At 38.2% G+C, this 144,179-nt stretch overlaps 1 protein-coding gene across 1 annotated transcript; it reads right to left on the bottom strand.

Annotated features, from left to right (window-relative positions):
• Nucleotides 1-24,418: 24,418 nt before the first annotated feature.
• Nucleotides 24,419-117,695, bottom strand: Mdfic (MyoD family inhibitor domain containing). Its single transcript, XM_045160810.1, has 4 exons — nucleotides 117,596-117,695; nucleotides 97,464-97,580; nucleotides 58,144-58,419; nucleotides 24,419-26,998 (listed from the first exon to the last, which is right to left on the bottom strand). Exons 1-4 carry the CDS (start codon nucleotides 117,687-117,689, stop codon nucleotides 26,751-26,753), a joined length of 735 nt encoding a protein of 244 aa, XP_045016745.1. The 5' UTR covers nucleotides 117,690-117,695; the 3' UTR covers nucleotides 24,419-26,750.
• Between the last annotated feature and the right edge of the window lie 26,484 nt (nucleotides 117,696-144,179).

The raw sequence follows: 144,179 nt of genomic DNA, 5'->3' as shown, positions 1-144,179 counted from the left end.
GTGGCCATGAGTTCAAGGCCAGCCTGAGACTACATAGTGACTTCCAGATCAGCCTGGGCTAGCGTCAGATCCTACCTTGAAAAATCATAAACAATAACAATTACCACCACCAAAAAAGGAAAAAATATTGTTGACTCGGAAGGAACCAGCATTTTTATTATGCCAGAAAGTCCTGCTGGCAGATCAAATGGTTGGCAGAGGAAGATATTGATATAGGCTTCACTGAAAAGATTTAAATAAAAACTTTCTTTATTTTCCATTTTAAAATTATTTTAAAAAAATTAATAATAAAATTTTACATGAAGTGCCCATTTGTAAATTCTATCCTCTGATAGAATTTTAAAATTAATTTAATTATTACCTGCACATTCAACATCTGAAGATACATAAAAGTGAATATGCTAAAAACTGAACTCAAAAATCTTCTTAAACTCAAATTATCAGGCCAATCCTTCAAATTGTGTGCAATCAGAAATTAATAACTCTTGATTTGTCTTAATAATAGAGGACTGGGAAGGCAAGAATAACTTAAATCAATATGCATTACACAAACTATTTAAACCAGTGCTTTTCATTTTTATCTTGTCAAATGATTTTATTTTTAAAACTAAGACTTAATAAGCATAGACACCTGAAAATATATTAACAACTGTTACTGTGTGTTTTTAAATGTTATAAATAATATACTTTGGCATTGAAAACATGCTAAATGCTTAGAGTAAGCATAGTGAACATTTATAATTATTAATGTTCATAGGAAAGCTATGAATTTAAGCTACTTTACTGATGTCTTCCAATGAATTAAAAAGCTTCAACATGATTGACTACTGGCTTTAGATATTGTAGAATATTAATCCAAGGGAAACATCAATTTAAAAATAACTTGGAAGTTTTAAATATTGTTATTTGTGTTACTTTTTTGAAATTGAATCTCACTGTAGCCTGCATTGACATGAAACTCACTCTGGAGCCAGGCTGGGTTCATGCCTTAGTGATCTTCCCATTCTAGCCTCCCAAATGTTAGGATTAAAGGTATGAGCCACCATGCCTGGCTTTATTTATTTTTCAAAAACGTTCACTGATCTTTGGCAAATTTGGGTCTCATATCCTCAAAAAAATTGACATATTTCATTATATTACATAAATCAAAAGGTGTTTTTAAAAATCATATTAGGAATCATCTTCCTCCCTTCTCCAGCAATTGTTACTGCCACAGAATCGACCCAGTACTAGTCAGGATTACCATGGTCATGAGAAATGAAGGAAGATTGGAAACTGAAATAGCATGCTTACTTAAAGCAAGGCAGAACACTAACCTAAATCATGAACTTGACCTTAAGCAAGGGTATTTATGGAGGAATTGGAAGAAATGAAAATATAAAGTATGGAATGCAGTTGATAGTAATATGCCAATGTTGATTACTCAATTTTGAGAAATATACCAGGCAAGATACTAGCAATGCCAGCAATGGTGTAAGAAGTACACAGGAACTCTTATTATAGCCTTTGCAACTTTTTAACACATCTAAAATTATTCTACATCAAAAAATCAAGTTGGGGGATTCCAATCAGATTATGTTATTCTTGTCTGCAATGTCCATTTTGTGTCTATTTCACTCAAAGTTAAAGCCAGAGTGTTTAAAATTCCTAAATAAATTGGCCAGACACAGACATTATGATGTGATTTTTAGTAGTATGTCATTGTTTCCTTTGCTTCAGCCATTCAGGGCTCTGAATTGCTTTGTGCTCTGTTAAACATTTGTCTGCACTGGAACCTTTACACTTGATTCCCCTCTGCCAGTGCATTCTTCTCCTAGATAGAAGAGTAAATCATTCCTTCACTTTTTCAGGTTCAATCTTACCAGAAATATCTGCTGTGATCTGGCCATTCCAATACAAATAATTATCCTCATCTAATTGTAGCAGTCCTTTCATTCCCTGCTTTATTACTATTCTTTTACCTACTGTCGTAGCTAACAAAGGTCTTTTTGTTTATTTTCTCTTTCTCTTATAATGCAATCTTCTTATAAATAGGGATTTATAAAATATTTTGAACTTTTTCACTAAGCAGAAACTTTGTATGGACACATCATATATGTTGGTAGCATCATTTCCCTCCTCCCTGTCCCCACTCCACTGAGGGTTCTCTTCAGTGGAATTGCTGGTATTCATCATAGAGTTGTGGGTTATGAGTTGTTAGAACAGCAGTCTGTCATTGTGGGGAGGACTATGTCTCTGAAAATCCTTCCCACACTATGGCTCTTACATTCTTTATGCTCTCTCTTTCATAAACTTCCCTGAGCCTTGGTGGGTGTGCTTTTATTTTACTTTAGTGTTGAGTTTTCAGCAGCTTCTGGATTCTACTTTGGTGTGTTTTGAGTAACCCTAAAGCCTGTCTGCCATATGTGTGTATGTGTGTATGTGTGTGTGTGTGTCTGTCTGTGTGTGTGTGTGTGTGTATGTATGTATATATGTATGTTTGTATGTATACAATGCATTTTGACCCCATTTCCTCAATTACCTTCCCTCATCCTTCCCCACCTCCTACTAAGTCCTTCTTACTTAATCCCCATCCTAATTTCATGTGTTTGTTTTATTTTTACCCACTGAGTGAAATAAGGGTTTCTTACATGATCATGAGTGAGTGGTTACTTACTGGAGAATGGGCAAATCCCAATGGCTCTAGCACTAAAGGATATGGCTTCCTCTCTCTCAGCAATCCTCAGCTGCCAGTAACTACTGTGGAAGGTGTGGGAATCTCACAAGTTTTTCTCTTCCCAATCCAGGATGAAATAATGACAGGCTCAATCTTATGCAGGAAACCACAGCTATTACGAGTTCATGAGTGCAACAGTCATGTTATATCCAGAAGATAGCATCTGAAACCACCCCCCCTTTCCCACCTCCTGGTTTTACATTCTTTCCAACCCCTCTTTTGCAGCATTCTCTGAGCATTGAAGAAAGTAGTGATTTAAAATTAATTGTTAAGACTGAGGACACACTTGTCACTTGTACTAGGTACTTTTGACAGCTATGCATCTCTGCATAAACCTCTTTCCTTTGCATGAAGAAACTTTTATGGTTGAGATTGTGAGCTGGACCAATCTACGGGAACAAACAAAAATTGAGAAGGCAGTATGATATGCTGATCAATAAACAGTGACTTTGCTAGCATGAGTTAATATATCTTTCAGTAAATTAATATAGGTATTAAAAATTCTTTGGATGGCACTAGGTGTGGTTTTATGTACTTCTTATCCCAGCCCAGGGATACTGAGGTAGAAGTATCACAAGTCCCAAAATAGCAAAGTCATTTCTCAAAAGAAATGTATCTTTAAAGAATGTTGTTTTGATATTTGATAAAACTAGCAGGGTTTTTATAAACATCTCTCTCATATTTTCTCTCAAGTCAAATACTTGAAAATCCTGTTTATCCTCAAAATTGTTTTTGTCACAGGGAATATAGTCAAAGTGCATGATATATGCAAAATAAATTGTCTTTACGAAACCCAACACTATATGTAATGAATGTATGCCAGTAACAAAAAGTTACAAACTGTTTCTGGGACTTTTAATGGGCTGAAAAACTCCAAAAGTTTAATCTTAACCTTCTATACAGTATAAGATTCAAGAGAAATGCAATTAAAAACAGGTTAAGTAGCAGAATGGGACTACGGTTCAAGGGTAATTATCAGTAATGTGAATAATATAATATGAAGTACCAACTTGAATGTTTAATCTCATAGTCTTGTATTTCTGTTAACTTTTGTTAAGAATCTCAAGTATAAAGCCTATCAGTGACTTTTACCTCCCTAAAGGCATTATTTTTATATACGTATGCAACACAAAAACAAAGACTGGAAAGAGATTTTATGTTTCTTTCCTAAAATAAAGGTTTGTTGAAAGATTTTTGATGTCTTTGAATTTTTCCTTTTCTCACTATGTGGGTCTGATTTCCTATTTTATTGTATTCTATTTTATTTCACATTGCCAAGAAAGTGACAATCTAAGTAAAAAGCACACAATATTAAAAAGGAAGTCCTTCAAGGTCTGATTGCAATGTCCTTCACTAATTGTGCTCAATAATTTATTCAAACTTCAAGACTTTTTTTTTTAAAAATTATGCTTTATATCATTTATAAATAAAATAGATTAAAGACTATGTGTTGTATTTTGAGTGACTGTGTTTCTTAAAAAAGACAAGTGGTTTTCTTTATATGTTTCTAAATTTTTCAATGGTAGAAGAAAAATATTTAATTTTAGGTTATATCTAGCTGTATTTTGTTTTTAATTTTTGGTCCAAAATGGTTTTGATTGTCCTGAAGAAATAGCATTTTATTTTTCATATTGACAAATCTAGTACACTGGAAGATGGATTTATGGATTTTCCATCCTTCTTTTTCCCTGTGCCCTATCTGCAGGAAGTTAGGTTTGTACTGTGGATAATTATGACTTACTAAATTGGACAATAATATTTGATATATGGCAAGAATATGTTTTAAGTTTATTAAATTCTTAAGGCATGAAAGAAAGTTCTGAGATTGGAAATATAATCAATAGTCTCATGAAATCAATAACTTTACTGTCCAAATACAAATGAAAAACTCAAAGTGAATTCTTAGATTTAGATCTTATTGTATTGACTTGTACAGGAATCCCATCCTAGATATTTCCAGGGTTCTGTTCAATTTTGCTACGTTTTTAAAATTTATGTTTGAATGTGTCTGTGTATGTGTGTAGTATGTGTGGTGTGCTGTGTGAATGTGTTGTGTATAGATATATGTGTGCAGATGCACATATTCCATGCTCACACATCAGAGACCAGAGAAGAACATTAGGTGTACTGTGGTAGCACTCATAATAGCATGTGTTTCCTTTGAAATGGAATTTCTTATTAACCTGTAAGCTGCAGTTTTCGGTCAGACTGGCTGACCAGCAAGCTCCAGCAATTCTCTGGTCTCTGCTCCCCATAAGGCTTGGGTCACCAGGATACAGGATACATGGATTCTGAGAAATCAAATTCAGGACAAAATACACCTTCATGGTTATGCAGGAATCTCTCTTACCCACACAGTGAGTCAGCTCGTCAGTTCCAAAGTTGCTTTTATTTTGATATTTTTGAAAATAGTCAGTCATAAGAACATTTAAGGTAAAATTCTTCCTATGCTCCAAATACAACAGTATAGAAAACAATGCAGAAGGAAGAGGAAGAAGAGAAATGAGATCTAATATCCAAAAATGTTCTCATGCTGGAATCTGAAGTAGCAGAATGTCTATGAGTGTGAGGCCAGTTTCCAATTTGGGCTACAGAAGGAAAACTTGGCTCAAACAAACATGCAAATCAAAAAAAAAAAAAAAAAAAAAAAAAGCACACAAACAAACCAAGCTAAGAAGAAGAGTATGGAACAAATATATCAAACTGAAAATGAAGTTGAGCCTGTGGGTTAGTCTTCAGGTGCAGGTCAGGATAGCAGAAAATTAATTTATTGTGATAGTGTGATGCCATGAAGATCCCATGCAATGTAGGGAACCTACTTGACCATTTTAGTTCCCAAGACAAATGGCTGAGTTGTTTCCTGTTCCCTGACCTCTGCCTCCAAGGTGCTCTGAAAGGGGAATGACACTAGCTGCTTTGTACCATGTGGGATGACAGTTGGTTTGAAGATACACACCTAGAGAGGCAGAAGGAATCTAAGCCCAAACCCAACCCAGACGCTGGCTCTCTCACTGCACGGTACAAGATCATTTGCTCAATGAACATCCTTGGAAGACAGGTATGCTACCTCCTGGAATTTTGCCCTTGATTATTGATTTTCCAGTATGACAAACCAAAGATCTTCTTCCAGGACGAATGTCAATCACATGTGATTACTGCCAGTGGAAAATATTTAGGATCCCAAAATCTGGTGACAACATTAGACATATGTAGACATCAACTGTCCCTCTTTGTGAGAATCTAAGCTTGGGGACCTGATACAAATGCTGGTACTGTAGACACTGTTCTTGCTTTAGGAATCAGTCTTTCTTTCTTTAACTGAAGAGACTGAGTCTTCTGACAGTATCCATGACATTCCATCAGGCTAAATTTTCACTTGTAAGTATAGCTCTCACACCTTCACCATTCACATTATTGAAACCTTGAGGTGACTCTCCAAAAATTCTATGAATAATCTTCTTACGCATATTGTCAAGGAAGAGAAAGTCTCAAAACTATACATGTATGGATGAATAATCAGTATAATTCTATATGAATTTACATAGTGTAAACCCAGTTTTTAAGCCAACATATACATGTAACTGTGTGTTTAAAGGAAGTTGTGAAAGTATTCACACCAGGTGATTATAAAAGATTGCTTATCAGTAGATAAAGGTGAATGGACATTTAGACTAGAGGTGGTGAGGTGGTTTGAATTAGGTGTCCCCTATAAACTCATGTGTCTTGAATTTTTGATCTCTAGCTGATGGCAATTTAGGAAGTGGAGCCTTGCTAGAAGTAGTATATTGTTAGGGATGGGCTTAGCAGTGCTATAAACAGTTCCCCTTGCCAAATTTCAGCTTACTCTCCTGCTGCTGTTTTCCACCTGCTGTGACAGAGGTAATGTCCAGACTCTGCTAATGCCACATTTCCTCTGCCATCCTGGAGCTTCCACTTGAGACTCTAAGCCAAAACAACAACAACAAAAAAATCCTTCCTTCCATCTGCTGCTTTGGTTCTGGTGCTTTGTCCCAGCAACAAGACGGTAACTGCAACAGGTGGGTAGAGTAATGATTGGAGAGGTGGAAAAGAGTTCAAGTGGGGCTGGAGAGATGGCTTAGCAGTTAAGCGCTTGCCTGTGAAGCCTAAGGACTCCAGTTCGAGGCTCCGTTCCCCAGGTCCCACGTTAGCCGGATGCACAAGGGGGCGCATGCGTCTGGAGTTCGTTTGCAGAGGCTGGAAGCCCTGGCGCGCCCATTCTCTCTCTCTCCCTCTACCTGTCTTTCTCTCTGTGTCTGTCACTCTCAAATAAATTTAAAAAAAAATTTAAAAAACAAGAGTTCAAGTGATTGACTGATGGTCCATTCATCTCTGGGTAAGATAAATGTATAATAAATAAATATTGATCTAATCTCTTTGCTGAGTAGACTTCTATGTAAATAGGTATTTCTAGGAGAAAGACTTTATCCACAAAATTTCCTTATCAGGATATCCTTATGTAAAGAATTGTTCATTGTAAATAAACCTGAGATTTATGGATTTAGGAAGCATGGTTCCTTGAAAAATGTATTATAAATTATAAAACCCTCATAGGTATAAACTGTAGATGTGTCACAATTTAAGAGTTACTGACTTTGTAAAGTTGCTTTTCAAGCAACTCATATGGAAACCTCATATCTGGTTCTTGGTCAGAGATAAAATGTACAATGTAGATAGAGAGATCTGTAAAGCCACATGGTTGTTCCAGAGACCTCTTGACTTCATCAGCACTTCTTGATTGACAGGATCCTTATAATCATTTATGAAATGTGAACTGAGTGTGGTATTTGATCTCACTTACTTAATGCTTCCCAGCTTTTTGGCTAAGATCAAATGATTTTTGAGTCACTTTGACACACTCTTACTTCCTTTCTCAGGGCATACCATTCCTCACCTTCTCTACCCAAACACTTTATTTTGATTTTTATTAAAAAGTCATAGAGGGTTGGAGAGATGGCTTAGCAGTTAAGCACTTGCTTGTGAAGCCTAAGGACCCGGGTTCGGGCTCGATTCCCCAGGACCCATGTTAGCCAGATGCACAAGGGGGCACACGCATCTGGAGTTCATCTTCAGTGGCTGGAGGCCCTGGCATGCCCATTCTCCCCCCCCCCACCTCTCTCTCTCTCCGCCTCTTTCTCTCACTGTCTGTCACTCTCAAATAAATAAATAATTTTTTTTAAAGTCATAGAATTTAGTAAACTTTTCCATACTCTTTCATTATTTGCTTAATTAGAATTTCCATTTGCAACTGTGGTAATTGTTTATTCTTTATTTTTGGTTCACTGTTTCTTCCTGGACATCTTTTACCTTTCTGACAACTCTTCATTTAATGAGCATTGACTTTATTCTATATAATTTGTAGGCATTTTTTATTTTATACTCACACAACCATGTGTGATTTTCTTCATTTTATTTATTTTACAGAGAAGAGTGAATCACAGAGGTTGAAAAACTTGCTAAGAGCACAGCCAGTAAATTAACGAGTCCTTGGAAATTCTCTAATATTCCAAAGCCTGGGAACTTATTTCTTTTCCCATCTTCTCTTTGATACTTATATGTTGTTCCAAATTTATATTTGTTGAACTTTTCTAGGTCAAAGCCTTTTTGAAACTTGGCAAAACTCTGGACTTATTTTCCAGAAATACACATGTAGAAATGAATGCAAACAACTACCATATTTCTAATTGATTTACTCTGAAATCTGCAGCAAGGGGTTAGCCAGATTAAGTGCAGCTTGAATGTATGTGATGTTATCCCTTCAGGGACAGTGCCATGCAAAGGGGTAGAAATTTCCAGATGAATAGTCTTTCCTACTGTCCTTCAGGTACACAGTTCTGAGATGGATCTGAACCCATTTCTCACCATAAGAACTTTGAAGACACACTTGGATGGCTTTCCACATTGCCTGCCTCAATGTCTCTATTTCCACAGTCCAGCTCTCTGAGTCCCCTTCAAATAACTTCAATGCAGACTCTTGATTTATACTTTTCTCTGGCTGCAACACTGTCCAAGCTAAATTAGCCTTCACATCTCTCAACTTTGGCATTCCAGTGCTGGTTTCTTTTATTCAGCTGTTTTTAAAATCCTGTTTGACCCTGCACAACAAACTGACTTGTCATCTTAATACATTCATTTATCTGATGTTCCTCATCTTGGTTCATTTCATTATCCCCAGGGAAGACTTCAAAATAACCCCCTCCCCTCATTCCATGTCACCTCTGACTCTTCCCTTTTCTCCTGTCATTATTATCAAGTCCTGTATGTTGGATGTCAGTGTATCTGAATGTCTCCTTCCACTCCACAGCCACTTCTCTCTAGACTCTTTGCCCTAGTCTTGGTAACTTTTGGTCTTAGATATTTACTTCCCTCTCTGTTACAGCTATATCTGTTTTTCCCTTTCTTCTCTCTTCCTCATTTTTGTGTCTTCTACCCTATTTCCCTAAATGATCCCTCTAAATTGTCACTTTCTTCTTTAAGTTAATTCTCATGGAATAAAATCTGAACTACGTGGCATTGCATTAGAATACAAAACAGGAAAACATGAAAAAAACAATCAAACACCATACCAGCTAGCCCCAGCTTGTATTTTCTGCCTCTTCATTGACCCTGCCTCTCTGGTTGCTTCTCATCCACGTTGACCATTCTCTGGTCTCAGAACAAATCATACTCGCTGTTGTGTCATGGATTTATAAATGCTATTGCTTTTATTGAAATGATCCTCCCTCTGTTCCCCCCTTTTGCATTAAATCATCTTTCAAGATCTGGCTTAGATGACATTTCCATCTTGATTCTTGTTTCCCATAGCTTAGCCTTCTGCAATCCTATATAGTTTTCACATTTCTATAAGTTGCCTCACAGTGTCTCTTAAACATTTCTTCCCTTTTTTATTTCCTTCAGTCTACTGTGAGGCCCATAAATGCTGGAGCCAACTGTGATTTATCTAGCTTTGCCAGTGCCTAGAAGACAGTGACCACTTCAAAATGCATGTGTCAGTCTGAATTGAAACGCCCTGAGGATGTCAAGTGAGTATTAGATGTTGGACAAAAGCATGGAGAGGGGCATGATAGACAGAAGAGACCTTATTACAAAAAAGTAATTTAAGAGAAGGGAGGTACATAATAATGGAGTTCTAATACAAAAAAGAAAGCCAGAAGTCATAAGAAGAAAAATATCCAGGAACAGAATGCAAAGCAAAGAACAGTGCAGATGATGCAGACAGATCTGGCCAGAAATGTCACTAGAGTTAACAAAGAAAATGTCCCATGAGTGACTGGAGCTAAATTTCCAAAGGACTCCTGCTCTGAAGTGGCTGTATATTTGAGACTAATTTAGTTTAACATTTTGAATTATTCTTCCATGATTATTTGTGCACACAAAGGTAACATGTACCCAACCATGTCAAGTGATTTAAATGTTATTCTCTCTTTTAAAAATGTTTTCTATACTGCCATTTCCCTTTGGAAAACCTTGGTGCTCTGGCTTTGTATCTCAAGAAGTCTGTTGAACATCCATTTCTGAGTTTCTTATATTTGACCTGATTGAAAAGGCATAGCCCAGGACTCATGGTATTTGGCTGCCCAAAAGTCTCTGAACTTTTCACAACTAAGGAACTCACCATGTTTCCTTACACAAGTCACTTGGAAACAGTTTTGATTCATTGTGTTAATTCCCTTTGGCAAATAATAGAAGGCAAATAGAAAAGTTGTGAAATCCTTTCTCATTTTATTTTATTTTATTTATTTATTTTGGTTTTATGAGGTAGGGTCTCACTCTGTTCCAGGCTGACCTGGAATTCAATTTGAAGTCTCAGAATGGCCTCAAACTCACTGCAATCCTCCTACCTCTGCTTCCTGAGTGCTGGGATTAAAGGCACATGCCACTACACCCGGCCTCCTTTCTCATTTTAATAAATAGAATAGGGCTGGAGAGATGGCTTGGCCATTAAGGCATTTGCCTGCAAAGCCAAAGGATCCTGGTTTGACTCTCCAGAACTGACATAAGGCAAATGCACAAGGGGCCACATGCAACTGGAGTTTGTTTGCAGTGACTGGAGGCCCTGGAGTGCCCATTTTATCTCTCGCACTCTCTGCCTCTTTCTCTGTCTCAAATAAAGCAATATATATGTATTTTAAAAATGCCAAAAAAAAAAAAAAAGAGCAAGGTGTGGTGGTTCATGCCTTTAATCCCAGCACTTGGGAGACAGAGGTAGGAGGATCACCTTGAGTTTGAGGCCACCTTGAGAAGAATACAGTGAATATTCCAGGTCAGCCTGGACTAGAGTAAGACCCTACCTCCAAATTAAAAAATAAAAAATAAAAAATTAGTAAGTAAATAAAGAGACTATGTTGGAGAGGTACCCAACTTTCTGGACTCAGAAGGAAAAGGATCTCCCCTAGTTGTAATAAAGATGCAGATCCTAAGAAGAGAGCTGCCCCAACATACCTCAGAAGGGGCCCAACTGAAACTAAGGACAACTGGCGAAATAAGCAAGGGTGATGTTTTCCTGTGAACTGGATACCAGCACAAAGGGGAAGGAGATCAATGCAGAGAAAAATCAACTCCTACCAAATCAGAGAGCCAGAGCCTCAGAGGCCCCCAACACCTCAGCACTGAAGCAGACCAAAAATGAACCCAACATGGCTCAGGGAAATCTTGCGGAAGAGGGGGCGGAAAGAATGTCAGAGTTACATGTTGGGTCATGATTTTCAGAGACATTTATCATACTAATAACTGGGGGCTAACTCCACAATGCACGACCCATTTTCAATAACAAGGAGGGTCTAATGGGAGGGGGTAGATCACAGATGAGCCTAAATAATGGTACCAAACTGCCTGTATTTACTGAAAAGAAAACTAATAAATTAAATTAAAAAAAAAGAAAAAAAAAAAAGAATATTTTTCAGAGCCAGGCATGGTGGCACATGTCTTTAATCCAAGCACTCGGGAGGAAAGGTAGGAGGATTGCTATGAATTCAAGGCCTCCCTGAGACTTCATAGTTAATTCCAGGTCAGCCTCTACTAAAGTGAGACCCTACCTTGAAAAAGAACAGAATATTTCTCCCATGAGTGCAGTGTACTTCTGCTGCTGGACTGTGCTGTGATAGCCTGTGTGATATAGATGGAAGTTGTAAGATTCCTTTTTCTCTCAATGCACTACCAGGTATGACTGATAATAGTCACAGTACCATATAATGGCATTTACATATTCTTACTTGAGTTGTTTTACCATTGCTTCCTTCTCTTGGGAGAAGAGACTTGGAATTCTCATGTCAATAATATAGTCAGATATTGCTGCCAAAATATCAGTGCTCTTCCTTCATGTGCCTCTTAGGATGACATTGGTGCTGAGAAGAAACAAAGACATATACATATGTATGTACATATTCATATATATGCTGCTCACCAGAATGTGATAGAATTCTATATTCCTAGCTGACTTGGAAGCAGCAAGAAGATACAAAGTGCAAATTAGAAAATGTCATGGACATAATGTTTTCAAGTGAGTACTATTGAAATTTTGCAAATATAAAATTGGAAAAGGTATTTTTATTCTTTCCCCTTGAAAAAGTTTAATTTAGGATATTAGGATTTCCTATATGTTTATGCATATATACATATTTATATATACACTCACACAGATACCAGTTTCTCCATTACATTGTAGGAGTTCCTGGACCATAAACTATCCCTGAGAATTGATTCCACACTCACTCAAATATGACTTTTCATAAGCCAAGTCCTTTAAAAATATAACATTTCATATATTTTCAGACTACATGTCAAATCAGTCTCATGCAAACATAATACTTTCACTACTTTCTTATAGCATGGTGTTGAGAGGGAAAAATTTAATATATCTGTGCACCATCTACATTAATGCAATGGTAGAATATTGAAACTGCTTTTATCTGCCACATTTTGCAAATGAAAGCGGCAGCTAATTTTTATGGTAGTTAAACTGTGAACCTGGCTCACAGTCTTGCCTCTGTGGCTGTGCCCCCTTGGTATTATTAAGGCAGTCGTCTTTATTCCACACCGTAGACTTTGAAAGCTGCTATGGATATAAGAAACCTATCATGTGGTCATGTCTACACTGGAAAATGTGTGCAGCAAATTCCTGATAGAATTCACAGGCCCTTCAAGAAATTACAGCAAAATGTCCTTGCATTTTAGGGCATGCAGTAGAGGAGACAGTGGTATATAGCCAGGCTCCCAACGACACTGCAGATGAGCTTGCCAGGAGTTCCTGAGAGAGTTTGCAACAACCTGTTTGTTGTTTTCCTTTCCCACTGTGTACATCATCACTTTCTACTTCACATACAAGGACAACATTCAATTTCCAAATGAAGCCAAGGCTAGCATTCAGTATTTGAGCCAAATATAGTTAAATCCTTCACAGAAGTTTACGACTAGCAGCAAAAAGGGCTTACAGATAAGCAACTTCTCATGTGAATATTTAAGTGGCTTGGAAAGGGATTATGTTTGAAACATCCTTATGCTTTTATGTAAATTGAGCATGCTAGAATCCTTGCTGTGATGCTGATAAACTCCTTGTATCACCCACAGTCAACAATATCATTTCTTTAGCTGTCCTGATTAGATGAGTGACATTCACTCTTGGTAAATCCCCCACAGAGTAACTTGAGCTCACATGTGCCTAGCCACAATACCAGTAATGACATGATCCTGAGGGGATTTGAAACCCTACCTCAACAAATTTATTTCTGTTTTTCAACATATATTCAAAGCAATACTTTGGCATTGTAATGTGATTCTTGACAGGGCTAAGGTAAATTCATCATGCTAAACTGAAATGTTTCTGGCAGATGTCTACCCTGTAACAATCACATTGTGTGTACTTTAATATATGGCAACCACAGCGTTACTTCCAGTTGTAAAACTTACAAGTATAATACTTTATTAATGTAAGCCTAGAGTGTAATTATGCAATGTATTATTCCACCATGTTTTTTTCATTTAGAAAAACTTTTGCAGACAGTTTGCCAACTTACAAATAATGAGAATTTTTAAACGAATACAGAAAAAATACAACCTTTTCATTTGAAAGATATTCAGACATTTTGATACTTTAAAAAAAATCATGTGCCTGCTGAAATTTAAGAAAGCATGAAAGTGAAATGTTTTCTCCTATTAAATATTAACTTTGCTCTCCATGGAAAAGTCATTTGTCCCAGGCGAATGCTCTTCCTTAAAGAAGAAATGAATAAAATGACAACAATAAGCACTGAAATATTTTAAATGTGGAAAGCTTTTACAATATTCTGTGTCATCTATATGCTTCATAACAATTTATCATATTTTAGGTCTAAAAACCTAAAACAGATTTTGCTTAAAAAATGTAATTCAAATGAATGACACATTTTTGACTTCATAATTCGTGTGACTTCTCCTCTGACTTCTGGTCTATGGCAGGTTCACTGAGAATCAAACACTCATGCAATCAAAGTACAAAACCTTCTGGCACATTCAATGCTATACTTTGCATTACCATTGCTTTATCTCTTATACCAATTATTTCAAAATAAATATTTGTAAGAACAGATAAAACCCTTAGTTCCTATTTGATGATCCAGTTTCCAGAGATAAACTGAATTTTTGCCAGGGAATCTGCAATGATTCCCTTCAAGTATCAATCTCTATTACTAGGAAAAAACAAAACATAAAAACACCAAACTGGTTTAATTTTATCTTGATGGTTCCCTTCCTTTCTCTCTTAGGATTCTTTACAATATTCTCTATGACCTCCTTGAAATTTCACTGATATTTATAATCTGTCCTTAAATATTTATGTTTTAAAATAATTATTCTTTAAGACAGAATTCCATCCCATGACACTTTTTGTGAGTTAGTATGAAAATAAAATAGTTAAAAAGCTAAAAAAAAGTTGGGGGCATTTTATTATGACTATGGAAACGTGTATGATGCATGGGACTAATAATTTAGATAGCCTCTATGAGCCAGTAAACACCCTCCCAGACCAACAAAACATTGTAGTATGCCCCATGGAGAACTGGGATCATGTTAGGCAAAAAGACAAGGATTAGTAAGAATATAACATTGGAAACTTTACTCATTAATTTTACAGTAGTTGGAGGCTAACCAATGAGATTTGAGTCATACAACATCTAAGACTTCTACCTGGAACCAGGCTTATACATTAAGCCAGCTATGGAACTATTCACTTAACAAATTGATTAGGAAGCAGTAAATGGTTAGCAATTTGGTGGTTTAGTTTGAAAAGGTCAAGCTATAAAGTGTGTCTCACCCAGTAGATTATTTGTTCTCTGTTGTTTTTATAGTGAGTTGTGGTTTATGTGTGATTCTCTCCATTACTTAATGCATGGATGTCATTCCTATGCGAATTTGTTTATTAACTTATTCATTTAAAGAACAACAAACATACACTTGAAAATGTCTTTTCTACCAGGGCCTCTGGACATTGTCTGTCCATGTCACCTTGCTCCTTATGGTCCTCCCACCCCACCCCACTCACCTTACCCCCAATCAACCAACCCTCACACTGCCTTTCCGAAGATATTACCATGTTAGGGAGTTGGACATCTCACTTTGGCATTGTTTTCCCACTATCACTACCGTGAAATCTCTCATAAAACTCTGGAGAAGTTTCCTAGTAGTGCAGAAGCTGTTCAGTGCACCTTCAAATTGAATATCATGCTTAGGGGAAACTTAGCATATGCATCCAAAAACATAAATATTGTCTGAAATTTCTACAAAGTTGATTTGATTTATCATTCATATGGAGAGTAGATACATAGGTGACAGATAGATGATAGATAGATAGATAGATAGATAGATAGATAGATAGATAGATAGATAGATAGATACTAGACAGAGTTAACAAGGGTATTCCCCTAGGACATGCTTTCTAGTGGTTTCCAGAAATGTCCATAATACAGTTACCTCTCCCTGATCTGTCCCTGCTATGAGTCCTTGTTCAGTCCCTTACCATCTTTGTGTCATAAAAGAATGCATGATGTTTCCGCTGCTTATCCAAATTCATTCTCCATCACCTCTGGTCCATTAGTCACAATGCAACCTTGTAAAATGCAATCAAAATTTGATAATTGTGATGTCATGGTATTATTGAATAAAATCCTTGGATGCTTCAATGCCCTTCAGAACTTGAGTCCAGACATCTCCAGACCTTTTATGTTCCTTCTTGTCACCTCTTCCTGTCTCTAAACCCTCTCCTCCCTCAACACACCTTCTCTACCATTATCAATCTCCTTCTATTTATATGTCACTTGTGTTCTTTGCCCTGTCCTTCACCTCTCTTCCAACTCATCTCGTCACATGCTTTTTGGAATAGGATTCTACCTTAATGGGTTTTATTGACATTTGTTTATATGTATATGTATATATATATATGCAAATGTATATATATTACAAGTTATAGCCCACCTGTGGTTTTAGTATTTCTCAGTTTGGGACACTTAACAAGATTCTTTCCAGGTTATAATTTTTTCTGAACTTTTTATAATTTCATGTTTTCCATCCTGCTGAATCTTCATTATCCATTCTTATGTCAATAGGCATATAGGCAGATTCTCATTCTTAGCTATTGCCAATAAAGCAGCAATAATAAACTGCTCTACTTGGCTGTGCAAAAAAATCTATCTGTGCCTCACAACTGTGTTTCTCTATATTCATATGCATTCATTCTCTCTAAATTTAGAACTTTTTGACACACAACATAATCACATCACAGGCTCTTATCCACAGCACTGACTAGCAGATATGCCTTGACTAACTGGGTGGCTATATGAGTCACCCATTAAACTGTTACAAGTTTAGTTAGCATGGAACTGATATCTAAGACTGATACTAGAACTACATTAGCTCAAGAGTGATTATATTAAAGTCAGATAATATCATATTAACTTGTCCTATTAACATTGTTATGTTTATATAAAGTTCCTCAAAATTACATTTCTGCTGTGGATCTCCTCATGTTGGTACTGACCCAGAATCATGTCAGGCTGTGAAGAAAGGCAAACTTCATTGCCACCTTTCATATGACACCTTTCTTTGTAAACCTAATCATTTATAGTACTGGTAACTTCTTTCTTTGAGTCCTCAATTTTCAGTTTGTAATAGGGCCAAATAATAGTATGAAAGATGGATGATCATTGAAACAAAATTGTTGAGAAAATAGCTGGAATATCTACTAAAGTTCTTGATGTAGTATATTTGACTAGCTGTCCATGTTAAAGAGACACAAACTTTCAAAAGCTCAGTGTAGCAGTCCATGCCTTTAATTCCAAGGCTGGGGAAGCAGGGGTAGGAGGGGTGGCAGTGGACAAAGGTAGAAGGATTGTTGTGAGTTTGAGACCAGCCTGGGGCTATATAGCAAATTCCAGGTTAGCCTGGGCTGGAGTGAGACTCTACCTTGAAAAATCAAGAGAGAATTAGAGAAAGAGAGAGAGAGAGAGAGAGAGAGAGAAACTTTCAAGAGACTACCCCCTTCTTAGTATATATATTACTTTGGTACATCTTAGGAATACACAATCAAATGATTGGATTTGGACATGTGCATATGCGCACACACAAACTTACTACCTCATTAGAATACTGGCAGAAAACAGCTCACTCAAAGGGCTTGATTGAAGGGAGTTTTTAATAAAAGATTGCCTGAAGAAAGGTCATCAGTTTTAAGGAAATCCACCAGGGAATCTGAAGTGATAGGATTTTACAACACTGGAAACCATTCCTTCTCCAAACTGAAGGGGTCCTGTGAGGCAGCAGTAGCTAGGCAAAGGGAACTCTGTGTCTGAGCCATGTACACAGAGAAGCATATCAAAACGCTGCCCAGCAGGAATGGGCACCAAAGTCTACAATGGGCGTTAATGGCTTGATTGGTCTCTCCTATCATCTTCTGATTTCCACTGATGTCAACCATCAATTGAAGACTACTAAAATTCAGAAAATAAAACACTTAAACTGGGGAATAAGCAGATCCTGAGGGGTAACGCACAATCATAAGAAGGACTTCAGAAACTCATTTGTCTCCTCGCCTAACTAGGAGGAAACATCACCAATCATAAGTGGACAAAAGAGAATAACATATTTCTGGTTGGTTCAGTTTATGGCCAAGACATGTAATAAGAATCAAGTAGCATGGGTGGCTATGATTTCCTGTGTTCTTTAGAGTCCTAGCTAGGCTAAACATTCATGGTAGAAATGATGGGAGACAAGAATCAAGGCGGGTAAAATTTCATGTACCCATTCTGGTTTCAAGAACACTTGTGATTGAATCTACTTATGATATTTAACATCATTTTAATATTTCAAAGGAAATAAAGCAATCTATAGAATAGGTTCAAAAATAGTAGGCTTCCTAGGCCTATCAGTAACTAAGAATGTAAATTTAAGAAGGAAGCTTAGGTAATCTCTCCCAGTTTTTTCATCTGTAAAATGGAAGTAAAACTGAACAACCTAAAGATTCACAGTTTTGAGAACATCAAATGAGAAAATGAATTTGGTTTCCTTTTGAAAAGTTTAACAAGCTCTACAAATGTCAGACCCTATCACTTGGATGCTATCTCACAAAGCTGGTCCCCAGGTATATGCTAGTTAATGATCACATCCTCTCTTTTGGACTATCTTTCCTCAACACATGGAGCACTTCACTCAACTCCAACTTAAACATCACACACAAAGGAAAGATAAGCAGTAAGAAAATCCAAATGTATTGGCAATACTGCTGCATGTTAAAAAGAAAGAATTGAAGTCACGTTGAACTTCATTTTCGTGGTGCATAACTCCTCTTTCCATAGGTCCTATTAACTTCAAAGGGAGCTCTGTGCATGTAAATGATTATATTTATTGGATGCGCCAACTCCTTCTTATCCTCTGGGCACAATTAGAAATATCATAGAAAAATGAATGTTAGAGACTTGGATCCATATTTGATATTCTATAGGAAATTTCCCATCGTTACAGATGTTAAAAATCCTGCCCAATGGTCCAGTTATGATTTTGTACTAGTCCCTCTTCTATATTCTTAGAATTATGTTTTTCTGTGGTTTTTGAATATTCCTACAGTAATGGAAAACTATTGTCTGTAGGTCTGGATAAACTGATGATAAACTCTTGGCCCTTGTACAAGTTGGCTTAGTAATAAAAATCTGGACTGGATAACCTTTGTCTTTCAAGCAACCTGTTAGTGCTTCCTTGAGATTATTCCATTAGTACTTATAACAACTCTGCTACTTCAAGTTCACTCTGGGAACTGCTATTAGAATCAGTGTCTGGGTACTAAATTCCAGTATGCTCAGTTTATTAGTACATCCACTAAACTACTGTAATTTCAGGGTTCACTGTAAATTCAGGCCATTATCAAACCTCTTGTTAGGTAGTGAGGATTCTCTAATTGAAATCTCCACAACCAATGCAAAGACATACTGCATATGGAATTCTGTGGTTCTTACTCCATTTGTTGTTTAGTTAGTTTAAATTCAGGACTCTCATGGCTCACAACAGAACTGTCTCCATTACTGTGTGTGACAAACATCTTAATGTCCCCATTCTGTTCCACCATAAATATAAAGCTCTTGCAAGTGTTATGGACATGTGCTTCAGCAATGTGTGGGCGTGTGCTTGCATGTGTATAAATTCATCTGAGAGGACAGGTTAACTCTTCAGCTGCATAATCTTTAGAGTGACAAAATGGAAAAAATAAGAATGCCTCACAAATTAAGTATTTAGATCCATCATGAAACAGAGAACATTATAATTAAATGATGGAAAATCTGTTCTTGAATTGTACCCATGTGCAGTGGTGCTTTGAAAGACATAAATGCTTTTTACTAATATTTTTGTAAGCAATACAATTAAAGTGTTTTATTCCAACTAGCCTTGTAGACAAATAAATAAACCATACCTTAGTAATTTGGTTCCTTTAAAATTATGTGTGAGAAATAAATAAGCAAGGAGTGTCTAATTTTAGTAAATATTTATAGAGCAAAACAATCCAAAGTCTATATAACAATCAAATTTCCAGTGAAAATGTGTGTAAGTAGGTTTATTTTGAAAGGAAAAATCCTACTCCCAGTGTCATAACCAATTAAATTCTCCAGGTAATGACCCCATTTGCATAGTGAGCGGAACCCACAAGTGGGAATTTTAATGGGTACGCCACCTGAGTACGGTAATTGAGAGTGACACAACTTGAACTAGTTTTGTGCTTACCCCACTGAAAATTCTACTCATATTATTTTTAATGTCAAGCTACAAGTCAAATTTCAACATGATGGATTTGTTCTTTTTTAAGCACCGAGTTTGAATAAAAGAAATGCAATGCATATCTTTGCTTGAACTAATCTGTATTTCTGTTTCTCACCATTGCTTCATTTTCCTCAGTGATTGGGATTTAATTTTATTCATTAATTTAAGAATAATTAGATAAAAAAATTATGTCCTCAGCAGCTAAATTGCTTTTGGATTGCAATTTAATGTACTTTTACGAGAATATGTATTCCAGTTAAGCTGGCATAATAGTTTACTAAAATGTAATTGTGTAAATATGTCCAATTATTTTTTCTGATGATCTAACAAAACCAAATATGATATGTATTCTGGGTTTTTTTTCCCTCTCTTCCTTCACCTCAATACCAATGAAACATGGTTTCTGTGGAGCTGATCAGAGACACCTTGTCATCTAAAGGTGTTACTTTTAAGATCTTCTCCTTATCTCTCAGGCACAATTCATGTCCTTGAAAGAAGTGTGCATTCTGATAGACGGGTCACTTGACGTCCCCATTAAATTAAATAATAAAGGTGATTTTAAAACTTTAAAAATCAGACACACATGATGAACTGTGCTTTCTAGGTTTGGTGGTGACATTTCAGCATTTCTTTTGTTTCACTCTCAGATTGCTTTCAATGCTGTTTGTAGGTGTTTGACACCACTCCGTCACATCTGTAATTGGCGGAGCATCCAGCAGACAGGCTCTGTACATCTTTACACTGCAACCTACCAAGTTAAGAAATGTATCGGTTCAATATAAAACAGCAGGCTGTTTTTAGACATAGTTACTAGTGCACAAGCTTTAATATGGCCTGGCTTCATCCTATAATGAGATCTTTTGGTTCCCCGCTCAACAGGCTTTTATTCCTTTTGCAAAAGGCTATGAACTATGTCAAGTGGAACAGCTGCTTTTGTCCACCCTCTTTCTTGGCTTTGGAACATAACTCCTTTGCTTCTACGCCTTTATGCATCAGACAGAACTTAAGAACCTTTGCAGTTTTTCAAGCTAAACTTAGAATTTGTTTGAATGTGCTTTTTACTGTTTTCTTAATAATTACATTCTCAACTAAGTCTTACCAAATGACCCACCTGGAAGTGAATTACTAATTGTGGAGCCGGGCTTTGTCTTTAATATGCATTTCTACCCTCCAGGTGGGTAATGACTCAATAGGTTCCCTAAAATTATTTCTTCACTAAATTAATGGTTCTCACCTTGCACTGCCCACATAGGATGAGGCAAGGCATCCCACATATACATAAAGGACAAACAACTAGAACAAGAACTGCCAGCCATAGTTCAACTGGGAGGCAAGGAAACACTGACTTGACATCTGGCCCTGGTGGAAAATGTCATGCTCTGTCCCAGCATGATGAAGAACATGATGGTGCAGGCTTCTGCTTGCGAGAGACTCTGCTTTCTAGGTGGGAGGTGCCCATGACTTTTCCTTTCATCTCCAGATTAGCAGTTGATGTCATTAAAATTTGATCTTCTGTGCAGACTTCTGAGTCACAGTCTTTTAAAAGTAAGGGAGTGGGCATGTTCACTGGGAACTTTGCTTGTTCAACAGGAATGTACACAAGTATAGCCAGCAACGGGTTTGTGCAAATCCACTTCCATCTTAGGGCTGGCACATAATGTTAGCCTTTTTCCTCACTCTCTTTCACTTTAACACAATCCTCTGAAATAATCTGAAGTGGCTATGTAAACATAGGTAGCCTGTCTGAGCTAAGAGTTTTATCTTCCTGTGAGAGATACAAACCTTCCTGGGGCCAAATATTCTTTAGGATTATGCAAATTCCTTGAGGCACCTAGTACCAAATCAAGCACACAGAAAACATTCACCATAAATTGATTCCCTGAAGGAAGACAAAGGGATGAATGTTGAGAAGGCTCCAATGCAATGCTTAATCCTTGAATAAAAATGTAAATAGTAAATGTCGAACCAAGCCTGTCAATGAATTAAGCATTGTTTGAAACAACATTAGTATGCTTTACTGCACCAGTGAAAAGAAGGAGAAAAATGGCATTTGATGAAATTTTATTTAATTAATTTATTTTTAGATTAGCTGCAGTAATCCTATAACTCTACAAATCACATGTAATAGGAAGGGGAGTAAAGGTCTTGTATAGTCTTTAATTAAAAGCAATGCTTGGTAGGAATATGGGATCAGGTGGTAAAACACTTGATGCAAAATATGGGGACTTGCCAAGCAACTCATGGTCTAAGCTATTCAGCAGCAAACAACCTGACATGATGCTCACCCAAATGCAATAGTGGCACCAGCCATGGTGGGTAACCAACTGCTCTTGAATTGGCTAATGGATCTACTCAGTGGAATGGAACACATAGCTGAACTGGAAAACAAGTCAGAACCATATCCAAAGATCCAGTCTGCTCTCCAATATCAAGTTCCCACCAATCTTGGGCTACAAGAGGGCCTACACTTATTAAATTCCCTCAAAGATAATAATGGTTATTCCATTTATCTGGTACTGGCTTAACTCACCATTGCAGACTCTGCTTCTCTTTTTCAGAGGGACACAGAACCTGAGGAGACATTGAGCCCATCACATCTCACCAGAGCCACAGCTGAAACCACAGAGTACTTGGGGACCCAAGCAAAAGTGCTACTTTCTTGGTGAACCTGGAACCAGCACAAGGGTAAAGGAGATAACACAGAGAACACTCAACTCATACCAAACCAGATATCCAAGAGACTCAGAGGCTCCTGAAACCTCATCACTGAAGTAGACCTAAAATAAACCCAGCATGGCTCAGGGAAATTTGTGGAAGATGGGGTAGAAAGATTGTTACAGCCACAAATTGGGACATTCATTATGCACAGACACATTGCCTCTTTCCCATAACTGATGGCTACCCCCACAATGTATGTCCCACAATCCCCAATGAGAGGGGGTTCCTTCAGAGGGGCAAGTGTAGGGAGGAGGCTAATGATGGTACCAACATGGCTGTTTACACACTGAGTATGTACAAAACCAATAAAGAAAAAAATATATATATATGGTGACTTGAATTCAAATTCCCAGCACCTGTTAAGTGCCAGTGTGATAACACTCACCTGTGACCTCAGTGCTAGCTAGCTAGAGACAGGATCTTCAGGACATGCTGGCTAGCTAGACTAGCCAAATCAGTAGTCTCCAGGCTTAGTAATCAACCATGTCTAAATACATAAGGTGAAGAGCAATTGAGGAAGACATTTAAAGTTGACCTCTAGACTACACTCACACCTATACACAAATGTGCCCACTAATATCTTGAGTGCATATACATACATGTATATCTACCTAATCTTACTAGTACTGTTATATATTTAATCTCTTACTAAAAGTTATTAATAGATAAACTATAGTTGGGAAAATGGGTACCAAATCTAAGCATTTAACTCACATTCAAGAAGGCATAGCACATGGTTCCTGGGCTGAAGTTTGAGCTTGACTAGTGTTTAGCATCTGATGAGTAAAGTGCTGGAGTCTAGGGCACTCACTGAGTTTATGTGGATAAAGAGTGGAACACTATTACATAAAGTTGACTTGGTTATTCTTTGAACCTCTCAGATAACTGCTGACTGCTCAAGTGAGGCAAATGGTTACAGAGTGTGAGAATCAAAACCAAAATTATTATTTTTCTAAATACATATAGTTTCTTCTAAATAGTTACACTTTGAGTTAAATACTAACTACTGAACTTTTTTTCAAATAGACATTGAAAATCCTAGATGGATATATTGCTGATGATTTGTTTTTATGTAAAATTCATTAAATGTAATACACAGTCTCATAAATCTTTGAGTATTTTTGCTTGCTGTTCAATGTCAGCATATATAAAATAGTTTCCTTAGTTTTATAAATTGAGATGTATTTTCCAAAGAAAATAAATCAAATTTATCTACTTAAAAGCATAAAACTAGCTGAGTATTGTGTCTCATGCCTATTAAGTTCAGCCCTTGGGATGTTGAGGCAAGAGTCATGCTGTGAGCTGGAAGCCAGCATGGGTTATGTTCAGTAGTTGCTAGACCAGCCCAGGCTAGAGTATGAGATCTTTTCTCAAAAAGCTGAAACAAGCCAACCAAAACAAAACAAAAAGTAAACTTGATTTTTTGAAATATTATGAATTCTTAAATGAACACTGCATTTTGCTACCACACCAACTATGACTTATGTTACAAACTGCCTTACATGTTCCTGAGCACATTTGTTGGTAGAAATCTTCTGATGTACATAAGGAGAATAGAAAATCTTCAGAAAAGGATGTAACAGCATAGAGAAAATTTCTAGTTTTATGTTATAGTTGAGTTCATTCAAACAGTAATCAATTAATTTATCAATTTGATATGAAAGCATGATAAAGACATTTTAATAAAGAAATCAGGATTTTTAATTTTAAAATATTCAGGATAATACAACTCCAGTTTTAAAATATTCCACATTAATAAGGAGACCAAATATATAACAGTAAATTAAAGCATCAAGTCAGGATAGCCATATAATTTGACAAAGCATTTTCCATATAGGAATTCTAAAACATATTGCAAGTACTTTCACATTTGCCTATCTGTACTTTGAGTTATATATACAAGATACTTTATGGAATGACTGCCCAGAGTAGATAGTGAAGAAAATATTAAGTACACAAGTATAAAAGGAAAACGCTGGTATCCACTAAAGTTACAGAAATAGTATTTCAAAGGTGCTAATTCTTTCAATGCAAATAGTAGCAGAGGGTATACCTAGGAGCACACAAATATCTTGATGGAAAAATTTTACAGGCTTAAGAATCCAAATAATCTAACAACTCTAGGCTATTAAGAGGCTGTATGTCTTGAAATATTTGCCATCCATATATGCTAACATATAGACATAAATTAAATTAACTTTGCGTTTATGGAATTATTCGGATTCTGGTCATGTTTGATACAACAAATTAAAGGCACTTTTTAAAAGAGGGTGGGGATAATAGTTATTTACTAAGATTCTGGTTAACAAATTAAAGTTGCTCTTTAAAGAGGAAAAGACAGCTATTGACTAGTATTGCATTTAAGTGAACAATTAATAGTGTATGTAAATAGCAGTAAAGAGTTTTTTTAAAAAAACATTCCTTTAAATAATAATTTGATAACAAACTAAGTTTTACTCAAAGGCAAAGCACAGGTGACATAAAGGCTTCCTAAAAATACATTATCATTGTTGTAACAATTGATTTTTTTTAAATCCCAAACAACCAGAAATAAACAGCTAATAGAAAACTTTTAAAACATACTAAGAGATTATAGTGAATGAATTCTGGTGACAAAGTAGGAGATATCAAACTCATGGGAGAATACATGTATAAAAATTTACTCTTCCTTTTACCTGGGCTATGTAGAGGCTGGATGGCTCAATCTACATAATTCTTGTCACAGAGTTCCTACTTCCTTACGACTTTAGCTCACCAAAATGACTTGATATAACGTTATAATGCTGAGATCTAGTCATGGTAGTAGAAACCTGGTGTTCATCCCACAGCACAGGGAGAAGGTGTCAATGGAAGCACACTACACTTATAAAACATCACCCACTTGCTAAAAAACAAACCAAAACATGCAGATCACCCTTCCCCCAAAAGATTTAAATCTTTTAAAATATATGAAACTTTTGAAAATAAATCAAAATAGAGTACTAAGATTTTAACATTTTAAAATAAGCCTCTTAATTTTAGTAAAATTGGTCCAAAGTGTTCTATTTTTGGTCAAATACAGCTATGTGGATAAGGTATTATTTTTTAATCAAATATTTCATCATAACATTTAAACTGTGTGTAAAAATGTATAGTTGTATTAGTTCATCTAAATTTTACACAAACATATTGCTACAACTAAAATGAAACACGTGCCGAAGGTGTTTCCTTTCACTTGCTGTGGACAAACACAGCAGGTTATCCACCTAAAACTTTGTCCAAAATTAAAGAAACGCCTTCCAGTAGTAGATAAATCTTAATCACTCATCTTCAGAGGTTGCTCCAAGGCCACATTCTCCTTCAAGCCTTCCACGGTGTTCTGTTGGTTCTCTTCTGCTTATTCTTCTGGTTTCCCTTTCTCAGCAGTCCTCATGCTGGTCCAGTCCTTTGACCCTCTGTTGCACTGCATGCTGCTATGGAGGGGAGTGGCATGCTCTCTCCCCATGCCTTTGGGGCCATCAGCACTCAGTGTTTGCTGAACAAGGGAGCAGGTAGAGAATGGCTGCAGATCAGCCATAGGGGTCTCAGGACTATGAGGGCTGCCTGCCCGAGCTTACTTTCACATACAGAAAACTTACTTTTAATTTCTATTAGATAAATAGTGAAAAATACATGATGTGTTTTAAATACCTGCAGGTGGATAATGTATTTAGAGCAAAGTTCTCCTAAGAACTGTAAGAAGAAACAGAATATCAAGAAAAAGGAGACATTTAACATTTGTGTGTGTGTGTGTGTGTGTGTGTGTGTGTGTGTGTGTGTGTGTATGTTCCCCAGTTAGCATAACCTAAAAAGCTTTGAAATCTAGTGAAAACTTCACATATTAAACCATGTAGATTTGGGGAGAGAGAAAGGCTGTTAGAAATTACTTAAAAAGAATGAGTTAACAGTGCAAATACTGAGTTGTTTCATGAGAATCTTACTATGTGCTTTTCTTCCCCATAAGAAAAACACAGAAATGTTCTCCATTTTAACATGAACGTAAGATAAATACTCATGAAGGAAAACAAATTCCGCAGCATTCCATGCATATTTCCAAACAGTCTGAAGATTCACAACAGGCATCCATGATGCCACAATCCATGTCACAAGGGCAGTTGCAGTCGTCCCCCATGTCATCACCACAACAGCAGCAGCAGGCTTCCGAGGTGCAGATGCCACACGAAGCTTGCCCCAGGACGATATTGCAGAGGGTCAGAAATTCACAGAACAGGCACGCCAGGATACAGTGGACACAGCAGTCTTCATTGTCAGATGGAAGGGGACCACGGAAGAGAAAGAAGGAAAGGACAAAAACAGACATGTTATCAAAAGACTATGTGTGAATGCATTCAAGTTACAACCTAAACAACCTGTGCAGTCTCAGTGTGTGTGTGTGAGTGTGTGTGCGCATGTGCCAGAAGCACACAAGTAGTTCACATTGCATTTTAGATGCATAATCTTTAGATTTAGATTCTACAGTAGAAAAAAAAAATCTAAGTGTGTGTGTGTGTGTGTGTGTGTGTGTGTGCACGCGCGTGTGTTCACTCTGATCTACTGTGCATAGCTTTTGATCCTAAATACCATTTCTCTGTTTCTTCCTCACCTACAATCTATTGATCTCAATAATACTGGGAAAAGCAATTCCACAACAGTAATTAAATAGGATGTTCCTTCATTTGTTCCCTCATGGGCTTCATAATTGGAAAGGAAAAACTATGAAATACTGTATATATTGACCATTAATTCAATTTTTTAAACCAGAATCCAGCAAAGGACACTTTTCAGTTTTCAATTGACTTACTTTCTTTTTTCTTTTTTTACTTTTTGAGAGAGAGGCAGGGGAGAGAGAATTGGCATGTCAGAGCCTCAACCATTGAAATCAAACTCCAGATGCTTGTGCTGCCTAGTGGGCATGTGCAACCCGGTGCTTCCCTCTCCTTTGTGTGTCTGGCTTACATGGGATCTGGAGGATCAAACATGGACACTTAGGATTTACAGGCAAGTGCCTTAACCACTATGCAATCTCTCCAGCCCTCAATTTATTTTTATTACAAACAAATTTAAAGAAAAACAGTGAACACTCTACGTGCTTCGAAACATCCTTCCTAGTTCTTCTACCTAAGTCTAATAAGGGATTAGCAAACATGAATGACATGGTACCTTTACCACTGCCTCTGATGGGAAAGGACATTCCATCTCTCCTATTTCCTGGTGCCTTTCTAAACAACAGTGCTCCCTACGTACCATAAACTGACAAAAAGGTGAGAATCAAACAGATTACTATATAATAAGTCTACTATATCAATTCTAAGATTCTTTTTTTTTAAATTTTGAAACAAACAGGAAAACCAGTTGGAGAGGGTTTTTTTTTTGAGATATCACTACTTTATTTCTTTAGTATACATAATAAAATAATTTGCTTGAGATATTGGTGCAACATTAAAAATATTTATGATTTTCCTGAATAATTTTTGGTGTGTTCTATGGATTTGGGAGGTTTGTGTTCATATTTTGTACAATGTAAATTTTCTTGTGTTGGGAATCAAATTGAGGGTCAGTGGTAAAGCAATTTCCTAGCATGCATAAAAAAACCCTGATGTCCTTCCAAATATTTATAGATATTTTCACTGTTTCTAGGGTTTTTGTTTTTCTAAGCATTAAACTTTTGCAAATCTCCTAGAACACCCAGTAAGATTTTTGGGTTACAGAATTCATATGTTGAGTCTTATAGGAAAATAGCAAATTTGTCCCAAGAGTAACTGATCTAGTACTTATTCCCACCAACCAAGCAGAGAGTTCATACTCCACATTTTCATCCATCTTGCAAACTGTCGCACTTTAGAACATGACAATTAGCTGAGTGAGAAAGGGTATCTCTGAGTGGTTCTACATTACGTGTTCTTGTTTCCTAATGCATTTATTACTATGTTCCATTTTTATGTGTGTTGGTACTCAAATTGCCTCTTCTTTGAAATTCAGGTTTATTGTGTCCATGTTGTCCCCCTCATGTTTTTTTTTTTTTTTTTTTTTTTTTTTTTTAAGTAGGGTCTCACTCTAGCCCAGAATGACCTAGAACTCATTCTGTAGTCCCAGGCTGTCCTCAAACTCATAGTAACCCACCTTTTTGGCCCTCCTGAGTGCTGGTATTAAAGGCATAAGGCATGTACCATTATGCCTGGCCCCTCACTTTTATATTGAATCACCTCTTTTCTCCTTTTGGCTTACAGATATATTTTATATATTTGAGACACTAGTTCTTTTTGAAATGGGATTGCCTTCTCTCAGTACATGACCTGCCTCAGTTAAAATAAAACAAGACAGAAAATGGAAAAATGATATATCTTTGAGACTTTGAGAGTTAGAAGCAGTGAGGGGAAGACAGGCTTATACAGCCAAGACAAAGACAAATGTGAGGATTCAATGAATGAAAGAGAGATCAGAAAACATTAACAAGATCTGCTATGTCCATGGGCTGGAGAGATGGCTCAGTAGTTGAGGTACTTGCCTGTGAAGCCTAAGGATCCAGGTTTCATTCCCTAGTACCCACATAAACCAGATACACGAGGTGGTGCATGCATCTGAAGTTTGCTTGCAGTGGCTAGAGGCCCTGGAATGACCATTCTCTCTATATAGTTGCCTCTCTCTCTCTCCCCCTCTCTCTCTGAAACAAATAAATAAAAATATTTCTGAAAAAAAAATCTGGTATGTCAAGAAAGAGGAAACAGATAAGTAACTGCTTGGGGAGAGAGATGGAATGGGACTGGGGCAAAGTCCACAGACCTTACCATGGCGAGCAATTGAAGGGCATTCCAAACTGACAACTTATTGTAGGGCACAGGCTATATCCAATTTGTAAATCAATGTCTCTTTCAGATCTTAGACAACAGTGACAGACATCATGCAAAAATTAAAATTAGTAGGCTAAGAGATGTATCTCTTCAAATTAATTTCAGCAATAAGATCTACAAAATTAAATATGTTAACAATGTTTAAAAAACAAATAAAGGCCATCCATCCTTTGCTCACCATCTATCAAACACTCTCTTTTTTAATATATCTTTTACAACATAAACTAATTTCTGTAAGTAATAGGTCTGGGTGGATAGTGGTAGAATAGGAACTCTATCATTAATGTATATACTGTCTTCAAAATATTTTTTAAAAAACTTGTTATATTGGGCAAGGAAATGTTTCCATCACTTTTATTTAAAATAATTGTTTAAAAAATTACTTTGCACTAAACTTTGTTTTAAGATGTTTACAAATATGATGTATTTAATTCCAAGATTACTAGAAATGCATACTACTCATATTTTCCAGTGCCATGTGAGTAGCCTAGAGAAACTTCAGATGATTTTACCAAAATCAGAGTCAGTAGCAGAGCCAGAATCCACAGGAGCACTTCACTCCCTAGATAAGGTTCTAATCCAGCATGGCATTCTGCCACCACAGGAATGGGTCACTTCTAACATTTGGATGATCTTCTTCCCAGTAAGGTCAGTTATAAAAATATAAACCTTCCATCTCACTATTTTCTTCATCACTTATCAGGGTTTTAGCCTTAATTCTAGTTCTACTCCTTTAAAAATAATATGGTGAGCTTCAGTTTCAATAGGGAGGTGACAGTAAATGCTAACCCTCACCATGTAAAGCAAAGCCATCACTAAGTCGGAGAAGTTCTCCACTGCCAACAGGGGAAACAGATGTAAGAGGGAGGGCATTCCAGATGAAGTCTTAAAGAAACAAATGTGCACATCTAAAACAGAAATTGTGGCCCAGTTTTATGAACACCAGCGGTGCCAACATTACACAGGAAGTTCAGTGGTAAAACACACGGTAAGAAAATACTCCTGAGAGACTTCATAAGATCAAGCGCTTTACATAAAATTAAGATTTATAAAAATCAGGTAGCATCTAACACACAGACACTATTTAATTTACTAGAGAAGTCTCTTGTAAATAAAACAACAAAAATGCACTTTGGACCACTGTACAAAACCAAGTCTATTATTAATAAACACCTAACGAAACCACAAGTCAAAAACACATCTTAAAGTATAGTGAAATCAGATAAGATGAAGCTGCAGAAACACATTTGTTTTCTTTATCTAATAAAGAAATTTAAAATTGAATTGATAGCAGCTATCAAACCCGATATTTATTTCTTACCAAAAACATTTCTTGGTTCTAGTTTTTCCAAGTCTAATATAAACTAAGCAGAAATAACTGTTATCATTTCTATCTACTGCCAAGATGATTCAAGGACCATAAAAGGAACTAAGATAGTAGGGGAGGGTGAAGCTAGAAGAGACTATAAAAATTATCAGTTGAGTACAATAGTGCATGTTCCTAACCCCAGCACTTAAGAGGTAGAGATAGGAAATCAGGAGTCCAAGGTCATCCTTAGCTACATAATGAGTTCCAAGCCAGTCTGGGCCATAGAAAGTCCTTTCTCAAAACAATAAAAACAAAAAAAAAAAGTAGTATCAATTGTCAGGTATGGTCAAATACACACTAATACTTGCTGCACTCAAAAAGCTGAGGCAGGAGGAACAAGAGTTTGTGGCCAGTCTGGACAAGGCTACACAGTAAGACTCTGTCTCAAAAAAAAAGTAAAAAAATTCAGAAGCCCTGAGACCTTTGGAACTAAACTTTTACAGACAAGTCTGTGCAGCATGTGGTTTAGTCAGAAACCAATTCTTTAATTCTTTCCCCCCCCCGTTCTTGAGGGTTTCAGTTTTTATGGTTTTATTCAGTCATGATTTGCAGTTTCTGCCAAAAGTGTTTAACCTTTGCAAAGCCAACTGGGTTCTGGGAAGCATGCCTGTCCTAAACTGGGCCAAGCAAGAATTGCACAATTCGGTATACTGAGAGAATTCAGCACAAGACAGACAGCTACTGTAAATTTAGCAAAAACAAAGGAACATACCAGCAGCCAAATAGCTAAAAAAGGAAAGCATAAAAGTAACTCCTTAGCACAAAAAATAAGTTGACTCAAAAAGCAAAGCAAAGCAAAACAAAACAAAAACCACCATTTTGGACTACTGAAGACACGACCCCAGACCAAATCCTTGAGCCCTATTGGAGGTCATCACCTTCCATGCAGCTGTCTTATCTGCAGGGTTTCCAGTCAGCACCATTAAGGTAACAATTAAAACCAGCTTAAAAAGCACCTTAGATGGCTGGTGGAAACAGCCAGGACTGACCTCAGGAACTCTGCTCCACTACAAATGAAACAGAAAATTCATTTTTGTAAGAACTTCTGGTTTATACTGAAATTATCTGCAATTGATTTACTCGATCTATGCATGGCCAAAAATACTTCAGAAAACAAGGTGATTTTTTTTTTTTTTTAAAGAGCAAAGGGCCATAAAAAAATGTGTGATACACTCAGCTCTATTGTAATAAGTGACTGCATTTCTTTGGTTTAAAAGCCAAATAAGATGTGGTATGACAGATACTCTAAATTTCTTAGAACAATGACACCCAACAATGAAATCTAGGAAAGGGCAGAGCACAGTGAATTCTGAGAATAACCTACAACCCATTTGTGAGTAAATGCAGATTTTTATGTGTCTTATCTCAACCAATAATCTGTAATAAGCTTTCCTCTGACTTAAAGCACTTGAAAGTACTTTCTTACCTGGGTAACCAACTAGGAAATTATATGTTGAGAAACATGAGGTGCATTTAGCATTTAATATGCTGACCATAACCAGAAGGGACCTTGGATTAGAACTTGAGCAGGGGTACCTGCCATTAGAGAAGGTCACCTGAACAGCAGACCTGACTCTAGCTTTATTATGGAAGGTAGAGAGCACCATGTGATCTCGCCACTCTGTGAAAAACCCCCATCAGCTGAGTGATAGTATAGTGCCACCCAGGGGCAGGGGCTTGGCCGGGTGGGGGGATTCCTGTTCCTAGATACTGTTGCCATTTTGCTTGGTGTTTCTCAACAAAGCATCAAAATGCAGGCTAGAAGTGGGTTTGAATTACCCAAATCTCAGCCAAGATGGCAGAGTTTCTAGCCTCTGTGAAAATCCAGCTGGGAGGGACCAGACAAAGACATCATCTGGGATTTCTACTCCTCAAGTGTGTGAGGCAGCAGGAAATATCTACAGATGCTGCACGGTAGGTAGCTCAGCTGCAAGCAGCTTCATGACTGCAAGACAGGATGCAAAGTGTTCCTGGCTCAGGGCCCTAGACTGACCTGCTGCCTGAATAAACTGTCCTGAAGTACACCTCCTACACAGAGAGGCTTCTGACACATGGAGGTCCCCAAGGGTCCCAAGCCTTTGGAATAGAGGCAATATTTCAGAGTAGAGGCAACATTTTCCTAGTGGATAGGAAAGTGAGTAAGGTCGGGAGGTAGAAATACAGTACGAAAATAGTTCCACTTTCCATACATCACCAAGTCCAGACTGGGTAAAAGAACAATAATCTTTATTATCTCTCTCCTCCACAAATTCAAAAGAATCATGGAAGAAACAAGTCTGTCCTTCACACTCCATGAACGAGATGCCTCAACAACTTTCCTACCTATTGAAATCCTGGAATCCACCCCAGTCTGTGGGAGGGGTATATGTACGTTAAGTTAGAGCTAGCAGATAGGCCTAGATTTTTCTTTTCTTCTTTGTCTTTTAGCATGTTGCCTGATCTGTACATAACTAATTCATTAAGTTTCCCAAACACTCTGAGATCTTATCCAGGACCCAGTTCTGATTTAACAGGTAAATTTATGGATGTGAGAAGCTTTGTCTTAAAAGGTGCATTCTATACTCTAGGATGATGACACTTTTACTAGAAACGTTCTTGTTTCCTACAAGTTTAACAAAGAAATCTGGAAAGGAGTAAAGCTTCAGTTAGTATAGATTCTTATTAAGAACATTTACATATAAAGTTAGTATCTAGACAGAAAGGATAAAAAGAGTGGCAAAAACATCAGTGGTGGAGGTGCAGAAATGGCTCAGTATGTAAGAACACTTGCTGTGCAAGCATGTGGACCTGAGTTTAATTCTCAGCACCCATATAAAACACAACAAAAACAAACACACAATGACAAAAGCCAGGCATGGTCACTCATGCTCATAACTTTGCCATGGAGCAAAGTGACAATAGAACTGCTGTAACACCCTGGTCAGATAGCCTAACTAAAAAACAAGGAGTTCCAGGTTCAGTGAGAAATTCTCTCAGGGAAACAAGGTGGAGACATATGGCTAAGCCACAGTGGCCATCTTCCTCTGGCCGCCTCATGCATGCACATGGGCAGCATATCGACACATAAACATACTCTACACACATCAAAGGTATCCCAAAAAATCAGTGGTGCAAATAATACTTAGTCTGTTTACTGACTCATTATAATAGTTCATGAACACAAATCTAATAGTAAAGATATTACAGACCTCATGGGGGTGAGATGAAGGTTAAAACAAGTTGGAGGATGAAAAGATGGCTTAGCAGTTAAAGCGCTTGCCTGCACAGCTTAAGGACCCAGGTTGGATTTCCCAGTACCCACAGAAGCCAGATGCACAAAGTAGCACATGCATCTGGAGTTGGTTTGCACAGGCTGAAGGCCCTTGCATGCCCATTCCCTCTCTTGCTCTCTACCTGCCTCTCTCTGTCTTAAATAAATAAATAATTTTTTTTTTTTTAATGTGGGCATGTCTTTGGTAAGGAACTTAATAAGTAGGAGCTTTCTTAGTATTAGTCATGTGATGGTAATGGTGATGAGGATATGAAAAGATTGGTTCTACAAACACTTCACCTCTCCTATATTCTGCTCAGTCTGAGTACCACACCAACACAGGTTAGTCTCCTTGAATCCAAACAGGCTTGTAAACAGCTCTGCTAGGAGCTCAGATACATGGAAAGAAAGAAAGCAGTAAGAATCACCTCTAAGAGACAAAAGTGACAAGGAATAAAGCTGAAATCTGTCCAAGAAAAACTAGCAATCATGTGTCTTGTTACAAAGTAAGATTTAAACATAATCATCTATTTTTCCACATTTCAATTAGTATGCATTCATTTCTTCAGAAGCTAGAAAGTGCAGATAAGATCATATTATAGTTGGACATATTTAATACTATTTTTAAGTTCACCAGTTGAAATATCTGTAACATAAGAGTACTGATATCAAGGTTGAATTTACTTTACATCTTCAAAATTGTTTTGCTAGGAAGAGCTAATGACCAATAGATTGCCCAAGTTGGTAAAAATATCCTTTATGGATAGGACACAATAAATAAGAATAAACTCTCAAGCTTTCCTGAAAACATGTATTGAATAAAAATGATGTAAAAATTCTCTCCCAGATGCATAATTTAATATTTTTCTCAGTTTTATTTTCCCAATTGTATTTATTTCACAACTCACATCTATTCTTATTTGCCTTTGGGTTAACCACGTGCAAGGCATATGATGAAAAGAAATCAGTTGCTTATAAATGAAAATGTATTCACAAGAATGTGCCTACCATACCGTAACTCTTTCACTATGGTGATGATGGTAAGTAAATTAACGCCCTAGTAGTAAGTGAGGCAGAAAGCTATGGAGTTGGCTGAGTGGCTTATGACTGAAATCTCTATGGCAGAGTGGGGTATATAGATGCATTGGGAGGAGGTGTGAGCCAGCACAGAAAACTGACCATCTCACAGTACTGGAAGCAGGTACAGTTCCCCAGGCACTTGGCTGTGGGGGGCTCAGCAAGGGTTCAAAGGGCACCGCAAAGTCCAAAGTTCTGAGAGGTCGCTAGCAACACTGTTTCTGCAAGCCCCCCCGCAGAGCAGAGTCCCTTGCCTGACAGTGCATGCCCCAAATAGAAAAGGCTTCACCTAGAGAAGGCTGGGGTGCACACCACAGCTCCAACAGAGGAGACAGGCCCTAACCAAAGGGGCACAGCAGTGTAACACGCACACCGCTGCGAAGCGAGACACCAGAGCATGCTTCAAAGCTCTGCGCAGGAGGCAAATCCTATTATTTATGGAATTAATTTGTGTATCATTGATAGCATTGTTACTCTTTCCACATCCTTCCTTTTCCACCCATATTATCTATTAATACCATGTGATTTTTTTTAAGGCACATGCCTCAGATGAAGAGGAAGGCATGACACCTAAATTATAGGGTTTGAATACCTCCACCTTAATTTAGTGTACAAACAATTCCAGAACCAAAATAATCTACAAACATTTTTGCTTTCAAGAACTCTAAATGTGACAAAGGCAGATGGACCTGGTTTGTGCACAACAGTTTTTTGACTTGGTAAATTACTTTATATTGTGAAACCGACATAAAAATAAGTCCTTTTATTGAGTTGTTTCCCAATCCCCTGTACTTGATCCTGGCTACCCCCCAACTGAGTTTCCCCTCAGTCAGCTCAGCTCATCACCTGCTATTAGCAGTCACACAACAAAAAGGCATGCTGGAAGTGTTCCGGATGGGGAGTGAGGCTCCTGTTTGTGTCTGGTTTGAATGAGGCTGTTAGCAACAGGAAAAATGTACATGGAGGCCTAAAAGCCAAGGTGCTTCAATTAATGCTCGCCCCTCTAGCTTCTGAGCCACACAGCCAGCCCAGTTCTACCCTCATGAGGAGGACTGAAGTGCGTGAGAGGAAAACTGGTTTTCTAGTCGTGGTTGTGTCACCTGAGTCATCGTCCATGTTGATATGCATGCAATGAAGAAAAAATGACTGCTAAGCTCATTTCAAACACTAAGATTCTAGAGTGATACGATCTGTTGTCTTTAGTCAATAGATTTTTAGATCTAACTTGGGGTCCTCTCTTGGCCATGCACAGAGGCATTACTGGATTTAACGCCATATTCAAAGTACAGTGGAGAATAAATGATTAGTGAATACAAGAAGACCATAAACTGAAGAGGCCAGAGGAGCAGAGAGCCATATTGTACAGGTACCATGAAGCCTCGATCCCAGACAGCTTTACAGTGGAAGCTGTGTGTGGGACCAGAAAGCAGCCTTCATGTAAACGATGGTCAATGGTCAATGTACAAGCAGTGTAGTCTGGTTCTTGGAAGACATGCAAGTCAAAAGAGATTAGTCAGAGATTTCTTAAAGTGGTAAGGTAGTAAGAAGAGGAAATAGGGTCTGTATTCTTGCCAAGAAGAGGCACCTAAAGACGACAAAGCCTTGGTGAATAACAATATGAACTTGTATTAACACATGTGCATCTATACTGCAGTAGGTCATATGCTTTGCCAGGTGTCTGTCTTGAGCCCTAGGCCTCTATGGTGGTGTGTGTACAGCAGGTGAGCACCTCTGAAGAAGCTCGGTGAATATTTGCTGATAAAACAAACTCAATGCTCATTTAACAAAAGCTCACTAAGCATTGGGTTACCCATAAGACACTGCAACATGTGCAGGAAAACCAACGGAGAGTTAAATAAAATCATAGTTGTGGTAATAGTATGGCTTCAGAAACCAGGAACTTACACTCAACTGTTCTCTTCCCATCACTGCCTCAGCCAGTGTCTTGCCAACCCAACCCCTGCTCATGCTCACCTTCTCAAAGTCACCTGTTTGACCCACTGAGCTTTTATTATCATCACTTTATGTCATACATGATACCTTGCTTCTGACATGACAAACTAAAGGGTTTCTGTCTGATTTATTCAGCTCAAACAATATTTGCTAAGGAAGAAATCAAGATATATATATATATATATATACACACACACACATATATAGTATATATTATATTAGAATATATATTTATATATTATATAAACATATATATTATAATATATATTTATTTTTGTATATATAACATAAATAAATATATATATATATATATTATATATAAATAAACTGCAGATGGTGTAGAGTAGTTGGAGCCCAGTCAGGAGTATAGGTAGCATGTAGACTTGGACTAGGGATGGGGAAGTCTATCCACCTTTCATAGAGAATGGTTGTATTCTCTCAGATTCTCAGGGTCATGAGAGAACAAATGGAATGTCCCAGCATTTGAGGAAAGAAATGAGGAAGAGCAGAGCTGGAAGAAGATGTGAGGAGTTATGGAACTCTGTCCTCTAGGCACAGTGGGCATTGCTATCTTTAAATCACAATAGCTATGGTTACCCACAGAACAGCCACATAAGACTGGATCCACTAACACTCCCCCCAGGCAGCAAAGAGAAGGATCACAAAGTGCACAGGGATTTCACAAGTAGTCATGAGGGGCTCACTAGCAAGCATAAGGCCACTCAGGAGGTGACACACCCCTCCCGCTTAGAAGAAGCACAATTGGAAAATTGTTGAGAAAGACATTTGGAGAAGGTGTATGTGGATAGAGCTCTCTGAATGAGCAAAGGATATAAAGATACCTACGTAACATGTTAATGCTCATCAGAATGTGACCTCTTCAGAGGATTTCTTTAACAATTAAGTAGATAAGCTGACCTGTTCTGTGGATAGTGGTCAACCTCTTTCCTCAGTCATCCCTGTCATTGCCCAATGGGCCCATGAACAAAGTGGCCATGGTGGCAGAGATGCAGGTTATATACATGGAGTCAACAACAAGGACTTCCACTAACTAAGGCTGACCTGGCTACGGCTGCTGCTGAGTCCTAAATTTGTCAGCATCAGAGACCAACTCTGAGTCAGCAATATGGTAGCATTCCTCAGGATGACCAGCCAGCAACTTGGTGGCAGGTTGACTACATTAGACCGCTTCCCTCATGGAAAGGGCAACATTTTGTCCTTACTGGAGTAGACACTTATTCTGGGTATGCATTTGCCTTTCCTGCATGTAGTGCTTCTGCCAAAACTACCATCTGTGGGTTTACAGAATGCCTTATCCACCACCATGGTATTCCACACAGCATTGCTTCTGACTAAGGAATTCACTTCACAGCCAAGGAAGTAGGGCAGTGTGCTCATGAACATGGAATTCACTGGTCTCACCATGTGTCCCACCACCCTGAAGCAGCTGGCTTGATAAAATGGTATAATGGCCTTTATTTATTTATTTTGATTTTCTGAGGTAGGGTCTTACTTTAGCTCAGGTTGACCTGGAATTTACTATGTAGTCTCAGGCTAGCCTTAACCTCTGGGTAATCCTCCTACCTCTGCTTCCCAAGTGCTGGGATTAAAGGTGTGTGCCACCACACCCAGCCTGGAATGGCCTTTTAAAGAAACAGTTACAGGGCCACTTAGGTGGCAATAGCTTGGAGAGCTGGGGAAGTGTCCTCCAGCAGGCTTCATATGCTCTGCTTCTGTGTCCTATATACCATGCTGTTTCTCTGAAAGCCTGGATTCACGGGTCTAGGAATCAAGGGGTGGAAATGGGAATGTTCCCGCTTACCATCACCCCAAGTGACCCATTAGCCAACTTGATCTGTTTAGTAATCCACAGAAATCCCTTTCGGGTGGGTCTCAGAGGTTGTTTCCAGGAAGGATCAACTAAAGAGGAAAGTCCTTCTCCCAGAATGAGCCCCACCCCCAGAGTGGGTGGCCCCTCTCAGATGGGGACTTTATTTAAGGAAGATCTGAGTGAAAAGAGCCCTCTCCTTCCACTTGGCTGCCAGAGCTGCCTTCCAGCGTGGATTGAAGACTAGTGTGGACTAAAGACTACTGTCAACTGACAACCAGTGAGGAGTGAAAACCAGCGGCTCCTCAGGAAGCTTCCAGGGCTTCAATGTCAGATTGGGACTGCTGAGGCATCTGGCCACATGGACTGAGCAGCTACCAGGTTCCTTCATTCTCGGACCTACAACTGCTATCAGACTACTGTAAGCTAATCCAATAAATTCCCTTTTTAATAGAATTCATTCTAGCAGTTCTGTTCCTCTACAGAAGCCTGACTAATACAGCAACTCAGAAGGTAACACACCCCTCCTGAGGGGATCTAGAACAGCTCACTGAGGAGTGAGGAAGCATCTTCTTTGAAGGTGAACCTTCCATGACTTTCACTTGTTCCTGTAGGTAGCTCCTCAGCTATTCTCTTATAAGTGATCCAAACCAAACTCACAATCAATGAAATAGACTTGGGTAAAATAGCTTCTTTGGTCTTTCCATGGTGCCCTATCTGAAGTAAATAATATGTTTGTCCCATCTACCCAAGGGAAAAATAAAGCCACATAGCCAGAGTTAACAAGGAGAAACTGGGAAAGGAAGTTGGCAGAGAAGCAAGGGAAGAAAATATTTCAAGAGGTTATATCAGGTATTACCTGAGAAATTCTAGTGGAGTGGAAATGAACAGAAAAAAAGGAGTGACTGATGAGAGAAGAAGCTGAGACCACAAATGAAAACGTTTTTTAAAGAAATATATCTTACATATATACAATACTGTTCTATTAGGTCTCTCCCTCCCTCCATTTCTATTACTTTTATATCTCCTTTCTAGCTTACTGGCCTATGAGTTTAATAGGATGGTATTGTATATATGTAAGTAGAAGAACAGATCAATGGGGGTAAAAAGGTCTAAGTGAGGTCAGAGGAAGAGAGTGAATAAGGAAAGGTGGAGGGAGGGTTAATCAAAATCTAAGAAGGTATAAATAAATCATATGGAAACCTACTTTGTTAGACAATGGAACACACAGGAGCCAGATATTGTTACTGGAAAATTTTCAGTGCCAGGGATGGGGTACCTTCCAGTGAGTTGTTGGCCAGGGAGGTCCGTGATGGCCCCCAAACACTACAGGCCATTGCCAAGGCCCTTGGTTTCCCACCAGGAATAGATGGTAGGACCCTATTGCTGAAGACCTCACATAACTAGGCTGCAATGTAACTGAGAAACCAGGCTGGAACTGAGCTGAGAACCTCTTCCATGTAGACCAGCTGACAGAAAGCTGGAAAAAGCCATGCTGCAACCAGTTCAATTGAAGAGATAAATCACCAGTGAAGATACCCAACAGTGGATACTACAAGCCTTATATTTGGCCAGCCAGGTCCAATAGGGTCATGTCTGTTATGGGGGAAACCAATCGCCCTCTAATTTGACTGGAGGCCTGCTCCATGGGAGGGAATATATCCCTGATACTAAAAACCTACAACAGGGATAGTCATGAGCCCTAGGAGTGTAACGTCTGCTGCTGTCTGGTTAAATGTATATACTATGCTTACCAAACTGCCCAGTAAGCACTTTTCTTAATGTTCATACCCATATATTAATTCTACTCTCACTTTTGGCTAGAGTACCTTCTCTTTTCAGATGGCAGTGACCTTGGGATGACTCAGGAACCACCATGGTTCTGAGAAGAAGTGACAGAGGAGTGTTCAGCACTGAAATATCTCAATCACACCTTCCAATACTCAGGGTCCATTGCAAAAGAGGTGGCAGAAAGAATCTAAGAGCCAAAGGAAGGGTAGGACTCCTTATAACATGCTCCTCCAGAAACAAAATGGTCTGGATATCCATAACCTCACAGTGTCTGACACTACCTACACAAGACCATCATAGTAGAAAGAAAAGATCATGATATCAAAATAAAAGAGAGACTGATTGAGAGGGGAAGGGGATATGATGGAGAGTGGAGTTTCAAAGGAGAAAGTGGGGGAGGGAGTGAATTACCATGGGATATTATTTATAATTATGGTAGTTGTCAATAAAAAATATTTACATAAAAATTAAATCTTAAAAAAGACATATATCTATCTAACCAAGGAATGAGAAAACAGAATACACACACATAAACACACACACACACACATGCATGCTTCAACACACATTCATTTTTAAATAGGAGCTCACCTATTAGCTACTCTTCCCTGGAAAAGAGTTCAAATAGATTTGGAGATGGGCTACTCAGTAAGTGAGTAAATAACAGATCTGCAGTAACAGGAAGTGTCCTGCCACAGGAAGACAGACACTTCCTCCTTTGAAGTGGAGGTAAAAATAGATAAGTCTGTGAGAGGATACAGAGTAGAGAGATGTTGAAAGCTGGTGGCCCCTTCTGACTGTGCAGAGTCAAGAGAAGCTGTAGGGAGCACCTTAAAGACAGCCACTGTGAAACATGGGTCTGCTTGTCTTCATAGTTCACTGTTGTGCGTCGGAGCCTAGAAGACTGATCTGCATAGAGAAAGTACTCAGGAAGGATGTGCTGGATGAGTCTGGGACATACAAAGACTTAATGAGGGAGTCTGAGAAGCCTGTTGAGACAATATGTGTGTCATGAAAGCAATTATTGTGGTTGTTAACATTTCTTCAGTAGTATCACTCACTGGAGGAGACAGAAGTTGTAAATACAAAATGGATTTCTAGCATGAAATGCAGATATGACAGAATGTCAGGAGCCGGTTAAGAGATTTACCATGAAATGCAAATCTGGATTAAAAAAAAAAGCATCAAAATATATAGGAGGCCACTTTCAGAATAACAGGAATCAGGCAGTTGGGTGGGTGATATAACAGACAGAAAAAAAAAAAAATTCTTTCTCTACATGGTTAATTGGGGTTTAAAAGGTAATAGACTTAAAATTATTTCTTATTGTACTTTTTCCACCAGTGGAAAATAAAACAGCACTTGGGTGAAAAATAAAATAAGACTTCATAAATACTCATTGACTTAATGCAATTCATTTGTATGACCTGAGGTAAATATGATTTGTAGTTTCACTGTAGTCTCCTGTCACTCCACAAAATACGTTTTCTTTTTTCTAGAAGATATCTACTTCAGATATTGAAATGTTTTTTCTAACATAACTACTCTTTTTCACGTAAAAATGCGATTTGTGCATCACTCACTAAGCATAATTATTAGGAAAAAATAAACTTCCACTTCTAGTGTCAAGTTTAAATTATGTTTTGCTATGAGGGTATTATACCCCAGGAGACCAGTTCCTCCCATTTGATTTCCCAGAAGGAGCCAGAGAAGAAGCACAGACAGGTTTAATATGTCTTTGGAAAATCAGTATATTAATCTATTTTACTTTCTTCTTTCAATTACCTTCACATTTCCTCCCAAATCTCGGATTTCTCAGTCTTCTAAGAAACAACTGTTTACTGGTGTGAATATTTTTCTCCTTCAAAATGGGGAGCAGGATTTACTTTCCTGAGCAAACTGTTTTACAACTATTCTGTTTCAATATTTTAATTGTTTCCCATTCCTGCTAAAGATGTTCTCCTTTGGTCAAGTGTACAGAAGGAAGGAAAAGCTGCATCAACTACTAGAGACCTGTGCATGAAAGGGGAACAAGGCCACACTACGCAGTATGTCAATTTATATCCTGCATGAAGATTTGAACAAGAGTCCTGAAATAAATGTCACCTGCTGATAAGTTGGAAGCGTGTTCCCTATTTTCTTGTGGAGAATTCCTTTATGGAGAATTAAAGACAGAAAATGGCCTGGATATCCATGACCTCACAGTGCCTGACACTACCTACACAAGACCATCATAATAGGAGGAAATGATCATGACATCAAAATAAAAGAGAGACTGATTGAAAATAATTATGTCAGGTGTGGAAATATATCTCAGTACTTAAGAGTGCCTCTTGCACAAGCATGGGGGCATAAGGGGACCTGAGATCCCCTGAGTTCCAATCTCCAGATTCCATGTAAACAGGTATGGTCACTTGTACCTGCAACCCCAGTCTCTCAGGGGAGCAGAGGCCCAAGAAGTGTTAAAGCTCTGGAATCAGTAAAAGTACTCTGGCTCCAAATAAGACAGAATGGAAGAACAATAAAATGTGACAGTTGACATGCTGCTCTGGCCACTGCAGATGCATGCCCTCCACCACAGGTGAGCTCAGCAGGCAACACACACACACACACACTTAAAATGAAAAGGAAAATAATTATGCCAAAATAGTAATAATAGTAAGAACTGAGGTAGAATAAATATGTATGCTTTTTTCAAATATACTAGTAAGTTCTATTGGTAATCAGACAACTATTATAATTTCAAAATATTAATATAAACAGTAGTTTGTGATTTCTATAGCTATAGTATGATATGAAATGGTCAGGGACAAAGCCACAGGTAGTAAGTACTAATGCTACTGAGGCTCACTGCCTCATTTAGAATCTAGGAAAATACTAACTTTAATTTAAACTTTAGAGCCTAATGAAATTGTTAATTGTTTTTTCACATACAAGTGATGGTTAATCCAAGCCCCTGCCTCCAAGGCTTGGCTCCATGAGCTGAAAGGTCATAAGTAATGTCATGAGCATTTATCTGACATATTAAGTTTGAATCAATCTCTCTCTCCCCTTTCCCTCCATCTCTTCTCTATATCATATACACACATATTTAGATTAACCTTTCTACCATAAGCTCTCTTCTACCCTATTCCACAGTCTACTAGTTATATCACACAAACTAATTATAAATATTTCTCAAAACTCTAATAGTCAGTGTGTGTAAATATTTTAAACAGAAAAAAACATTTTAAAACAGAAACTGGTATATCCATACCATTTCTGTATTACTTCAATTGGCCTTGGCAGGGTCATTTTGGAATGTTTTCAAACACCTACAAATAGCTAGCTATGTATTTTGAAAGAATAGAAATTAACTTAAATACAATAAAAGTCAGAATCAACCAGGAAAAAAAAATAATCACTGTTAAAAAAGCCTGAGTCTAAGATGGAGATTTCTGGAGCTATTTCATTTAAGCTATGAACTTATAACCACAAATATACAAGCTAAGAATGAAACAATCTGAAACATTAGAACATTCTTAAGGAAAAGGTCATGAATCACTTCCACCTGGACTCTTTACAACTGTAGTAATTAAATGAAATCATGCAAAAAATTCAAGTAAAACTAATAATGACAAGGGAGAGAAAGGGAAAAAGGAAAAGATAGACATGAGAAGAGAGAGGAAGGGTTGATGATGGAAAAAGGTGAAAGAAGCAGAGATACAAACATTGCATTCTGGCAAAAAGAAAAAAAAAAACAAACAAACAAAGGAGACATCTGGCAAGGTGGTTTTTGCAGGCCAGCTCTCCAAGGATGGACATACTTCTTACCAGAGCACAGAAAAGCTATTTGCCCCACAGAAGGAAGTGTGGTTTTCTTCCTGTTCAATGGAGACTGAAAAACTTAATGTACAAAGATAATTGCTCCTCAAGTTTATAAATCTCAATTCTTAATTGTTATAGTATCTATTTATCCAGAAAAACAATTGATCTTTTGAGTATACAGAGATAAGTACACACACACACACACACACACACACACACACACACACACACACGTGCACATGCTTGCTGAGGAATTGAAAGAATGTAGTAATAAAACATTGGGTGGGGAGAGCAGAAAATTTATGAAGGCACCAAGACAATATCGAAGAATGCAAAACAGTAGAAAGGTTTCAGTTAAAGACAAAGGAACAATAACAGAATCCAGCTAACTAAACTTTACAACGTTCTTTTCCATTCAATAGATGGTCCACATGAGATTGGATGTGAATTCAAAGTGTGGCTGATTTCCCTATGTGACTCTTCCCATGAAAATACAAGTCATTTGTTTTTAATTTTTTTAAACAATATATTTTTTTGGATAGAGAAAGTGTGTGTGGGGGGGTAGTACAGTAGTACAGAGAAATTGGTACTTCAGGGCCTCCTTCCACTGCAAATAAACTCCAGATGCAGGTACCACTCTGTGTCAGGTTTTATGTAGTTCCTGGGGAATCAAACCCCAGCTGTCAGACCTTGCAAGCAAGTGCTCTTAACAGCTAAGCCATCTCTCTAGCCCCATAATTAATCTCTTAAAACATCAACTGCTCTGGCTAAACTAAATATGTTTGATACATAGTTCATTAGTACTGAGATAAAGTTTTACTATAGGTAGGGCATGTGCTAGGACCGGTACTCCATCCCCAGCACTGCAAAAAGAAATGAATAAACATGTAAATTTTATTATAATAAAACAAAATTACCTTTACCATAGCCCCTCAAATTTATGAAGACAAAAAAATGTATTCAGAGCTGGGGATGTAGTTCAGTAGTAAAGTGCTTGCCTGGCATGTTCACACATGCCAGAGTTTAATCCCAATACCTTTCCCCCAAGCCCCCCAACACAAAAGAACAAAATACTCTGCTTCTATTTTTTTCTTCTCTGAAGCTACTTTACAAATGGTTACACATCTATGAATCATCAGGTACCTATTGTCAATAGATTCAAAACATCCTGCATATCTTTTAAAAACTATTTTATGTATTTATTTGAGAGAGAGAGACAAGAGACAGAGAGAGGGAAGATAGGTACAACAGGGCCTCCAGCCATTGCAAACAAATTCCAGATGCATTCAATATGCTGTGTGTCTGGCTTATGTGGGTCCTGAGGAATTGAACCTGAGTCCTATGGCTTTATAGGCAAGTACCTTTACTGCTAAGCCATCTCTTCAGCCCCTGCAAATCGTGTATCTTATTCCCAAAGCTTCCTCCTTTGCATTTTTAGTGCCTAGTGCTATTCTGGGAACTAATAAATAATTTTCTTAAATCCTTCTAAAATGAATAGAAAAATGTGACACATTTAACTTCTTTCCAAATAGTAACATATTTTCTAGGGTAAACATCTCCAAATTGCATCTGTGATGGCATAACGTACTGGCCATCTGAAAGATTTCCTCATATGTGGAAGATGTATTACTGCAGACACTATAAAAGATAGTGTTCTTAAAACGTGGGCCCTTGGGCTGGAGAGATGGCTTAGCGGTTAAGCGCTTGCCTGTGAAGCCTAAGGACCCCGGTTCGAGGCTCGGTTCCCCAGGTCCCACGTTAGCCAGATGCACAAGGGGGCGCACGCGTCTGGAGTTCGTTTGCAGAGGCTGGAAGCCCTGGCGCACCCATTCTCTCTCTCTCTCCCTCTATCTGTCTTTCTCTCTGTGTCTGTCGCTCTCAAATAAATAAATAAATAATAAAAAAAATTAAAAAAAAAACATGGGCACTTTTTTGTAATGTAAGATGCAAGTGGGTTTTATACACAAACATACAAACACACTGACATCGATATTCTTTGTAATGAATCTCCTCTCACTTGCCTAGTCTCATCATTATGCATTATCAATGACCCCCCCTTTTCTAGTTCCTAACCACAAGTCTTTGTTAATATATTCAATTTCTAAAATATCCCAGGCCTTTTACTATGATGATTTAACAAATCATCTGAAGAGAATAATCTAGATTTATAATCCTCAATTTTACTTTTCTTATTCTGTCTAGAATCCACTTGACAAAGGCTCTGTCCTGCTCACAGAGCAGAAGTTTGAACACCACTGTGAAGGTTGATCTTTACTCTCAACTTGATTGGATCTTACTATGGAAACATACCTCTGAATATATCTATGAGGGTGTTTCTAGAAAAGTTTTACTAAATAGGAAAAGACTCACCCTGAATGTAGATGACACCATTGACTAAAAGGGGAATCCCAGACTGAATAAAAAGGAGAAAGAGAACAGGTCACCAGCATCCATCTCTGTCTGCTTTCTGACTGTAAATGCAATACAATGTCATCAACTGCCTTAGGCTCCTGCACCCACGACTTCCCCACAATGCTGGGTTATATATGCAAATCAGAAACCAAAATAAATTCTTCCTCAAGTTGCTTTTTTCAGGTATTCTGTCAGATCAATGAGAAAAGTAACATCATCACCAACAACATCCACAAGCAAATTTTACTGACCACTTCTCATTCATCTGTTGCTGGACTTTGGTTCTATTTGACACACGACCTAATCCCCATGTTTTAAAATGCTTTCTTCATTTAGTTTCCTTTTTTGACCACTGACTACTCAGTGTTACATGTTTCCTGTTTCCTCCTCACCTGCTGACTTCCACAGAATGAAGTGCCCCAGGCTGTTCTTCTGGTAATTGTGCACTTGTAAGGAAAGAGTTAACTCTGCATTCATAGACAAGTTACAGGATGAGCTTCCAAAGGATGCGGACTCCCAGGAATCACTCCTCCCCAGATGAATCTTAGCCCATATCCAGACAGTTTATTCCTACTCCAGCCAATATGAGACAAAGATGATGCCAGAAACTACATATACTGTCCCCTGATGATCCACAACATACTGCCTCTGAACTCCAGCCTCCCCATTCTACTGATACAGGAACTGAGGGAGTGGGAACCTTTCTCAGCTCTTGGATGGACAATAACTCAGAAGCTAGGCTAACTGACACTCACGGCCACACAAAAGAACTTCCACTGAAATTAGTGGCTTCCAGATACTTGTCGTATGGATTTTGATGTATGAAACACGTACCAGAGAATAAAATTCAGAAAGATTTTATTATATGGCTTATAGAGATAGAACATAGAGCTTAGAGCTTAAGAGAAAGAAAGAATTTAGGACTTCTATTTGCTTAGGCAGAAGGGAGATTCCAGAAAATGGAAACAAAAAGCCCACCTTGAGACTCAGATTGGAGCCCTGCATGGGAGTTTACAGGATGGGGACTGAACTGGTTGGCCCAGCCCTGACTCCAGTGTCTAGGTGATGCCAAGTTTTGAGGAAGGGGAGTGATCTTATGTCTTAATATTTTGCTTCTAGAAAATAAAGACATAAGTGAGAACCAGATCCTCTCCTTATGTTACTGGCCTTAGTCAAAGTGGAGACTGCAAGGGCTCCCTTAGAGAAAAGGAGGTAAGGATGACCCAGGTTCTCTCCTGTGTGCTCAAGGGCATTCCTCACTTTTACTCTTGGGGCCCTGTAACCCCTAAATTATTTCACTACCACCTATCCCAAATCACTACTTATATACATATTGACATCTAAAAATATAACATGTCCAAGACGAAGCCCTTCCTGCAAGAACCAAACCCTCTCCTACCGCCAGTCCTCACATGTGAGTGAGTGTTGACTTCATTCATCATCAGACAAAACAAAAACGAAAAGAAAACAATCAAATAGGTGGGTGTCATCCTTAATAACCCCTCCCCTCCTGCTGAAGTCTCACTCTTCAGCAAAGCATATACTACCATTAATATATAACCATATGCAACATCTCATAACCTTTGCCACTGCTCCCCAGATCTAATCCTATCGCCTCCCACCTGAATCCCTGCTGAAGCCTTGTGCAGGTCACCCTCTGTTGGCCATTGATTGTTCACCAATAATCTTGTCACAAAAGACAAGGTGATGTTTAAAAACAGTAAGTCTGAACGTGTTGGTGACCTGCTCAATCCCCCATGCTAGCCTCCTGTTCAATGCAAAGCCCCGTGGTGCCTCATTAGGCACCATCATCTGTTCAGTTCTTAGATACATTTGATTTTCAAATAGATATCTGAAAGTATGTCCAATCTCTTCAGTTACCTCAACAATAACACAAGTGCTGACAGAAGTGTATTATCTTTTCTCAAAACTTAGCAGAAAAATAAAACCCACTTCTATCACGTTCTCAGAACAGTGAGCCATGACAAGGGTGGTTTCAATTACTGAGTAAGGAGGACTCAGTCACAATTCATCATGACCCCATTGTTTTGCTGCTTAAATCTGAACCTTTTCAAGACTTTGCTTATGTTACTAACTTAATGACAAACTAAAGCATATATTTTATTGTGAAGTTAAGCTACTCTGCCATTGGTCTTCACACTGGTTTCCTAACTCATATTTCCTATACTGTTCTTCTAATGCTATGAGTATTTGTTTACTTCTTCATGTCTTAGTTGATTTCCTATACTACCCTATGTGTAAATGCTATGACTAAATTCAGTTAAGAACCCTATGTATCTAAAGTATTACACACTATCACCTTCCCTGAATCTCAGGACAAAAGCACAAAAGCCAGGAGAGACTGAGAATCACAAGGCTCCCTCAATGTGTTCCATTCAAATGAAATTAGTGTCCCTGGAATGTGGCAGGAGGAGTTGTAACTTGAGAGAGGCTCTTTAATCACCAAAGGTATTCCTCAAGTCATTCCATAGAAGTTACTCAACAGTCTTGGATTAACCCACCACACACCACAAAGGCACAGTGGAACCGAGGTCAACAATTCAGCACATGACTCTCTGCTTGCTCAATTTACTGTTCTGATAATACTTGTGTACTACACTCAGAGACCTAAACCTTGAAGAAATTTTGTGTTGTCATAAAAGGCATGATTATTATCTTCTTGTATGTTCAAACTTTTTCTCTCTACTGGTTTTTTTCCCATCTGAATACAAACATACTCAAATCTTTCAAATATTCAAAACTAAAAAAAAAAAAAACAAAAACCCACCAATTCCCTGGATCTGCACTTCTTCCGTGGCCTTTGGTTATTTGTCTAGATATATTACCTAACATTGATAGCCAACATCAATATGGTTTATACATGAAAATTGTTCTGAACAAGTTCATTAAATAAATCCTAGGTGTTAAATCTAACAGGATTGTTTGAGAACTCATCTTACTTTAACCACTAAGCTTCAGATATAGTTGGCATCATCCCTTTCCTCACTGTAACACCCTTTATTTCCTATCCTCCTGATATCAAGTACTGAAGTTCATTTCTCTACGCATCTTTCTTACTGTTTCCTCTCTGCTGTGTCACCATCCTCCTCACTTTGCCTCTGAACCCACCCAGGCTGCACTGTCAGTGTGGCCTTGTTCTGACTTACTTTCCATTTGACATCAGCTCTGGAGAAAAGTCTGACCTTGCCATGAATGTGTCTCTCAAGCCCACAAGCTGAACCCAAGCTCTCATCCCACCACACTGGCCAGCCTCCAGGGATCCCTGAGTCACTGTGCTCTCGGCCATCTGACCTTTTCTTTGAAATCCCTACTTAAAAAAACAGTCTTCATAGTTTCAAATATCTCTTCTGTGAGAACAAACATCAATAAACATGCTTGTTCCTAGTCCTCGCAAGCTCCAACAGAGTATCTGCAAATGTATTTTGAACTTTCCCCTTGAATTGTCACCATTTCAGATTGGCTGGCGTTAAGTAACATTCAGCTGCCAATTGCATTCAGCTATTCCTCCCGATTTCCAAATTTCTAGACACTTTCCCACTGAACTATACTGAAAAAGTAATGACAAGCCCTGCTTAAAATGCAGATTTGGCTGCTGTTCTAGGTATGCCTAGAAGTAACGTGGACCAGAACTTATCATTCTACATAGAACCCCTAAAGGCAACCTTCAGGGCTTCTATGTTGAAATCAACTTTCCTCTCCAGCCAGATGGCTGTGCCTACATAATGTTACTTAGTTTCAAGACAAATAAAATTTTTAAAAATCAAGAAAAAACATATATTATGATAAAATACCTATAGTTTTAACCATGATGTTAAAAATAAAACATAATGAAAAGCTCAAAGCACGACTAATAGGGCCATAGATTTTGCAGTTTTTCCATTTCTTTTGGTTCTGTATATACAGTCTTTTTCTGTCTCCTGGATTTTCATCCAAGTGCCCCACACCCTCAAGCTTCCTAGCCAATCTATCTGTATCTCCATTGTTTGATTTCCTCCCCACCCATCCCCTGAGTGGATGCTAAGCTAATTTAAATTGCTAGATCCGTGGCCTGAGACAACTTGGCTACAAATCCAAAAAGCAGACATGCTCAGGAGGTGGAGTCCACACATAGATGACTGCTTCTTGGTCTCTCTGAGGTGATCTGCAAGGCTGTTACTATTAAAAAAAAAAAAGAAAAGAAAAGAAAAGAAAAGGAAAGGAAAAGGAGCTCTAAGAGTTGAGGTATATTTCCAATGTCTCTAGGTTGCAAGATCTGTATGCATATATGTATGTATGTGTGTGTATTTCTGAACATTTTCAAATTTTTTCCTTTCCCTTTCCCAGATGGATGTGTAAGAGTATAAAATGCATAGTTAACCTATTTTCCTGGTTACATATACCATGTTTTAATATTTATTTCAACCTGACAGAAACATTTGTTAACATTTTTGATAGTTGGTATTTGTTTTAATTTTGACGACAGTTGATTACATATTTCAAGTAAACAAAAACAATAACACATGTATAGAATAATTCAATCATTTGAGATTTTCAACTTTTCTCACATCTACCTCTATACACACACTCGTGCGTGCATGCCAATGTGCCTTGGTGTACTTTTCTTGCTCCATTTAATGTGTTGGATCAGAAGTGAAGTCTGTTCAAATCCTATTGTCCAAAATATTGGCAATACTGCACACTGCACTGGGAAGCACATTCTAAACCTTTTGCTCTCACCATTATTCTGACATGGAATGGAAGACATTGAAGACAAAACATTATCCAGGCAAACTAAGTATTTTGAGGAATGCCATGACATATCTTGCCTCAGTCACAAGAATTTTGTTTCTGGAAGCCATAATTATACTATTGTGATGGTGACATAAAGTCCTATTATTACCTTCCACACTAAAATAACAGTCTTTTACTGCTACATTTGTGGACAAAATGCAGAGATTACAGTATTATGGAAACTCAGAATGGGCATCTTGACATCAATTTTGTCTTTTCTCCAGGCTTTGAGATTTGGGACTAGGTGGTAGTTTAAAACCATCCATAATAAAATAAATCTGATGGGGTTGGCAACAGATTTTTTGGAGAACTGGCTATTGGTAGCAGTATGCCAAATTCTCTGGTGTAGTGTAAAAAATGGCCACACTATGATTGCCAGCAGAATCCAACAGGAAAGAGAAGGAAGAGAGCCTAAAAGGGAGATGGAGAAAGTTCAATGGAGTTAGGATTGAAGAGAATATTTAAGAGCAAAAAGTAATGGGAGATTTCTCCCTTGGTCAAGTGCTTGTCACAAGAGCATGAGGACCCAAGTTTAGATCCTCAGAACCCACACAAAAGCTAGGTGTGGTGGCACACATGTATAATCCCAGCACTGGGGAGGTAGATATAGGTTGCTAGCTCTTGTTCAGTGAGAGACCCTGTCTCAAAACTAAAATAGAAAATAATTGAGGAAGACATTTAGCATTGACCTATAGTCTCCACATGAATGCAAACACACATGAAAATGCATGCACACCATTCACATATGAAGAAAAGAGCAGAACAAAAAAAGAAAAGACAGCAGAAAGAATCAGTAGAAGAGTGGGAGGAATGGCTCTTGCCTACAAAGACTAATGGCCTAGGTTCAATTCCCTAGTACCCACCCATCTGGAGTTCGTATGCGGCAGCTAGAGGCCCGGTGCACCCATTCTTCCTCTCTCTCTCCTTCTCTCTCTCTCTCTCTCTCTCTCTCTCTCTCTTTCTCTCACTGCTTGTAAATAAATAATAACTGGGTTTTAGTTTTTCCAAAGTTCACAGATCCAAATGTTTTGGAGTTCTCTAGCCTTCCAAACTCAATAAGTATACGATCAAATTGTCATTTTACATTTACATTCAGCAGCTTATTACTGAAGTACAAAAGGGCAGTTGCTTAATATAATCCAGTAAGTGCTATAAGTAGGTGCCCTGGACCTATATATGGGACTTTTGGAACATGGAGAAAAGACAATATAAAGCAATACAGGATATAAAAGGTTTTCCTTTAACAAGTCATGGACATGTGAGCTATAGCTTAAGAAGAGGTTGTCCATGCTGTCTGTGGACGGCTATTTTCCTAGCCCCCCAGTCTGATCTCTCCTAATGCAAGCTCACCAATAACAGGAATTTATTCTTATTAACAGAACATTAAGGCTCCTTCAACCTTGAATGCCTCTGTCTCAACTCTTTCATCTGACTCTGCTTCTTTTTTCACGTCGCCATTCAGACATTGCTCTTGCCAGAAAACCTTCTTCCTTACACCTATGTACTCTTTAGCCATGATGATAATAAGAGATGCTAAAACTTACTGACTGCTGCAATGGAGCTGGCCTGTGTCTCAAGCACTAAGCAGTGTTATCTCAACCCTTCTTCATAGCAATGCTATGGAGTAGATACTAAGAGTATATCTGTTTTCCAGACAAGACAAGAGAGCACAAGCAGGCTAAGCAGCCGAAAGGCATCAAGAGTCATGGTAAAGCCAATATTTGAACCCAAGAAGACTGGTTCTCGAGTCTGTTCTAATCACCAAGCCACACTGCTTCTCTGAGATTAAAAATGAATTTCTCCTAGTTATTGCTGTATATGCAATGCTCCTCAGGGTCTTGTCTAGCACTGATGTTCAACAAAATGCTAAAATTGCATAGATGCTTCTCTATAAACACTCAATCTAGACTATGAAGTGTGGAATATAAATTAAGTATCAAATATTCCTAAAAATTAAAGAAAAAACTTCTAACAATATTTCTATTGAATCCTATTTTTTACAAAACACATAACTATAATTTGCACATCTAAAACATATTAGGATTTACTAATCCTACAATGAGCAATGTGTCTTTGAGACTAATGAAAACCCTTGGCAATTTGAATATTATGATACTAAATTACACTATAATTATTTCAAAGGTCAAGAATCCTACATACTTATCCTTAAAACTCTCTACCTGAGTGATGCAATCAGAAAATTTAAGTATGTTTGAAAATAGTTAATTATACAAAACAAGAAGAAATTGACTAATTTAATAACTTTTATGTAAAATAGGTAGTATTTTCCCACATAAGTTCTTTTTTAATTCTATTAAAAAGTATAACTTAATTTTTTTTAGTGAATTAGAGCATATATTTGTTTTTCTAAGGCAAGTTTCAAGGAAGAACAGGGGACAGGGGTTTGGAATACAGTACTATACAACTTACTGGTACACAAGAGACTGCAAACCTATCATGAAAGAGATGATGTACGTTAAAGAGAGTTGGACACCACCCCACATTTTCAGGAATTCAGTCTAGAAGGGAAGGAAAGCAAAAATAAGACACAAGTCAGAGGATCATTTTTAAAATCCTCATAGGAAGAGACATAAGAAGGTAAATGTACAGTAAGATTACCCTTGTCTGATTGACATTTCTCCTCCATCACCATCTGACATGATGTTAGAATGCAAGTAAGTTAGATTTTTCTCATAGCATTTCATTATTTGTTTGTTGGCTTGTTTAGATGATTGGTTATTTAGGTTGAGTTTTTTAAGAGAATCTCACTAGATAGACCAGACTGGTCTTGAATTCTTGCCTCAACCTCAAGTATTAAGATTTCACATTTATATCTCTTACCTGGCCTTGGAAAACTTTAATATGGCAAACAGCATAATGTTTAGGTACATGGGCTTTACAGCCAGAATCACTGCTTTCAAAGCTCAGCTCTATTGAAGTCTATTGACTTTGGTGGCTTCCCTAAATTCCTCCGTGATTCAGTTTACTTACTTATAATTACATAATTGCAAGTATTTTACAGAATTACAGTGTTGGGATGAATGAAGGAGGTCACATACATGAGACAGGTGGAAAAGTTCATAGTTCATAGAAGATACCCTCCCAAACTATATGAACAAGCACAGCTTTATGAGAGTATGATGATCTATTTACCCACAAGCACTCAGGATTTAAGTAACCTACTAAAACATGTCACTAATCCACATATTCAACCATGCACTGCTTCAATCTTACCTAAACACAAACAGTGGTGTTCTCTCCTAGAAGTGTTTTCCAGATCTGGTCAGCATAGGCCCTTCATCTTTCTAATGAATCATTTTAGGAAGTAGCTCAAAGGTTCAATTATATCATATAAGACAGAAAGTTTCCATTCAAGTGCTCAGTATTATTTGCATGCAATATAAAAATCACAAACAGCATGCAACTAGAAGCAAAAAAAAAAAAAAATTGTCAAGGTGGGTAATGGTTCATTGCTTTTAAGGTTTTAGTGTAACATTATTTTGAATTTCATTTTCTCTAAGAAGAACAGGGATAGACTGAATGATGAAAGAGTGAAAAAAAAAAAGGAAACACAATAGAGGGAAGGGTGATATATGTCTATAATTGTAGCACTCAAAAGGCAAAGGGAAGAGGATGTTCACAAGTTTGAGGCCAACAGGGTCCACATAGCTAACTTTCATGCCAGTCATGGCAACATAGTAAGACCCCATCTCAAAATCAAACCAAACCAAATACAAACAAAACAAAAGAATAAACAACAACAACAACAAAAAATAAGAAACCAAGCAAAAATAAAAGTTAAGCCATTAAATCCTCCATCTGTAATTGTTTTAAGCAAGGAATTTCTATCCAGTGTTATTCATGCAACAAACCAAGCCTGCTCAAGACCCAGTGCTCCAATATGTAATGTGGGCCTCTTGCAACTAGGCACCATTGCAGCTCACCACTGCTCAGAATGCATGAGATCCTTCCTCAGCAGGGATCAAATATGCCACAGGACCAGAGACCTATTGTGACAGGGAAGCAATTCAGCTATAAAAAGAGAACAAAAATCTCCAAGACAAATTTACTTTTAAAAATGAATCAAAACCCTTATGTTATAGAAGAAGCAGACCCTAGAAACTAGGTCTCTTAAATAGTTTGTGACATTTTCTTTTCTTTCTTTTTTAAATTTTTTTTTGACATTTCCTTTTCACTGTGTCATGTATCAGTCTATTGAATTTGTTTGCTTGCATCATCATCATCATCAACAACATCATCATACCTGGCCCTAGAATAAACTTCCAAACTGAAAGTCAAATGAAATAATGAAATTTTATGGCACAACATAAATTGGGTAAAACAAAATCATAAAGATATCAGACTTTGAGAAAATATTAACTCGGACAATGGACTTTTAATATAGAGTTGAGTAATCGAAAAGGAACATAAATTAACTAAATGCTACTACTTCACAATGAAGCAGTGGGTGAAAAATCTATGGGATATGTTCAGATGTTATCATTTGCAGTCCCTACTCCTCATTCATGCCCCTAACTCAATCTGATTTTTTTTTTATTTTGTTGTTTTGTTGTAAGTGAAAATTACAAGGCACACTCCTCAGACTCAATAAGTAAACTTGGGGGAGGGGTTATGTGCAGAGAAGAGGCTGAGAACCAAGAAAGAGAAAAAGAAGAGAGGGAAAGAAGAACAGATCTATGTTTCACTCATATGCTGTCACCTTATCTCCTCCATGCTACATAGAAGGTCCAGTTTTATATTAAAAATGAATTCAGACATGATATTAAAAATATAAGCAATAATGAAAAGCTCCACAAGCTATTTCATGTTGGACTAATATGCAAATGTTACCACTCTTTAGTACTAAAATAAGTAAATATACCATGAAAAATAAGAGTCTGGGAACATAAGTAAATTCATATGTATAAAACAAGTAGATTTCAATTGCCTTCAATTATTTCACCCAATCACCTAGAAGTGAAGATCCTCTAAAGAAAATTGCATTGCCTTCCCAAGTCCTTGGAGAGCCAGTTTAGTTAACAGCCTACCTATACTTCAGAGATGACCAGGCAGCTTACATGTCAAACTCATTTTAAAATGTCAATCATGTCCCTTTCAATCTAATTAGTTTGGAAAGTAGTGTCACTGACCTGGAACTATGCAGACCATTTATTATCATATCATTTGATCAACCTAACACTTTCCCTCAGTTGAGTTTAAGACACCTGTAGCCAAAATGTAATATTCTTTCTCCTACTTATTATTGGTAACTCTCGATACAATTCCCTATTTACAACTCAATTTATCACTGTGAAGAGGCATGGCTAACTTCACAGAGGTATCCTACAGAATTTTCTTACACTTTCAGGGCAAATGGATATATATATGCGCACATACATACATACATACATACATATATATTCCCATTACCTTTCTAATATATGTGTGTGTCATATATCATATAGTATTCAGGTTTTAGATAGGAACTGCAAATGGGGAAAGGAGGAAGACCAGAGGACCATGCACATGCCAGGAGAAATTTACAACCTTAAGTAGAAGAAGAGAGGGATTTTCTTACAAAGGACAAAATGGACCATATAGAGTCCCTAGGTGTTATCACCTAGATTTATTTTGTAATGAAGAAACTTTTTCAGGTTTATAGTATTTAACCTAACTTTAACCTTGCCAAGAGCAGATGAGGTTGAACTGAAGAAATAATAGTGTTTCCTCAGAGAATAGCATGTCTCCGAGAGAGGAGTAAAGGCAGGTGGGCGGGACCAAATAGGTGCAGGCCAGGGCTGTGGCATCAAGGAGGCTGGAAGACAACAGGTGGCAGACAACAGTAGGAAATTTACCCAATCCTTTACTCATCTCAGCTTTGCATATTAAGAACTGCTCTTCAAGACAAAAATGCAAGCAAGCACTCTTATCTCTGTAGCACAGAATAATATATTGCACCAGGGATGGAAAAGAAATCGCATTCTCAGATATTCCACCAAAATGTTGTATTCATATTTTTGACTGTGGTATTAAAAAGGTGTAGTGGTCATATTTCAAGTAATGAGTAGTCACTGTGGAAGATGGTAATCTAAAAGGAAGGTGTAGGCTGCCAAATCTTTTTTATCCTTTACTTTCCTCTAAAGAAGTTCATTTTACTAAAATTTATGTTGGTCTGAAGGAAAAGCAAGAACATTAAATCATGTTTGCCTGATCAAATTACTACTAGTGAACATAACTTCACATCAGGTCAAATAAAAATCTGCACAATCTCACACTTACCTTCAGGTGAGGAACCTGTCCTTTGTGAAAAGACAGCATTTACTTTACTCTTCTTACTGATATCGTTGTTCACGGACAAGCTTGACTGAATTTTTCTATGCATTTTTTGAGACACAGGGGCTGGAGGCTTGTGACCGTCTGCAGATGCATGTTTGGTCCCTTGATGAATTCCATTCCCATTGCTCAGACTTGTGTGGCCGTTTTGGATCTTGCTAGCTTCTTCCTTGTTGGGCTCCTGCATGGAAGCCTGCAGCTGAGGCAAGCGCTGAGGCTGGGCTGAGGGAGAGGAAGACAGCAAGTTCATTCGGTTAAGAAACAGCCATGAGGGTTCTGCAATAATGAAAATACCTTATGAATAGGGATTTGAGGCTTTACCCATGACACTGAAACTGAAGAGGAAAGAGAGATGACCAGAGGAGTGGAAGGAGAGAAGGAGGATGTCGGGAGGATGAAGAAGAAGTGGCTGAGGAGGAAGGGATAAGAAAGGAAGGAAAAAAGGAAGGGAGGGAGGTGGGGAGGAAGGAAGGTCCCTAAAATATGGAAATAAGTTTATCAAACATCACTTGATAAAAGGATATATAAAGTAGACAAGAAAATAGCATTTGGGTAATTTTAAAGGATATTTTAGTTAGAAACCTGAAAAAAAGTAAAACTCATCAAAAGTTGATTATTGTCTAGAGGTCTATTCTAGGTACAGCTGATAAAAATGTATTATTTCAATACTCTAATAATGATAAACTACTTATTTTTTTTTTTTTTTGAAATTGAAGGAACAATGAATTCAGGCATCTGAAGCTGGACAATAAGTAGACAGACACTGCTTCGTTTTCCTTTAATTAATTTTAAATCCTGAATGAGACAATCTTTTGTGTATTCTCTTACTTTTAGATTTTAACACAATTTATAAAATAGCAGAAAAAACAAGAGAACTCTTTCAATTTGATAAGCATAGCTACAAAAATTGAACAATGGCTCTTTAAAAATACCTTTGTGCCAGGCATGGTGCACACCTTTAATCCCAGCACTCGGGTGGCAGAGGTAAGAGGATTGACATTAGTTTGAGGCCACCCTGAGACTACAGATAGTGATTTCCAGATTTCCAGGTCATCCTGAGGTAGAGTGAGACCCTATCTTGAAAAAGCAAAAATTAATAATAATGATAATGATAATAATAATAATAATAAGTAAAACATTTGTTTGTGTCAGGATGAGGAGGAAACTGATTATCAGTACTTAGAGTACTAATATACTAGAAGTCCTAACAATAGCAATAAAGAAGTAAAGAGAAAAAATTCTGAGTTTTGAGAAGCAGAAGACCAAATTTTTGTTATATACAAATTTGAATGTTCTGAGATAATCTAAGTGGTTTTATAAAACTTAAGAATGTAAAATGATTTATATAAGATAAACCATAGAAAATAATATTTCAACATGCCAACAGCAACCAATTAACAAATACATATTAAAAAATGAATTTCTCAGAGCTGGAGAGTTGGTTTAGTAGTTAAGCGTTTGCCTGTGAAGCCTAAGGACTCCGATTAGAGGCTCGCTTCCCCAGGATCCATGTCAGCCAAAAGCACAAGGGGGCACATGTGTCTTGAGTTTCTTTGCAGTGGCTGAAGGCCTTGGTGCACCCAATCTCTCTCTCTGCCTCTTTCTCTCTCTGTCTGTTGCTCTCAAATAAATAAATAAAATAAACAAAAAAATTAAAATAAAATGAGCATGTTAGCATAGCTATAAAAAGAAAATCTATCCTCCTCCCCAAATACCTCATAATATTCTAGAATTAAAATAGGAAAAATGAACAGAAATATTTCTGGCAAAAAAAAAAATAGATGTTACTAAAAAGCATGAGAGAAGTCCAAATAGAGAGTATGTGTGTATTAATTCTGTCAGTATGGTAATTCTTTCCTATTTATTTTGTTAACTCATTTCCCATTAACTTTTCCAACAGGCTTTTTTAAGGAACATGAAAAGCTGATCACAAAATAAGGAAGAGGAACACCAAGAAAATTTTAAGGAAGAAAAATAGACATCGCTTGCATAGAAAATGCCTGTAGTAAAAACATTTGCCATTTGACCACAGAGACACACAAACCAATGGCTCAGTAGACTCTCAGGTATGTATATGTACACACATATATGTTCATGTAATACTATATGTAACTAAGTTCCAGACAGGCTAAATGCTTATCTATGAAAAGAAGAACTAAGTTTAAAATGAAAATAGAGAAGACTATTTTAACAGCATGTTGCTAAGAAGAGCCAGTGAATTTGACTCTCTGGGCTATCAATCACTAAACAAGCTGGGTAAATACGCGTCATTTGTGTTGCCCAGTATTCTGAACAGAGAGAATTTAGTAAAATCCTACATCCCTTTCCTAAATACTTCTACAGCTAAGAGAAAGATACCTGAGCTAAATTCTGCAGGGGCGGGGGGGGGGGGAAGGACAGGTGAAGAACATGTTGGCCACACTGAGAAGGTGGTGACTTAGCACTGTCATTGGAGTCCCACAATCATGGGATGCAGCTCACTTCCTGGTAGACCAGTAGCTTAGTGTGCAGCAGTGAGGTTTCCATCAAAGTGCCACTGAATACACGGGTGTGACCCTGGGCTTTGTAATTCTAGGAGAATCTGTGTGTTGCAAACAAATTTATTTTCTATTTAGATTAGCCAAGAAGGGGCTGGAGAGTGGGCAAAAAGTGCTTGCTGAACAAAAGTAAGGACTTGAGCTCAAGCCACTAGTATCCTCATCAAACACCAGGTATGATAGTGCACATATATGATCCCAGCACTTGGAAGACAGAGATTGGGAATCTCTATGGCTTATTGGCTAGCTCAGTCAGTGAGGTTTAGTGAGAGACCCTGTCTCACAGAAAAAAGGTAGAGAGTGATTGAAGAGGAACTTAAAGGCTGACCATGGGCCTTCACACACACACACACACACACACACACCACCACCACCACCACCACCACCACCCAGGCAAAATAAAATAAATTAAATCAATCAAGATGGACTGCTATTTAAGCATTTCAACATAGTAAACCTATGCCCATATAATAAATGTAATTTTTCTCAATTTTTATTATCATCTTCCATGATTATAAAAAATATCCCATGGTAATACCCTCCTTCCCTCTCCCAACTTTCCTCTTTGAAATGCCATTCTGCATCATATCCCCTCCCCATCTCAATCAGTCTCTCTTTTATTTTGATGTCATAATCTTTTCCTCCTCTTATGATGGTCTTGTGTAGGTTTGGTTTAAGAAATATGATTATGGGCTACAGAGATGGCTAAGTGGCTAAGGTACTTGCCTGCAAAGCGGATGGACCTGGGTTCCATTCCCCAGTACACGTGTAAGCCAGATGCACAAGGTGGCTTATGCATCTGAAGTTCATTTGCAGTGGCTGAAAGCCCTGGTATACCCATTCCCCCCCACCACACACACTGCTTCTTTCCCTCTCTCAAATAAATAAATAAAATATTTTTTTAAAAAAAGGAATGATATTATGATTAAAATCAAAATTTACCTTGACTATGTATCTCTTTAAAAAACTAATTATTTGCAAATTAAAGATATATAGATGATAGATAGAGAGATGATAGTCTGATAGATGATATATAGAAAGAGTATGCCAGGTCCTTTTGCCACTGCAAATGAAGTCCAGATGCATGCATCACTTTTGCATCTGGCTTTTCTTGAGTACTGGGGAATCGAATTGGGGCTTTGAAAGCCAGTGTTTTTAACCACTGAACCATCTTCTCATCCCAAACTGTGTAGATCTTGAGCAAAGCTATAAATCATAGATTTTCAGCCAAAACATTAGAAGCAACAACGTGCATTGACTGTGAAAATTATACCATTTCATAATTTCTTAGAATTTAAAAATCTAAGGCAGCTGTTCATTAGTCTATTTGTGAAAAATTACAGAATACAAATTTCATAAGACAATTAAGAAAAGTATTCAAAGGGACCTGATTATCCTCTGAGGACTGGCTAAGACTGAGTACAAAGTTTTAGTTCCTCCCCAACCACCACCACCAAAGACAGTATGTTTTAGAGTGAGTTTTTAAAGCACTGTGGTATAGCTTGGCTCTTGGTCACACATCCTGTGTATCGTAAAGGAAAACATGCCACCAGACCAAAAAGTTCTGCTTATGAATGTGCACTATTCAAGAACAGATTTTTCTTTTTTTGCCCAACAAACACAAGCAAACATTTATACTACCTACTAAAAGTATCTGATTTATAAAATTAATACATGATTGGCTATAATGTTTTCCATGTAAGGTGTGGCATCAGAACCCTAGGAAATGGAAATTTCAGTTGACCTGAGACTGCAGCACAGGGAAGGTGGAGGCAGGGAATCCCTGGTGCACACTGGCAGGCTAGTCCAGCTGAATGGTGAACTCTAGGTTCAGGAAGACCTTTTATCAAAAAATTAAATGGATAGCAAATGAGGACCACACTTTATATTGACCTCTGGCTGCCACATATGCACACACAAGCACATGCACACACACATGAGCATTCATATACACAACACACGCACACAATAATAATGTATGAAATCCACTCAGTGTCACAGTTCTATAGTGATAAATAAAGAGGAATAACTTTCTAAAGCATTTGGAATAGCCAAAATCTTTGTTATAAACTACATCAAAATGCTTTTCTCCTACGTTCAAAAGAAAAAGTCACTTCCTCATTTAGCAGCTATATAAACCTTCTCATGAAGGGCATCTACAATGAAGGCACTAAAAGGAAGAGCTATTCTTAGGGGCATGCAACCATTAGATTTGGAGAAAAAACCGCCGTTCCTGCAAGAATGACATTCTAATCACTGCTATTGAACCTAGAGCTTGTTTTGCACATGCATTTACAAAGATGCCAGTGGAGATAGTGAAACCTAATTTGGTGTTCTTTGCAGAGCATTTTTAGTAGTATCTCCAAATAAATGGAACGTTTGGGGCCACTTTTTCTCTAAAAAGGGTAAGAGCAGCAGTCCGAGAGCTTGGTTAAGTTGAAATGTCACTGATCAATGCTTGAGGGATTCCATATGAATGAAAATCACAAAGGACTCATCACACACCACATTCCAAGCTAAGCTTCAAATTACTAAACAATAAACATTCTCACTAAAATAAAAGTAGTTAAAGATTACTATGCCCTGTCACCCAGTTTTTGAAAAAAAGAATTACAAATGACCTTTTTTTTCCCTAACTAAATTGAGTCTTTCTAAGTTGCAGATTACAGCTGGAATGACAGTTTACCACATCCTTAATGTTTTATCTACATTTCTACCTCCAAAGTCATATCTGATGGCAAATAAATGATAGTATTTTTCTGTTTTGCTGTCATCAAAGTTTTTTTTAACTTATTCATATTATGGTTAGGTAACCATATGGTTAAGTATTATCTCTTTACATCAGATTTTAATATTAAAATATGTTTAGCTGGATGATTTGTCCAGATGTGTGCAGTAAGTCAGATCAAAACTTGATAAGCCATACTATTGTAGTTATCTCAATATGTAGCAAATTTAATTGTATCGATCATTTTTTTATGGATATGGCTTCAACCTTAAGGTAAATGTACAATTAAAAACAAGTATGAAATATGTTTTTCTAAAGAACAATATTATCTGAACAATTAAACCACAACTCACTGATTTAAAACAGATTTCTTTTTCTTACTGTATAATAGTTGTGTATGGCTTTAAAAAATACGCTAATACAGGGACAAAACAATGCTTCTTGAAACACAAGTGATGCCTAGGGACCCTCGCTCTCTCTTTAATGATACACTGCTCTCATTCAGCTGTCTTCCTTTTTTTCAAATCTTTACATATGTGACAGCTCTCAAAAGTAGACCATAGACCATCTGGCATTTTCAGAGGTGTAACTTGTGCAAGTTCAGCTCTATTGGGAGCACTCTGCTATCTTCTGCCTGGGTTATAAAGGGACAATAGAATGTAGAACTTGTGAGTTGTTTTGAATTATTCATTTTTTGCCTGTATATTCAAGAAATTTTACAAACTCTGCATTTTGTACTACATAATCACATGCGTTAAAGGTACAAAGAAACTTTTTGACACCCCTTTTCTACAGAAAGCTGGCATTTTGTTTGATATGTGAACATTCAGCATCTGTTATATCACTCTAAACAGGATGGTGCGTTTACAAAAGACCTCATTTTAAATGTACTCTATATGAGAGAAAAATGTCTTCTTGATATTCAGTAACGAATGCAATACACATCAAATTTTTCAAACATTCAAAAAATGTTACAAGAACATTCAGCATCTTCAAACCTGGATTGCATTGGTCACCCACTCACCATATGTGTAGAAATTTTTTTTTAAATCACTGCTCGCACAATGCAGCATGATTGTAATTTTAATACCCATGATGAATAGTTACAAATGTCTTAAGAAATACTGTGCTTTCTAAGTTCAAATGTTTTCAATCAGGAAGGAAACCAATAGAATTAGGTCTAGTGGTTTTCAATGAGAATAATAAACATGAGAGTAAATGAGTCAATAGCATGAACATCTTTTGATAATTTTAGAAAAATCTAGGTGATATTGTAGCTAGTAATAAGTATACTTGAGACTGCGGCTGCTGGAGCAGCAATATGAAGCCACACTTCACTAGAGCATATAATCTATTAGCATGTGCAAATCTGTATTGGTCTCTTTACACAAGTCAGATTTAATAAAATTACAGAAGAATTCTCAGGCCACTTAGTCAATTGGAATGACTAATATACACAGGAAAAAAATTAAAACTAAATGTTTAAGATTTAAAATTTTCAGTAACAATAAGATCAATACAGAAGACAGAGGAGATGGGAAATGATTTGGTATAAATCTAAGTTTTGTTTTGTTTTGTTTTCCCAAAAATGTTAAAGCTTTTACTAGGTGTCCAGTCTATGACCACCACTATGGGACAAGCACACACACATAAACATATATACACAGAGGAATTGCAGATATTGCATACATATATATATATATATATATATATATATATATAGTATTGCAAATCTTGCATACTGAATATCTATAAAATATTACATATTAAATACAATATATGTTAAAATATATCTTTAAATGCAACAATGGCTTTAAATGGGAGTTACAAGGGTATTTCATTTGATGCAATAAATCTGTATTGTTTCTTTTTCGGTTGCTACATAATGTGAATTCAGGTAAAATCACATGAAAAAAATGTGCTAACCCAACTCCTCTGTTTAACTTGACTGAAGACTTTCCCAGCCTTCAGATGCTGAGTGGAATCTACATCCTAGTTCTTACACCTGGCATGCTTTATTGTGGGCTCCTTTCTTCCCCTGTAGTGGCTGTTGTAATATTTTATTTACCTCTTGACCTTCTGGACTCTCTTGTCATACTTTATATCTTCCATCATCATTTTATTTAATGTATACTTCACATATTGACCAATATTTTGGGATACTTAAATGATCTGTGATGCTGATGAATTTGAGATCCCAACCAAATACTATGGCTCCATGAATGGGAATCTGGGAGTGGAGGTGATTCCCATTATTTTAAACATGATTTAGGTTCAATTATTATATATTGCTAGAAGATGAGTGGTACTACTATCCATAACAAAAGAACACAATGGCCAGGCATGGTGTAGCATGCCTTTAAACCCAGGCAGAGGTAGGTAGATCACTGTGAGTTTGAGACCACACTGAGACTACATAGAGAATTCCAGTTTCAGATCAGCCTAGGCTAGACCAAGATCCTACCTTGAAAAACCAAAAAAAATAAAATAAAATAAAATAAATAAATAAATAAATAAATAAATAAAATAAAAAGTTAAAAATGGGAGAGGTTTGCTGGAGAGATGGCTCAGTGGTTAAGGTGCTTGCTTGTAAAGCCTAAGGACCTGAGTTCCATTCCCCAGTACCCCTGTAAAACTAGATGCACAAGGAGGTGCTTGTGTCTGGAATTCATTTGTGGTGGCTAGAGGCCCTAGTGTGCCCATTCTCTCCATCCCTCTCTCTTGTGCTGTGTCTGTCTCTCTCTCTCTCTCCCTCTCTCTCTCTCTCTCTCTCTCTCTCTCTCTCTCTGTATAACAAATAAACTATTTTTAAAAAATTGTTTTAAAAAAGCCGACATGCAATTGTTTTGTCTGCATTTCATAAGTACAGATTCAACATTCCAAAATATGCCTGCAGGAGGAGACCGCCTCTTACCCCTGCATCAAATCCATTTCTTCAGTGTCCAAGAAAGATATCTGCTCCCAATTTCCAGCCTTCCCTTGCAAGTGGATTCACCATGTGTCCATGTTTCCTCTGAAGGGATGTGAATAGAAAAACTTCCATGGTCTGCTGCTGGGTGTGGAGTTGGGTGTGCCCTGTCTATTTTGTGGATAACAGCCACCAAGCTTTGACCACAGCTGAGGGAAACATCTTAAAGGATGCTGAATAAACTAAAGAAGGAATTTGCATAACAGCAGGAAGCAGAGAGCCTCCTACTGCCCCAGGGTGCTCATTCTCACTGTTATATAAGAAGTTAACTTTCACCCCACCAAAGCCACACAACTAATGCTGGACTCATTCTGAAACTTGCATAGCTTCCATCATGGTCCATTAAACCCACTTCACAGTGAATATATACATAGCATTACTTCTAGCACAAATGACTCAAAACCTAACAAATTTCACAAAAAAATGTATGCATGATGGTCTGGTACATTAATAATCTATTAGCAACAGTAGAGGGACTCTGGCCAAACACAAAACCCACATAGATCTTAGAAGTTGATATTTACAACAAAAGATCTAATTATTACCAAGGAACAGTGATGGAATCAGGTAGATCTGCAGGAAAAGTATGCCTCTTACCCTCACTTTGACATTTGAAGGTAATTATATACAATTCAAATTTCCATTCTCATCATGGCTACAGGTATATCATGCTAGATGACAAAATGTTCCCACATGGCTTGGTACTCACAGAAAAGGAACTTCAAACAATCAAACCTGGTCTGTTTCATACAAATGAGGATAAATTTCCACCTTTATATGGGGGAAATTTATGTATGAATAATACAGATTTCCTCAAACAAGATACCAGTAACCAAAAAGGAAAAGGAAAAACAAAAAACAAAAAACAGCTGGAGGGATGGCTTCGTGATTAAGGCACTTGCCTGTGAAGCCTTAAGGACCCAGGTTTGATTCCCCAGAAACCACATAAGCCAGGTGCACATGATGATGCATGCTTCTGAAGTTTGTTTACACTGGCTGGAAGACCTGGAGGACCCATTTTCTCTCTCAAAAATTAATTAATTAATTTAAAAATACTTTAAGAAAAAGAAAAAATTATGGGAAGCTCATGTGAACACAACAAACTGATGTTTGAATTCTAGTGTTGTCATTTTCTAATTCTCTGGGAATTGAGAAAGTTAGTTTGCCCTTTGTGGGCAATTGAAAAATGTCAGATAACAACAGATTCTGTCCAGGCTCAAAAGGCCTAGCCTCCCAGTCTCATGCCTTGTACATTCGTCACATTATACTCCTCTACCTAACTTCCTCACATTTCTTTCTGATTTAATATTTAAACTTTTTCTTTTAAATTTGTTACTATGTTACTAGCTTATGTTTTCTATCTTATCAGTCACTCAAACACTGCAGATCAAGGGATTGTGGTGCATGTCTTTAATCCCAGCCACTGGGAGGCAGACATAGGAGGATGGCTGTGAATTTGAGACCAGCCTGGGACTACAGAGTAAGTTCCAGGTCAGCCTAGACGAAAGTGAGACCTTACCTGAAAGGTGGGGAGGGGGGGGGGCGGGTATTTTCTTTGCGAGTAAACGTGCTTCACACATTAAAATGCAACTTGAGGGCTGGAGTGATGGCTTAGCGGTTAAGCCTTTGCCTGTGAAGCCTAATGACCCCTGTTCGAGGCTCGGTTCCCCAGGTCCCATGTTAGCCAGATGCACAAGAGGGCACATGTGTCTGGAGTTCGTTTGCAGTGACTGGAAGCCCTGGCGCGCCCATTCTTTCTCTTTCCCTTTATCTGTCTTTCTCTGTGTCCGTCACTCTCAAATAAATAAATAAATAAAATTAACAAAATGTACTTGGTAAAAGTGTATAAAGTATGTTAAAATTAGAAGTAGTAACCAACACATTTAAAAAAATGCAACTTGGTAGAAAAATAAATGATAAATAAATTTTTAATAGACATACTGGATGTTCTTTTAGGATTTCTAGGTACAGTTAAAAGGTCCTTGGATCAGAAACCAACAAAGAACAAAACTACCATACAGCTTCATCTCTACAGCTTTGATTTTATCCTCAAATGACAAATTTGACCTGATGTGGGATCAAATCCTATGCATCATAGTTTGTAGTTAACATATCTCAGTAATGGGTCTACCAGTCAAGAATTTAAGAAATTTTAAGCAGGGCATGGTGGTGTATGTCTTTAATCCCGGCATTCAAGAGTCAGAGGTAGGAGGATCACCATGAGTTTGAGGCCACCCTGAGACTCCATAGTGAACTCCAGGTCAGCCTGAGCTAGAGTAAGACCCTACCCCGAAGCCCCCCCAAAAATAATAATAATAATTTAAGAAGTTTAAATTAGCATAATTGGCTGGGTTATTGCCATCTACAAGCTACATGTGTGTACTAAAATATCACAATATCTACCTAATAATATCAAAGCAACATGATATTGTGCTGTGATATGTTTGTTCCCTGACTCTATAAGTACTTCTCACATGTAAGTCAACTGGAACCAAAAAAAAAAAAAGCAATTGCCATCTATCATTACTAGTGAATCTACGTAAGCAAATACATGTGTATGTATTTATAAATACTTAGCAGAAAAGTGAAGCAAACAAGACTCAGAAAGACCAAAAAAATAATATGTTCTTTCATTTGCAGATAATAGCTTATAATGTTTACCTGTATATAAGTGGGGATTAGTGTGAGTATAGGCTATGAAACCAGAAAGGAGATCATAAGGGGGGAAAGAGGTTTGAAAGGAAAGAGACTGAGAAAGCAGCAGGTTGCATGTGACCCGGAAGTGGAAAGGAGGCTACAGAAGATGGAAGGGTTCAAGAGGGGCTAAGAGTGATGGATAAGAGTATAGAGAGAAATTTTTAAAGTATTAGTTTCATTTGAAAGGGCCATAATGACACATAATACTGCGCAAGCAACTTTAATTTTTTTAAATAAAAAATAAAGACTTTGTAATTTTTTAAACCTGATATATATATTTTTAATACAGCACATAGGTATGGTCACTCTAAAATAATTTTGTACACTGAATTTTGCATATCACTTTTATATGGTAGCATTATAAGGAATAACACCTCCATTTTTTTCAGAAACATTTCTGACTTTTCTAATAGTTGATAATAAATATCAACCAATATGACCATATATCTGTGATCTTTCTAAAAGGATAAAAACATGTCTTTTTTTTTAAAAAACAATCGGTTATAAGTGAAGAGATTTTTAAAAGCCTACTGTTATTACATCATATCTTAACCAAAACCAAAAAGAGCATTACTCAGCAATCTGACAAAGGTAGCAAGGCCATAACTATAGGATGGATAGCACTTACACTTTGATCTTCAGATCATAAGTGACATATTTCTTCAATCTTGTTGCTGTTTTTCCACAAAGGTTATAGGAAAATAGTTTTAAATTACTACTTGTAGTCATGTTTTGCACAATTACTTAAAAAATAACTGTAAGTTTACTACAACAGTGTAGGATATATTCAAATAATTATATTCTTAAATTAACATTTTAGGCTAACCAAGTTTAACATCTCCAAACATTATGCAGTTATCTACAAAAGTAAACTGAAACTGTATAATATTTTTAATTTAATTTAATATTTTAATTTCATTAATTCCAAGGCCAAACCTTCTAAAAATAAAACTGGGGTAGGGGATGACTCTAAGGGATAAAGCCTCAGGTAGATACAACAGAGTGAGTCAATACTCTCCACCCCAATTAAATAGAGACTAAAGGAGACAAGAGAGACCATGTCTCTAAGACAAATGACAAGACACCACAGAACAAAGTCCTCCACAGGAACTTAATTTTTAAAAAGGAAGAGAGTTTAAAAATTGTACGGCTAAGATGCACAAGGGGGCGCACGCGTCTGGAGTTCGTTTGCAGAGGCTGGAAGCTCTGGCGCGCCCATTCTCTCTCTCTCCCTCTGTCTTTCTCTCTGTGTCTGTCGCTCTCAAATAAATAAATAAATTTAAAAAAAAAAATTGTACAGCTAAAAAGAATGGCTTGCGGGCTGGAGAGATGGCTTAGAGGTTAAGCGCTTGCCTGTGAAGCCTAAGGACCCCAGTTTGAGGCTCGACTCCCCAGGACCCACCTTAGCCAGATGCACAAGGGGGCGCACGCGTCTGTGTTTGCAATGGCTGGAGGCCCTGCCGCGCCCATTCTCTCTGTGTCTCTCTCTCTCTCTGCCTCTATCTCGCTCTGTCTGTTGCTCTCAAATAAATAAATAAATAAACAAAACGAATTAAAAAAAAAAAAAGAATGCCTTGCAACTTTTCCGTTACAAGGCAATCTCTCCCTCTAAATCCTTTATCAGCCACTGGAGAACTGCTAAGGTATTCTCCACGGGAATCTTCTCTGAAAGCCTTTCTCAAAAACCCATGAGGGACACAAGGAAGTTGAAACAGAGAGTAGTGCAGTAAACAGATCTGATGGTCACAGAACTCGGGCCTAGCCAGGGAAGAAACTCAGCAAGGAGAGGCTTAGAGTAGGCCCTAGTGGCAAGGTCTTCTCTACCATCCAAGCTACAGACTAGCACCCCAGCACCGTACTCTAGCTTTATAGAGAGGCTGTAATCTATCAACTTCAATGTTCAACAGATGTTTTAAGGGGGAAAAGGTATTCCTTCTTTTTTTAACTTTCTTTTCCCTTTTTTATTAATTGAGAAATTTAATATATGAACACAATCATTTGATCATGTTCCCATCCCTTTGACTTTTTTGAACTCTTTAACCCCATCTCACCACTGCTTGAGGACCCTTCTCCTTCAAGATATTCCTTCCTCTGTCCTTCCATCTTGTTTTTGTCCACCATCTTCACAGTCATGATACCAATAGGCTCAGAATCATGCTGATCTTGTAGGGTTATTGGCAACCATGGCACAGTCAGGAATGTAACAGCACATGTTGGGAGGACAGTGCCCCACAGTATGTCTGTGTACCCTATGGTTCATGAATTCTTCTCACTCTCTCTTTCACAATGTTCCATGAACCTTTGAGGGTTTGGTAGAAATCTCCTTTAGCACTGACCTCTTGACTGTCTCTATTTTCTACTTTGTTAGATTTTGAGTCTCTTCAGTGTCTAACAGGCTCTCCATAAGGATGGTTTTCTGCCTAGCAGTGAGAGCAGCACTCATGTTCTTTTCACAACTACCTCTGTAATGCTCCATGAGCCCTTGTGCATGGGATAGAGATGATTCTACACTGCTGAGCCTGGAGCTCTCTCTTTCTCTTGTCATTTGGATGAGTCCAAAACCTCACACCTAGTGATAAGAACAGAGTCAAAAACCTATGGCTTGGTCAAAAGGGCCCCAGGTGAAACTAAGAATAATTGGGGAAACATGCAAGAATGCTGTTTTCTTGACAAACTGGGAACCAGCACAATGGTGAAAGAGATAGGCACAGAGAATAATCAACCTCTACTAAACCAGATATCCAGAAACACAGAGGCACCCAAGATCTCAACACTGATTCAGACCTAATATGAACCCAACATGGCTCAGGGAAATTTGTGGAAGAGGTAGTGGAAAGAATGTCAGAGCCACATGTTGGGTCATGACACGCAGAGACATTTCCTCCTACCCAAAACGAAAGGCTAACCCCATAATGTATGGCCCATATACACCAACAAACAGGGTCCCTGTGGAGAGGGGAGGACAGCAAGGAGGCTAACAATGGTACCAACTTGACCGTATTCATTGACTACAAAAAATAAAAAATAAAAAATAAAACCACCTACGGCTTAGAAGGTCATAAACCCCAGAGGGAAGCTTCCAATGTCCATCAGCTACACAGAAACATTATGCTCACCAAACAGCTTTCTAAGTGGGTATTTTTAAGCCTTTTGGCTAATTCTGATTCTTTTTGTTAGAGGGCTTCCTTTTACACATGGCAGCAAGCTAAATCAAATTTGGCCTATGATAGATTTCCAAACCATTTCGAAGTAGGAATAAATATAATCTAGAGGTCTAATAAACATGACCCTACCTTCTAGATGTATCATATACATGTAACCCATTTGTCATTAGGGAAAGAATGAGTGCATATATGTTCAGGAAAGGGGAAACTGGATTTCATAAAATACCAAAAATAATGTGAAATTCTATGTACAGGAGTATAGACACAAAAATACCTGTTTATATACCAATGCACAAACATGTTGATAAGCCAAAGTAGAGCAGATATCTGTATTTACCTATCCAACATCACCTCTTCCTCCTGGTAACAACAGATATTAATGAGAATAGGACTTCAATTTGATGACAAGAACCTTTCAAAAATAAAGTGTTTTCAGTTGCATGCATTTTGTACACAGAGTTTGACAAGCAAGGCCTTGGCTGACTTGCATTGGTAGCAGACAGTTCCTCACGCATAAGATTCCATACTCCTAGAATTCCATCAAGCTTATCATGCACATGCATGCTGACAAAGAGCCTTCTATGATGCTCAGCACCCAGTGGACACCCAGTGAAAATTAACTGATGATGATGAATTATACTAGCTTTTAAGCTGTCATTTGATCCCAGCATATAATAACCTTCCTGAATAAATCAAGCAACAGTTTGGTATTCAGTACCATTATAAACTTCATCCTTCACCTTTCTGAATCTTGGGAATTGCTATAAAAGCATAATGTAAGGATAGTAGAACTGTAGAAAGAGCTCAAGAAATTTTCTCTGTTATAACAAGGGAATTAAAGATTCAGTTACAGATATCATAGGATGTGCAGAGAAATGCATCAAAAATACTTGTTAGGTAACCTTTCTGAAAATAGCATAAAGAAGTCAGTGCCAAGTTATATATCTGAAAGATTTTTTTCCTTCCTATAATAAAAACAAACTTAACTTATTATACAAGTAATGCCAACATATCTTTGAGAACAGAGCAGCAGAAATGCAATGCAGTGATAGTTAAGAGATATGAAGTTAGGCAGAGGAACCTGTAGATTGCTAACTAAGCATTTAAGAAGTAAAATATAGGTCTGGTGCTTTACACAAAATAAATCAAAAGAAAAGCAAATCTCATTATGAAGAACCCTCTGCCACCCAGAACTTTACTAGAGCTCTTAGCCCCTATAGTTCATTGGTAAGTAGCTGCTACTGAGAGCGCTTCAATAAATTCATAATATTGCCCAAGACAGCCATTGTGCTTTCTGCTAATTATAGTTCTTATATAGATGTTCTCTCTACTACGGTATGAAAACTGAAGATTGAAAGCACGAAAGCAATGTTCTTAAGAATTGACTCCAAGGCCATGTTCAACCTTTATAAAGACTAAGGTAATTTTCCCCCATAAAGAAGTAATGCATAACCTTCTTATCCTATATAACCCCAAATAATATTCAGGAAGATGATGAAATAAGGCATACATAAATATATGATTATGTTTGTATATATTATATAAATATATGAATTTTAATTTTTAGATATAATCAGAAAATTTTAATTAAAATAAAATAAAAATTCAATATGTAAATAAACAAGTAAAAATAACAATATTTCTCACTATTTTCATTTCTTCCATTCCTGAGTGTAAAATCTTACAGGGTTGTTTTAACTGTCTGATGCCTGCTTCAACAAGTGTGAATTTTAGATGCTTGTCTTCATTACAGTACAGTTTTCCTAGGTAGAATGATATGTTAGCCAAAATACATGCATCTAGAAATGACTGAAAATAGAAAGGGGCAAGCACATTAACTACAAATGAAGATTTACAAGTTAAGATCATTCATATATGTGCATATGTGTGTTTATGTGTGTATGTATATATGGCTTCTAAATTTAGCTTTAAAACACATTGAATCTATCAGAGTAACTTGGCTACAGAATGACTACAGTAAATCAGTATAAAATATTCATTATTATGTACTATAGTTCCAGGAATTGTTCCATATATCAGATATGTTACAGGGAATGAATGTACAAAGACATTGTCCTCATACAGCTTAGGAATATTTTTTATCAAAAAAACCCCAGTAATTTAAGAAATCCAAATAGCAGGGCTAGAGAGATAGCTTGGTGGTTAAGTACTTGCCTGTGAAGCCTAAGGTCCCCGGTTTAAGGCTTGATTCCCTAGGACCCACGTTAGCCAGATGCACAAGGGGGTGTACATATCTGGAGTTCTTTTGCAGTGGCCGGAGGCCCTGGAGCACCCATTCTCTCTCTCTCTCTCTCTCTGCCTCTTTCTCTTTCTGTTGCTCTCAAGTAAATAAAACAAAAATAAACAACAACAACAAAAAAGAAATCCAAAGAGGGTATTTTACTGTCAAGCGCTTACTGTCACTAAAAATCAGGTTCCAAAATAAAGAAAATAGCTGTCAACATGACATCACTCAGTTTGAAATCCCTCCTAGACATCATAGTGATCGATCTTCATTCAGGACCCTCTGCCTAACTGTAGTGTCTCAACTGCTACTACATTCACACTTCCAGGGACCTATTCTCAAGGCCCTATTCTAGCTTCACTTGCATGCTAAGTTCAGCGTTCTGAAATTACCTTTTAGGTATATAATTTGCCATATTCCCCTTAGATGCAGCATCGCATCCTATCCAAGTGTGTGTGTGTGTGTGTGTGTGTGCGTGTGTGTGTGTGTGTGTATAAATATCACTGGAACAACATCTACAGATGTATGTTATTTGTTTCTTAATGAATTTATATCAAGTACTTTTGAAAGAATAGAAATGAAAGCAAGAAACAATATCAGAAAAATAATAGAAAATGGGAGAAAAGAAATGAAACAAGAGCCAGGTGTGATGACACATGCCTTTAACCCCAGCACTCAGGAGACAGAGGCAGGAGGATTGCCGAGAGTTTAAGGCCACCCTAGACTACATAGTGAATTCCAAGTTAACCTGGGCCAGAGTGAGACCCTGCCTCGGGGGAATAAAAGAAAGAAAGAAAGAAATGAAGCAATAAGGCAGTGAAAAGGGCAAAGCTCGAGGAAGAAGGATATGGAAAGAGAGAAAGAAAGAAAGAAAGAGAAAGCAAATCTCAAAATCAAAAATTACACAACACACTTCCCTGTGGATGCCTAACACCTACTGCCTACTGTCTTGCCAACAAATCTCTGTCAAACAGCCACCTTGCCCTGAATCCATCCTTATTCATTGACAACACCAGTTAAAGTTCTCATCATTTCTTATCTAAGTTTACATGGCTCCTGACCAGCTCCCTGCCTCCAATTTTTCCTCTTAGAGCCCATCTTCCACATCACTACCAGTAAAAAAACATACACAAAAAAAAATAGGCGCTGGGGGATGGTTCACTGAATAAAACCTTACTTTGTAAACATAAGTACTTGAGTTTAGATTATCTGCCTCTAAGTAAATGCTAAATGGGTGTGGTAGCCAGCCTGTGATCCCAGCACTCAGATAGTGGAGATAGGAAACAAGCTGGCTAGCTAGATTTGATGAATACACCAGCTTTGCATTCATCTGAGAAAACCTTCCTCAATAAATAAAGTGAGAAGTGGGGATGGAAGACAGTCAATGTCAACCTGTGACCTCCATGTGCACCTGTGCACACACATGCATACACAAACCACACACATGCTACCAGAACCCACAAAACACATAAACAGTAAAACAAAAACAGAATCTGTTCATATTAATGCCCTCAATATAGCTTCAGTACTCAATCTGCAGAATATAATTATTACTTCATGAAAACCCTCACAGTACCGCCTTGATCTCATATCTCACCCTTTTATCTATTTCCTCATGCTTCAGCTGCAATGACCTTCCACTTCTCAATCATACCATAATCTTTTCACAGTTCTATTCCTTCCTGTCCTTTCCTTGAGATTCACATCACTACTTCATACATGGAACCTAAGTCAAATTCTATCTACTCTCCTTCTTTGTGAAACAACTGCCCTGAAATGAAATGTTTGGAGGGCCTTCCTCCATGCAAAATTTGTTTAAAAGTCTGCCCTTTGGGGGCTGGAGAGATGGCTTAGTAGTTAAAGATGCTTGCTTGCAAAGCCTGACAGCTCAGATTTGATTCCCCACTACCCACATAAAGCCAGATGCATAAAGTGACAAAGCGATGTGTGTGTCTGTAGTTCATTTGCAGGGGCAGGAGGCCCTGGCACACTCCTTCTCATTCTCCCTCTCTCTCTCTCTCTCTCTCTCTCTCTCTCTCTCCATCTTTCTCTTTCTCTCTCTCTCTCAAATCAATAACATATTTAAAAGTCATCCCTCTCTTTCAAAATTTATGCTCCTCCACAGCAGAAATGGGTCACTTGTATACTCATAGTCACTCAACAAGCACCTGTTAATTGATATGTAAATGTTGTTCTGAAATATTTACTCCAGCACCTAAAACTGAATGCTAAGAAAATGACACAAATACAGAAAAAGAAGCAATAAATGTTTTTGTAGCTTCTCACTTTAACTGTCTAAATCAAGTGTTAATAATTACACAGTGCTTTCTGGGAAAATATAGACACAACTGCTGTCCTGTGCAGCATTTTCTGGCTTCTACTTTTCTTGGTAATTTGTAGAATCTGTAGCAAGGATCTGAACCCTCTAAATCCCCAGTCATCCAACATATCCTATGTACACAGTACTGGACGATCCTGGGCCTTTGCTGACTATTATTTCTTATTCAAATAAATTGGAAAAAAATAAAATGTCAAATTTATATAGCACCATGAACCTGTTAATTTCCTCAATATTAGAGGAATATTACCTTATATTCCTACACTAGACAAAAAACTATACATAATAACTAGGTCTAATAAAAACAAAAGAAACAAAAAATTAGCAATAGAAGGTAAACAGTGGGTAGAGAACTGTGCTGCTCTGTTTTCTACTGGGTGCTCACCATGTACCTGTTACCTGTCAGACACTGAGCTCAAACTAGCTAAACAGAGGGCAGGAAAAGACATTAAGTGCACAAATAAATAATATCCAACTATAAACTATGGTAAGTGTCACAAAGGAAATTCACTACAGTAACAAAATTTTCCCAAGAACTAGGAAAAACATTTTTCTTTTGATAGGGCATTGCAACAAAAAGCTAAGAGAAAGAGGGCCTTACAAAGAGAAGGAAGAATCCGGTTCAGGTCAGATTTCTAACCCAGGTAAAGCCCTGAGGAAGAACAGACCACACCTCATCTGCTGACCTGACAGGAAGACAATGTGGACAGCGAACCCACACTCTGCCCTGGGTGCAGTATATTTATCGCCTAATTCAGAAGATAAATGTTAACAAATATCCTGGAAAAACATCACAGAATGTGTTTCTGTAAACCTTCCCTGTAATATTCTTCTAGAAACTGTGCCTGTTTACCATACAGTCCATTACCAGAATAAATTATGCATTTACAAGATCATGATCAGTATCGCTAACCCGAAGTTAGCTTAAATGCCATTCTGATTTGCTTCAAGACACTCCCAACACAAAAGAGTCTTGGCAACTTACAGAAGCAATTGTGAACTGTATATAAGTGTAAAAGGAAGCCACCATTTGGAATATTAGGACACATTTATAGAAATATTATACTTTAATTACTTTCCAAGAAAGAATGACATACAGCCATTTCTCTGAAATGGACCAACCCATTTATACTGAAATTCGATGAATTTGTTCTCAGGCTAGATGGAAGAACAAGAATTGCTTGATCTTCTTTAATAATGAAACCAAAGGTCACCAGAGAATTGTGTAGCAGCCCTTAAGCAATTTGCTCAGATTATAGAATGCAATTATTACTCTGATTTATATTTATTTTCATATTTGATTGTAACTTCCCAAGTCTGGTCCCTTTTCTCAGTTATAATACATAAGTCTCCAGCAAGTTTATTTGAAGTTTATTTGAGCAAGCTATTTGTGCCACCTGCAATAAACACACTTCTTCAGGACTGTCTTGTGTCTTATTTGTGTAGCACATTAGAGAACAAGTCACAAACTGGACCATATGTGAGTAGAATACTACCTAAGTGATTCTCACAATCAAGTATCCAGGGAAAAGCAGATGGACAATTTGACAACAAAGTCAGTAAGTATGCCTATCTGGGGCCTCAAAAATTCCTATTAGCTTCTTGTCATGATTTTCTATTGACATAACTTTACAAATCCCACGCTGTGGTTTACAAATGTCAAGTGGCTACTGTATCTTCTGGTCAATAAGCAAAGCTCACTGTCAAGAATTACATACAGATTTTACCTGGTATCCTTGGACACATTCCTTACCTCTTTCAACCTCAGTGTGTCAACTGAGAAACAGGCTGAAATACACTTATGGCAAGAGCAGAGGTCTGCTGTTTATTGTTAACATAAAGGGATGTACTGCATATATGACATAATAGTTACAGAAATATATCTACAAAGAATGAATGTAAAGATCTTCTTCTATAGGGACTAGCAAGGTAGAGTCTACACTCACTAAATAACAGCAATCAATAAAATTATTGAAGTCTTTTTATAGAGAAACTAGTAGGGAAAAAAAGGTAGATAGTATGATATCTGACATAGAAATACTGTTTGGGATCAATATCCACTTGAAATAGTAATGACTGAGTACTTCCCAAATACTTAACTACCAACAGTTTTTAATTGAACAAGTGTCAGGGTCCCCACCATTGTCAGCCAGGTGTCAGGAGCACAGGGCTGCTATAGAGTCCATGGCAATTGGCAGGCAGCAAGACTACAGCTCTGCCTGGAAAATGAGTGAACAGAAAAGAGTATGAAAATAAACATTTCTCCATCTGATTCACATCTGACTCAAGAACACCAGTGCTTAAGAGGGAAGAAGGGAGGGACTATATATGTGTCATGGGGAGAGTAGCCCATTCTTCAGGTTATAACTTCACTTAGTTCTCTGCATTGCAGGACCCTCTCCCATGTCCTGTTTTGCCTGCTGCCCAGAGGTGGGAGGGGTAGTGCAGAGGAGACATGATTTTCTAAATCATGGATTTTCTTCTTCCGACATCAAAATTTCACCCCAGCTTCTAAAAGCCATGGTATCTGCAAACCTTGAACCCTTTTTGCATTGAACTAACTCAGTCTACAAAATCAGTTATGTCTCTCTCTTACCAACTTCCAAAAAGTTTTTGGCATAACACGTTTACAAGTGTTTCCTGATCTATTATCATTCCTTAAATGTATACCTTTAAAAAATTATCACTGATATATTGTCATTTAAATGTGACTTCCCAAAGGAATGGAAAGCATGTATTTAGCTTACTGTGTTGAATATAACAATTTCTCTCTTTAAAAAATCCAAAGCTTATGAAATTCGGCAAAACAACATAAGACCAATATTAAATCTGAGTGGAAGTACACCAGTGTTTCCAACAGACTTTCAATGTTTTCTGATTGATGTGTTTCAAGATATTTAAAGTTAAAATTTAATCTTGAAGAAGGCTGTGTTCAGTACAATGGCTCATACCTTCACACTTTACAGGTGATGAAATATAATATATTATGTATTGGTGGGATTATGTATTGGTTGGATTATATTTGTAGGATTATAGAAAAGAAGTCATTCTATACCTCCTGGTCTCTTCCCCCCAAGTGCTAAGCAATCTGTGAGAAAATATAGGGCCCAAACTCAACTTTTCTCTCCTGGTTTCTGCTTAGCCTCTCTGCATGGGCCTAAAAATACGAGAAGGAACAAGTTTTATTCCTGCCCCAATCAGTCACAGTGGTTCTCTCCTTCTGTTTGACCTTACTCACTGGTCACTCTTATGCTAGGTAACATCAACATCTATCGAGAAACATAGACACAAAAGAAAATAGGAAGATTTTCTTGGCTGTCCCTTTACCAATTGCATGAGGTGGTAAGGGAAGGGACATGTATTTCAAAGATGAACAACATGAAGCAGAAAGACAAATTGACTTGTCCCTTGTCCACTGACAAGTGAATTCATTCAGTATTAGACTCCAAACTGCTCCATGCCTCACCTTCTCTGACACAGAACATCTATCTGTAGAACATGGTATTGAATGCCCATGCACCTTTGAATTTTCTCACTCATATCAAAATCCAGCCTGCTGAAGTTACATCTGGGGCCATTACTTCATTTCACTTATCCTCCTGCTTCTTTAAAATTGTTGTTGTTTTCTCTATGTTTTAATATAAGAGTTAAGTAAAATGGCTCATGGAATGTTTGTGTTTTGTTGTTGTTGTTGTTGTTGTTGTTGTTGTTGTTGTTATTGCTATTTTGAGAGAGAGCAAGAAACAGAAAGATAGAGAAAGAACTGGCATGATAGGACCTTAGCCACTGAAATCGAACTCCAGATTCTTGTGCCAACTTGTAGACATGTGCAACCTTGTGCTTGTCTCGCCTGTGCATCTGGCTAATGTGGGATCTAGAGAGTACAACATAAGTCCTTAGACTTTGCAAGCAAGTGTCTTAACCACTAAGTCATCTCTGCAGCCCTGTGTTTTCTTTTTACAAATGTACCATAACAGACTTGGATCTGCCATCTGCAATCCCCTCAGTACTTCCAAAGTCTTCCCACATCCTCCTCAGAGTTGGAGAGTTACAGCCCTTCCTTCCCAGGGCACACTCGCTCAGGCAGACTGCAGCCATCCAAATGACTGGAAACTCTTGGACAAAGCCTCTCTTAAGAAGACTTGTATAAAGAACCATCTTCATGACACTTTCCAAAGGGCAGAGTTCTTGTGGAGTATGCCAAGAGACTCTCAGAGATATATTTAGGATGAAGATGCACATCAGAGACAATCTCCCAAAGAAGCTGGCCATACATATTGTCATATTTGTATTCACACTCAAATACTCAAAGGCACAAAAAGTATGCTGGACCTTCCGTGAAGAGGGAGAAAAACAAAATCATCCTCAAAGGATTTTAAATCGTTTTTATCCTCGCCCCCAAGAATGCTATTCCAGGATCATAAACTAGCCATTTTTCAATTCACTGTAATTTAGTGTTTTCACACACTAAAATGGACACTAAAATCTGTCATTATTACTGACCAGGCTGTAACCGTCACTACTCAGTCCTGCCAAAGCAGTAGATTCTGTCTCTGAGAGCTCAGTTAGCTGATTTTTAGACTCAAATAGTAGTGTGGTTGGCCTTTTCTGTGTTTGTGTTTAGTTAGAAAAAAATAACTACAGAAAATGAGTAATCTCAAATGGGCCTTTTGCATATTAGATACATATTCTCAAAAGGATAACATTTAAATATTTTAACTTTTAACAAGATAACTGTCATCAGAAAAACAATCTAAATTGATCATCTTCCCAGGAGGTGTTACAACAAGCCCTTCATTTTCTTTAAGCTTAGTGAAGACAAGGACCTGATCATGAACCCAGAGATTATGTAAACAATCCAACCTGAGAAAGATAAGGACTCAGCAGAGAGAAACCATCAAGCCAACTAATCGATTCCATTTCTCTGGAATAAAACGTCTGAATATATTTCAGGTAACGATGACACCCCACACCAGTCCCGGAGCACTGACTTCAAAGTTTTGTGGAAATGGTGAGAAGGGACAATATGTTGTTGTGTGTCTCAAAAACTGGGGAGTAATGGGCTGGAGAGATGGCTTAGCGGTTAAGCGCTTGCCTGTGAAGCCTAAGGACCCCGGTTTGAGGCTCGGTTCCCCAGGTCCCACGTTAGCCAGATGCACAAGGGGGCACACGCGTCTGGAGTTCGTTTGCAGAGGCTGGAAGCCCTGGCACGCCCATTCTCTCTCTCTCCCTCTATCTGCCTTTCTCTCTGTGTCTCTCGCTCTTAAATAAATAAATAAAAATTAAAAAAAAATATGTAGGGAGTAAATAGTGAATGGTACTTCCATATACTCTATACAGTGCATATCATAGCCTCATTCATTTCCATAGCAAAACTGAAATGTTTGCAAGAACTCCCTCAATGTGAGAATTAGAAATCCTACTATGGAAGAAAGTTTTAGTTTAGAATTTTTTTTTTTTTTTTTTCCTGGTAACAACACAGTTCTTTCCCAAGAGGCTGTTTCTTCACTTTTACTTAATGAAAGCCACTGATTCCAACTTCTGTTCTTCCCTTTCTTCCTCAATGTTTATTTCATGATTCTTAGTTTTCTTTCTCTGTGAATGTGGATTTTTCTGCAGTAGTCCATTTTCAATGTTGCAGAAAAGAACTCTTCCTAACTAAATGACCAATCCTTATTTAGTGCTTAAGTATTGTCATATACATAATCCGTATGCAAGCAAATGACTCTTAGTTCATTGGCTATAAGCAATGGTACCAGAAGTTTTATAGAAGTAATGTTCCCCTGACTACAGGCCTATAAATATTTGCTATCACCCTTGTTTTAGTCTCTATTCTAAGTAAGCAAATTATGAACTTTCATATGGTAAGAATGATTCCAAACTGCCCCTAATAAATCTTCTGTCTTATGCTATATTTCCATACCATTGAAAGAAATAGCTGATATTGCACAAAGTTTTGAAATACACTGTTCTCCAAAGTATGCTTCATCAGCAATTTACTTTAACATCCACATCTCCCTCTCAAAGGGAACTGAAGCTAATTATGCATTGTCCCAAATGCCTCGATACCACTGATACCATACAGATTCATATATTATTCAAAAAGCTGACTTTTTTTCTTATTAATATGATTCCTAGGTAAACTGTATCTCTATTATAAGAGACTTTGCTTTACTCCAAGAACAAACTCTAGCTGTAATAGTTAGGAAGATTTCTTTCCAATATATCTACAAACACTTGATTAGAGACTGCTTATTCCAGACATATTTTAACTCAAAGAGAAAAGCTTATTCCATTCAAGACACAGTATCAAAGGAAGATGAAAGAGGCAGGTGTGTGTAATTCTTCAGAAAAAAAAAATAGATAAAATGGTTTTCATCCTTAAAAAATTTTGCTCCTATGTAATATAAACTTTGATTTTTATTTAATAGATCAAGAATACCAAGATAATGAAATCACTCCTTATGATGACATCTAAGAGATTCTGATGTCTTTTCATTGTACCATTTAACAAGGCGACATAGGCAAATTAAATAGTTCTTTTTCAGTATGACACAATGTACAAGTACTCTATAGTGAAACTAAAAGTAAGAAATATGTCTGAGCAATGTTCCGGAAAACAGTTTCCACAAAGGGCTTAGCAAAACGTTGAAAACAAACCAGCACCAGGGCTCTTCCAAACAGGCAGCCACAAGGAAGGGTTTTTAAGAGTTATCCAGTAAAAGAAGCTACTTTATACACACACACACACACACACACAAATGTTCAAGTAAGTCATTAATATTCAGGTTATCCCATAAATGTGTCTGCTCTGGAGTGTCTATTTCAAACCTCACTGTTCTCCTGCATACTGGCATTCCAAGGGGAGCTTATGGAGGCCCAAGTCCCACTCCCACATGACTCTGGGTTAATTGGCTTGGGTGGGTCCTGGAAACTGTATGTTTATTAAGCTTACATGAAGAGTAGAACCCCACTGACTCCCACAAAAGGACACAGAATCTGATTCCTGCCACACCTGTATCTCCTGCTTCAGTTTTCTTTTTCTTGTCTTTGCTGCAGATGAGAATGATATACATATGAACAGTACATGTCAAGACTATTTATTTATCCCTTTGAAAGAGATCCAGTTCCAGAGGCAGTGAGTAAACAGTTCTGAAAACCAAAGAAGTCTTATTTCTAAGATGTCAGATTTATGTTAAACCGAGGAATTGCATTCAATTTATCACAACAAACATGAAATTCTGAAGGAGTGTTGCATATTGTAGTTTTTACAACTTTTTTTCTGACCCAACATGAAAGCAGGTCACAGTTATCCCTAACAGTGTTGGACAATGCAGGCCTCTAAGGAACTGGACTGGAACTTGAGGCTTGGAAAACTCACCCTTCTCCCCAGTAATCTTAATGCAATCTCTAGAAAAACCATAAACAATCTCTGCTCTGACTCAATCTCATCCCCATTTGAGAACACAAGAACTATATGCTGAAAATCAAGACGTTTGGCTATGTTGTTCTGGGAAAGCTGCTTGTCCATTTTGAGCTGTCTTATCTGTAGGTCATGATACTTTTTCCTACTTGCCTGCCTGATAAAACTGTGGATAAACCAACTTAAATCATCAATAAGAGAAAAAGCCACTAAGTATAAAATTCTTTAGTACTAACACCATTAATTTTATATATTCAAAATAAACACCATTTAATACGCATGAACTGCAGACTGAGAAAATTTCTCCCAAAGAGAAGTAAAAAGTCAATTCACACTTTAAGACCATGGTGCAACTGAACTAATTCAAAGCGAAACATCTTTATTGTGTTTTAAATATAAGATGCCCCCCATATCCTTAAGTGTTTGTGATTAAGCTTCATAGTCAGTCCCTGGTGATGGAGCCTATGGGAGGTAGAGCTCTGCTGGAGGAGGTGTGTCATTTGGGGTGATCTTGGGAAGCCCTACTTGACAATGTTAGCAGCTCCTTCTTGCCTGCTAATAAATAAATGGATGCCATACTATTTGTTTTTGCTGTGCTTCCTCCCCCTTGATGAAACTTTCCCTAGCTTCTGGTCAGGATTTTTGTCCCCAAAATGAAAAATGAACTGCTGCAGTCCTCAACAAGTAAGAGCTTTCATTTATTCCACAATGAACACAGAAATAATGGGGAAAAATGAATTACCTGGCCCTGGGTTAAACTAGCTAAGGATTACGAAGCTGAATGTGAGGACAACCAGACCCACAAGAAGACCTCAGTCCAGCAGTGGAAAAGAGTACTGCACACAGTGAACAGGGATTTTAAAATCAATGAGTGCTAAGCTGGAGAGAGATTGCTTAGTGGTTAAGGTGCTTGACTGTGAAGCCTAAGGACCTACGCTCAGTTTTCCAGACCCACGTAAACCAGACACACATGGTGATGCATGTGTCTGGAGTTCCTTTGCAGTGGCTAAAAGCCCTGGCACACCCATTCTCATTCTCTCCCTCTCTCTCAAAAAAAAAAAAAAAAAAAAAAAAAAAAAAAAAAAAAAAAAGTTTAAAAGAACAAATGAGTCCTTCAGGAGAGATGCAGATAACTACTGTGCTAATGAGGGTGAAGGAGGGCACTGACATTGCTTGCTGGCTGGAGAAATGGGAGTGACACAAAGGAAGCCTGGATGAAGGAAGCCCTGGAACATATTTTGGCTATGGCAAAAGTTCATAAAAGGAAGTAGTGAGATAACAAGCAAAATCAGTCATTAACCATCCAAGATTATGTACTGAGAGCTTATGGTGGTCCCAGAATTAGGCTAAAGCAGTGAAAAATGAATGCCATTTCAAAGGCATTGAAAGAAGCTCTATCCAGTCAAACTCTGGGGAGTCATGGTGCAGAAGGTCAATGATGCTAGATGGAGAACATGTAGGACCTATGGATTAGGCCAGAGGTAGAGTCTAGTCATGTCAACTCAATGACTTATGAAGATTATATCATCTGATTTTTACTGTCACCTGGAACCCCTTCACATGAACTGCCCAAGGACCTGATATGCAAATAATGCTAAATAGTTGAAATGGTATTTTTTTCAGTTTAAAATAACTGAAATAATAAGGCTTATTTTGCCTTATTTTTTTTTTAATTTGCAGTTAATAAATCTTAACAAATTTTATAGCAAAAGCTAGTATTAGCCAGGGGCTGAGGAGATAGCTCAATCAGTAGCAAGCTGCCTTCTCAAGCATGGGGACCTGAATTTGATTCCCGGAACCTATGCAATAAACTTTCAAGCATGGTGATGTACACTTGAAATTCCAATATAGGGAAGGCAGAGACAGGACTCTTGGGGCTCACTAGCCAGCCAGTCTTGCTACTTGGTGAGTTCCAGGCCAATGAGAGACCCTCTTTCAAAAACAGTATGATGCCTATTGCAAGACATCTGCAGTTATCCTCTGGCTTCCACACACATGAACATGCTCATACATGTGCAACTGCACATGAGCCCTACACACACACATAAAGATATACACACACACATCAATTTGCTAGTTATCTTTTAAAAAGGATAATTTAGTGATGAAAATTGTTTTATTTCATAGGGTCATGATCTCTGAAATTAGATAAATTTAAGAAGGAATCTAAAAAGTTGTGGGGTTGGAGAGATGACTCAGTGGTGAATTGCCTACCATGCCAGCAGGAGAACCTGAATTCAGATCTCAGTACCCACATAAAAACTGGTCATGGCCGTGTGTGCCTATAATCCCAGCACTGAAGAGGCAGAAACAGGAAAACACCAAGACTTGCTGGCCAGCTAGTCTAGCCAAATCCATGAGTCCAGGTACAGAGACAGATCTCTGCCCTCCCCCAAATAAAGTGGAAAAGCGATTGAGAAGGATACTCAATGCCCCTCTGGCCTCAACATAAACATGTGCATATATGCACATGCACCCACAAATAAACAATCACACTTATATGTATTCACACCACACACATGTACTAATACAAAAGTTGAAGTAAAATTAAAATTATAAGTTAGTTTTATATAGTTATTTTTACTTTAAGTTTTTTCAAGGCAGAGTATCACTCTAGACCAGACTGAGCCTCAAACTCACAGAATCCCTCCCTCTTTAGCCTCCCAAGTGCTAGGACTGAAGGTGTGTGCTACTAGCGTGGCCAAGTTGTCTACATTTAAGTAGAAAATACTAAATGGCTGTGCTTTGATTATTTAAAAATGAACTGAGCCATAAAAAACTAAACCACCTTAGTGTAGGTAAAATACTGAAATCATGATCAATTAAGAAAATAAATTTAACTTTCTATTTCTAATAGTCATCACTTGTATAGAAAATTATTTGATGTTTATAAGGCGTTTCAAGATTTTATAAATATGAGAGAAGTACAAATGAACCTAAATCATAAGGGAAAATAGGGAAAAGGCCATTACTGTCATGGCATTAGTTGGGTGTTCTTGCGATTGTCAGTCACCTTTGTGAACACAGTGGTAGCTCTGGAATGCTGAAGGAATGGCATGAGGACACCCTGTGGAGACCTCCACCTAAGACACCGAGAGAGAGCTGAGCCCCATGCCACCGGACGACTGCACTGGCATGGAGCCATCATTCCTGAGAACTTGAGATGTTAAGAATCTTCGCTTCTTAAATTTTCCAACACAAGTTCTCAAACCCCATGGAGAATGTATTTAATTAAGTACAGTTCCAAAGCAGAACAAATTTCTTCACCCACTCACACCTATATTTCACTTAATGTAATTTGTATCCTGTAAAGCCAACATTGAGTGTTTTCAAAAGAGATTTCACTTGATTTTTCTGTATCTTGCTGCTGAACTCACGAAATCTGGGGTGGGTACTGCTTTTGGTGGAGAAGTGTGGAGCAGGACAAGTTACAGTTGATGTTTAGCAGTGCTATGAGGAAGAGGGAATGGTGCCAGTGAAAGGAGTAATAAAGGATTTATTTCCACATTCCCCCTCGTTTTGATACACCCAACCTCAGTACTGAGCCATGGGGAAAAAAAAAAAAACAAACAAAACTGGAAACAGGTCTTCCCTTGTAAAGGCTGTGGCTGGTAAAGGGAGAGGAGCACAGCCTTGTGGAGCCTGTCAGGGCAGCTGCTCACTACAGCTGAGCAAGTTACTCATGGTTGTGACTAATATATCAATTGCTGTGTCCAAGCCCAGCAAAACCCCTTCATCCTGAATTTCAGGAGCTCACTGAGAAAAAGAAACCATAAAATTAGGATAGAGTACTAATTTGTACTTAGGAAAACTGGATCCCCACTCTTCACGGTCTCCACCCATGCCTTTTCACTGACCTGTGGCCTGTGTAGTTGCAGAAAGCCCAGTACTTAAAAGGGTCTTAACTTAATTACTGTTATGCCACTGGTCTCTGGAAATTCATAGGGATTTCTGAGTAAGAGCTCATATTTGTACTGCTCGCCATCTCCCAAATTGTGTAGTGGGCACTAACTTTTGCAGCACCTATAGGCAGCCGAATTTCCTAGGCTCCCTGTTACCTAAAGTGCTTTAGGAAGCTGATCTTTTCCCTGATACTTTTGCTATATTGGAGAATTTTATCTTATTAAAAATAATATTGTATTTGATATAATAAAATAACTCACACCACAGGGGTCAGGGAAGACCCAGCAGTGCAGAAGACTATGAATAGAATATTAGATGGCAACCTTCTTCACATACAGGACCCCACTCAACTTCATAAGACTCAGGGAAGAAATTACTATAAATGGATGGATATCTTGAAGTAAAAAAATATTAAACACACACGCAATTTACAATATATATGTATGTATGTATGTATGTATATGTATGTGTGTGTGTATATATATATATATGCATCTATATATATATATATACATACACACACACATACACATAGATACAGACTGACAGATTGAGATACAGACATTTGTATATGTGATGGAAACATTAATGCTGACATATCATTATTTCCCAATCCAAAATTTAAAAAAAAAAAACATTATTTTCATTTATTTGAGAGCAACAGAGAGAGAAAGAGGCAGACAGAGAGAGACAGAGAGAGAGGGAGAGAATGGGCATGCCAGGGCCTCCAGCCACTGCAACCAAACTCCAGATACATGCACCCCCTTGTGCATCTGGCTAATGTGGGTCCTGGGGAAACGAGCCTCAAACCGGGGTCCTTAGGCTTCACAGGCAAGCACTGAACCAATAAGCCATCTCTCTAGCCCTCCAATCCAAATTTTTAAGTATGCTGGACAAGATATAAAAGATACCACAGCATTATACAATAATAAAGACCAGCAGCTGCAAATGATCTATATGACATCTACCTATTGCAGGGGCCTCCATTTGGGAAATATATGGCTACTACTCTTTCCACCCACACCCAAAACCAGACATTAGGTCTAAGCAGCAAGACACAAGAGAGAATGGACCTGCTGCTTCACTCTGTAGCACTGAGGTTCAACATGAAACTCAGGAGACACTTAAGAAAGAGAAATCCCAGCTTTGTTTCTTACGAAATGTGGTGACAGAAATAAACCTCCCGATTCCTCAACTATTTAAGGTGGTGACTGTTACAGGTTCCTAAGCCTCTTCCAAATATGGTACTCTGGCTTATGAAAAGCTATTGATCATTTATCCACAGGACCATGCCAAGACCTCACCTAAAATGGGTTCATCTCAGAAATCTTCAATTCATATTTCCCATCATCATATTTCTTCTCTTTTCACATTTCCTCTTGTTATTACAACTGATCTTGTTTTGTTGTGTCTTAACAATAGAAACTATCAAGCTTGTTGTTGTTTTATTTGTAAGACTTTTCTTGTCTTTACCTCCTTCCCTTATGCTCATAGCCCATCACTCTAAACCCCTTTTGGATAAGACTTAAATTTTTGACCTCATTCCTAGCATCTGTCATTCTATTTCTCCATATGTCTGACTAACTGCTCCTCATAGACTAATGAACCCACATTAGGAATTGTGGCTCATTCCTATAATCCCAGCACTCAGGACGCTGAGACAGGAGGATTTCCATGAGTTTGAGGCAAGCATGGGCTATGGATTAAGACCCTATCTCAAAAAAGAAAAAAGATGATCTCCTCCTTGCAATCCTAGCTGACATTATCACATATTTTCTTAAGTAGCTTAATACAACATTCTTCCACTTGGTCTCTTAAAGGCTTTGGTCCCTTCCCATTCTTATATACTTGTGTATTTTCTAAACTATTCCAAGAGTAATCATACAAAAATATGTTTAAATCAAGATACAAACCTGATTAGGTCACAACTCCAAAATCTTCCATTAGCAAATACCTTCCCTTTTATTTCTTTCTACCCTCCTCAAATGCTTTATAGCTCAACTTATATAAAACTATAAAAAATCTTTTCATCGCAGTCACATCCTATCTTACTTCCCCACCCCAATGTGTGCTCTGCTGTGGGCTCATGGCACTGCTGCTTCTCCTGCCTCAGTTACTTTCCTCCTTTAGGTAGCAGCTACACCTTGCTTCCTCTTGAGAGCTCTCTCTCATGCCCTCTCTCCTCTCAGAATTTGTGCTTCTTCCATGTAATACATGGCATCCTGAACTTCCCTCTGGACCACACCAAACACATGCATGTAATTCCCTCAAGATAAACTCTTGCCCACATGTCTGTAAATTTTAAATGCAGTGGCCACACCTGTATTGTTCATTACCTTACCTCCAAGGAAAGATACTGACAGTAATATGTAAGAACTCAGTTCTAATGCATCTTTATTCCATTTAAAGATTTTTATTTTAATTCCTAATACTAAATGTTCAAGTTTCACAACATATTCTACACAAAAAAGAAAATATTGTCTGTACAGTTCACAGAATGTTCATATCTAGGAAGTTTGAGGCTTGAGACTAAAATTATCCCGACCATAGCACTTATAGTCTTTCTTATTAAATGTTGCTTATTTTTTCAGTGGTCAGCATTTTTGAGATAATCTTTAAACTAATTCCCAGGCCTCAGCTATTCCCTGAGGCTTGAAGCATTCCCAACTGGGAAGGAAGTAAATCCAGCTAGTACCCTCAATGAGCCTTTATCTACCATGCACACTTTTCTACAACAGCTCATCTCCCCCAGAAAACATCAAAAGGGTTTAGGAATATCACTAAGAAATTGAAAACCTGTAGCTAACAAAATAAAAATAAAGGATCCAGGTTTAAAATCTCATGTTCTTGTATATGGTTAAGAGTAAAGTAAAATGTAAAAATAAAATATTGTTAGTAATATGATAATAATAATATATTTACCATGATAAAAAAAACTAAATTATTGATATACCATCTTCACCAAAACAACTCTCAGTACTTATCTTTGTAGAATCTAAAAGAGCTAGTAAAAGAAAAAAGTGTGTTTGGGGAAAAGACAATGAGATACAAACAGAAACATCTGCTTCCTTAAGTACAAAGCCTCTCTCTCTCTGATTTACATTCTTCAATTCAGTTTATATATAGCTTGCTACTTCACAAACCATTAAAATTCAAAACCAACTTGAGCCCAGAGCACAATGTGGACATAAATAACAAGGGTATCTTATGTACTCCAACCCTTCTAAGCATATAACTCAGTGGAACTATGATAAGTAAGAAACCAAAACAAATTAAAACTGATACCTTAGCTGGGAGTGGTGTCTCATACCTCTAATCCCCACACTCAACAGGCCAAGGCAGGAGAAACATGGTAAGTCTGAAAAAACATGGGCTACAGATTGAGTTCCAGTTCAGCAATGGCTAAAGTGAGACCTTGCTTCAAAGAAAGAAAGAAAAGAAAGAAAGGAAGGAAAGAAGAAAGGGAGGGAAGGAGGGAGGAAGCGAGGAAGGGAGATAGATAGACAGACAAACAGACAGACAGATAGATAGATAGAGCAATCAAACAAACAAAAAGTCCTCAGCCCAAGGACAATAATGCTTATGAATAAACTCAGCCAGCACTTTCTCAGCTGTGTGTTAACTAAGCATAATCCTTAAAGTGACAGCTTATTTAGGCTTCTGATGTTATCAGTGCCATTTCTGAAATGAGAAATTGAATTCACAGAGGTTAGTAAACTTAACCTAACACCAGTAAGATGATGTTAACACCAGTAATCCAGGATCCCAGTCCCTTTTCTTTGATTTCCATTGGCCTCCACATTCCTGACTTTAAGATCCTCAAAACTAAAGATGGAAATATTTATCTTCAATTTCTTAGGAAGAAGCTCAGTAAGCAGGGAACAATACATCCTGTGAGCTAACTGTCAAGAAACTTGAGCCTGGTTCTAGAAAACAACCTAAAGGCTGCCACTAACCAAGTAGAAAAATACAGGAGTACATCAAAGTGACTCATGACTACAAGCACTCCACCTTGAAACCAAAGCACTAACTTATTTTTGGAACAATTATGAAAGATGGATGTGCTCTAGGACAATAAGACAAGCATCTGAATCACAGCAATGTGACCATTTGCTCAGATGTTAAAAAACAAAGCATCCTTCTAAGAGCCACATGGAGGAGGAAAAGACACTGAGCAAGATAAAAGAAAGAACTGCTCCAAAATGTGAGTGAGCATGAAATATTTGGGGGACTCTCTTGATTACCTAAGAAGCTTAATACAAAATTGCACCCGCAGCACTAGGGGCTACTTATCCAGGGGCTGGTCTTTATATCATATAAAGTGAATTCTAAAGAAAATAAAATAATACTTATTGAAATGTGCCAACAGCAGAGCAGCAGAAGAAAGTTAAATGGGAGCCTACTGATGCTCTTTCCTTCCCACCAAAGCAAGGAAAGCTCTAAGTGTGTGATCAGTATACTTAGGCAACTGCTTCTCCTGCAGTGTTTTACATCCAGACAGCATCCCCTGAAGTGACAAAATGGGGTTCATTAAAGAGTGATCAGCATTAAGTTGCCAAAGGCTAGGAAAAAAATAATAATGGCATTCCTCATAACAGAGCATGTTGATGTTGAGAGGAAATTCAGATGATGCCAAGAGAAGGGTTTCAAGTAGGAGAGTAAGTGAAAAGGCCTGGAACAGCAGCTGCGTAAAAATGGGCAAGTGTGAATTACAGAGTGGCCTGCATTCTCCTGACAATTAAGTGCTTACTATTATGAGAGCTAAAAACTCTTCAAAATGAATAAATGGGTTAAACAGAATGGGGATTACCACTTAAGTAGAGCATGCTAACTTTGTTTCAGATCATGGGAATTCTATAAAATCACAAAGGAGAGAATTAGCTGAACAAAACAGTTTAATGGGACATTTGTTTCAGAAGAGAAGATGAGGAAAATTTCTAGAGTTAAGTAATGACGTTTAGAATTAAGAGACATTTATGTAAAAAGGCAATATCCAAGGATAAAGTTAAGTAATAAGAATTTTCAGAAAGACCTAAAAAAATCTGAGATAGAGACCTCAGGCACTTTATAAAAAGGAACAAAGAAAAATGTAAGCTCTTAATAGGAAATAATTAGGGTAGCAGAATTTGACCTAAATTACAGCAAAATCACATACACATGCCTGAGAAGAAGTGTAGGAACACATGCACATGTATACACACAGGCACACACACACACAAGCACATGCACACATATATACATACACACATGTACAAGTCCACATATACACACATACATACACACACACACACACACACACAGTTCTACCTATCTTAAAAATCCCTGAAAGACTGAAATCAAAATGTTACTTCTATTCCTTTGCTATCCTAATTAAAGTGTGAAATGTTACCTATTGTCTGTTACCAACTTATGCATATTATAGATTAAGTAGAAATATTAATATTAGTTGGGGTGACATTTCTTTTGGGGGAGGTGTTATTTCACTGTAACTTTTATGAAGTCAGAGGAATGTGACTAGTAAACAAAGCATTATAAAAATGAATGGCTTCACATTATGCATGTTAACAATATATGCTAATCTAAGGAAAGTTGAGTGCTTAGTGTTTTCATAGGTTTTTTATAAATTTCAAATTTTAAGCTCCATTCCTGAAATTAAATTACACACCAAAATATTTTCTCAGAATATGAAAGTCCTTTACACTCTAAAAAGGTTTTTGTTTTTAAAAAAAAATCATATAATAAAAAGAAACTTTCCAATTGTAAATTTTCCTCACAAAATCTCTATTGTATGTTTAATTCTTTATTAACTTGATTTGAATTTTTAATACACTTAAGTAGCTGGAATTGTCTTTTTGTATTTAAATTTCTTAAGAAAAAGAGTCACAATGCACATTCCCTCATGAGAGTCTGTGTGGCCTATTTATTCAAAATGTTTCAATCCATATGGAGTTCTTTTATTTATTACTTCCAGAAAGGATTTTCTCTTAACTGTTAGCAACTCAGGGACAACCAATGTGAAATTTGAGCCGCCAAATCACAGTATCCTGGCCTTACCACTGCCATGTTTTCCAGAAGTACCAAAAAGAACACGCAAAGCTCAAGCATGTGTGTGTATGGAGCCTAAAGTACATGTGAGACATAGGCAGGGATGAGGGGTTCCACTAAGGCCAGGGTCAAAGTTCATGGAATAATTTGGAAATGATTCTCAGCTTGGATCTCATTTATGTAGCCTGAGAATACACCCTCTAATTAGAATGTGATTTCCAATGCAGCCACTCCCTTGACTTTCCAGAACCAAGTTTTATTCTCAGCAAATAAAAGTAAAAACAGCCTTTTGAACTGACAGCTAAAGGTCCTCTGTAAATTATCCCTTAAATGTCCAACAGAGAAGGCAGCAGGCACGGGGGAGCAACTAAGACAATGTGTGAGCTGCTGGCCCTGAGCAACCACTCCAAGGACAGACACAGAAAAAGAAGTCACTGTCAACAGTCACTCTTGCACTTTTGGCTCAGGCAGCCGAGCTGCCCCATGGAAGCTGGGAAAAGGAATAATAGGCTATACATTTGAAATGTTCCCATACTTTCTGATTCTCTGATGATCCCTCCATCCAACTAATGAAACACTACAGCGGGACACTGACTTTAATTCCATGACAGCCAGCTGTCCTGCTCTTCCACGCTGCTCAAGAAGCCACACAGGACTCCTGGAACAGGAACCAGCCAGGCCTGACTCACCGCAGATGTTCCCCTCCAGCCTGGTGGAATGCTGAGCCAGAATCTCCCTTTCCAGGGCCTATTGTTATTTAAAAAAAAAAATGCTGAACCTCCAAAATGTGTTAGATACTGAAGCAAGAAGAAAACACACAGCATTAGACTATGCAGAAATGGCCAAGGACTGTGTGGAAGGCCAAGAAAGGAAGGCAGGCAGCTGTGTAGAATTCAGAGTCAGAGAGATGGAATAGCAGAGATGACCACAATACCAAACTCTCTTCCATATGCTAGCTGGAATGGAGTTGGGCTTAAAATAATATAAAATGTTCCACTTCTGCAAATGCAGATAACGTTTTCTTTCCTGTAGCTCTAACAAAGTTGCCTCAGTCTCAGAGTGTGACTGGGAAAGCTGCAGAAATAAGAGGTTTTGAAATTTTTAATCCTAATTGAGAGTCAGATGTCACCCACAAATATTTGGAAATGCTTGCACCAGATCAAGTTTCCAGTGGCATTGCTGTCTTTGGCTATTATCTTTTGTGTATCCACCCATATGCCACTGTTCCCAGAAGCGCTCTTGGCGGGGGGGGGGGGGGGTGATAAATTCTCCCTACCTCTGCATTCTTTCAGTGCACATTGGTAGAAAACTAAATATTTGTTCCCAAAGGCTCCCATGGCACACTCTCCATTATTATCTCAATACGGAAACCATTTCCTGCATTTTTTTTTTTTTTTTGATCAATGTCTACATAACCAGGAAAGACAATAGAGAGAACAACTCATTCGAAGTTCATTCTCTTCAGTGGGATGAGTTCTGTGGGAAACAGCATCACCATAATAGCACAAGCAAATTCTACTCGCTAGCTGAACTCTCCATCCTTCTGGATCAGTGTTTATATTTTGTTTTTTGCCCTAAGAGATCATATTTATATCTTCCTATTGTGGGCCCTAGGAAAGATTAGGGAAGTAAATCAATTAAATAAAACATTTAAAATTCCATTACCATAAAAAGCAGAAAAAGCAGAGGGGACATTCATGGCATCTAACAAGTAGACTTAAACTTGTCTCCACATATCTTAGTGTTTGCTAAGTCTCATTGCTAGGAAAATACAGATGAAATATGCCAATATCTCACAAAGTCTTAAGTTTCACAATGCCAGAGTCAGTATTTAGGTAAAGATGATGAACATATATTTGGGAATCAATGTTTATTTGAAATGCTATGTATTTAACTCTTCTTCCGAAAAGCTATATAAATCTTGTTCCTCACTCCAATTATATTTCCTTCCTTCCCCTTTCCTTCTCCAAGACAAAAATGTCTAAAATCTAAATGGTTCTAAAATTCAATGAAAGCAAATTCACTTTTAGAGCTTCTGTTTTAAAAAGTGGACATGTCCTTCAATAGTTATTGCTTGTTTTCTTCTAAGTTAATTATTCCTTTTTATTTATTTCTGTTTGTTCATTTGCCTTTTGTTTTACTGTTTAATTTTGCTAGAGCCAGGCATTAAGCATTCCAGAGAAGAAAGGAATGTCAGTAATTTCAAAGTAAATGTGAAGTGAAACATTAAAAGAAATGGTCTACGTTATGAAGTTGTCTTAGGTAATGATTTAAATTCAAATGTCATAAAAACAACACTTATGTCTCAAAAATTTTTTCTCTGTCTACTTTATGTAATGCAAATGAGATAGTAATCGGTAAGAATTTCAAAAGATTGACCCCCATTCTCTTCCAAATATGTCATTGTGATCTTGACATCTGACTGTCATTGTGTGTCAAATTCTTCTTGAACACATTTTGAGGAGCTCAGGGACCAAAACAGAACCTCCAAAAGGTTGAAGGAAGAACATTCCACAGAACCCTCATTCTGAATAGTAGCCAAGGGACACTGGTATGTCACAGCATTGAAAGGTAAAAGAAGAACATGCCAATGTTGTTATATATGTTCTACAATGCAATTTTAAGGGAAAACAGACATCAAAACAAGCAGATAAGTAGTGATGTAATAGTAATTATAAAAACAGGAATGGAAGCCGGACATGGTGGCTCACGCCTTTAATCCTAGCACTTGGGAGGCAAAGGTAGGATGATTGCTGTGAGTTCAAGGCCAGCCTGAGAAGACATAGTGAATTCCAGGTCAGCCTGAGCTAGAAAGAGACTCTACCTCAAAATAACAGAAAACAAAACAACAACAAAAAAAAAAAAAACAGGAATAGCATCAGAATAGGGAGGAACCACAGAGCACTGTAAAGATGTGACTTGTTCTTTCCCTCTGATTTTCTTTTCTTGGTGGCACAGTTCATAATGGCCTCTAGAGTCTCCATTTGAGGAGCTAAGTATTGACTAAATCTAGCAATCACATCTCAAATTTATAGGTCAAGTCTTCTTTTTCAAGAAATTATGGAATCTGACAGCAGTATTCATCTCCAAGTTTTAGTCCTGCCATTTAAAGTACCAATGAAAACACTTTCAGATAAACTGGTGACCACTAGAGGTGTCATGAGATGATCTGGGACAAGTAACTGAGAACTCAGATTTCCTCTAAAAAAAGTACTTACTTCTGATGAGTTCACCATCTGAACGATTTCCCCGCTGGTCTTGCATCTGTCCATATGTGAAGAGACTACTGGTTGCTTGAGCTACGTCTTTCTCCGTATTGTCTTTACTGCATTTTTCTGAACAAAAAAAAAAAGTATTATTACTGAATGTTATATGTTTTTCTATTTGACTCTTGATTTTTGAAAGTTTTCTTCTTTTCCTTTTTCTTTTCTTTATTTTATTTCTTTGTTTATTTTTGAGACAAAGTCTCCTATAGCTTAGCCTCACCCTCAATTGCATTATGTGCCTGAGAATGACCATGAACTCCTAGTCCTCATGTCTCCACTTTTCAAGTGCTAAGATTGTAGATGTGAGCCACCACACCAGAGTTAGATAGTTCTTAATGCTTCCACCAGTACTGGCTATTGTGTATGTTTTTGACTCAGTAACATTTATTTTTAGAGCTCCTGATGACTGCACAGTATTAAAGCAGCACATTCACAATACGAAAAGAAATATGTGAAGATTATACTAAACAAGTAACTTGGACAGAGTGAGTGATCTACCATCAGAGAGTGATATTGCCAGATTGTATCAAGCATGAAAAGAGTGAGTCCACATAGGTAGGGGTCAGGGGAGACAGGAAAACCACCGAAGTGAAGAGACTCCAATGAGTGATGGAGATGAAAGCCAGACGGCAGCTGAATGAGGAGTGACTGGGCAGCGAGCATGTTGGAAACAAGCACAGAGTTCTCGCTGTGGAAACTAAGGGGGAAAGTCAAACATTGTACAATACAGAGAAGGATATGTTTAGGAAGAGAGATTTGTAAATGAGATTAAGAGTTCCTGGGTAGAAAGCTGGCATGTAAGGAAATGTACTATCTTGTTGGGAGCATAAGTCAAACAGAATACAACCTATAACACAAGGTAAAATGCATGCTATGAAAGGTCTGGAGCACTAAGCATGTTCAAAAGAAATAAAAAAAAAATTCTTATCAGGATTCAGAGATCAAGGAAGACACTTTAGAGAAAGGAGCATGTTGGAGGGTTTCTAAAAGATTAGAAAGACTTTAAAAAGAACAGGTGGGAGAAAGGTGGAAGAACAGCATGAGAAAACTCCAAAAGCAGAAACTTGGGCAGAGGTTCCAACTCTGGGCTGTGAAGTACTTTCAGAGGGACATTAGAAGGTAAGACTGTAAAGGTTTGATGGGGACAGAGTGTTGATATTTGAATGCCAAGGTAAGAAGTCTAGAGCTAATTCAAAAGCAAGATAAACAAGTCTAAGTAGCCAGTGAAGCTTGATGAAATGCCTGAGCAAAATCACTGACTAGGAAGAGTGACAACATGTGCACACTGATGTTTCTCAATTACGGCTGAACTTTCATTAACTTGGAAACCTTATTGAAAAGGCAGTCCTGGGCCTAACACTAGTTCAACCGGGGGTGTGAGCACTTATACTGAGATCATTCTACTGCTACCATTTTATTCAAAAGCACTGGAAAAGGGGGCACCTCTAAGAAGGACAACAGATAAACACTGAAAGGGAGACTCAGACAAGTGCATACAGAGGTTGAGTGGAGTTAACTTAACTGAATGATAAGATGGGAAAAGGAGTAAATGTGAGAAAGTATCCAGAGGTCAAGGCGAGGGTTGCAGATGACCAAATTCTTAAACTGGGTTTGACTGAAAAAAAAAAAAAAAAAAAAGGAAGAAGACTAAGGCAATAATTTACACATTTCAAATATATAATGTGTATGGATATGCAGATGTTTATTCATTGTCCTGTAAGACACAACCCAGGCTTCATGCAGTTTAGACTCTAGAAGACAAATTTTTTCCTGGGCATTTGAATTTGTAAGCTAGAAGAAAAGAAAAGATGTAGCCAGACATAGTCATCTACCTAAACTTTGTTAGAGAACTTCCAATTAGTGAGCTCATCAAAACAATATATACGCTTATATAAGTATGTACACAGCTAGGAAAGAATCAAGAGAAGCAGGGTGATGTCATGCCATGGAAGCAAAGAAAGGAAAGAGACTCAAACAGAAGTTGTTAGTCAACCGTGTTAACATTTCCAGTGGAAGGAAAATATGTCTGCACATGCAAAAATTTCTCATGTATCATGGGGATTTCACAACAATTGAAAAATTCTGCCCTGCAACACAATTCAGCACATAAAAAATAGACATAAACTTAGGACTAAATTCAAAAATTTAGCGCTCTGAAAAGAATAGAGTCTTCAGTTGTAAGGATTTTTAGAAAGCAAAACCATATTCAAACAGCAGTAAAATACAAATTAAAAGGGCTAGAGAGATGTCTTAACCATTAAGCTACTTGCTTGTAAAGCCTAAGGACCCAGGCTCAATTCCCCAGTACCCAAATGCACAAGGTGTCACATATATCTGGAGTTCATTTGCAGTGGCTGGAGGCCCTGATGTGCCCAGTATCTCTATCTGCCTCTCCCTGCCTTTTTCTCTCCCTCTCTCAAATAAATAAATGAGTCAAATATTTTTAAAAAGTGTTCTAGCCAGGCATGGTGACACATGCCTTTAATTCCAGCACTTGGGAGGTAGAGGTAGGAGGATCACCATGAGTTTGAGGCCACCCTTAGACTACATAGTAGATTCCAGGTCAGCCTGAGCTACAGTGAAACCCTACCTTGAAAAAAAAAAAAAAAAAAGTGTTCTAAACCAATTTGACCTAGATTTATGTAACATTTGCCCAACATTATCATGGAGAAAATGTAATCTTCATGAGATATGTTAATATCACTTAAATCTTTACTTTGTTAAACAACTCCAGAAACCTTTCCACTGCTATAGTCAACTCAGAGCTTTCTGAGATTATCAATAGTAGATATTTCTATACAAACTTACTAGGATACATGAGCTAGCAGAGCCCTGTATGTGAGCTGCTACTGTTATGTAATTCACTGCCGCCAGGTGTCATGCTAGTAGGCTTGATTCAATTAGTAACTTTAATTGAAGCTGAATGAAATTAATTATATAATTTTGAGCTGTTCAAGTTTAATTCCATTAAAATTAATTCATGAAACCAAGGCATTATGAAGCATTGCTGACTAAAAGAAAATAGGTATGAATAAAGCCTCTAGACACACTTGACTCATATTTGAATCGTGTCCAATATTCAAGTGCTAAACACAGAATCTCTCGACTGACTCTTCACTGAATACATGAGGATGCTATGTGGCCCATGTACACATGGATTTACAATTAGGTAACCTATTACCAAAGGATAAACACAGTTCTTTCAACTCCAAATTTTTATTAAGAGATAATATATCATCCCTTAAAAAAAAAAAAAACTTCCTTTTCTAGAAATTCTACAATTAAATGGTTCCCAGTGTCTTTCTGAAGTCACGAAAGAAAAGAAAAACTACCACTTTCTTTCTCATTATATTCAAAAGACAATGAATTATAGGTAATTACTATGACCTCATAATCAAAGGCCAATCCAGGTTTACATCCTTTGAAAACTAAATGTCTTTAACTCAAAAGCTGGCCTCTGGCTTTTGCTGTGATCCATAGCTCCCAGTCAAAAAGCAAGGCTCAGTAAAGGTTCCAAGTAAAATATTAAATTATCCCTTGCCAATTCCTTACTTGTGTAAGCTATGAGCACCTGGTTGCTCTATGACTTTGGGATGTATGCACACTGTTTTATCAGTATTGTTTAATATTTCCTCATTTTAATGGAATATCATATGGCAACCTCATAAATGGTGAGCACCTCCACAGATCACCAAAGCAATGCAAGAGAAAGAGGAATATGAATGACAGACAGTAATATGATGGCCCCATGATAAAGCATTGAACCAAGCTCACTACAACTTCCATCTGGTTGGGCTATCCACTGTTCATTAGTGGGATTAACTGTGACACTTACGAATTAAGGAGCAGACGGATCAGTCTTAGTTAAATTGGGTCCATTCTGGGTACATGAAGGCTTCTGGTTGTAATTCAGCTAGTATATGGTTCTGAGACATAGACCACAGGCCATTAAGTGATTTCAGTGATGTATGATATCAGCTTGAACTCATCTATTAAAATTTAGATACATGCATCCAGTGCTTTCTCCTCTGGTAGCAGTTCATTTGAAAAAGGCCCATCTAAGCCACATTTGCTACTTTGGCTCTGGGTCTGAACTATCCAGAGAGTTCTTTACATATACAGATTCACAAGTCCCAGGTGGCATTGCTGGGTAGAAGATTGGTGTCATCAAACTATGTGACCAAGAAGCTGAGCATGGTGGCACATGCCTTTAATTCCAGCACTTAGGAAGCAGGGGTAGGAGGATTACCATGAGTTCGAGTCCATCCTGAGACTACATAGCGAATTCCAGGTGAGCCTGAACTAGAGTGAAACCTTACCTTGAAAATCAAACACAATAACAAAAAAATATGTGACCAGGTCTGAGGAGCTTCTCCAGTACCACAAAACTATTTTGATAAAAGAAGATATCAAATGGTGAGATACTTATTTTGCTACTTATCTTCACAGGATTTCAAATCATTAAGCAATAAATCTTTACCTAATCATCTCATAAACACAGAGATATTTAGTTCCATCCCTGTATTAGGACAACCATAAGACTACAAAGCCTGAATTATCACACTCATTGATTGCACTAATAGACAAGACACAAGAAATAAGGTTTAAATACTAAAATAAAATTTGAAGACACTTTAAAAATAGTAGTAGACCAAAGAATTTGTCTTACACCTCTGGTATGTGTCTTGTCCCCATCCCCAAAATCTGGCCCCTCAGCTTCCTAGTGTGACTGGACTGAAGTATGAGAAATACCCCTAGAATGAAAGAAAAGACCAGGTCCTCATAATACCTTCTCCAGCCCAGATGATGAAACATGCTCACAGAAAAGTCAAACAAGTACAAAACAAGGTCATGAGCACTACCCAGGCCAGAATTCTGGCTCACAGGCTAAGAAACATGTGATCAGGGCAGAGTGTCAGTGTCTTGCTCCTCTGTGTGGGGAAATACAGGCACTGAGCTGCATAGTGGCAGAGGTCTTCTTACACTCAAGTTCTGCCAAGCTGACTGCACAGAGCTGAACAACGGAGTCCAAATCTCCTGGATGTGCTGAAGGATAACAGAGTAGTAGAAAAACCGCATAAGATATTGGACTGGCCTTTATGTTTAAGCTTTCTTAGCAGCATGAAGGGTGAGAAAGATTTGTTGATTATTTCTGCTTAGGGAGAATGGGAAAGATTCAAGTGTAGGATTTCCATTTGATTTAAAGTTCTATAATATTTACCTATGTGACATCAGCCAAACATAAACTTTTATAGTGTTACCTAGACAGTTGGGAGATCAATATCTTGAGTGGTGAAATAGTAAGAGAGAAAAATCTGAGATCATTAAATAAAACTGGATAATCATTTATGTAAAATTTATATATGCCCTATAGTATCTGTTCACTTGATATGTAGTATTTTGGTTTGTTTGTTTGTTTTTTGTTTTTTTTTTTTGTTGTTGTTGTTTTTTCAAGATATAGTCTGGCTCTAGCCCAGGCTGACATGGAATTCACTATGTAGTCTCAGGGTGGCCTCGAACTCACACCTATCCTCATACTTCTGTCTCCCAAGTGCTGGAATTAAAGGGAAGTGCCACTATGCCCAACCATATTTAAGTATTTAAGTATATTTAAGTAAGTTCTTAAGTATGTTTTTTTAAGAAAAAAATGATATAGAAATGTTTTCCTCTGGTGGCAGAAAATGGATTGATAAACAGCAATTATAGCACTGTCATGACAATTTTCAAAGGATTTACTATATAAGGCTTAGTACATCTCAGAACCATCCACAATATAATCAGGAAGAAAACATTAGTCCAATTTTACTAATGAGTAAACATAGCATGTCTCAGAGTAACACGTAAGGTGATAAGACGATAAAACACAGAGGTGTTATCTCCTCCACTAAAGTCCAGTCCTATCGAGCAGAGAAAGCCCAGTGTAATGCCTGTCCCCTCCAAGACTGTGTGGACTGATGGATCACTTCTGAGTCAAGTTAGTACATCAGCCAGCTTTTCTTTATTTATCATAAATGTACACTAAGATAGCTAGCTATACTTTATTATCATAAATCTACCATCACACAATCCATAACTAGTGTGACTCTTTTGTAGGTAAAAACAGTGAGCCTGGGCTGGAGAGATGGTTTAGTGGTTAAGGCATTCACCTGCGAAGCCTAAGTTCGACTCCCCAGAACCCACATAAACCAGATGCACATGGTAGCACATGCATCTGCAGTTCATGTGAAGTGGCTAGAGGCCCTGGCATGCCCATTCTCCCCTCCTCATAAATTAAATAAATAAATATTTTTTAAATAGTGAGCTGAACCTTTTCTATATGACAAGTATTCAACTATTAAAAAGGGATTTTTCCATCAGTTTATAATCAAACAAATATAATCATCCTAACATCTGAATGTTTTCAACAGACACTAATAACAGAAGAACAGGCATGTTGTTTCAGGATGAAATGAGTTTCAACAAGTTATTATGCATAGATGGTTGATTAAACTTTAAGACACTATAAAGTTCTAGCACACCACACTCTTCCAAGAAGTAGGGATAATGGCATCATTTCAAAGCTTAGTTAAGGGAATCATTCCTGGTAAATTAAACAAATTGTCTTTAGGGTCTATGGGACACAGTTACTACCCCTATTACTCTGCTCTAGAGAGTTCTTAACAGCATCAGCCTACTGACATCAGTGTGCCAACTCCCAGGGGTCCCCACTAATGCTGTGGATTCCTTTGTAAGATTCATTTTTTAAATGGAAATAACAATAGTAACTACATCATAAGGTGGATGTCAAAATAAATGAAATTATGCTTAGAAAGCAAAGAACCTGGACTACAGCAGGACTCACTCACAGAGACAATTATGATTACATTGTTGTTTACAATAACCATCATTCAAAAACCAATCATCAGGAAACTGTTGAAGGCAGCATACATTTTGTAATTCCTTTATGTAAAATAAAAAAAAAAGTAAGCAAAACAGACATAATCCTCTGAGGATGTGTTATTTTTCTTTTCTTTGTTGACAAGGCAATTCTAGAAAAATAGAATTTCCCTTTAAGGTCAAATTTGTGAGCAAAGTTAAATGGCTAAGTCTGGTGCAAAAGTCTGTAGCTGTACACCCTGATTTCCCTTCCAGCTTGGATCTGTTAGGTTCACTATATTTTCCACTATTTTGTTTTAATCTTTTCTTTAAATGTACTCTCATAAGATACATCAAATATTCTGCTGAGCAAGGCAAAGGTGTGTATAGACTCACATGCTAATCATCACATACACTTCCTATTTGTTACCTGTATGTTACTTGTTTACTTAGTAAATGGCCATATATATATATATATATATATATATATATATATATATATATATATATAAATGATAGTGCTACACATATATCTTTATAAACACTTATAAAACTCAGTAACTGTAAAACACACATATAATTTTACAGAAAGTATTATGTGTACCTCGTTTTGTGTTTAAAGATAGAGAACCTATCAGGTTATGACACGGTTTTCAAAATATGTATATAAAACATGTGATAGTTTATAGCACTATTTTCAAAATATGTATATTATCACTACTCAAAATTCTATATGCATACTATAAAAATTATCTTACAGTTTCATTGTATTGTTCCACTAAAAAGTCAGCATGATTATAGACAATTTATGTGTATTCTAGCAGATAAAATTGCAAATAATCTGAGACTGAACTTCTTGAGAAAATTAAAAAACAAAAACAAAGTAAAAGTAAAATCTATATGTGTATTTTCCTGGGTGCTCAGAACTCTGTGGAAATTCTACAAATGCTCTCCAAAATGTAACCTTTCAAAAACCAAAAATAAGTTACTTCCAGGAAGACCTGAGGCTCAGGAATTCTTCTTCTTCACTGATCCAAAAGAAAAGACAAACTTCAAGCCTAATGGCCTTTAAAGAACAATACAAACTTAAATAAATATAACATGCTAAATTTGGTCAAAAATCCCCTGGTCCAAACAACAACAACAACAAACAGGATTCAGAGCCTAAAAGCATTTTCACAAATTATTGGCTATATACATAAACTTTCATTATTTTGTCAACACAAGAAAAGTTGTTATGTAATCACAGATGCAAGATAAATGTGTTGAACTGAATGCCAGAAGCAATGGAATTAATTCATTGTCATCAGTATTTTGAAAAAGGGTAAGATTTCTGAGCAAATTCTAAAATGCATCCCTTCAAAGGACTTCTTAAGTTCTGATAAGCCTCTGGTATAAAGATTCAAAAGGATGAAAAAGAAAATAACAAGAATGATACTAACTCAAAGAGTTTACAGTAGAGGGTAGGGAAAGATATGTACAAAGTGAAGTGGAAAATATTTACAAAAATTAGCAACTGGATATGAACATTCACAGAAAGCATAAAATGCATCTCAATAAACCAGAGGTCTAAATAAAGGAAGAAAGGAAAAGAAATTCTGGCTTCCACTTTTTAAAAAGATAGTAATTTAATCTAAGTTAGCAGAACATATTATCTTAGTCACCCTCATCTCCTGCACCTTTTACACTCTGAATCCTGAGAATTTATTTTCATGATAGCTGACCCTGACACACAGACACTCCTGTCAACAGGGACACTCATACTATATAGCTAAAAACATAGATTCATGAAATTTGGCATTACTCTCTCAGAAGTCCCTTGGATTACTGGTAACATGAATTCAGATGAAAACACTGAGTACCAACATCCCAAGAACTGGAAAAGAAAAAAAAAAAAAGGTATTCACAGGCATGAATACTTCAGGACGAGAAAACTGCCTCAAAAGACGCAGCTCCCTCCAGTTTGGTATTACTCTATTCAAAAGACTTTGTCACATTTGGGGAACATCTGCTTCTGTTTAATTTACACTGATTTATCATATTTTGCTGTTTTCAAATCAAATGAGTAAACAAATCAGACAGACACATCCTCATTCCATGTGATGATGCTGTATTAAAAATATCTCATATTTTCCTTTGGACTTTGTGCTAAACACTGTTAGCTTATTCAATGTCTTGTGATAGACTTTACATTCTAGTCATTCTCACAGGCATTTTAAAAATTTAATTTTAACTTTTATTCATTTATTTGAGTGCACACACGTGTGTGTGCATGCATCTGTGAGTGTGTGTGTGTGTGTCAGGGTCTTTCTTGCTGCTGCCAACCAACACCAGATACTTGTGCCACTTTTGGCATCTGGCTCACATGAGTGACTTGTGAATTGATGGCTTTGGAGGTAAACCTGGGCCAGCAGGCTTTGCAAGCGAACACTTTTAACTACTAAACAATCTTCCCAGCCAAGCAAAGTTTTCTTAATTTCACCTAGAAAGCTACCAGAGTTTTTTTTTTTTTCAATTTTATCTATCCAGTTGCCAAATTCCAGAGACACCATGTCCATAGTTGTCTATGATAAAGAAAATAGAAAAAAAGGTAGCACTACCATTTCCTCTTTTGCATACCTATGCATGTATGTATGTCTGTAGTATAGATATGCATGTGAGCACACATGTATGTAAGGGCACCTATGTGTGAAGGCCAGAGGTTGTCAGGTGTCTTCTTCAATTACTCTCCATTTTATTTACTGACACAAGGTCTGATGCTTGAACCCAGAGCTTACCCATCCGGCCTGTCTAGCTAGCTTGTTCTAGGGATCCTTTGCCTCTGCCTCCAGAGTGCTGGGATAACAGGCAGGCTGCCATGAGCACTAGTCATTAAGTGAGGACACAGGATCTCAACTCAAGTCCTCATGCTTGCATAGCAAGTACTTTATCCACAGCGTCACCTCCCCAGTACCTCTTTCCACTTTTCAATCTGATGCCACATACACAGCTTTGGTCTTTTGACAAGTTTCTCCTTTTGAAATACTTATTAGTACATAATAACTATCCAAAATAACATTTTCATTTTGACATTTTCTTCCTCACACATAGCACATGTTAGGATCACCCTTACAGAGGCCTCAGTTTGACATAGTCTGTGAACTTTCAGACAAGCATTTGATCAAGAACACTCTCTGGCTCACTTTATCACAAGTTGCCTCTCCAGGTAAGGAACCCTTACTTGGCATGTTCCAAGAATGAAGTCCACTGGAACCCAATGAGTGAATGGAGGCTATTTTGCTTATAATAGCCTTTCAAAGCTATAGAGTCTGATCTGGAAGCAAATAAATAAAAGGAAGACAGAGAGAATCATTTCAAATCATGGTACAGTCACAAATAAGATAATGATGAGAGAATTAGAAGAATATTGAAATTGATTTCTTAGCCTTTGGAATGATAAATATAGTTTCAAGTGGAAGTCTATAAGCATGGCCTTTTGGATAATCCTCAGAAATACCTCAAGTAGAAGCCTCTCAAATAACTCAAACTAGGCCAGCCTCACACCTTCAGAAGCTTCTCTGGCACCTGCTCTAGTAACTACATTCTTTGGACTCTCCTTTACGCCCACCAGCCCATCATCTGGCTCTGCAGTCTCTTCTGTCTCTTTACCTCCAAAAGCTTCAGTAGCCAGCAGGTTTAAGATGTGCAGATTCTAGTGTCTTTACAAACTCAGGCTCAACATTTTCCCAAATGTATCCCCACTGGCCTTCTTTCCTTGCCTGCTTCTCCAACCAGGATCTGCATCTTAGACAGTGGTGATAACAGAATCATCAGCAGTTCTTTATATGCCTCGTAAGTCTCCTGTCTCCACATCAATTAATTACCAAATCTTCTCAACTTCCCACAAATCTATACTCCTGTATTTCCCAAACCCACTTACTAGTGCTTTGAGCTCTTTTTTTTTTTTTTCTCTCCTTTTTTTTTTCTCTCTCTCTCCAGCCAGAACTAATTTCCTAGCAGGAAAACTGAATATATATTGCCTTTCATATCAGGTACGACAAATCACATTGCATTCTGAAAAAGAAGTAAGACACTTTTGCTAACGCTGTATAGGCTTTCATAGTGCAAAATCCTAAATCATTCCCATGTATGATAATTTGATTTTGTATCTCACTGAGAAATAAAGTGAAACTTTAACTAAAAATCCTTTTTGGGTTATCAAAGAAATAAGAGCATAGGTCCCTGTTCACCAGTGCCTCTTGTACATAGCATTTTCCTCTGAATTGAAACATTTCATCCTGGAGGGAAGGCTCGTAAGACTAAAGAAGCTAGTCAAAGTTCCTGAAGGAAACACGGCTAAGAACCTCAGAAGTTTCAGGAAGTTCCTGAAACTTGTAAGATTCACAAGGTCCTCCCCAAGGCTATGTTAGGAATAAGAACTGATTGAGAGAGATAACCTCAGAACAGCAGGCTTCACAGTGAGCTCCAGAGTTGCAGCTTCCATGAGTCGGCACCTGTGCTGGGGTGGACTATTCAGTGATGCAGCTGCCTTGGCATCATTCATGCTTCTCTAAGTGACACCTCACCGGAACCCCTGAAAATAACCCTAGACCCAGTAATTCTGATTCTACTAAGCTAGACTTGGTTCAAGTCATTTCTCTGATCTGCTGTCTGTGCCAAGATACAGTGTAGAAACATTTATTTATTCACCTCTCCCCAAGTTTCTTGCAATAGTTAAAAAAAAAAAATCAGAGGCTAGTCCACCATGTAAAAGAATGACTTGGAGCAGAGAAAGTACAGAGGATGGAAGTGGATTCCCTGGCACTCAGACACCTGGCCTCAGTGCCTGACACCTTCTCCACCACAAGGTGCTGTACTTTTAGTGCACAGCCCTGTTCAACTCAAACAAAAACCAAGGTCCTGAGGTCTATGCATTCTTCAGTTGAGGTTACTAGCTTCACAACCCCAACAAACTATCCCTTCTTGTCATCCTGAGTTTCTCTCTGAACACCTAAATGTGTGAACTTCCAATTCTACCACACAGGTGGCAAATAGCCTCAACTAATCTGCCACAAGTTCCTGTTGTAATCTTGACATGATAGTTAAATAAGGACTGCAGAGGCTGGTGAGATGGCTTAGTGGTTAAGGTGTTTCCCTGTGAAGCCTAAGGACCTGGGTTAAATTCCACAGTACCCAAGTAAGCCAGATGCACAATGTGACACATGTGTCTGGAGTTCATTGCAGTAGCTAAAGGCCTTGGCATACCCATTCTTTCTCATGCTCTCTTTCCTTTCTCTCTATCTCAAATAAATAAAAAAATATTTTTTGGAGGGGGGCTGGAGGGGTGGCTTAGTGGATAAGGCATTTGTATGCAGAGCCAAAGGACCCAGATTCAATTCCACAGGACCCATGTTAGCTAGATGCACAAGGGGGGGGCACGTGTCTGGATTTCGTTTGCAGTGGCTGGGGGTCCTGGTGCACCCATTCTCTCTCTCCTCCTCTTTCTCTGTCAAATAAATTATAAAAATATTTTTTAAGAAAATAAGGACTGCAATTGACTTTGGTAGACATTCATCTCTTGTTTACAAATTTCTTATGGGCACAGCTATATACTTACACATTCTTAGTACTTATGTAATTTTGTATATAGCAGGCATACAACACACTTGTGGAGAAGTTAACATAAAAATTAATGTCAAACTTTATTCCTGAGATTACTAAAAGACTGAGCAGAAAGGCACATGTACATGAATCATCTTTATTCAGAGCATGTGGGTGTGAATCTGAAAACAGAAGTAGACTACACCAAGAAACCACAAACAAAATTAAATTCATGTTAGAATGACTATTTTTAACATTCCTAACTTGTCAGATTCAAAGTGATCAGAAAATAAAACTCACAATTTGTTTTCAAAAACTGCAGGTTAAAAAGCTTTCCCCAGGACATGTATGCAAATGTCAACAGAATATATTGAAAGTTTAAGTCCTTTTTGTAGGGAGTTATTGGCAAGAGAAAGGAGGAGAGGAGAAAAAGGAGGGATAGGGACACACACACAGAGACAGAGAGAGAGAAAGAGAGAGATCTATTGTAGTATGTCATACATCAGCTCTGGCTGAAGTAAATGGTTTTCAGCATCTTCAGTCTGCCCCACTAAGTCCAAACTCTGGAACCCAGACAATCCACCATCAGTCTGCTAATGAAAACTATGTAAAAGCGTTTACAAATAGAAGCACATAAATCCCTTGCTGTAGCCTCCACCTTCATATAAGAGACTATCATTGTTGTAAAAGCACATAGACTGAATCTTTTCCTTTTATTTTTATTGTTTTAAATTTCCATTTTCAAATGACAAACCTTTAAATTATATCAGTTTATGTTTCCTTATCCCCCACCTCAAACTGCACTGTTATTTGGCTTTCTTTCCATGAAGTCACCTCAACCAGATCCAGGAAACAAAGTTGAAAGAAACAGGAAAAGCCCTTACACACCCGAAAATTCCACAGCTTCCCTCATAGCTCTATAAAGGTCAAACAATCATATATATCAAATCTTTGTACATGCACTGACCAAAACAACAAGCAAAAATAAATAAATAAATAAAAAGCAATACAGCCCAGTCTTTGTTCCACAATTGCCTTTCTGCTCTCTTTGGATCCTCTTCCATCCTGGGAACGAGATCAAGTAGGACAAACACACCATCACCTCATTGGTGTGATATTTGTCCCTTGTCCTCCCATTGCTTCCAAAACCCCTGCCAACCTCCAGTCCTTTGCCAAGTCCAAAATCCATTCTCTCTGCTTCCACTCCCAAGCTCCCACATGCTCCTTTCTGAGAAAGGAAGTCAACCATGTTGATCTACAACTGCTAGAATTCATGCCTGTCATTCTTAGCTAAGCCCTCAGTGTTACTGAGCAGCCCATGTTTGCACCAGATGGATTCCGTCTTGAATTCTTCAAGCTTTCAAAAATTTCCACACATCTGAAATGTCTTGACTCATCCCAACCCTTCTTGCTCTTAGCAAATGTTACCACCTACTTTTCTGAGAAGATCTAGGTTTTCCATTTTATCAAATTTTCTCTAAATTATCACCTATCCTCTTCTACCTCCATCTCAAAGGAAAGCATCTCAAAGCATCTCAAAGGGAAGCATTCTCAACTCCCCCTCCCCCCAAAAAAAACCTGGAAATAATTCCTTCACAAAATTTTACTCTATCAGTAATAAATACTGACCAGCAGCAATCTCCCCAACACCCACCATCTTTGTACTTTCTAGTCTGTTAGTTTTCTTCCCACCACTGGGTGGGTGTTTTCAAACATCTAGATTCTCCTTTAACAATATAAGTTTTCTTTATCTTCCATAACCACTAGGTAACCAACACTTCTGGGAGGAACTATTACATACTCTTTACTGTATTCTTGCAACTTACCCTAAAGTGTATCCTTTATTCCAAGATTTGGTCTTTGGTTCCTTCTCTGACTCCTATGCCCATCCATCACTTCTCTGGTTACAGTTCTCATTTCTAACTACCTACTGGTGACCATAGATAGGGTTACATTCCTTGGACTCAACCTAATCAAGACAAAACCAAACAGCTCCTGCTTTGTGATTACCCCAGTGACAAAGCAAATCCTTGAATTGCCTTAAATTTCACCTTTTAACCATCTCCCATATTAAGTATATTACAATACCAGTCCAATTCTGTTCAACAAAATGTGACCAAAGGTCAGTAAGGAAAGAAATAAAGTGGCTCCAAAGGTAGGTTCAGCTCTGCCCTGCATTTTCTTAAGTTTATAAATCCTTTTCTTCCATGTGCCTTTCACTGCTGCTGTCCTAGGACCTTTACACATTTCCAGACTCCTATAACAGCCCACTGATATCTTGACCACCACTCTTGCCCTGCCTCCAAAAACATCCCTGAACTGTCCCCCCCCCACACACTTATTATTGTAAATGACTCACTGTTACCAACAAGAAAAATTACACAAACTCTTCATCTGGGATATCAGTCTTCAGAAGCTAACCATACCCTATTTTTACCATTATTTGCTATTCTTTCACACAGCCACGCAATGTTCTTATGAAGTGATCAACATTCCTTAATCAACCCTTCCAGGCATAATTTCTACCATCACCAGAGTGTGATCCAACTCAAATGAAAACTCCTCCTTGAGCTTTTTCCAAGACCCTCACTGGGGAGGCTTTGTCTCCCTCACTTTCTATCCTTGTGTTTTCACTGCACCTCTACTACAGTACCTACCTCCTTCACATGCCAGCCAACTGCCCAACTCACACCAATCCTAAACCTTGAAATTTTTTCATAATTCTTAATTACAGTAGTTGTTCAACCTCTCCAAATACTTTAGTCAATTTATTAACTTGTCTTCTTTAACTCATTCCTTCCTGCTTTACTTCCTTCATCCTTGCTTCTCTTCCTCCCCTCCTCCCACCCTCAAGCTTTCTTTCCCTCTCTTCTTTTTATTCTCCACATCACATTCTTCTCTGACTCATTTAACTCTTATTTTAGCAAAGGAAAAATGAATATACTCAGCTGATAAGCCATGCCTTCCTGCAACTAAATGTACAATGAAAATGAGTTTCTTTACATATATGAAAGTTTTAAGTTGCTTAAAAATGCCCCCAAGTACTGTTCCAAATCCAGATGTCTCCCTCTATTTCTCTAATTAAGCCTGTCCTTCCTTAAGCATCTATATGCAAATAGCATTTTAAACCAGCTTCAACTTGGGTTAATTTTGTTCTCAGTTATTTATATGTGCCCGCCAGTATTATAATAGTGTGTTCTCTGGGATTTATCATTATAAGCATAAAAATTTAATAAAATTTAATTCTAACAATCTTTTGAGATTTATTATGGGACTATACTACATATAATTTATCACTGTTTCTATAAGAAAGCATAATCCAAATTCTAAAAGTCCAGCAAAACTATGTGCAGGTAGCAGGACAAGCATATCTACGGAGGTGGTAAAACAAAGTATTAATTAAAGTCCTATAGATTTATCTCATGCCTGTTCATTTTCCTCTTCTGTTTCTCATAATATTCAAGATGCATTTTCTCTTAATACATACGAGTTTGAAAGAAACTTTTAGAGGATGAACACCTTTAAGAACTTTGAGGATGAGTTGGGAAATGTAGTGAAAATTTTAGAGTGCATCAGCAGAAAGTTTGCTTTGAGTGATACAATTAAAATTTTGTAATTTCTTATGGCTTTTTGAAGACTCTCCACTGCCAAAAAGAAGACTGTTTTGCTTACAAAAGTCAACATTATGTCTTCTTACAGATAAAAGCTTCTAAATTAATAAACCTCAGATACAATTAAAGATGATATAAAATTTGTATAAAGATCTTTCAAAAGGTCTTTCAAAAAAACTTGGATTCCATGAGCCAGGAGAGAAGACAAAATTCCCACTCTCTGCAAGAGATGACAGCAGGTTTCTCCATTTGAGCATCACTGACATCTTCAGTAAGTTCATTCTTCATTTTGGGGTTGGGCTATCCTGTGCCTGATGCATGCTAAGCAGTGTCCCTGGCCTCTACTCACTATATACTGGTCACACATATAGCATCCCATGAGGAATGCCCAACATGCCTCCAGATACAGGATAATATCTCCCCAGAGGCAAAATCATCTCCAACTGAGAATCCATGATAGAAGCTGTCAAAAGATAACACAATTTGATTAAAGTTATCCTTTGAAAGATAAAACAACATGATAAAAGTAGAATACAGATATGTACAAGCAGCATACATCATATAAATTTAAATAAACAGGCATTTCCCTAAAGAAAATGCGATTAGCCCCTGTAAACTCCTGACAACTCAGTTAAGCTCCTAAGTCAAAGCTCTCCGTATGCAATTTCAACTTGAAGATCCTCTCCCTTGCTCCTATTTTAGATTATTTTTAATTAACTTCACTGGCATTTTGCATCCTGCTATGAAAAGTCCGCCTAATAGTCTCAGAGGACTCTCCCTAGAGAGAAGAGTGCATTAAATCACACATTATCACATTAAAGTACATTCCAGCACTGAGTCCAACAGTCTACATCTTGGCAAATGCAATGGAATGGGGGTTGGGAAGGAAATAGGCTCAAACGACTCACAATATCCAGAGCCTTGTAACTTCAGTGCATCAACTTTGTATGGAAAGAGTACCGATTCTCTACCACAACCACATTTATCCACAATGACACATGTTATACAATTTGTGGCCCACCTGATTTCTTCCTCATAACAGTGTAAGACCTTGGGCAAGTCACGTAATTCTTAGGAAATTCTTTCCCTCATCTAAAAATGAACAGGTTGCAATAAATGACTTCTGAAGATTCTGCTGGTTGCTACAACACAGTTACATACTTATGAATAAGCACTATTTGACAGGACAAAGAAAACAATGACAATTTGAGGAAGCACATGGACAAGACTCATTGTCACCTAATAATAGTATGGCCCAGAATGCCTTTTACCTATCAAGATACTTAAACAAGAACTGTAGCTTGGTATTTTGGAGGGTAGTCATCAATAAAGAAACCGTTAGGATCACACATGTTTACTTCTATTTCAAAATCAGAGATAACAAGTCAGCTGCTTAGGGGCCACATGCAGCTTGCAGGTGCACTTGTTTGGTTTGGCCTGGATCAAAAAACAAATATGCTTTATTAGTTGTGGTAAAATGAGCATTTGATGATACTTGTCAGAAGACAGTGACCCATATGGCAGTAAATAGCTAGAACTAAGCTACCACCTGGCCCATAAGCTCTCCAGGTCCCTTAAATCCCACTGATCCCTACTGGCTGACACTGTTCATTCCTATAGCATGCAGCATGACGACTAACATCCTTGATCTGTAACAACTTGCAAATTAGGCAGGAAAGATTTCTCATGCTGGATAATGCTTCCAAAGCCTTAGTGAAGCTGTCAGTATCACAACAAAAATGGGGAAATGTTTGATCTCTAACCTCTATAAGGAAAACCTTCCTAAATCAGTATCTATAAATGGAATGGGCTCCGCTGTAAGTTTTCAAACAAACACCACCTTACAGGATGTAGACTTGATTCATTCAGACTAGGAAAGGATCTCTAAAGCAACATCTTGAGTTAAAGTATAGAGTTCATTGCAACATGTCTGTATGCATGACGTTATGTACATATACATACTGGCCACACCTGCTCAACTTTGCGGAAGCCTTGGTCCTATACTTTTTCATGAAATAGTGTCTTCTGTTGCCTTTCCGAAAACATTAGATTGTCTTCGGTGATGAAAGTGCAGCAGGTTAAAACTAAGTTTCAATGAACTAAGCAGCTACTACCAGAGGGAACAGTACATTTCAGCATGGTTTTGTTATTCACAAAGGATGATACAGAATTCAAGGGCAGAAGAAGATAGGAGTGGTTTAAGAATAGCGTGGCTTCCAAGAAAGCCTTCACAAATATCTACTGATAAAACCAACCTGTACCTTGAAGCTTTTCCTCCCTACCTACTCCTATTTTGTTTCCCTTTCAATACACCTCATGGAATCTACCTGTTTGGAACACAATATTTTAACAAGATTCTAGAGATTCTTTTTAAAAAAAAAAAAAAAACAATTAACTTTATATTATGCATATAATTAAATCGATTCCTATTTAAAGAAAATTTCAAGTCAAATTTAAACAATCAGAAAAACAACAGAGCAAAGGTAATTTTCAGTAAAAACAAAACCCAGACTTCCGACACTGAAAATGTGTGTTGTATTGAGCCACAGTTCAGTCAGGCCCTTTCACGTGGCCTGTTTCTTCAAGTCAGATCACATGATACGGAGCACAGGTGCAATGAGTCCCACTGCATGCTCTTCCCATTGACTTTGAAACGGCATACTATTAGTGTAGGCTACTGTACACATTAACTATTTCCAGTGAAATTGTTTTCCTTGGGCGTTTGATGTTGATTTTTGACACAAGCATTGTTAACAACAGTGATTAACAGCTCGAGCAGGAGTATAAACAGCCCGTCAGAGAGTGAATATGACTAGAGAGGGCATGCCAAATGACAGGAAAATGACAGTGTTGACAACACAATGTGTGGAACATGGGTCGCTTCTGGGAAAACATATGTTTATCATTCCAGCTCTCTGCTTTTCTGCAGCTAATCATTTTTGTTTTCTCTGTTTAGAAAAACTAAGTCACTCTTTTCAAACAAAATGATAAATCAAATTCAATTTTGCAGTCCTATATACCAGAACATTTTAATTTAACCATGGACATTTTCTGCTTTTATGTACTATGGCTTCAACACTAACTTCTCTTCCATTTTTTGCTGCCTTAAAAACATCTCAAGAAACTCATTATCAAAAGCATAAAGGAGATATTTGTGCCCTGGAAAGTTATCTAGCGCCTATCAGAGAGAACACTTCTGATTGCCATTATCCTTGGTGGGCAAGGTATGAGAAGTTTAGTCCACTTTCTTTCCCACTAATGAACACCTGAAGTATACGACCTTCAACAGATGATGACTGTGGAACTTCTTAAAAGCGTGTTACAGAAGTTTCCTAGAAACAAAACTATTACTTTCTCCTTGGAAGACCACAAAGGGTCTAATTCATTCTTACAAAATGTTTCCTTGAAAACATGTTTATTTCAAAACAAGCAGTTACTGAAAACGCACGCATTGCAGGCCAGCCTGGGCTAGAGTGAAACACTTCATCAAAAACAAAAAAGAAGAATTGGAGGAGGGAGGGAGGAGAGGAGGAAGAGAAGAAGAAGAAGAAGAAGAAGAAAACACACACATGAGCCATTCCAAAATACTTGGTCACAGAAACCCGGATGGTCAACCTGGTGGGAGAGGCACCCACAAGAAACAAATCTGCAACAGACAGTGTATGCTTATTCAAAGAACAGAGAAAGAGCCCTGCATCTGGGTGGACAGGGGACCCGAGGAGACCTCGAGAAGAGCTCCAGACCCCAGGCCATCCGAGTCCTAGGCCCAGACATGCCTATATGCTCAAGCAAGAAACCATCCTGTCATCCCCTTTCTCGCAAGCAAAGGAAGGGGGAGTGGAGACCCGGCCGATCCCGCCCTCTTCTCCGGTTGTTGATCTGGGCCAGGGATCCGGGCAAACTTGCTGGAGCAACGCGAAGTGTGCAAAAGTTCGCAACTACAGAGTCGGAACCCACCCCGCCGCCCCGCCCCGCCCCGCACATCAGTACGCGTCTCAGCAAATCCCACAGGCCGGCCACCCGCGAGCGCGCACTCACCGTGGGCCGGGGAGCGAGGCCGGCTGCCGCCCGCCTGGGCCCCGCGCTGCGGCCCCGCGGGCCCGGGAGCGACGGCTTCGCCCGCGCCCGACATGGGCCGCTCGGCCGGCCGCCGCGGGGCGCACCCAGCAGCCGGGCCGCTTAGGCGCTGGGTGCCGGGGGCTGGCTGCTGCTGGCGGAAAAGAAAAGGAAAGAAATTAAGTAAATAAATGAGAATGGAAAGGGAGGTGAAAGAGTTTTGAAAGAAGAGCACGCCACCCCGGCGGGACCTTCCCTCCCCCTCCGCTTCCCTCCGCGAACTCCACCCCGGGGAAGTTTGCATTTGAAAGCAGCGAGGAGAACTGCACGGGTGGACGGGCGGGCGGGGATGGGGTGGGAGACGGGCGGGGAGGGGACCTACCTCGGCATCCCCTCCGCTCAGAGCCCCGTCCTCCTCCTCCTCCTCCCTCTCCCTCTCCCTCTCTGGCGCGGGGAAAGTTAGCGAGGCTCGGGCCGCGGCCGCATAGCGCCCGGGTGTCCCGAGCACGGTGGCCCCTCGCGTCCCGCCCGCCCGCCTTCCCGGCTCGGCCCCGCCGCCGCCGCCGCAGTGACTGCGACAGCCGCCGCGCGCCCTCCGCGCACCCCGCCCCCTCGGCAGCCAGCTCACTCCGCTCGGCCCCGCCAAGGACTTCAGGGCCCCCGAACCCTCCGGCCTCTCTTTCCCTCCTCGCACCACTCCTACACACTTCTCAAACACGTCTCCTTCGGTGGCTCCTTTTCATCACATCCGGATTGGGGTGGCCTCGAACTCTTGGCAGACAGCCCCGTGGCCGGGGGCGGCGCGACCCGGGCTTGGCCATGTGCTCCCTGAAGCCCTGAGTTGTCTGGGTCAGGAGGCCACAGTTGGACGGGCCAGGCGCAGGCTCGCTACCCCAGAGAAGTGCCCACCCAGGTCTTGGGGAAAAAAAAAAAATCCTAGGGTGAGAGCTAGTTCTGGCTTGCTTAAGAGTCAGAAGTCCCCAACCCCAGCTGGGAAAGTCCCCTCAAATGCTGCTTCTGTCCTGCCTTCCACAGGAATGAAGCTATGTGAATGCCCAGAGGGAAACAGAACCCTTGAGTGTGTGGACAAGGATGAATGACAGGACATGTAGTGTGTGTGTGTGTGTGTGTGTGTGTGTGTGTGTGTGTGTACACATATGTGTAATAAAACTTTCTTGGTAAAATGAGAACATGTGCATTTAAAATCTTGGCCTCAGATATGTGTTTAATCTCTTCATCTTGCCTTTATTTTTCAGGACTTTATTTATTTCGGGCAGACAGGCTCCCTGATCAGGTCCAACCAGTTCTGGCTGCATGAATCAATCCAGGTCAAGCACACTTGAGGATGTCTGACCTAAGCTGAATGCCTGCCTCACTGGACCTAGGCATGTGTGGCAAGATAAACTTGTGGTGGGAAGTAAAAAGCTGATTAACTTTCCGTCTGTAAATGAGACACACTGATTGCAGCTGACTGTTGTTTTAAGAGCAAGTGTCCTTTGTAGGTGCCATACCTTTTAATGTATACAGACAACTTTACTCTTTCCCTGTGAATGATATGAAGATTTGAGTTGAAGAAATTTCAAAGGAACTCATCTGTGGGCTCTAGGACAAGAGGAATCACAGCAATGGATCAAAGTGAAAAAAGCTGACATTGGATTCACTGCCTTTGCAGCCATATTATTAGGAAAATGCCAAGAATTTCATTTCTCAACACAGGACTGCTACACTTGATTTCCATGGACTGAAGAGATCTATTTCTTAGTCTTACAGAATCAGTCACCCAGAAAAAAAAAAAAAAAAAAAGAAAGAAAGAAAGAAAGAAAGAAAGAAAGAAAGAAAGAAAGAAAGCGAGCCTTCAAAGAGTCTAATGACAGGCCCTTGGACCATGCTCCGTGAGACACAAATGTCACTTTGCTCTGTGACCTATGACTAACAGACCCAACCCTCCATCCTTTTTAAAATGCATTTTGGAGATTTCAGTAATGGAATTACAGAAAGTGCCTTAGCGAGAGGTGGGAGAGACGGCTAGGAGGCTAAACGCACTTGTTGCAAAACCTTTTGGCCAATTTTGATTCTCCAGTCCCACATACAGCCAGTTGCACCAATTGACATGTGCATTTGGGGTTCATTTGCAGCAGTCAGCAGTGGCAGACCCTTGTGTCCATACTCACTTTTTTTTTCTCTTTCAAATAAATAAGGAAAAATACTTAAAAAAAAAAAAAAAAACCAGAAAGTAATGCCTTAAAGCTCCTAAAAGTATGCTTGGTGGTGGTGGGGGGGTGGACTATTTGGAGTCAGAGGAGTACTGCATTAACCTCACAGTAAGCAGCACAGTCTGTACTCAAAGGAGTTGCTTAGGAAAGGTTCTCTTTATTTCATTACTGTTTAGCATCTTGCTCAGTTCTGTACATTCTCTCCACAGATGCCAAGGTCCAAGAATATCGAGAAGTTATACCTTGCTTCTAGAAAGACAGTAAGTGGTAAGTACTGGCAAAGTGCATTTCATACAAACTTAATGTTGTATATGTGGTACATAACACCTAACCTTCCTGGTGAAGATAGGAAAATGTACAGTTGAAAGATGGACTGCAGTTCAACACTCACTGAACTGAATGTAAGCACCTTACTAGCAGGAACGAAATGAAATCCAAGCTGGGTGTGGAGGCACAGTCTTTAGACCCAGTGCTCAGGAGGCTGAGGTAGGAAGAAGGGAACTATGAGTTTGAGGCCAGCCTGGTATTACAGAGTGAGTCCCCAGTCAGCCTAAGCTAGAATTATACCTTGCCTCAAAAAAAAAAAAAAAAAAAAAAAAAAAAAAAAAAAAAAGGAAGAAAGAAAGAAAAATTTAATTAAAAATTGGGAGGGGGAAGATGTCATGTTGTACAATCCCTAAGTTGATCAAAAGCTATAGCTTGCTCTTGTATGACTTTGGGTATGTCAGTCAAGCACTCTAAGTCTTAGTTACCTCATAAAGGGAGAATGATAAGAGAAATTCTTTGCAGTTTCTGCATAAGGACTTAATAAGGTAAGTTCCCTATAGCATTTGGAAGAATGCCAGCTCAGTGGAAAATGCTTAGGTCCCATAGAGGAAAAGAATAGAATAATGATTAGCAGGTGCTGGGAAGGGTGGGTAAGAAGGGATGGATAGGTGATTGTTACTGGGTGTGGGGGTAACAGCTACACAGAAGGAACAACTGCTAATGCTCTACATCACAGTAGAGGTAAATATGGTTGACAACAATCTTATGTATAAAGGAATGATAAATGAGGTGATGGGTATACCAATCTAATTAGGACATTGTAAACATGTACTGAAATATCACACTGTGTCCCATAAATGTGTAAATTACTATATCAATTAAAAATAAATTTTAAAACATTAATGTGTCTTTACGGTATAGCAAAAACATTTTCTTAGATGAAGTTGAATATGGCATAATGACTCTCACCAGGGCCACATCAAAATACCAGATCATTGTGTAATGGACTCCACATAGGCTGTGTCAACCAATTCTTACAAGTAAATTGCTGGGCTGCCAGGCTGGGTATAGAGCACACGTTAATCTGACTCCAGATCTCTCTTGCTTCTGTTGGTAAGCTTGAGTCTTCTCCCTTGAGATCCTAAAGCCATGAACATGGTATCTGCTTGCTATGTAGCTCTTTCCTCCTAATTGAAGCAGTCTCTTTTTTTTTTTGGAGCTAGACTCAGAAAGTCCCAGGAAGTAAACAAACCTCACAAGTCCCAGGAAGCTCCTGAAATTTACAAGTCTTAAGACCTCTTCTCAAGTTGATATATGCAATAGCAGCAGCTGGGAGAAGGAGTGTCCAGCCAGCCAAACTGCCTGAAAGTTCTGCAGGGTCCTCCAGGGATGAAGGCTTCCTAAGTGACCCATCCATACCAGATCACTTTGAGTCATCCACACTTCTGTAAGCAATTCCACTGAATTCACTGGTTCACTAAGCTAGACATGGTGGAATTGTTTATTTGGTCTGTTATCTAGGTGCTCATTCATACCACTCCAGGAAAAAAGAAATCGCACTATACTGATATGCCAGGAGATAGGTGTGGGTTCCCAAATTGCACTTTCCCCCACTGCTTCCTGAATTTGCTCTGATCACTGAGCTTGGCTCATGAACCCTCAGTGCCTGCACCCCAGTCTTTCAGTTTCTAGTGAATGTTTGTGTTTCCCTAAAATTAATGTGTTAAAATCTCAATCCCCAATATGATGGCAGTAGGAGGTGGAATCTTTGTTAGGTAATGAGATTAATGCCCTTAGAAAACAGCACAAGACAACTCATTCATGCTGTCCATGGCAGAACCAAATCATCTTCCATGATTAGGATTCAACAAAAGAAATCTGGGAGGATACAAGCATTCAGACCAGTGCTGAGAGGAACACTACTAAAATCATGGTTTCAAAAATCACTTTATTATTATTTTTTTTTTCAAAAACTACTCTGGAGGCTGGGGAGATGGTTTAGTGCATAAACTGCTTGTCACATTTTGATCCCAAGCATCCACTTCAAATAAAAGACCAGATGGAGCCGGGCGTGGTGGTGCACGCCTTAAATCCCAGCACTCGGGAGGCAGAGGTAGGAGGATTGCCGTGAGTCCGAGGCCACCCTGAGACTACATATTGAATTCCAGGTCACCCAGGGCTAGAGTGAAACCATACCTTGAAAAAAGAAAAAAAAAAAAAAAAAAAGACCAGATGGTGCCTGCCTGCAATCTTAGAACTGGGAATCCTAGACAGGACAGAAGAATGCTGGAACTTGCTGACTAGCTAGTCTAGAAAAATTGTAAGTCCCAAGTTTAGCAATGGACCCTATCTTAAAAAATAATAACAATAGCTGAAAAATAATGTGGCAGATTAATTGATAAAGACACCCAGCCTCTACCCTTCACATGCACATATGTGCACCTATGTACATGTGAACATGGATACACACATACATGCACAGCATACACAAATGCACACATGTGTTATTTAAAATGACTTGAACACACAGACTGGAGCTGGGATAGTCAATTAGGGACATCAGGAATAATCCATGTGGTAGGAATAGTCAGAGGTCAAGGGAAAGATGAGTTGAGGGTTAGAGGAATCAGGGGCACGTTCACATTTTGTGTCTAGGACAATGATGGCAGCATCACCTGTAGAGATGGAACCATCCAGAGAAGAAGGTTGAAGAAAAGCTTCTGAGTTAATCACAAGAAGGATTCAGAACTTTAGACTGCTAGTTACAACTGACCAGTAGGCTACCTAATATATGTCTGGAATAGTGACTCACTACTGGAACTTTACTAGCTGCGACATAATAAGAGTGTCCAAAGTGAGTGTACAGACTAATACCAGAGGCCCTGAGATACAACTGTGCCCTGCAACTCAAATCATATTCATCTTTTTCTCAACCCACTTCCTAGCAGCCTAGACAGGTACCAGTAATTAGCCAATATGAGTGTCAAGGCTTTACTTGGTATCCTAAGTGCTTCTGTTGGTCTATATGTGTGTGTGTGTGTGGGTGTGTGTGTGTGTGTGTATGTATGTATATGTATATGTGTATATATATATATTATTTACTTGCAAGAAGAGAGAGTGAGAGAGCACACCAGAACCTCTAACCACTGCAAATGAAATCCAGATGCATGCACCAATTTGTGTGTCTGACTTTACATGGGTACTGGGGAATCAAATCCAGGTTGTTAGACATTTCAGGCAAATGTTTGACCAACCACTAGGCTATCTCTCCAGCAAAGGTCTGGCATTGTCTCATGCTACCATAATCTGGATGGATAGATACCTTCCTTGGGAACCAGCCATCCAGTAAACCCTAGTCGTGGATCAAAGCCCCCTGCTTATGATATCCCAGAATATACCCTACAACCATCGTCATGAGTGATGTACATATGAAATATGAACCTCATGCAAAAGAGGCAGGACATGAGCTAGGAAAGTGAAGAACTTTTAAAGTATACTGTGGGCTACTTAAGCATTTATTCCCTGCATACACATAAAATCTAATCATTTGTTTACTACATATCCATAAAACATTTGTTATGTATCTAGTGTATGCTATCTTGTACATTAGACTCTGGAGATAAATTAAATTTGATATTCAAAAAACAGATGAATTATTTTTTGCTTGGTCAGAAGTGTATCTGACTAGCTAATATCAAAATCAGAAACCTCACATAGGTATAATTCTACAAGTAGGGTACTTTTATTGTGTGTGTTCCCTAGGGGAGTGAAATGTAAGCAGAAAATATTAAAATAGTTACATTTGTTTTTGAGTATGTATTATGGCATATAAAACTCCGAGTATTCATGTATGGTTAACATTTATATCATGTTATCAGTTGAATCCTCTATCTGCATGTTTCTAGTTTTTGTTGTTGTTGTTTTGGTTTTTGGTTCGTTGGTTGCTTTTTGTTATGTTTTGTTTTTGTTTATTTATTTATTTACTTTTGATTTTCAAGGTAGGGTCTTGTTCTAGCCCAGGCTGACCTGGAATTTACTATGTACTCTGTGGCTGGCCTCGAACTTACAGCAGTTCTCCTATTTCTGTCTCCTGAGTGCTGGGATTAAAGGTGCATACCACCATACTCAGTTTTGTTTCTGAGTTCTTGATATCTCATTCACATAATTGGAAAAGAGATACACAAATGCAAATATGCAAGAAACTTGATGGAAAGCAAAGTTATAGCATAAACTTGAATACATGTCCAAGAGGGGCAGTGGGCCACCAAAGGGGAAAGTCCCAAAGACTTATAGGTTACTTAGCCATCTTCTATTTAAGGATTTCACAAGAAGAAATAGTCCATTGCTCGGGTGCATTGTTTAGGTGTGCCTCTGTTGTGATTGACAATATTGAGTTACATAACCTTTTATTCTACTATACATAACCCTGCTCCAGATGCATATAATTTTAATCATTTGTATACCCAGCTAAACAACATCATAAAAAGCAAATCATGGTTTTGTCCTAAAAGTTCACCCACGGGACACATTATTGCATATGTACCCAAAGGCATACAGGTGGGAAGGCCCTATCTCCCAATTCCAGATATATTTAAGAACATATTTGAATAGAAACAGACCACAAAAAGTGAAGTACCTAGAGTTACTTGGGGAGGAAAAAAACAATTCATTGTTGGGATCAGAAGTGCATGCAGCTTGATGTAGGCCGGTGGGAAGGGGGTGGTGATCCCAGGCTGCCAGCAGATCACTCGATACATTGTTAGGAAAGGGTGTATTGATGTCTCAAGTCAATGGCTATCCTGAGTTGCTAAACTATTCCCTATGCTTGGCTGCCTGCCTCAACTATATATTAGGGGTCCACACTAAAATATTTTGTCAGTTACTTTTTAAAAATAAGTCACGTAAGCACATCGCAACTTTTAAGGTAATTTAGTGACTCATTCCCAAATTCTACCAATGTGGTTTTTCTAGGGAACAGGCACTTTATTTATGTAAAAGCTTGACTTTAGAAATATCCAAATTCAAGGACCTAGAAACCAGAAAATAACTCATGACCTTTACAAAATTCCCACACAAAACCTACTTAAGTTCTCAATTTACTTGTTCTGTTTTAAGTGAATACACATGGACTAAACAAACTTTACTTCCTACTATTTTTACTTGCAGCATCTTAAAAGAGGAAAATTTAGGGTGGAAGGGCTTTGAGAAGAAGAGATTAGCTGAGAGCTATTAGGTCAGTAAAAATGACAGCCAGAGAAATGACAGCTGACAGACAGGGAAGATACAAGAAAATAAATATGTCATAACAACATCTTAGTGAATTCAGCTCAGTGAAATAGTCAACACAGCATTCCTAATGCAGGTCTGAGTCATTAAGGAAAGAGTTGACTTATGTGAGCACTACATTCTGTTTTTCAGAGAATCAGGGCAATGTTTTTAAGTTTGAAGGAAAGTTCCATAGAAAATATTCAAATTCAAAAATGTTACTTGAAATAAATTTCACAGAATGACAATCTTGCGTCTACAAAGGGAGTTAGCCATCTTGATGTGGGGTAGCACAATCTTCTCTGTTTGTCTACTTGCTGATGCTGGTCAAGAAACAGATGGTTGAAATCCAATTCTACAAGCAGTACACTGTGTTCCTTTTTGTTTCCCATAAAGCATTGTTCTTTAATTTTTTTTTCCAATGGAAAAAAGTTTTTCCAAATTTTAATGATTCAACACTACCAATGTTGCCAATTCTCTTTTTTTTTCACGTATAGAAAATATGAGGAGGATTGGAGAGATGGCTTAGCAATTAAGGCACTTGCCTGCAAAGCCTAAGGACCCATGTTCAACTCCTTAGAACCCATGTAAGCCAGACACAGAAGGTGATGCAAGTGTAAGGCAGCACATGCATCTGGAATTTAATTGCAGTGGCTAGAGGCCCTTTCTCTATTTCTCTCATAAAAAAGTGAAAAAATGAAAGAATTAAATTTCACTCATTCAGGCTAAAACATATATAGAGTATTTCTTATATGTTGATTCACATGGCAGGTGGGAAAGTATCAAAAATAGAGGAAGCACTGTTTTAGTCTTCTGGATGCCTTCTAGTTTGCAAGGCAGGGGAGGAGAAGGGAAGGGAACAGAGTATTTGAAGAACAGTCATGTCACTAAGGTCCTCCAGGAACACACAGGAAGTGGTGGTTAATTGCTCAGGTGTGGGTGGGGCAAGCCAGAGTAAGCTTCTAAGAGAAGATACCCTACTCAGTGCTGCTGATGAGTAAAAGTCTGCCCCTCAAAGAGGTCAGGGAATTCCAGATAGAAGTGATAACTGCTGCAAAAGCACACAAGTATGCAATCCCCAGAGTTCAATGACTTAGCCAAGTCATTTAGACTACAGAGCCAGCCTGAGAGGCCTAGTTCCTTTGCATGCAGGCATCCTACTCCAATTCATAAAGTGCGTGTGACTGACCCATCTTGGTGGTTTGAATCAGATGTTCTCATAAACTCCTGGGTGCTGAATACTTAGTCCCTGTCTAATGGTAACTTGGGAAGTGGAGCCTTGCTGAAGGAGGTGTGTCACTGAGGCAGACTTTGAGGTTTATTAGACCCAAGCTTGCCAGTGTTAACTCAGCTCACTCTTCTACTACTGTTTTCTACCTGCTATGGCAGAGGGGATGTACAGCCTCTGCTTATCATCTTTTCCCTGCCATCATAAAGTTTTTCCCTAAGACTGTAATCCAAAATAATTCCTCTCCTCCCCTCAGCTGCTTTTGGTTGGATGTTTTGTACTAGCAATGAGAATGTAGCTATAACACCTGATGCTACATTTAGGAGTTCTAAAAACCTTTTTTTTTTTTTTTTTTTAATTGGGAATATGTGACAAGATAATTATGCTCAAAATTCTCTGTTGCTGAATTAGCACCACTTCAAGCTCTCAGATAGAGTTGTTTTCACCTAGTTGACTGGCTTCTCTGGCCTGGGGCACTGGGCTCAAAGGTCTCTCCTCACAGCTATTGTGCTTTACTCTTTGTGTGTTGTAGGATGAGATATGAAAGCATATATTGGCACATGTCACAGAAAGACAATGTGACAGAAAACCCAATGAAAGTTGCATCATAGGCAGAGTGGACAGTAAGCAGACTTGTGCTTCACACACAGAAAGTGTGTGCTACTAGAAGATATCAGAATTGTAGAAATATAATAGATTTAAGAAACCCTGAAGATGATTGCTGATATTCTGAATTATAAATAACCTCAACATTATGATTGTAACAAAACATTTGAAATTATTATAACCTCTAAACTCATGTTGATTCACAAATAGAGATTTCACCTCTGACATTTAATTAGGGCTAATATTTTTCCAAATTTTGTATTAAAAAATAGGCAATAAATGAAAATATATAGGATTGTGACTAAACAATATTGTTCAATTCCTTGCATCATTATGGACCACTCTCTTCAGAGTATGACATGCCTATTGCCCTCTTGAACTGTCAACAGCTGTGACTACCAAGACTCACACCAGATGGGGGCCATTAACATTCTACCATGGAAAAGAGAGGGCCTCATAAGGCTACCCTCCTCCCCAAGGATATATAAACAGCTAGCAGTAGCTGTCATTTTGTCCTATATTTACAGACCCTCAAAATGTATTTAGGCCCACAAGAGGGCATGAAAGCTTATTTCTGCTACCAATAACAATGTTAATAATAAAACAACAATACTTACAATAAAATTTTACTTTAATTTATATTATCAGACCATTAGACAATGCAAAAATTACCAGAATAATTCTATGAAGGTACATGTGGAAAGTCCCTTAAACAATACAATATCATTAGGAAATCACACAAAATTTGTCTTGCTCTAAGATTAGCAATACTATAACACTTTGATTAAAATAGCCAATCTACACAAAGGCTTTTTTGTCTTGCCAAAGTCATGTTGACTGTTTTAATCAGCTGAAAAGTGGTCCCTTAAAACACAAGTTTACATACAAGTCACTGGAACCTGTGAATATTACTTTTTTTAATTGGCATCCTTACAAAGATAATTAAGGTAAATATCTTGAGATATAGAGATCATCCTGGATTATACAGATATCCCTAATTTCAGTTATAAGTATCCTCATGAGATCATTGACAGAGAAACTAGACATGGAATTGAAGTTGCTCTTAGCTCTGGTGATCACTTCTCACCTTGTACAGAAGCTTAATTCTGTTTGGTAGTTCTTGAGGTTAGTTCTTATGCTATTTGAATCTTTTTCTTTTTTCTCTTTTTTCTTTTTTTTGTGTGTGTATATGTGTGTATTTTCTTTTTATAGATACCTTGCTCTAGCCCAGGCTGAACCTGGAATTTACTATGTATTCTAAGGCAATCCTTCTACCTCTGCACCCCAAGTGCTGGGATTAAAGGCATGAGTCACCGTACTGAGCTTGCTATTTGAATTTTTTTCAAAGAATACTGGCCTATCCCTAGATCTTGAAGTGTTTTACCTATGTTTTTCTGTATAAATGCCAAAGTTTCATATCTTACATTAAAGTCTTTGCTCCACTTTGAATTGATATTTTTGGTCAGAGTGAGAGATATGGATTTACTATCATGCATCCATATATGGAAATGTTTCTAGCAACATTTGTTAAAGAGACCGTTCTTTTTGTTTGTTTCTTTTTGTTTATCCAAGGTGGGGTTTTGCTATAGCCCAGGCTGATCTGGAATTTGCTATGTAGTCTTAGGTTGACATCAAACTCATGGAGATCCTCCTGTCTCTGCCTCTTGAGATTAAAGATATTTGTCACCATGCCTGTCCAAAGCTGTATTTTTAATAATGTGTTTCAGACACCTTCAAAAATAAGGTGGCTATGTGGGCTTGTTTCTGGATCCTGCTTTCTATTCCATTGGTCCACATGTAGGTTTTTATGTCAATATAAGCCTATTTTGTCAATGTAGTGTCCCAGAGCTCATGGACATTGTGTCATGCTCATATATTGTTTATTCTTATTGAGGTTTGAATGTAGTAGTTCATTAGACATGTCCTCCATCCCAAATGTTTTTTATACTGCTTAGTCAAGTCTACTGGTGATATATGTGATACTTTCCACTATTTATTTACTTAGCTCATGGAATTGTACACTTGCAACTTTTCTACTTATAAAATAGTCTGTACTATAACTTTAGATCAGGTAATGTGATACCTCCAGCATGTGATACCTCTGTCATTCAAGGCCTTTTGTGCTTACATGTCAATTTTTATATAGTTGATTTATTGCTGCAAATAATGCTATTGGGATTTTGATGGGGATTTCATTGAGTCTGTAGATTGCTTTGAATAATACAGCCATTTTCACAATACTAATCCTGTCAACCCATGAGTATGGGAGATATTTTGATCTTGTATCTTCTTCAATTTCTTTATTCAGTGCCTTAATGTTATTATTATAGAAATTTTTTACCTTCTTTGTTAAGTTTGTTATAGCTTTTTTAAGTAGGATAGTCCCCTTGATTTCCTTTTTGTCAAGTTTGTTATTGGACTATGGAAAAACTGATTTTTTTTTTTAAATGTTGACTTTGTATCTTGCTACTTTGCTGAAAGTGTTTTTTAGGTTAAGAATGTTCTGGTGAAAAATACTCATTAGAGAAAAGACAACCCCTTCAACAAATGGTACTGGATTTGTATCTGTAGAAGGATGAAATAGATTCTTCTCTCTCTCTCCATGCACAAGAATTAAGTCCAAATGGATTAAAGACCTTAACATCAGACCTGAAACTCTGAAGCTGCTAGAGGAAAAAGTAGGGAAAACCCTTCAACATATTGGTCTTGGCAAAGACTTTCTGAATATAACATCAATTGTTCAGGCAATAAAACCACAGTTTAACCACAAGGACCTCATGAAATTACAATGATTTTGTATGGCAAAGGATACTGTGAATAAAGCAAAAAGGCAACCTACAGAATGGGAAAAAATCTTTGCCAGCTATACATCTGATAGAGGATTAATATTAGGATATGCAAAGAACTCAAATATTAAATAATAAGAAATAAAACAAGCCAATTAAAAAATGAGCTATGGAACTAGATATAGAGTTCTCAAAAGAAGAAATACAGATGGCATATAAGCATCTAAAAAACTGTTCTACATCCCTAATCATCAGGGCAATGCAGATTAAAACTACATAGATATTTCATCTCACTCCTATCAGATTGGCTACCATCATGAAAATAAATGACCATAAATGCTGGCAAGGGTGTGGAAAAAGAGGAACCCTTCTACACTGTTGGTGGGAATGCAATCTGGTCCAGCCATTGTGGAAATCAGTATGGAGGTTCCTAAGACAGCTAAAAATTGATCTACCATATGACCTACCTATAGCACTCCTAGGCATATATCCTAAGGACTCATCTCATTTCCTTAGAAGTACATGCTCTACCATGTTTATTGCCACTCAATTCACAATAGCTGGGAAATGGAACCAGCCTAGATGTTCTTCAACTGACGAGTGGATAACGAAGGTATGACAAATTTATACAATGGAGTTCTACTCAGCGGTAAAGAAAAATGAAGTTATGAAATTTGGATGAAAATGGATGAATCTGGAAAGGATTATACTACGTGAGGTAACCCAGGCCCAGAAAGCCAAGCATCACATGTTCTCTCTCATATGTGGATCCTAGATACAGATGATTGGGCTTCTGTGTGAGAAGGAGAAAACTCAGTAGCACAGGCCCAGAAGCTAAAAAAGAAATGTAAAAAGAAGAGAAGGGAAGGGAGGGGGTACTTAATAGGATGGTATTGTATATATGTAAGTGGAAAAATAGATTAATGGGGGTAAAAAGGCCCAAAGTGAGGTCAGGGGAAGAGATCAAGTAAAAGAAAGGTGGGGGGAGGGATAATCAAATTCTAAGAGGATATAAATAATTCATATGGGATCCTACTTTTTTGGATATGGAACACTCAGGAGCCATAGATTATTGCTAGAAAATTTTTCAGTGCCAGGGATGGGATACCTTCCAGTGAGTTTTTGGCCAGGGAGGTCCCTGATACCCCAAAACATCATAGGCCATTGCCGAGGCCCTTGGTTTCCCACCAGGAATAGATGGTAAGACTCTATTGCTGATGACTCCATATACTCGGGCTGCAAGGCCACTGAGAAATCCTGCTGGAACTGAGCTGATAACCTCTTCCATGTAGACCAGCTGACAGAAAGCTGAAAGAAGCCATCTGCATGCAGTTCAATGGGAGAAAGAGATGTCATTAGTGAAGATACTCAACAATGGACACTGCAAGCCTTATATTTGGCCAGCGAAGCCAAATGAGCCAACAGATGCAATAGTGGCATGTCTATCATGGTGAAAACCAACTGTCCTCTATTTGGATTGGAGGCCTGCTCCATGGGAGGGAATATATCCCTGATACTGAAAACTTAAAACAGGGGTTGTCATGAGCCCAAGGGCTGTAATGTCTGCTGCTGTCTGGCTAAATGTATATACTGTGCTTATCAAACTGCCCAGTAAGCACTTCTATTAATGTTCATACCCTTATATTAATGCTATTCTCACTTTCATTAGGGTATCTTCTGTTTTCAGATGGCAGTGACCTTGGGATGACTCAGAATGTATTATGGTGCTGGAAAGAAGTGACCAGAGTACTGTAATATCTCTATCACACCTTCCAAGGCTTAGGGTCTAATGCAGAAGAGGTGGCAGAAAGAATGTAAGAGCCAAAGGAAGGGTAGCACTCCTTACAACATGACCCCTCCAGACACAAAATGGCCTGGATATCCGTGACCTCACAGTACCTGACACTACCTACACAAGACAATCATAAGAGGAAGAAGATATCATGATATCAAAATAAAAGAGAGACTGATAGAGATGGGGAAGGGATATGATGGAGAATGGAGTTTCAAAGGGGAAACTGGGGGGGGGGAGGGTATTACCATGGGATTTTTTTTTATAATCTTGGAAGTTGTTACTAAAAATTTAAAAAAGAAGAATGATCTGGTGGAGTTTTTTGGGGGTTTAAAGTATACAGTCATGTTGTCTGCAAATAGGAACAATGAGATATGTTTTGATTATCATTTATCTCAATTTTGCTATTTTCAAAGAATCAGTCTTTCTTTTTATGTTTTTCTTTCTTCCTTTTTCTCTCCTTCTTTATTTCTTTTATTTTCCCAAGGCAAGGTTTCACTCTAGCCCAGGTCTGAAACTCACTTTGTAGCTCAGGCTGACTTGTGACTTAGGCGGATCCTTCTATCTTAGCTTCCTGAGTTCCTGGACTAAAGATGTGTGCCACCATACTCAGATTTTTAAACTGATTTCTAGTCTTGATTTTTTTCTGTGTACATTGGTCATATTTTGCCCTACTCCTTCTAGTTTCCTATGGTGGATCATTGACATAGCACTTTCTTTTTTTCTTTTATTATTAATTAATTAATACTTTTTAAAGACAGAGTTTCATGTTATCCAGGGTAGCCTAGAAACTGATATGTATAGCCAAGATTAAGTAGCCTTAAACTCCTGGTTCCCTGGCTTCTACCTCCAAAGTATTAATCTTTTGATATATAAAGACTTGCAGTTATTACCTTCCTCTAAACTGAACTAGAACAAGCCAATCAGCTCCAGGAGTCATGTGACTCTTACCTTCAGAAGTCTTTCTGTACCTCGCAAGGGACCTCACCAGTAATGAACACTGTGAATATTATTAATTAACAGGAATGAATGCCCTAGCATATTCCTTTAGTCACCTAATACAGTATGCTATAGACAAGTCTGCATCTATCCAATTGTGTTACAATAAAGATGTATGTAGCATATTAAACTGGATAATAAAAATCTATTTTTGTTTTTTGGAAACAGTGTCAACAAGACCTCTACACTAAAAGAGAGTCATGGATGTGTGTTATGTTCAAAACCTTTCTTTTACTTTGGAAACTTATTATCACCAGGGCCTTGTGACAGGATTTCCTAATCTCAAAAACTTCTCAAGCAGAATCCATCGACTCTGAAGTTCTTTGCAACAATAAAATTCATCTAGTGGTATAACCTTAAATTACATGATTTATTTCTTTTTTTTTTTAATTTTTTTTTTTTTATTTGAGAGAGACAGACACAGAGAGAAAGACAGATAAAGGGAGGGAGAGAGAGAATGGGCGCGCCAGGGCTTCCAGCCTCTGCAGACGAACTCCAGACGCGTGCGCCCCCTTGTGCATCTGGCTAACGTGGGACCTGGGGAACCGAGCCTCGAACCGGGGTCCTTAGGCTTCACAGGCAAGCGCTTAACCGCTAAACCATCTCTCCAGCCCATGATTTATTTCTTAATTGATGACAAAATGCATGCCACCAATATTTTTTCAAGCTATTACAGAATTTTGAGGTATATTGGCAGTGTCGACACATAAAATAAATGCTTTGAAATTTGTACTTTACATTGGACTATACCAGTCACATACCCCATTGCTTCCTGTGAATTTTTGTCATTATACTTGTCATCTTAGTACTTAAAGATATCATTTATTTTCATCTTTCTTTTAAATAGAAAGGGAAAGATGAAGTAAAGGATGAAAGTAGAAATGACAGATAGAAGCAAATGTTTCAATTCTACAAAAATTGTCAGGTTTCCACTCTTTATAATGAAAAATTCTGAAAAACTAGACAGAGACAAATGTCCTTTGAAAGTTGAAACCCACTAGGCAAATGAAAATTGAGATTCCATTGACATTATGTGAAAAGAAAGTTAACTGTTGAGAATCTCTCTCTCTCTCTCTCTCTCTCTCTTTTAATACTTCTTTCAGTTATATCGTTAACTTTCTAGAAATTACCTTAGTGTTGAACTGATGTACACAATTAAAATATGATGATTGCCAACAATGGTATGGACAAAAAATATTGAGTTTTTGTTGTTGTTTTGAAGCAGGGTCTCACTCTACATCATGATGAACTGGACCTCACTCTGTAGCCCCAGCCTGGCCTTGAACTCACAATGATACTCCTATCACAGCCTCTGGAGTGCTGGCACTAAATGTGGGCCACCACAACTGGCTCTATTAGTCAAACTCTTACTGAGGCATATATTAAATATGTGTACTTTACATGAAAAATTAAAATTAAAAATGTTATTTAAAAATTAAAATTAGGGCTGGAGAGATGGCTTAGCGGTTAAGCGCTTGCCTGTGAAGCCTAAGGACCCCGGTTTGAGGCTCGGTTCCCCAGGTCCCACGTTAGCCAGATGCACAAGGGGGCGCACGCGTCTGGAGTTCGTTTGCAGAGGCTGGAAGCCCTGGCACGCCCATTCTCTCTCTCTCCCTCTATCTGTCTTTCTCTCTATGTCTGTCACTCTCAAATAAATAAATAAAAAATTAAAAAAAAATTAAAATTAAATTTACACAGTATTAATTTATGTCATTCAATTCATTAATTATCTAAACAAATATCTGATATAATCTGGACAATGAGGAAAGTAGGAGGAAGATTTTAAAATAAGATAGTTCTGCCATAAATGATTTAACAGTAAATTTAGGCTAATATGCACTAGGGTACAAACTGGGCACCACAAAATGGTATTTATAGACACAGAACATTTTGAGATGTATTAGATATCCCCACACATAACTACATTGAACGGCTTCAAGAATAAGCTGCATATCATTCAGTAATTTGGTGTCACTTCATCCTTCTTTGGTGCAACCATTAATTTTACAGGAAATCATTCCACTTCCCTGGGCGCTTCATTCCAGGTGAAGCTGCTCTATATTGTGCAAGGAGAAATCTTCTTGTATATCCTACTGCCAATGATAAACAAGCAAACAAACAAACAAACAAACAAAAAAACAACTGGACTTTGTTGCTTATACCCATAATAAAGTCTTTGGGATTCTGAGGCAGGAGGATCAGACAGTCTACAAGCTTCCACAGGCTGCATAGTGAGACCTTGTCCCCACCCCCACAAAAGCAACAAAATAGTCCTTTTTTGTAATAAATCCTTTTTCAGACATTTAATAGGCAAGCACCGTAACAAGCACTGTATATGGTGTACAAATTATTGAAAATATAAGTTTTTTTTTAATTATTTATTTATTTGAGAGCGACAGACACAGAGAGAAAGACAGATGGAGAGAGAGAGAATGGGCGCGACAGGGCTTCCAGCCTCTGCAAACGAACTCCAGACGCGTGCGCCCCTTTGTGCATCTGGCTAACGTGGGACCTGGGGAGCCAAGCCTCGAACCAGAGTCCTTAGGCTTCACAGGCAAGCGCCTAACCGCTAAGCCATCTCTCCAGCCCGAAAATATAAGTTTTTTAAAAATATTTTATTTATTTATCACAGAGAGAGAGATAGTGAGAGAGACCTGGTGGGTCTCTAGCCATTGCAAATGAACTCCAGACATAAGCACCACCTTGTGCATCTGGCCTACATGGGTCCTGGGGAATTGAAGCTTTGTCCTTTGGCTTTACAGGCAAGTGCCTTAACCACTAATCCATCCCTCCAGCCCTGAAAATGTAATTATTGATAATCATTATCTGTTGTAGTTACTTTCCCACTGCTAGGACAAAGCACCTGACCAAAATCAGCTGATAAGAGGAAGGTTTTATATTTTAATTATTTATTTATTTTTTGTCTTGTAGTCTTGAGGGGAAGCTTCAAGATGATGAGGAAAGCATGGCATGAGCAGAGGCTGGACATCTCCTCTGCCATAACAGGTAAAAAACAGTTAGCAAGAGAGTAAGTTGAATTCTGGTAATAAGGAGCTAGCTATAACACCCTTAAATATACTCTCAACAACACACCTTATTCATCAAGACACCACCTCCCAACTTGCCATTAGCTGGTGCCACACATTAAAAATGCATGAGTTTATGGGGGGCATCTGATTCAAACCACCACAGAGCCAGTTTCCTCTTCTTTTTTCTAGATGTACATATATCAACTCATACATACAAGTCCTTTTTCTCCATTACTTTCTCCATCTTCTAAAAACAGAACTTGAGAAGCTCTCATGAGTGCTTGGATTCTGGGGGTAGATCCTCCTCTCAAAGACCTAAAACTCAGCTCAGTTGTGCACTAAACTAAGGCAGAATGTGGGAGAAGATACAATAAAGCAAAAATAAAAGGAGATAATTAAAGGAAGTCCAGGATTTCTGCTTGGGAAAGTGAAAGTAGCCAAGACACTGGAGAGGGTAGGATCAAAGCTAACCTTAATCTTCTACATCTTCCCTCCCTCTCTCTCCCTCTTCCTCTCTCTCTCTTCTCTCTAATGCTTGTATATTAGTTATCTTTTTCTTCATTTTCTTAGTGGGCACTGACCTGTAACTCCCAGTACCAGCAGGTGGCTATCATCCACAATGAGCTTTACAGCAGAGAGACCTACAAAGTTTCCTAAAAGACAGACAGATTTTTTATCAGAGTACTTGATGACCCACCAAAGTTTAGTGGTAAGACCCTACTGCTGAAGACACCATATGCTGTTGACAGGTAAAATGGAATGGCTTGGCTGGAAGCTAGAAGAGTCAGTCCCCAGACAGTCAGCGCATCTAGTGACAGAAGTTGCTACATGGGCGACTGGGGGAAAATGACCAATATCTGTCCAAGCAACTCATGGTCTAACCTACTTAGCAGCAAATAGCCTGTTGTGATGCCCACACAAGTGCAATAGTGGCACACAGCCATGGTGGGGAACCAACTGCTCTTGATTTGGCTAACTGATCCCCTCAGTGGTATGGGACCCATAGCTGGAGCTGGGAAACAAGTCAGTATCATATCCAAACATTAGCCCACTCTCCAATATCAAGCTACCATCAATAATGGGCTACAAGAGGGCCTACACCTATTAAATTCTCTATTAAAAAAAAAGTAAGGGTTATCTCATTTGTCATGGTGCTAACTTACTTTCCCTTGGAGAATCTGCTTCTCTTTTTCAGATAGATGTAGATAAGAAGAGAGCCACCCCATCATACCTCAAAAGGGCCCTAGCTGAAACTAAGAAAAATTGGCAAAACAAGCAAGGGTACTGTTTTCCTGATGAAAGGATACCAGCACAAGGGGGAAGGAGACCAACACAGAAAAAAATCAACGCCTAACAAATCAGAGAGCCAGAGCCTCAGAGGCCCCCAACACCTCATCACTGAAGCAGACCAAAAATGAACACAACATGGCTCAGGGAAATTTTTCGGAACAGGGGTCAGAAAAAATGTCAGAGCCACATGCTGGGTCATATGATATGCAGACATTTGTCTTACCCATAACTATGGGCTAACTGCACAATGCACTACCCATATGCCTCGACAAGGAGGGGCTGATGGGGAGGGGGTAGGTCATGGATGAGCCTCATAATGGTACCAAACTGACTGTATTTGCTGAATACAAAACTAATTAATAAAAAATAAAAATAAAATACAATATCCGTGGCCAATCAAAAAAAAATTAAGTAATTCTCTTTCAGATTACTGTGGTTTAAATTCTGGCTCTAGGGCTGGAGAGATGGCTTAGCGGTTAAGTGCTTGCCTGTGAAGCCTAAGGACCCCGGTTCGAGGCTCAGTTCCCCAGGTCCCACGTTAGCCAGATGCACAAGGGGGCGCACGTGTCTGGAGTTCGTTTGCAGAGGCTGGAAGCCCTGTCGCGCCCATTCTCTCTCTCTCCCTCTATCTGTCTTTCTCTCTGTGTCTGTCGCTCTCAAATAAATAAATAAATAAATAAATAAATAAATAAATAATTTTTTAAAAAATTCTGGCTCTATTACCTATTCTGTGTTATTGTGGGTTAGTAGTCTGGGATGATTCTGGCTTCATGTTTTCCTCATAAGCAGGCAAAAATAGCACTCAAGAAGACCCTATTGCTGAAGATTCCATACGCGAATGACATGGCTGGAAGCCAGGAGAGAGTCAGTACCCAGACAGTCAGCGTGTCTAGTGCCAGAAGGCGCTACATAGGCGACTGGGGGAAATGACCAAGATCTGTCCAAGCAACACATTTTTTAACCTAATTAGCAACAAATAACTGGATGTGATGCCCACACAAGTGCAATAGTGGTACACAGCCATGGTGAGGAATCAATTGCTCTTGATTTGGCTAACTGATCCACTCAGTGGTACTAGACCCATAGCTGGAACTGGGAAACAAGTCAGAACCATACCCAAACACAAGCCCACTCTACAATATCAAGCTACCATCAATCACGGGGTATAAGAGGGCCTACACCTATCAAACTGTCTATCAAAAAAGTAAGTGTTATCTCAATTTTCCGGGTGCTAACTTACTCTCCGTTGGAGAATCTGCTTCTCTTTTCCAGATAGATGCAGATCCTAAGACGAGAGCTACCCCAACATACCTCAAAAGCGGCCCATCTGAAACTAAGGACAACTGGCGAAATAAGCAAGGGTGATGTTTTCCTGTGAACTGGATACCAGCACAAAGGGGAAGGAGATCAATGCAGAGAAAAATCAACTCCTACCAAATCAGAGAGCCAGAGCCTCAGAGGCCCCCAACAACTCAGCACTGAAGCAGACCAAAAATGAACCCAACATGGCTCAGGGAAATTTTGTGGAAGAGGGGGCGGAAAGAATGTCAGAGTCACATGTTGGGTCATGATATGCAGAGACATTTATCATACCAATAACTGTGGGCTAACTCCACAATGCACGACCCATTTTCATTAACAAGGAGGGTCTAATGTGAGGGGGTAGATCACAGATGAGCCTAAATAATGGTACCAAACTGCCTGTATTTACTGAAAAGAAAACTAATAAATTAAATTAAAAAAAAAAAAGAAATTTAAACTACGCAGAATTCCATTCCAAAACAAAATTAATCTGTGATATCAGGCATTTCATTAAGACTGATCCATAGAGGGGCTTGGGACACAAACATGAAGAATGAATCACTGAATTAAGGCGTAAGTCATAACCACAAGGATCTAGAAAAAGTGAAGTAATACCATCTAATTTAATGACTGTTGGGTAGACTGTGAGGTCCTCTCTGCTAGACTCTCTTTGTGGACAGCTTTATTTGCTCCAAGTAAAGAATCAGGTCTTTGATAGGGACACAATGCAGCACCAATAATGGCAACTTGGATGACTTATGACAATGACTCAACAGTTGAAAATAATTGGGCAAATAAATTTTCCTATGCAATTGCATAATCTTAAGGAAAATCCCCAACATTATGTATCACTTTCTGCATTTCATATATGTAAATAAAGATGTTGAAAAATTACATTATTTTCTCAACAATACAACTGAGAATTTGTGCATTTTTAAAAATTAGATGAATCGCAACTTTCTACACCTAATAGAAACTGTTCTGGATCATATATTCCAGTTTTCAACTTCCAAACAATATTTTTCAAACATAAAATTAAAAATACATGTGATACTTTGAATGGATATCCCCCAGTAGATTTAGGAGTTTACTAAAGCTTGTAACTTAGGTCTCCAGCCACCTGGCCAGAGGACTTACCACTGTGGGTGGATCCTGGGGTCCCGTCCTAAGGTGTTTCTGGATGCGGATCTGAATTCCAGCCTGAGGTGCGCAAAGAGCAGTCTGAGTGCTGTCTGGGTTCCTTGCTGTTTGGCTGCTGATTTTTGCTCTTGCTTTTGGTGGTGACTTTTCTCTTTTTCTCCTGGATCTATAAATTAGAAATAAATCCCTGCCTCCCACAAATGGTGCCTGGTTTGGAAGCTCATCCCAGCAACGTGAAGCTGACTGTGACAATGCATAGCACCGAACCTCCACCTGCATTTGGTTTTGTTGGTCTATTCTTTCTAAGTAAATCTTTCTTCACTACTTTTACTTTTATCCAGAGGTTTAGTTTACTGTTTTATAACATTTTAAGATTACATACAAAGCAGATAATTTCATTATATTTTTCATACACACATATCAATAAGTTTTGTTCTTATTCCTCTCCTTTCCCTCCTTTCCTCCTCTTTCTTCCTGCCCCTGTTGCAGGTCTCCCTTCTCCACTAAAAGGTCTTTCCTTCTGCTGTCGTGTCACATATTTTCTATTACCTTCTCCTTTTGCTTTACTTCCCATTCTCTTAAGATGTTTTCTTCCCATCTCACGATCTCTTTGTAGTTTCATGACCTAAACACACACACACACACACACACACACACACACACACACTTGCATGCCTGTGTTTAGCCTCAATTTTCTATAGGAGAAAACATGGTATTTGGCTTTCTGAGTCTGGCTGGTTTTGCTTATCATAATGATTTCTACTTCCATATATTTTCCTACAAATGTTATTTCATTTTTATTTATGGCTGAATAGAATTTCATTGTTCATCTGTGCTGTATTTTCTTGATTCATTCATGTGAGATGAATTCATCTTGATGGACATCCAGGCTGCATTCAGGGTGGGTTTTCTTTCTTTTCTTTTCTTTTTATTTCGTTCAGTTTTTAAGGTAGAGAATAGTTCTAGCACATGCTGGCTTGAAATTCACTTTGTAGTCTCAGAGTGGCCTCAAAGTCATGGAGATTCTGCCTCCTGAATGCTGGGATTAGAGGCATGACCCACCACACCTGGGTTGGGTTCAGCTTAAACTCTTGTAAGTAGTGCAGCAATAAACCTGGTTATGTAAGTGTCTCTGTGGTTTATTGACTTAAGGTCTTTGGGGAATATACCTAGAATGTGATAGTTATAATTTTAGGTTTCCTTAAAACCTCCATAGTGGCTATCATTTCTTTCCTGGAAGATATTTTTTTCTGAGTCTGGCATGAAATATAATCTCATAATTGTAATATGAAATTCCTTGATGGCTAAATATGTTTAGAACATTTTCAAATATTTATTGTCCATTTGTACTTTTTCTTTCAAAAACTGTACTTAGTTCATTTGGGTCATTTATTAATTTGAGATTTTTTCCATTTAACTTTTGCAGCTAGATAGTACTTTCTATTTGAAATATAGATACAAATTTTCTCCCATTCTGTGGAGTGCCCCTCTCTCTCTCTTTTTTTTTTTTTTTTTTTTTTTTTACTATTTCCCTTGCTTTGCAGAAGCTTTCATTTGTACATAATCCTTTTTTTTTTTTTTTTTTTTTACTTCTTGAAATTATTTACTGTTTTATTCAGAGACTGCATATATATAATCTTGAAATGTTTTTCCTATGTTTTCTTCTGGCAGTTTCAAAGTTTTAGGTCTCTCCCTAAAGTCATTAATCCATGGTTTTTGTGCAGGGTGAGATATATGCATCTAATTTCATCCTTGCCCTTGTGGAAATTCATCTTTTCCAGCACCATGCATTGAAGAGGCTATTTTCCCCAGTGTATGGTTTTGGCATTAAAAAAAAAAAATAGTTGGTGTGTTTCTTATTTACTTCTGTAGCATATGCCCCATGTTTTAGTCTTTGCCACATTATACCTCTCTTGCTGGACTTACTGTGATGATGCAACAGAGGAAGCAGTGTGCAGTTGAGCACTTTAAGTAAAATTAATACAGCCTCTCCCTTTGCTGTTCTGCTGGTCTGTCAGAAGACATGGTGATGGGAGCACAGGAGGGTAACATCTCACAGTTGTTTTGTTCTAGCATTTAACACATATCTTTCTCTTTGCTTCCAGAGTATGTTACATATTGTGTGAGAATGGAAGAATTGAATATGTGAGTAATAAAGACAGTGAAAAAGACTTGAGTCACTGGAAAGGAGTGTAGGACATTAGGAAACTCCAAACAGTATGTAAAATAAATTTCAGAGGTTCTCCTTTTGTAAGAGAGTTTTGCTGCATGATTATGCTTAAGGGTATACATATAATGTTTCTGTGTGAATCGTGTTTCCTTAAATTATGTATTCTTCATAAGAGGTAATTTTGTCAAAAAAATTTTAAATCCAGATGTATAAACAAAGAATAATATTCTGATACTTAATAATTTTATTAAAATTTAGGGTATAATTGAAATATTAACCATATTGCCAGCATTTCATCTCTGTATTTCTTCTCTAATGTATTAGATTATTAAAGATGGATAACATGACTAACACTTTATGCACTTATGGGGACAGTGATGTGATGATGTTTAAATATATAAATTTAAAATGTTTTTCTGTAGATACTTTAGAAACTTAAGAAGAGCTATTTGCAGAGGAGAATATAAAATTTTGGAATAGTTGAAAGTCAGAGAATTTGTACTGAATGGAAGGATATAAGAAGAGAAGATGAATTGTGTTACAATTTTGATCACTATAGTAAATACTAAGAAGAAATAGTTTTGAGGAGAGATATTTTGTTTTGTCTCAATCTCATTTCAGTCTCAGGTAAGGTGGATACAGTTCTATGGGCCTGAGGTAGTAAAGCAGAGCATCATGTCAGTGTCACCTATCAGATAGTACTCATGGGGAACCAGCATGCTCTGGATTTGGGGAGTGGGGAGAGGCACATGGCAGTTCACCCAGGAGGCAGGTGCTAGGTGTGCACTATTGCTGCACAGGCCATACTACTGAAAGGAAATAAGAAAAGACCACTTGAGGCCCCTAGTTGAGCTTCTGCTGCTCGTAAAGGAGGCAACACAGGAGTATTATTCTAGCCTGTCACATTTGTAGGCCAAGAGAAGTTGTTTGTACTAATCACAGTCATTTGTTTGGGTCAAACATAGCCTTGCCTCTCAGCACCAGTCACAGCAGTCCCTGTAGCATGAGAAATACCATGGCTGTGACCAGTTATTTAGAGTTTACTGTTGTGATAACAAAACAACTTGTACAAACTATTTCCAGCAGTCCTAGCTGAGACTGCACCTTCAGGACAAGGACAACCAGCTGCAAACCCTGCATTGCTGAAGGCATTCATACAGTGCTTACAATGGCTGTTGCTGGCATTGGTATAGTCTATGTTGCCATTAGATTGATAGTCCTTATGCTGAAGGTCAAGTTACCCCATCCCCAGTGTGTTTGCTTATTTATAGGAAAATGAACATCAGAAGGTGTGATTACAAAATATAAACATACAGACCTTTATTAACAACAACACTATTTCTAACAAGGCTTTAACACCTGCCCAGAGCATAGGAAAAGGGTTTGCCTTATCTTTCTAAGCAGTATGGCATGCCTAAAGGAAGTGGCCCATGTAAGGCAGCCATGAAACAAAAAGTCAGGAAGACAGGGATAAGGATAAGACATCACCTTCAGAGCCTGCTCCTCCAACTTACATCCTCCAGCTAGGCCTCACCTCGTCAAATTTCCAACACCTCCCAAAATAGCACTACCAGATGAGGAAAAGCATTTAACACATGAGGCTGTAGGGAACATTTCAAAATAATAACACAGCACAAGCCACTGCCATCACAGGAAAAAAAAAGAAAAAGAAAAGAAAAGAAAAAGAAAAATGTCAAAAGGGAATCAGAAGCAACACTGACTTTTTAGATAGCACCCTCTCTTCTTTTCATTGCACCCTTTAGGTATGATTGTCCCTATCTCTCAACCAGCAGGATCTGTTGGGGTTACAATCACCGCAAACTGCTTTGTGGTCCATAAGTGAACATGTTCTTAGTCCAAGCTGTCACAGTGGAACAGTTGATAACAATTAGAGTCCTTTTCAGAGAGACTCATTGCCATTGATTCGTATAAGGTAGATCTGCTGAAGCTGCCAGTAGTCATAGTCACTTACAAATGAGGTGGAGCCCCAGGAGAAGAGAAAGAACCTAGTGCACTGGTTTGAATGAAGCTGCCAGAGAGATGTAGAGATGGCAAGAGTGCAACTAGCCTGAAGATTCACTTCAACTAAGAAATATCTCTCATCTTCCCAGTTGCATGAGATAATACATTGTTCTTTTGCTTAAATAGGTTTGAATTGGAATATGTGTGTGTGTGTGTGTGTGTGTGTGTGTGTGTGTGTGTATGCACACGTGTGTGTATGTGGTGTGTATTATTAAGTAGAAACTTTGTATGGACACATCATCTGCTGGTACCATCCTTTTCCTCCTCCCTGTCCCCATCCCACTAAAGGTCCTCCTCAATGGGATTGCTGGTGTTCACCACTGAGTTGCAGGCTATGAGTTGTGAGAGCAGAAATCAGTCATTGTGTGGGGGAGCAATATCTCTGGATATTTCCTCCTACCCTGTGGCTCTTACATTCTTTCCACTCCCTTCTTTTGCAAAATTCCCAGAGTTTTGG

Source organism: Jaculus jaculus, chromosome 10 (assembly GCF_020740685.1).
Source record: "Jaculus jaculus isolate mJacJac1 chromosome 10, mJacJac1.mat.Y.cur, whole genome shotgun sequence".
NCBI classification, from domain to species: Eukaryota; Metazoa; Chordata; class Mammalia; order Rodentia; family Dipodidae; genus Jaculus; species Jaculus jaculus.
The sequence above is the reverse complement of the archived record's forward strand: the minus strand, read 5'-3'. Positions and strand labels throughout refer to the sequence as shown.

What these genes read in the sequence shown, in the direction of transcription:
- Mdfic (XM_045160810.1), bottom strand. Translation starts at nt 117,689, where the DNA reads ATGTCGGGCGCGGGCGAAGCCGTCGCTCCCGGGCCCGCGGGGCCGCAG. An exon ending in GCCTCGCTCCCCGGCCCACG is followed by an intron (nt 97,581 to 117,595) that starts GTGAGTGCGCGC and finishes TTTTTTGTTCAG; the next exon opens with AAAAATGCAGTAAAGACAAT. An exon ending in AGATGGTGAACTCATCAGAA is followed by an intron (nt 58,420 to 97,463) that starts GTAAGTACTTTT and finishes CCTCTCCCTCAG; the next exon opens with CCCAGCCTCAGCGCTTGCCT.